The sequence below is a fragment of the Typopeltis vanoorti genome, chromosome 9 (assembly GCF_054136105.1).
Source record: "Typopeltis vanoorti isolate ZY-2024b chromosome 9, IOZ_Tvanoo_1.0, whole genome shotgun sequence".
Classification (NCBI taxonomy): domain Eukaryota; kingdom Metazoa; phylum Arthropoda; class Arachnida; order Uropygi; family Thelyphonidae; genus Typopeltis; species Typopeltis vanoorti.
In genome coordinates, this window is record NC_143557.1 from 106,986,974 (window position 1) to 107,131,152 (window position 144,179).

Sequence of the window (144,179 nt, forward strand, 5' to 3'; positions counted from 1 at the left end):
AATTTAAATAACCTAGCCCAGGGTTTCTTAAACTTTTCCTACGACCGAACATTTCACAAATCCTGAAATTTTAACGGAATACCTTGGTTAGAGTCGAGTATCATCGGTCTCGTATTCAATGTAAAGCTAAGCGCACACTATCGCCGCAGGGCTGTATCGCACATCTCAATATGCGACAGCGCACATTGCAGGAGTACAGGGCAGCATCGCATTGACCTTGCTTGTTTCCTAAAACAGATACCTCCGTACTTCACTCGCGTTCGGAAGTGTCGACAACCGCGGTATTTTTCCCCCTTTAAACCAGTATTTTATTTATTTTTTTTTTTTTCACGCTACTTTAAGGTTTCAGTACTGTGTGATGGTCTAGCGCCCAATGAGCCATTAACCATCTAAAGATGTTCACAAGTGACAAGAGGGGAATTCGCCCCAATGTAAATTGGAGAAACAGAGATACTGTGCGTTCTGTTAGCCACGATTTCGAAAAATAAATAAATGAAAACAAAACATAGGGTATCTAAAATGATGTCACAGAACACAGTTTCGACATTTGTAATTACAAAGTAAGCTATGTCAGAAATCAAAGGCAAAATTAAGAACCTTATAAGGTGTTATATTAATACACGCACACATTTCTTCTATTTACCGTTTTCCCTTTTAGGTACTCGTCATATTTAGCCCACGGTTTAATGTAAGGTAGGTTTACCACCTTTTATGAATAGGATTCACATTAAAAAATAATATCACAAGCAGGATTTTTTCTATTTTATTCGTTTATTTTTAAATCAGAATTGTATCGTGGTCTCTCTTTAGTCCATCAAAATATGAATTGCTTGTCGTGTGTTTCTATTAATATTTCACGCAGAAAGTTTTATTATGCATGATTGAATTAACTTTCAAAGAGTCGTAGGGCTGTAGGACTTCTCGCTGGGAATCGCCTTTATTACGAAACACCCTGGGACGCTTTGGTTCGATTACCCGTAACTAGTTTGCCCATAAACTTCACTAAGCGTTTGCTTTTCTACTAGGTCATCGCGCGGAAACTGTTGACGGATGGGATTATCCTAGATTTCACTTCCTGATGCTTTTTGAATTGAAATTCTATTGTTTGGTAAGTCAAATGAAAAATACGACAAAAGTAGGAAGCAGTTCTAAAACGGTATTCTCTTAAACAGAAAAAGGCGGCAGTGGCTCATAAATATATCTGCCAATAAGCGGTTATTATTAAAATAGCTATAAAATAAAATAAAATAAAATAAAATAAAATAAAATAAAGTATGATGAAATATGAATGATAGCCGTCTATTTCCTTGAAATAAGTGATGGTAGCGATATAATTACACAATATATAATGTGTAATTATCATTTAGATTCTACGAATAAACAAATTACAAAATTCTGTAAATGAACAGAATTCACAATTATATATTATTTATTGATTTTAGTAATATGTGAAGTAATTCGGATTAAACTAAATTTAGTATAGTCTAACCAAGTGAAAAATAAACTTTCAAAGTTTATTTCTGATGAATGCTCTCTCTGCTTTTTTATGCTTATTTTTATTTTATTTGATTTTATTCGTCAACTTATCAAATTTGTATAAAACCGTGTGAAATTTTAGTAAGGTATGCGAATGACATTCAATATTTCACACTTATTAAAATTAAATCAATATTATTTATTGACTTAAAATTAATTACAATTTCTGCATTTTTTTTTATTTAGTAAGATTGATGTCGGTGATATTTCATCTTCTTTCAATGCTCAGGGGACCGATACTGGTAAAGTTGTCTTTTATACATTACTTGCAGGCTGCACCAACTTTGAGAACTATTTCTTCACCCATATGGAGTGGACTTTCAGGATTTCCACATAATACAATTTTTTCCTCCAAACTCCGTCCACTAAAAAAAAAAAAGAAGTTTAAGTAATATACGAATTAATATATACAGTACATATATATTATTATTATTACGTGACACCTCCAGGGAGTCCAAAGACTCATCGAGGGAGAACACCTACTCTACAGCGTTCTGTCCCCACTACTCATTCCACCAACTACACCAACGCCATCTACCGTCCGCCACTAGTATTTCCACAGACAATCACAAACATCCATGCCCCCCTCGGGATTCGAACCCACAGCCTTTTGGATGAAGAGTGGATACGCTAACCAATCAGCCAACCAGGCTGGCATATATAATATGACTTTTCTCAAAAACTCTTGAGTACATTTGTTTTTCTTTCTAATTCATCTACAGTATATTTATTCTCCTCCCTTATTTTTATGACAGATAATATTATAACATTATTTTTTATGTAAGGATGGAATATATTATAATATTGTTTTTGTTTATTAACGGTGCAATTGTTTTGCTGTTCGAAATCGTTTCTTGCAGTCAGTCAATAATCGTACATATAAAATATGCTCTCGTACATTCAAAAAATATAAAATATATAAGTTTAGCTATTAAATATGGAATTTGCTTCTGTATATTTTAGAATGGAATAATAACTATTGCAAGATTTTATTTTTGTGTCACAATTAAATGAAACAAATAGTGGTTAGTTAGCTATTAGCACTTATTTTTTATTTGCTAAAAGTTAGTAAAGAGGTAAAGTGAACCTTGTTCACTAAACTATTCTCGTATCAGAAACATAAATGTAGGTCATTACTAAAATGGTTCGAAATTATTATTATTATTATTATTATTATTATTATTATTATTATTATTATTATTATACGTAGGCATCGCGAGGGAGTCAAGGACCCTTCGAGCGAGGGCCTTGAAATATATGATTCCTTAGTACCTATCATACCTTTCCTGAAAAACATTCACTGAAGATGCACTCACAATGTCGATTGGAAACTTATCTGAATTCACTCACTACATGCCATGAAAACACTGAGCTTCGCATTCTTCCTGATCACACTCCTATTCAGCTTCTAGGGTTGACTTTAAGTCCCCTTCCCCCACTTGCCATGAGCTTCAAAATGTCTGCTGTATCTATATCGTAAGAACTCCTTAGATTGAATGTTTCTATCATAAACCCCTCTCCCCATTTCTCAAACTCTGAAGACCACACTACTTCAGTCTATCTTCATATGTAAAATGTTCCGAAAGCCAGCTGGACTTTTCCACTGTTTCCTTCTCTTTATGAAACTTAGGTGACTATATCAAAGCACAGCAGTAAAAATGCGGTCTTATCAAGGCTTTAACTTATTTATACCTGCGAGGGTAGTCTGAAAGGTTTCCGGCCTCGACTATACATGGCAACGCTATTGGCAAAGATTTTTTTTTTCTAAGTTGGTACATCTGTCATAATCATCCATGTGAAATTGCAAGTCATTCTATCAAGTAGTTTGTTTTATACAGTTGTCTGAAGCAAAAGTGTTGTCTGTATCCCTTGAAATTGATAAAATTGAGTATCGTGTGGTTATACAATTCTTTGTAAAAGAAGGCTTAACGCCAAAAGAAATTCATTCGAAGTTCATAAAATTTTAACGGCACTCTTCTCCTTCATTTTCGACAATTAAGAAATGGACTACCGAGTTTAAACGTGGCTGTACCAGCCTTGAAGATGATCAACGTGATTGACGTCCAAAAAGTGTAACAACCAGAAATCGCTGATCAAGTGCACAATATTGTATTGGATGACCGACGAGTCAAAGTGCGTGAAATTGCTGAGACTATAGGAATTTCAAAAGAAAGTGTAGGATATATTTTGCATGAAGAATTGCAAATGAAAAAGCTTTCGCAAGATGGGTGCCACGCTTGCTCACAGCAGATCAAAAACGCACTCGCATGAAAATCTCCGAACTTGGAGATTTTTATTCTTGTTAAAATGCTCCTTGCTTGGAGCATTTTAACAAGAATAAAACTGACTTTGTGCGTCGATTTATTACTACACATGAGACTTGGATTCACCATTACACACCAGAATTAAAAAAACAGCAGTCAAAACAGTGGACAGAAGTCGGTTGTTCAGCGCCAAAGAAGACAAAGTCGGTTCCATCAGCAGGAAAGATCATGGCATCGGTGTTTTGGGATGCTAATGGAATTTTTTTTATTACTTATCTTGAAAAGGGTAAAACAATAACCGGGGAATATTATTCGGATCTTTTAACCAGACTAGACAAAAAAACATTCGTGAGAAAAGACCCGTTTGCAGAAGAAAAAATTCATCTTTCATCAGGGGAACGCACCTGCCCACAAAGGTGTTTTGGCAATGGAAAAATTAAGGGATCTGCGCTATGAATTGCTGGAACATCCACCCTATTCCCCAGATTTGGCTCCCTCTGACTTCTATCTCTTCCCAAAACTAAAACTCTTCCTCGCTGGTCAGCGTTTTTCATCGAATCAACAGGTGATTATAGCTGTAGAGGGGTATTTTGCAGATCTTACTGAGAACCACTACAGGGACGGGATAATGGTGCTGGAGCATCGCTGGAATAAATGTATTAGTCTTAAGGGAGATTATGTTGATAAATAAAATAATTTTGAAATTATAAATTCGTTTTTTTTTTTTTTTTTTCATTGTTAGGCCGAGTACTTTTCAGACCACCCCTCGTCAAAGTTAGTGGGTTTTTTCAACATTGTAGTTATCCCATGTTATATCATAGCCACTATGGCAATGCGGCTTCTAAACGTTAACTTGTTGTCTACCATTACACGAAGTCCCTAGCTGCACCAGCCAATTGCAGTAAATTCCCGTTAATATAATAGTTATTCTGCAATGTCTTCATCCCAAAATGTACTTAGCAACATTAAACTGACACTCGTTAATATTTGGTAATAGATCCAGTTCAAGTGAGCGTGCCATACTTCTATATCACTGTATCAGAAATCATAACATTCACATACCGTATAACAATGTTTCTCTCCATACCATTCTTAATGCCATTAATATCATATACAGTATAATATTTATGTAAATTTTAAAAACACAGGTCCCATTGAAAGAAAGAAATTCACATTACTGCTAAAATGAAAGTAGGTTAAGATTCTAAAAATAGAGTTTTTATGCAACCAGAAAAAAAAAAAAAAAAAAAAACATTCATCGTACAAAATAGACAGCACTTTCTTTCTTTTTTTTTTCTTTTCAAAAATATTAAATAAAAGACATGAAAAATTACTGCTTTATCCCTCTTCGCTAGAGCGATTTCGGTTTTATTACATTTAGAACTGTCAGATTAACACGGATCGCAGTTGCAAATATAGTTCATTGACGTTTTTAAGTGTTAGATGAAAAAAAGCATGTTATAAAAGTGAAATATTATATCTTTCTACATAATAAAACATCAAGGTTTCGCCATCTCCTTTTAGTCGTGTATTATAGTAGCATTCACATCATTTCTTCAGCTTAGTTATTTGAAATGTCCTATTTCTACTTAAATGGAACAAGAACGATAATGCTTTTGTGTTTGTTTCTTGTTACAAAAGAGTCAGTTTTCTGACCAGAAATCAAATTGTAATTTTAATGCAGCAATTAACTCTCTTTCGCCTTTCTTTATGAAAGGCTTCTCCCTCCCTCAACACTCTATGTATAAAATTACGAAAGTAATTACTTTCAATAATTATCCAATAATTAATGAAAATCCTGAAGGAAGATTTTCATCTCATTGGAGAGCTTTCCACATCCGTTTTGAAACTTTGGCTAACTCAGCTTCGTGAAAAAACCTCGATAAAGGGTTTTCTGCGTAACACGCGGCATTCAAACCTTAAATTTTCCAACGTTACTGTCTAATGGTCTATCACAGAAGTTTTTAGCTGTAGTGTGTGTGTGTGTGTGTGTGTGTGTGTGTGTGTGTGGTGTTACTGAAATAATTAAATTCTTATCTTTTAATAAATTTTAAATTATAATTTCTGTCAGGAGAATCATGATATTATCAGTAGCCTAGCAACGGAAATACCCAAACTAGATTTTTCCACGAAAAGTTCCGAATAATTAGTTTATTAGCATCGTTGGTTACCTAACGATTTTTTCCCTTAATTTATTAAAATTTATTTATTATGTATTTCGAAAACTCCGTTCAAAAGACCTAACATTTTGAGACACTTCAGCCCCAACATTCCTATTCCAGCCTTTAACAGTGAGTTCTGCGATCGATTTTTGGATGTCAAATTAAAAATCCGCGTTTCCAGAAGGAACTTCATATGATTTTCTAACTTGGCGACTATAATCGTATTTAAGACAGTCTTTCTTTTTTGACAGCCCAGCGTTGTAAAAGCAAACGACAGGCCACACACACACGAGAGCGAGCTCGCCATCTTCATTTCGCGTGTGTTGTAATCCAGACCCTGAATAATTTCTACTTCTAGTGTTCTTGTTCGACGAAATTAGGACTTCGAGTGGAGGAAAAATCTTACTCGGGTTAGATATTATGCATTCTGCATGACACGTATTCAACGCAACGGTCATGATTAATCAACGCTCCGTGATTAATCATGTCATGATTAATCACCTCCGTTATAGACATGAGACTTCCAGACTTTGATCTGTTCCCTGTTCTATATGTTTAATAGCACTGGTCATTTCTCTTAGTTGTATATTACTGTTTCTTTTTTTATCTTTTTAGATGCATTTACATTGCTCGACAAAACTAACAGAACAAAATGTTTTTCTAGAATATTTTATTTTTAACGGTGTCTCCCTAAGTGAAAAGTTGATATAATAAGTATTCCGGCATGCAAATCTGGATTATCCAATATAAACTGATCTACCAATCAACAGTTGAAATCTGCACACAATGCAAATTATTCATACCAATAAGAACATGGATTGCGACTGCAACCGCGCCCACATCAATTTATTCCCGTTTTTTGGCTTGCTCATTGTGTTAGCCATCTCCAGTACCTTTAAAATGACAAATCATCATCATTTAGACGATGATTTGCTATCGTTAAGGTACTGGAAATAGCGGGCCGTTGGATTGAATCCCAGCAGTCGCAGGTCAAGATGTACGTTTATTTAATGTGTCATGAAGCGTCGTCTGGGCACTGTGGACGCAGCTTCAGAAGACCAGAATCATTACAAGGATAGTTAACCAAAGACTTATGACGGTTTAACAACCGGTTAACATGATCTGTTATTCCTTAGTGAACCTCAAACTGTCGCCCACCAGAACAGTTCAGGTTAATAAACCTACGTTTTGCATGATTCCGTCCATAACAAGGGCGTTTGTCAGATCTCGTATTCCAGCCAGAGATTACAGGCTGGAATACCAGATATGACAAACAGATGAGGCGAGGAAACGATCTGCACTGATGTAATTTCCTTGCCTCATCTGTTGCCTTAAACTCTCGCATAATTCCGATGACCACCCTCCCATCTTTGATGATTTATGTGTTGATTTCCTACATTCTAACTCATCATCATCATCATCATCAGTGGCTCGAACAGGCGCTTAAGCGCCCACGACCTTCCAAGTGTCCTTGGATTTCGTAACCATGACTGAAGGATAAGGTGCTTAACCCTAATGCCTATAAATATTATTTGTCTGTGAACTGTGTGTGTGTGTTCTAGTGGCTGGCTTGCCTGGTTACGGGAGAAAAAAAATTAAAAAATAAAAAATACCAGTTTCCGGTAGAGAGAAATCCATGTTACCTTCGTATGTGACTACATTCTAACTACCAGTCATTGAGATCATCTTTCTTGGAGCACCAATATTCATAACTAAAACAGGCTTCGCCTTTCTAACTTTACAGATTATACTGGAAGGTTAGCCGAATTATGTGCTATTATTAATGATCGAACATAAATTGGTCTCCTACCACCTAGAATAACGTATAATCATCATCATCATCATCATGCTTCCGGTATTCTGGAACTTTCCTTTAAGTCAGTTCTCCATCCAAACCCATTATGTATTAGCTCTATTCATGTAACTTCTATCATAACTTTGTCCATGTTTTCTTTACTCCGCCTCATTTCCTGTGGCACTATGACACTATAATGGTACCAAACATGATGAGATGACCTCTAAGATTTCTATGCTTCATTTTCATGGGCAGATTATTTCCGCTCTCTTGATCAAAATATCTGCTCCGATCAAAGCACTGAAATAATTCTTCCAGGAGGGAGAGCCTTCATTTCCCATCCCACATAACCCTTCGAGCAGTTTCCTACGTCGTGATTTTCCAACGAGTGTACCAAAGCAGTCCAAGGGAAAAAAATTCAGCATACTTTAAATGAATGAAGTATAAAAAGAAGCTTGGCATTGAAAAAAAAAAAAAAAAATCCATACACAAATCCAAAACACATTTCGTAAGAACTAAATACAAAAACTTGTTGTTCATACGGAAGGTTCATAACTATTGCGTCTAATTAGGTAAATATCCTTCAATGTATCCTCCTCTCACATCAGACGATACCATCATACGAGGGTATCTGGAGAGTTCATCGAAAAACAGTTTACCGAAAGACAATTCATCGAAGGCAATTCATCGAACAACAATTCATCGAAAAAGCAATTCACCGAATAAACAATTCATCGAAAATCAGTTTATCGAACAACAATTAATCGAAAAAGCAATTCATCGAAAGACAATTCCCCGAAAAAGCAATTCACCGATGAGCAGTTAATCGAAAAGACAATTCATCGAAGCGCAATTGATCGAAAAACAACAATTCATCGAAAAATCACAATTCATCGAAAATACAGTTCACTGAAAAATGAATTATAAGGCATGTGGGGGCGAAGATGTGTGTGCAATTTTTTTTTGTTTGTTTTGGATTATTTTGAGAGGTATATATCTTTTTATTATCCTACTATTTATAATTACTATTTATCCTACTTCGTTCGGAAAGCAATTTTTTGGCGGGGCATACTGGTTGCAGTGAATGATATCCACTGAGGCGGGTATAGTTGAGATGTCAAAAGAACATTACATAAAGGGATTTCATCATCGTGAAAATTTTTAGCTCATATTCTAACCGTTGATGAAACATGGCTTCGTCACCATGACCCAGAGAACAAACAACAGTCAATGGAGTGGAGACACCAAGGTTCTCCATGACCAAAGAAGTTTCGAACCAAACAGTCAGCAGGGAAAGTTCTTGCCATTGTCTTTTAGGATATGGATGGTGTAATCCTTACCTTACCTCAAGAAAGGTGAAACTGTTACAGCAGCTCTGAAGGAATTGAAGGAGGTACTGAAGGAAAATCGGTTCGAGAAAGTAAGCAGAGGCGTGTTGCTTTTGCAGGACAATGCACCTGCTTATGAAATCCAACAGACAATATACGACTTGGGATTTCAATATCTACCTTAAACACTATATTCACCAGGACTGGTCCCAGGGCCGGCCCTAGAAATTTTGTCGCCACGTGCAGTAGCATATTTTTCCGCCCCTTCCCCTTAAAAAAAAACTCTTTTAATGACGTCTTAAAAGCCATGATATTAATCTAGGCTTCAACATCTCTTATCATAAATTCTAAATAGCAGCATTTAGAATTTATAGCATCCTACGTTTATCAAGGATGTCAAGAGCCTTTATCAGGACGTTTAACCTGAAGGTGAGTTAGCCTGTCTCATACGAGGATGGAAGGTTTTCCTCTCTGAAACTTGGTTTATTCTTGCCGAAAAACAAGCGAACCGAATTGGAAAAACACGCAGGGATTTAAGGCCAGTTGCTTCTTCCTTAATTCAAAACAACTCAACCCAATTCCAATTTCCTTTAGCACTGTGTTTTCTAACTGTGATCTGCCGACCACTGGCATCCTTCGAAAGTTGAATAAGACTTCCAACCGCTGCTCATCTAAATATAACACCAGATGAATATGCTTCTAAAAGGTTTACAGGTTTGTTTTTTAAGACTCTTTATTCATCATTCCTTATTTTATTATTTTACTTTCCTAGAGAATATTTCGACTTTTTTTTTTTTTTTTTTTAACAAACTGCACCGGATCACCTCCTCTAAACCCAGAAATATACCCACACATATACTCATTAGTATTCTTAGCCTATTCCTTCCCTTATTAACTGCAATTACTTGCTTTCGAGGTTATTCGGGAGATAAGTGCACGTGTCACTCCTGTCGTTGAGGAATAACAGAAACAGGAATAAATAAGTAAATAAAAAACATGATTGAAAAATCTTCAGGAATGAATTTTTTTCAAGTTTTCCAATATTTTTACTCTGAATTCCTGTATATTTTATTATTATATTGCGAAAAATATTTACATCAAAGAATCAATTTATTATTATTAGTAGTAGTAGTAGTAATATTAATGATTAATACTATTTTCCCTCATCCTCCTCAATATAATGATTGTTGGTATAGCAATGCTGCTTTACTAAGGAATAATTACAGAACAATATGGATTCTTATTGTCTTTCTTGTCCGATTTGCCTATTTCCAGGAGGATAAGCCTAGTCATCTCAGTATTAGGCCTACTAACTTACGTTCAGTAAATTTATTTATTTATTACATTTATTAATGAAAAAAATGTTATTTGGATTCCGTATTTGAAACTTTTACAAAAAAAAAATGTCGAACCGTTCCAGTTTTCAGTTCAGCTATATTCGAGGCCACAAAGAAAAGTGTCGAAATTATGTATTACAATAACTCGCAGACTTAGCAGAATTCGCAGAAGTTTTCAGAACAAGAAGCTAAATGCACGGTTCAGTTTTAGTTCGTAATGGATCACTTTTATCATGACATTTCCGTAAAGAAGTTCCTAAATGATATTAGCAATTTCGCTCTGGCTGGATGAAATTTAATGAAATTTTTAATTTCAATCGACTAGACTTATTGTGACCAAATTTGGTCGAACGAATTTCTTAGCCTATTCCTCCCCTTATTAACTGCAATTACATGTTTTCGAGGTTATTCAGGAGATAAGTGCATGTGGTACTCCTGTCTTCCCTACAGATAAATCGCTAACTGTACAATGAAGCAGGATGTACACTTATATTAACTGTTATAAAATGCAAGAAAATAATTATTACGTTTTCATGCCCACTTCCATATGTTGTCTGTATCATGGGTAACGTACCGCATTGTTACTGAACATTTTCTAAACAATAGTTTGCAAGAAAAATGACTTTTCGATGAATTATGAAAGAATTCATCGAAAAATTTTAGGTGAATTGTTTTTTCGATGAATTGCATTTTCGACGAATTGTCGTTCGATGAATTGTCATTCGAGGAATTGGTCATTCGATGAATTGGCTTTTCGACGAATTGCCATTCGTTAAATTGTAGTTCGGCGAATTGTTTATTCGGCGAATTGCTTTTTCGATGAATTGCTGTTCGATGAATTGTATTCGATGAATTGTCTTTCGATTAATTGTTTTTCGATGAATTTGCCTGTAACCCATACGAGTGTATGATGGTATCGTAAGTGTAACCTTATGACATCAGTCTTCTCCTAACTTTATATATGCCATGTTTAATACTAATTCACACTTTCAGTAATGTGTCCTCCAACAGGAGGATTACAGCTTCCTGTTGCAAGTGGGTGTCAAATTCGCCACTGAATGGATTTTATATTTATGGTAAATTTAATACTTGACGTAAAGCTGTCAAGCCTGATCTTTTTTTAAGTTAGCAACGATACTATCGTTTTGACTATTTCGTTTGCAGCTAAGAAAGGTAAGATACGAAGAATAAGAAGTATGGATATAGTATATCTATGATATATACAGGGTGTCCCAAAATTCACGCAAGAAGTAGTTTTGATAGAAAACACAGGTTTTTAATTAAAAATTGTAATTTCTTATTGATTCATAAAGTATACAGTATAGGGTTATGCATGGAATAGCATATCGGGTAAATGACCTCCACGGCTTTGCTGGCATATCCGCACTCTTTTGTCGAAATTTTTCATGACCGTTTTGCATAAATGTGGCTGAATTTCGTTGATACAGCGTTCAATTTCCTCCTTCAAGGCGTGGGTGGTCGTGGGCTTGTTGGCATAAACCTTAGACTTCAAAAAACCCCAAAGAAAAAAGTCCAACGGCGTTAAGTCACATGATCTGGGGGGGCTAATTCTGATCACCAAAACGGGAAATTACACGACCAGAAAATGACTCATGCAGTAATTGAATTGTTTCTCGGGCTGTATGGCATGTGGCACCGTCTTGTTGAAACCACATGTCGTCGACATCCATATCTTGCAATTTACGCACAAAAAACTGAATTATCATGTCGCGATAGCGAGCACCATTAACTGTTATTGCCTTACCAGCAGCATTTTCGAAGAAGAATGGACCGATGATGCCTCCAGCCCAAAATCCGCACCAAACAGTGACACGTTGTGGATGCATTTGTTTCTCAACAATCACTCGTGGGTTTTCTGAACCCCAAATGCGACAATTTTGTCGATTAACGAAGCCATCAAGATGAAAATGAGCCTCATCGCTGAAGATGATTTTGTTCGAAAAATAAGCATCCACTTGTTGTTGTTCCATAATCCATTCAACGAACTCTCTTCGCTGTGTGTGATCATTTTTAATAACCCTGAACTGTCAGCTGTCACGCTGTCTTTTTTTACTCGTTGGCAACACTTTACCGCACAAATGGCGCTAAATTTAAATCTTGCGTGAATTTTGGGACACCCTGTAGTATGAATAATATGGATTCACAAGATTTGAGTCAGGCATAAATAATAGCTAGTAGTCATATTAAACGATGTTACATTTTTTATGGGGGAACAAAAGGAAATGATGTCTGTGAAAATAGGAATAGCACATATCCAAAAGGATTGATATTACACAAAAGTTATGCATTAAATTTTGTTTGAGTAGAAACCTGATTTCTAAACAAAAACTTAATTTAAAAAATAGTTTCCAATATATTTACTGAAAATAAATCATTTCTTTCACTGAATCAATTCTATAGTTATTAAAATTACGAAAACAGAAAAATTAATATCAAAATCATAAAGCTAAGAATTTCATTTCTCTCTAATATATATAAGAGATTTAGATGATAAATCTGAGTGATATATTTTGATTAGAAGACAAACTATAATGGCTTTTTTCCCTACTTATATATGATATAGAAAACACTGAAACAATGACTGAGAAGCAACAAAGGAGAGAGAGAGAGAGAGAGAGAGAGAGAGAGAGAGAGTGGAACTATCTTGCTGATGCATTTACATGCAATTTTTTTATATTTTAAAAATTACACCTTTCTGACATGGTAGAGTAAGGTCTGAAGCTCTGGAATGTGACAAAGGGCGAAGGAAATAATAATAATAATAATAATAAAGTTTGACAATTTGTTCCATTTGACAAAATAACTTTTAACTGATAAAAAATAATTTTAATAAATGTACACATTATGTTTAACTTTCTTTTAATTCATAAAATTTTAAAAAGTGCAAAAAAAAAAAAAAACATATACCTTTAGCATCCTTAAAAACTTGAGAGATAATTAAAAAAAACATTTAAAATAAATACCTTCGGTCCGCTAATTGGATAGGATTTATCTGAATTCGATTAATAACAAGACTGGAATCTGAAAATCTTCCTCTTCTTCGGCCAAGTCGATTTCTTTTTCCCCAACTTAAAGTGGCTTCCTCGATATCTTCAATTGGACTTCTTAGATGTGTAAGATATGTATAAGTACGTCCGCTCCTCAAATTATCTTCACCCCTGCAAATATACAACAGTTATAGAATTACTATCAAAGACCGCTTTGTCAACTCCCCCCCCCCCTCCACACACACATTGGTGTAACGTTTTATTAATCTGACTTACGAAATATTGCATCTCCAAACTTAGAACAAATTTGCACTCTGAGGAAGTACTGATATGTTGCACGCGTTTGAATTAATTTGACAGAAAGTGGGATATTATTGATGATAATTCTGAACTGGCCGTGAAACGTATATGTAGAAGATGAAAGCAGCGGAAGCTGAGCACATGTTGAAAGTGGGTGAAATGTCTTGAGTGAGAAATCATTAATCATTCTGACTGCCCTTTTCTACACAGAGTCCAGTATCTTTAGGGAGCTCTTAGGGTCACCATCCCACATATGGAAGCAATCAGCAATGGAAAGACGGATTTGCATAAATTTAGAAGTTGTTTGGGGTTAAATTAACGATGTGAGCGAAAAAAGAAACCCTAATTTTTTGGAGGCAATATTTGGAATGTGTTTGTGCCAAGAGAGAGTTGAGGTTAGTGTTACTGTCAGAGTGAACATATACACAAACTCCACCTTCCGGGCTAAAAGAGTCAAAGAGTCCCAGTTACAAATCTAGTAACTAGGAAAGCTGAGATGAGTAGTGCTTACAGAATAGCAGTTTGCGTTTCTGTCAAGACAAGTGAGCTTTACAGTCTGGAAATGGAAAGGAACATCGTTTGGGTTTGAACTGAGGGCACATAAATTAGGAAGACCCTCTGAGGTTTGGTGTTGATCGCATCGGTCAAGCAAGTTCCCAATGCAATGATAGAGTACACGTTTCCACGCTGGCTGGTGGGAGGACTAAATGTTTACATTAGTACACCTTTTTATACTTGATTGTGTGTCGACTCCACTTTGTCATTTTTCTTCAAGTTGTTTCTCATCTTCTACCTTGTTCCAGCTACGTGTAAGTAAGTTCTCGCCGTGGTGGTACTTTCTGACATACGACAACGAGCAGAATACAGACACTGGGAAAATCGCTCCATCACTCCTTGTGTTCCTCGACCAGAAGGGGTGACAACCTATGATTTCCTAGGAACAAATTTGCATCGTTTCGGTCAGCTTGTAGATGTCGTCGTTTAGCGTCGCTTCAGTTTCCGAATGAAAGTACAGTCAGTAGCGGATTATGTTCCTTTAAGGCCCTAGGCGCAATTTTGTTATAAGGCTTTTATGTAAAAGTTTTTTTTTACATTAAAAAGACAATAAAATCCTTAAATAATAACAACTTTTTTCTTTATTTATAATTATTTATTTAATTTGTCTAGTTAGTATTACAATGTTACCTTTCATGCTTTTAAATCTGCAAATTGACCGATAATATTTTCATAATTTAACATATTAACTGTATAAGTTTCTATAAGCATTATAAGTAAATCATTTAAATGAATCTTTTTGAGGCTCCTCGAGACAACGAGGCCCAGGTGCGCGCCTATTATGTAATCCGCCACTGCGTACAGTACAATGGCGCTGTATTCTTGATTCTCTGCCTTCATAGTGTCTTGGACAGACATGGCGAAGAGCTCATGAAGCTCGTTGGCGTTTACGGCAAGAGGCACGTTAACATCGAAACGACGACCTATGAATCGCTTCGAGTTTTTTTTTTTCTTTATTTTTTAATGCATCGATTTTGTACAAGAAAATATCATCAAGCGTAATAATGCGCTATTCTAGGCTTCTATGCGCTTTCCGAGATTTATTGTTATTACTATTATTATTATTATTACGTGACAATTCCAGAGAGTCTTAAGGACTCATTGTAGAAGGGCACACTACTGCCAACCCAACGACTTCCCAACTTAATCTTCCAGCTACAATACTACTACTACTACCACACGACGCCATCTACTGCTCACCATCCCACAAACAGCTGCTGTAAATTGCGTATGCACTCATGGCTGAGTTGCCTGTAATCGGGATGAAAACCTCGAGTTTGCGGGAGTAAAATACTGCTACCTGCGTATTTAGGAACTGTTTAACGGAAGGAAGGCACAGGGGACAAAAGAATGGCTGGCTGAGGTTGGTCAGGAGTTTTATCGTTGATTCGTCAATCTTTGCGCAATTAGCGCGCATTGGATGGCAACAAAAATCGCACTGAAGGCTCTTTTCCTTGTCTGTAATCTCCATCTTGCAGCTACGGTACTTCTGAACTTCGGCCTCCCTGTCAAAATTAAAAAGATTCAAAGCGCTCTGTTGACGCTCCGTCATTGCCGCCATCTTTAATTCGTGCTGCAGGAATGTCTGTACGAATTACATACAGCTGTTTATAAGTTCAGAATACATCTCAAATGGCAGTACATCTGCTGCTGCTGCTGTACTGTCATTTGGGACGTAAAATTGGATAAAAACCACTTTAAGTAATGTTAAATTAGAGAGCACAAAATCTATCCAACACAATCGAGAGCGTCACACAGCGGTTATGACAGAGCAGTTTGACTAAATATTGAAATTATTATTTTTATAGAATTTCAAAACTACTTTACACAACTTTAAAACTGGTCACTGTATACTGTAGTTAATGTCAATATATAATTTATATCCAGACGAGCAGGACAAATACCAACTTTTCTTTATCATTGTTAAATGATAAACCGAAGGCATTATATCATAAAAAAAACGCTATAGCTGTTAATGACTCTGATTTTGACCAGAGAGGATTGAATACAAAATTAATATGTTCTTAGTAATTTAACGACATTTATTCTGTCCAAATTTACTCAGCTAGTAAGTTATTATAATCAGCAATTTTTCATACTTTCTTGAATTACCACAAGAAATCATTTATTTACTATCCCAGCCTATTGCAGATAATACTATATAGTATTAGATCAGGGCCATGAGATGGCAGCACTCATCTTTACTCTCCTCCCAACACGCCAATTAAAATCACTGATAGTTTTAAGTCAGCTATTCTGTGATTAGCTAAAGATAGAAACCAGCTGCTCACTAGTCTTCAAAAGTTAGGACTAACTTTAATTTTAATTTCAATGGGTTTATTACTTTTGGGACAATGTGGTTTATTATGGTACCTCACTGGTATTGAGTTTATTGTAATAAAAGAAAGCTTTATAATTACATTACTAACCAGGTGCGTACAAGCCTGTGTAGCTCAGTGGATGTGGCGTGTGCCAACCACGACGCTTGGCCGCACGAAGGAAGACTTGGTTTCGAGTCTAGTCGGCGACTAGAGGAAATTTTTCTAAGCCTTTTTTTCGACAGGTTCCCGAGTTAGTCGATCTCTGGCACTGGCAAGCGGGTTTTTCCGCCCGGAAACTCGGGTTTTTCGTCCTGTAAACTCAAGAAAAATCGACCGTAGAACCCACATTATTTCAGACATATTGTGTTAGGGTTAGGGACCACGAGATGGCGGCACATTTGAGCCGTCTCTCTTCACTGAGTACCGCTTAATTAGTGATAGCCTTGGGCCATCTATCTCTGATTGGTACCAGTGGAGATTGAACTGCCCACTCAGTCTCCAAAAGTTAGATAGGGCTAAATGGCCTCGCCTACTCCCGTATACGGGAATAAAAAGGCGTTAGCTGATAGCTGACCAGGTGCGTCTAAAGTGTTCCGGAACTAGTTTTATTAAATTGATATTAGCAACGTTTACCAAATTGCAAACTTCTGATTTGGATACATTATGTGATGTGCTGTAATCTAGCTTCTTAATTCTTACTTATGTCATGCTGAGAAAAAATCATTATTAATAACTAAACATCTCCATGAAGCCAAAGACATTGTCAGAATACTGTTATGTAACAAAGAAGGGTGTTTGAAATTTGATTTCTGGGAAAATTGGCAAAAATGCCTACGGGAACTCGGGAAATTATTTAAAATGAATGAATAAATAAATAAATAAATAATAATAATAATAATAAAACGTTTATGGCGATAAAACTCAATCTCATTCTCAGATATCGTAAGAAGAACTGGTTTCTTTTCATGCAACGCACATACGCACATAGTGATGAATCTGGTTATTAGCCTTTTTTTTTTGGTGTTGTTGTTTTGTTTCCTAAACTGCCTCAAGCTAAAGAGACTCCGAAGAACGTTCACACTAATGAAGGAGCTAAAGTGTCCTAAATTGGATATGACTATCTTTCTAAAATAAATTGCATTTTCCTGTAAAAATCTTTACTAAATGCACAACCTCCAAAGGCACATATTTGAAGAAGGGAGAACAAAAAATGTACTATATATACCGGGTGATTATAAAATAACGTCAAGTGTTCAGAGCCCTCTAGCGAGTAATGTATTGGACGAAACACACCAATATTCGGTAGACGTACACAGTGGAACATGGGGATTCGATTTAACGGGGAAAAATAGTACCAAAAATCGCCAACAGAGGGGAATTTTGGCGCTGTTTACCGAGTAAAATGCATTCATTTGCATTATCACGTTTCTTGTGAGCGATCATGTAATAAAAGGAAAGCCTGTGAGATTTCTTATCATTCGTAGACGAACTGCTTTTCGATGCTTCTAACCTTACGTGAGCGTGCTTTGTTAGTCAAACTCTATTATCAGCGGAACAATAATGCCAGTGCTTGTCTTCATGATTTATGGCGTATGAAAAATTTACGAAAAGGACCGATTAGCGTAACTTACGAAAACTACTGGAACTCTAACAGTGCAGGTAGACAGGGGACGCTCAATCACCAACAAGTTGAACAAGTTGCAACTGCTATTGTGGAACAGGAGATGACGAATGTGCAGAGTACCAGCAGTGCACGAGCAATATCCCCGCAAACAGATATCGCATACACAACGGCGTGGAAAATCCTACATCACATGTTGAAGTTTTACCCCTATAAAATCAGTCTTGTTCAAGAAAAGTCACACCAGTCGACTTATCTTTGAAATTCTTAGCGCGCATGGAAGTGGATGATACATGGCCGATGCAGATTTTGTGGAGTGACGAAGCGCGCTTTTATTTGAACGGCGATATTAACACACGCAACTGTCGCATTTGGGCTGCAACTAATCCGCACGTGTGTCTGCAGATGCCTATCCACTCGCACAAAGTCACAGTGTGGTGCGGATTTAGGCATCTTTTATCATCGGTCCATACGTTTACGAGGAAAATCGCCAAAACGTACCAGTGACCTGTTCCGTCAATGCTAACAGATATGCCAATATGCTACAGAACTTTGTGGTTCCACAACTGCAGCAAAGAGGATGTCTCGATTCGACCATCTTCATGCAAGATGGTGCACCACCCCACATCAGACTTCAGGTACGGCGTGTTTTGCGACAACATTTCTCTGACAGAAGAATCATTAGTCGTGTATTTCCCACGCCATGGCCACGAGATCGCCTGATCTCAACCCTTGTGACTTTTGGCTGTGGGGATTTCTTAAAAGCATTGTGTATCAAGGACATGTACCCGATATTCCAACTTTGAAAGATCGAATAACGTTACACGTGAGACAAATCAATTCCGATATGTTGCGATCCACTGAGGAAAATGTCGTGCACCGTATGCAGTTCCTGGAACATCAGAATGGTGGTCATATTGAACCTCATTTGTAATTAACAATCAACGTCATGAAATTGATGTGTGCTGCCTCTCATTTGCCATTTAGTCATTCATTAGTCACACCTACTAAAATTAATTTCGCAGGCCAAACTTTCCCCTGTTTGCGACTTTTGGTACTATTTTTTTTTTTCGTTAAATCAAATTCCCATGTTCCACTGTGTACATCTACCGAATATTGACGTGTTTCGTCCAATAACATTACTTGCTAGAGGGCTCTGAACACTTGACGTTATTTTATAATCACCCAGTATATATATCTATTATTACGTTTAGTATTGGAACAATTTTGAAATGGTTCATATATGTAATATAATATTTATATATGTTATATATCAGAAATTAGAAATCATTATAAAGTAACCTAACCTTTATCGATTGGAAATCATTATAAACTAACCTAATCTAACCTAACCTAAACTAACCTAACCTAACCTTTATCGGTTAGGTTAGGTTAGTTAGGTTAGGTTAGTTTATAATGAAAAAAGTAAGGAAAGTACTTCTTTTGCACTCAATGAAATCAGAAATCATTACAAACTAACCTAACCTAACTTAAACTAACCTGGATGTCGCATGTCGAACTAGAGTGTAGTCGTAGTTTGTCGTGGGCAGATTAATGGGGATAAAAGATAAACATTGTGGGCCGAGCTTAATGATTGCTGGCAGACAAATGGGGATAACAAATAAAAGTTGTTGTGGGCAGATGAATGGGGATAATTGATAAATCAGAGTGGAACTGATCAGTGCTTTTCTCCATTGTTGAGGAAAGAGGTACAGCAACAACGTTTATCTATAATCCCCATTCATCTCTCCACACAACTTTTATTTGTTATCCCCATTTATCTGTCTGCAATCATTAAGCTCGGCCCACAACGTTTATCTTTTATCCCCATTAATCTGCCCACTGCAAACTACGACTACACTCTGGTTCGACGACATCAAGGTAAGTTTAGGTTAGTTTAGGTTAGGTTATACTAGGTTAGGTTAGGTTAGGTTAGGTTAGTTTATAATGATTTCTGATTTCATTGAGTGCAAAAGAAGTACTTTCCTTACTTTTTTCATTATAAACTAACCTAAGCTGTTATAATTTCTATTGAGAATGAAAACCTGTATATAAAACCTATAAACATGTTTTCATTACATTTACCAGACTCCTCTAGGAATTATTCACTTTAACCGGTTAAAGTGATTAATTCTCGTAAATTATTCACTTTAACCGGTTAAAGTGATTAATTCTCGTAAATTATTCACTTTAACCGGTAATTACTAATAATCACCGGATTTATCACTTTAACCGTAACATATACATCATCGGTTATTTGTATGATACAAAATAAAATACAACCCTTCATTTAAATACATCCTAGAAGACATATCCTTTCCTTCCAGAGTCAATACAAGCGGTTCTCTAATGAAGTCATCATTGTCATTTTTCCTTCCTCCAACTTGCACAATTACTTGATATTGGTGTACTAGAGAGAAAAAATAAATAATAAAAACGGTTATTATTCTACTTTGAATGTAATTATTAATGTGCTTCGATACAAAATTTTCAACAAATAAAAAAAAAGAGAAACTTTTTTCTTTTGCAGGTATATAAAAATTAAATTATTAATTTAATACTATACTTGTATTTGCTAAAAATCAAATTTATTCATGCTAAATAGGACTTGTGAATTATAAATCTGCTATTAACTTGAAGTAATATATCTCTAACAGTCAGTTCAAATATCACGGAACTCGTTCAAAAGGAAACGCAAAGACCCCAAAAAATAAACTTGAGAGAGCGAAAGAAAGTTACATTTCTTGACCATAAATCATTGGCCATTAAGGCCGTTCTTGCATGTTTTGATGAATTATATTATCAATAAGAAGGCATGAATGCAATGTCGATTTATTCCACAGAAAAACTTTTCGAAACTAGTGTTAGAGTATGCGCAGTAGAAATGTATTGATTCCTGTATCACTAACAGAGACAGATCCTACATGTTAGGATAAACCATTGGCACTGTAAAAGAAAGGTCTATATGATCTTGCAGCAACAACCAATTGATTTTTTTCATCTATTAGTCATCTATTTATCTATTAGGAATCTCTTCAATACCATACTTTTCTTCGAATTCTTACCTTGTGATTTCATAACTGTTTTGAACTTTTCCATATGAATATTACTTACTGAACATGGTACACCACTTTTGTATATTTAATAATCGAGAACAGAAATAAATATTATATTTTAAGAATTCTAAAACCTTTTCATGAAGAACTATGACTTAAAAAACAGGACAGTCCAGAAAAGTAGGCGTAAAACCGAAAAAAGTCTAATCAAACACTGAGCAAAAAAATTGTATGCTCTCATGTAATAACTATTTCTTCTTAGCTCTTCTTCTTAAGATATTTTGCAAAATATATTATTAAAAAAAGTGAAACATTTCTATTATTAATTGAACGTTATAATAATGTTCGATTTTAGTTATTGGATAAAGAACTTTTTTGGCATTTCTTTTTCAGTTTCTTCCCGAGTTAGTCAATGTTTGTGAAAAGCAAGTAAAATTTTCTATTAGAAATTCATGTTTTAACTCAAAAATCTGCCGTGAAACTCACAGTATTCCAAAGAGTAATACGTAATGTTAGAGTTAAGGACCATGAGGTTCCTCCAGATATTTACCGTAATCTCCTCCATGGATGCCCATGAAAATTATTGCGAGCCTTTGACCAGCTGTCGGTGACAGCTAAGGGTGGAATTTGCTGTCCACCAGTTTTCAAAAGTTAGTTACAGCTAAGCCTTGGCTACTCTATTTGTGGGATAACGTTCCTTAGCGAATTTATATACAGGGTGATCCAACAGTCATGTCATCGATGTCACAATAAAAATCAGTCCGGGAACTTCGAGAATCTCGCTTTGATGTGACACATTCCTTCATAGTGGTAGCATGAATGCCGATAACATACAGGCGTACCTCAATGAATCACGTGATTGTGAAAAACAAACAAACAAAATGACCTGCGAGATGTGATTGGAAAAATGTTCAGCCTAACAGATCATCCCTGAAGAAATGGTAGTTACTTATTTTAGTGTTTTTTTGCAGTTTATTTGCCATGGAGGATGAGTTCACCTTTACTGAATTACCTGATATATGCTTTTATCATGGGTATGTCAGCATTAATAGACATCGGCTATATCATTAAGCTTGTCTGATATTTGAATTAAATGTGAACATTCATTCGTCTTCATCATTGCCTTGGTCAATGTGGCACAATTCCTAAACCAAAAAAGAACCAGGTGGATGAAGAATCGTGAGGACACGGAAAAACATACTCTGCCTAATTGCACACCGAATCCATACATTAGCAGACGAAAGATTGCAGTGGAAGAGCGAGCACTTTTACCAGGCGTCATCTTCCATTGGTATTTTGTGAGTGGTTTCTATGACACCTTACGGGGACAAAGATGCCTTTCTAGTGTGTTTTCTTACAGACGATGTTCACTCGAAATAATATTTTCGATTATTACCGATATATGTGGGCGAATAAAGAAACACATGTAGTTAATCAGGCAAGACATCAGAATCATTATCCACATATAGGCAGGTCTCTCTTGAGCCGTTTTTTCTCTTTCTGGCAAACAGTCTTATAGAGCTTTTGTCCCTTGCTTCTTGTAAAACTTGGAAGGAAAACTCTTCTATGATATTGCAATGCTGAAACGAACGGTCACGTGTAAAGATAAGGATGTTTGCCTCTTTACAAGGCCTTGATAAGACCTCACTGGACTATTGTGCGCGGATCTGGTCTCCTGGTTTCCGTTATGATTCTGATGTATTGGAGAGAGTGCAAAGGAGAGTGTTAAAAATGATATCAGGATTGTGAAATATTGAGTATGAAGACAGATTGAGAATTTGTAGACTGCAGACGAAAGATTGCAGTGGGAGAGAATTATATAACCCTTTCAGACAAACTTCTGAAAGGGTGATACAGGATATTAATTGATGAAATTTTTCAATTTATGGAGGTTGGGGAAAGGACGAGAGAGAATCCTTGGGAGCTGAGAATGAAGGCCGCTAAGAAAGGGGGTGAGGACTAGATTTTGCTCTCATAGGGTGGTGAGTGATTGGAATGGATTGCCATTGGGTGTTTTGAGTGCAAGCAGTGTGAATGAATTCGAGAATAAGTATGATAGCTGATGTGTGTAGTATGTGGCCTCCCTCGATGAGTCTGACTCCCCGGAGATCTCTCTTAATAATAATAATAATAATAATAATAATAATAATAATAATAATAATAATAATATGCTCGCTGACGTTTCCTTTGCATGAAAGAAACATGCAGTTCACAGAATTCCACTACGCTGTACTCGTAAGGTGTAAAAGTGTTTTGATCGTAGGTTTCCTGAAAGATGAATCTAGAACTACGCCAATTACAGTATATGGTCTCCTAGGTTACGTGACTTCAATTCTTTTATTACTTGTGCAGTCATTTGAAATCCTTTCTCTACTTTACACCAGTGGGGAATGGTTGATAAACTGCGGGAATCTTTTAAGAATGCAGGTACTGCCATCGGACACCGACTAGTAATTTTTGTAGGTGAGAAATTGTCAATGGTATGACTCTCAAACTTGAATAAGGTACTTACGTTCATTCCACTATTTCTTTTGCCAGTTTACCAAGGAATTCATCCTTTTTTCTTCACAATGTGCTTTTCTATGTGCACTGCAGTTTGGCAACATTAGTACTGCCACATTTTTAGGTATGGCTATATCTTTGAAATTTAAAACAGGAGTGTAAAATCACCCTGTCACAGAAAAAAAAAATGAAACTTTCATTTCTTTTAATATCGGATTCTTAACAAAATACAAGACGAGATATACGATATGGATATATATCGTATATCTCATCCTTCCTTAGTGGATTATGTCCATTTGCTTGCTTCAGCAAAATAACTAGGTTAATGATCCTAATTTAGGATAAGATAGAGTGGTTAATCCTATCCTCAGAGGAGATAGGATTGACAGACAAATATATACTGAGTTCGCAAGTTTTCCACCCCCTAACTTATCTCAATATCATTTGAAAAACCTTTATACACATACCAACCACTAAATTAAAAACCTTTATGAAGATGTACGTAAACGTCACTTGCGCAGCTTATATGCAAAATATTTGGTCACGTGCGTCACCACGTGTTCTAGGCAACTATTTAAGAATGTTGCTGGTCAGTAATCGTCAATAGTTTTGATCACAATGGGAAAACAAAAGATCTTTCCGAGTTCAATAATGGGCTCATGGGTGTCTCAATAAATGAGAAATCCTGGGTGCTTTATGAGTAGAAAAATACCTACGTTGCTTGTCTAAGAGGCGTAACGGTTGCTCTGAGATAGTCTGTCAGGAACTAGATTGTCTGTGCGGACAAACAGAATTTCTTGTGTGGAAACTGACCGAAGCTTTTAATAAAGTCTGCTCCTGGCCAATATCTCACCGAACTATGTGCAGGGAAGTGAAAAGGATCTGTATTGGCAGTCGCATGCCTATATAGAAACCACTGATATCTGCGAAGTTTGTAATTCAGTGGCTGGTATATGTTAGTCAAGGAACCAGACTCTTTCAAGTGAGATAAGGCCATCATAGGATTTATTATAAATTTCCGCTAATTTCTTTTTAATTTACAACGAAATCACCTTATTGTGTTTCAGAGTTAAACTAATTGTATTGGTCACAAGCTTTATATCTATTCTATTCTCTAAACGATTACTGCTTACATTCTGCTTCTTAATATCGACTTTAATAAAGTCGATATTAACGATTATTAATAAAATCATTTTCGGAAAATTTTATAGTTTCCTTTGAAACTATAAAATCTGTTTCAAAGGCGTTTTACATATTTATGCAATCAATTTGTCTATTTTTAAAATCCACTTTTGGATGCTTTTATAGTATGTGTGTTTTATATATTTTGTATAGCATTCTGGTATTATTGCAAACGCACTTTACGTAGTAGTCCATGATTAGTTTCAGTTTGTATTAACTTGACCAAAAACGATCATAAATATTTCACTGATGCATTTGAAATTAACGTAATACTCCTCGAGAGAGAGAGAGAGAGAGAGAGAGAGAGAGAGAGAGAGATAGCAGAAGCTGTTAGCACAAAATATTGCAGTTAAGATATCTTTGGACAGCATCTATTCATTCGTTTACTCTATATTCTAGTACAGTCGCGAGAACGTCACAATGTTAGTTTTTTCTATGTAAACATCAACATAAGCATAGCTTATATCTACAAGTTTATCTATAAGCTGCTATCTATAAGTTTATGTTTATATCTATAAACAGAAACACATTGTGATATAGACAAATAATGCAAATATAAATCATGACACCATATAATACGTAGAGCTATATCCATATTTAAAGGATCACATAAACGACTTACATAGATATAGTAAAAAATTAGTATTGTTTTTTGTCAGGTAAATACTAATAAAGGTTTAAAAAACACTGAGAATTTAAAAATTATCATCAAATTCTCAGTAAGTATCTTCAAGGTATATAAATAAATTAATCACTTGATTAATGCGATGAATATTAATATTACAAATTAATATGAATTGAAATAAAAAGTAGCGTTCTAATATATTGCACGCAAATTTGAAACATTACATTAAAAAAAACACTGTAATCATAATAAAATGAATATTTTTTTACAGAGTGACATGGATAGCATACGGTATTCTTCTACAATTAGCAAAAAAAAAAAAAAAAAAAAGCAACTGGAAAGCAATGAATTTGGTTACCATTTTTCCCCCCCAGAGCTATCGCCTATAAAAATAAATAAATCCCCTAACACCTTTCATTTCCCAAAGGAAGTAGCCGGAGCTCTATTACCCTAACTTTTTCTAATACCTGTCAATTCACCTGATAGTGAACTCAACTTAACAGTTGATCAAGGTTTTTCAAAAGAAAAGAGAGAGAGAGAGAGAGAGAGAGAGAGAGAGAGAGAGAGAGCATGGCACACATCTGCTGCCATCTCGTGGCTTAAATCCTAACACTTGGATTAACATGTGCAAAATGTGAGTTCAAACATCGATCTTTTCTGTATTTTTACAAAGTGAATTTTTACTATATATAATTACATAGCAAAACAAAATTAAATATTCTAGCCTCATGGTAACTTTAATGATGCTAGATCTTCAGATGATAAATCTAGAAAGACAAGCAAATTTGATTCTAATAATTGATTAGAGAAAATTTTTTCTAAGCCTATTATTATTATTATTATTATTATTATTATTATTATTATCAGACCTCCATGGAGTCAAGTGACTCATCGTGGGAGGTTCCACTATTACACACACAGCTTATCATACAGTGTCTTAGATGTGTTCACTGTCTCCGCATTCATAACACTCTCAAGCAATGCATTCGATTCCTACACAACTCTCGATGTAAAAAATTTACTCCTCATACAGCTTTCCCAAATGACCTCTTGTTTTTACCTTTGTTCTTCCCCATTCTATGTAATACATCATTCACATTAATCTGGTAACAACCGCTTAATAACTTATGTCTTTCAATCACACTCCCACTTCTCCTATCCACTAGTCTGTGCAAGTTACATTTCCTCAATCTGTCTTCATACTCAATATTCTAGAGACCAGAAACTTATGTCTCAATAAATCCTCTCCTCCTCCTATCCACTAGTCTGTGTAATTTACATTTCCTCACCCTGTCTTCATACTCAACATTCTAGAGATCAGAAACTATCTTAGTAAATCGTCTCAAGACCTTTTCCAATATCTCTTTATCCTTTTAAAAACCAGGTGACCATATCTGTGTACAGTAGTCCATATGTGGTCTCTAATCAGAATCTTATACAGTGGAACCATAACATCCTGACTTCTACACGTTAATGTCCTCCGCATCATTGCCATAATCCATTGTCCTGTCTTCACGATTCTCGCAATGTGTCCCCAAAATTTTAGGCCCTTGTCCACAATCTCTTCCAGATCCTTCAACTCCACCACTTCTTTCAAGAACTGCCACTAACTCTATAATCTGCATCCCATCTTTGCTTCAGAAATTTCAAAACTTTACATTTAGCAACATTGAACTGGTAATCCCAATCACTTGCCCATTTATCCAGCACATTCAAGTCCTCTTGCAAAGCCACAACATCAGCTTCATTTCTGATTATTCTCAAATTACAGCTGTTTGCAGATATTTATTTTATCATTTTGGTGCAAGTGAGTAGGCTTTTTCTTCCGAAAAAAAACCCCCTTCAGTTTTCATTCCTTCAACTCTCTAAAAGTGACCAAAGACCCAGGAGTGCATAGAAATAAATAATACTAATTATAATTAGAAACCTCGCCTTTCATCTAGCAAGCGAGTCACAAAAACTGCACTAAATGGAGAGTGATGGGGAAGAACAGCTATCTACCTATTTTCCAAAAGTCAGGACTAAAAGAGTGCTTCCTTTGGAGAATGAAAGAATTTAGACGATTTATTATTTATTTTAATAAATGGTATTAAGAATAATATATCTTTATTCACATTAGCACAATTAACATAAAGTATAAGAAAATTAGCAACATTAAATTGCATAAACCATTGCTTGTTTCAGTTAAGAGAACTTAGAGACATATAGCAATTATATTACCATTATATAATTTTGTTAAGAGAGTATATTTGTTCGTTAAATAGCAATTCAACTATTGATTGAATTATACTCATATTAAAGTAAGGTTCACTCTCATAATTAACGAATAACTAAATTAGCATTATGTCTGGTAATTTAATATAAATAAAAATATAAAACTTTACTTACAACAGTATGGAAAATCACCGCTCGTTTTCATGAAATATCGCTGAGGCGATTTGTTTGCATATAGAGATTTTTGCCTGTCGGCATTAAGTCCCATTTCGGCACATCTAGTGGCGTTTGTGCTGCAATCACCACATCTACCATCAGCAAAACTTTCCCAATCTGGACATGTTATTCCAACAGGAGCACAATCTTTTTGATTAATAGAAGATATATATAAATCCACAACACGTAGGTGGTCGCAGATAAGTAAATTTATAGTTCCTTGAATAAAAAATTGAAAAAAAATTGCTGTATTAATATTTGCATAATAAATTATTTTCATTGATTTAATTAAAAGTAATATTTTATTACTGTTTTTGTCGGCAAATTCTTGCCGCTAGGTGACTTTTAAACAGTACTAAGAAAAGCGTTAAGTTTAAAAGATTTGTAATTTTGTAATGTCGGTGAACATGTAACTTTCAAAAAAATGTGATTTTTAGGTATGTTGACTATTTATTTATTACTTGTTTTTCGTGCAGTGTATTCTAATTTTTATCTGTTATTGTGATTTTAAACGATATCTGTGAATATATATTTTAAATAGTTTAAGCAGTTAGCCTAGTCATTTATAAATATTTCATAAAATTAGGCTTAACTTCGTACGTTATCGATTGTTACAGTAAGTGGTACGTTTTATTTTCTTTTTGCTACAAAATTGAAAAGACCAAAAAACATCTTACCCTCAACGATTCCTCGTTGTAAAAATGTAGGAATCTTAGATTCTCTACACCCAGGTTGCTCTTTTCCACCATTAATGAAAAAGTCGGCATGTCCAATCGCTTCCATTATGCCTAATCCTGCGTAAAGAAAAGTATAGTATATAAACAGTTTCAGAGTAAATGTATAATGTTGACTGCATGTAATTGCTATGCGAAAATGTTTCATTCTTTATCATGGATGGTATGTTTAAAAAATGAAATCCGAAATGAAAATTATGACTATAATCGGATGTAAAATATATTAGGCATATGCAGAATAAGTAGGATAAATTTTAAACGAGCATTCTGATACTAGCAATAATGTACAGTATTTTATGTTATAGATGCCCACAGTTATGTTAATAAGAAGTGCAAATATCCTACTCTTAATAAGCTCAACAGTTTATCAGAAATAAATATAGACTAATTTATTTCTTCATTTTTTAAGGAAACTGTTGGAAATCTTTTTATATTATCGTGCAATTGTATTATTCCTTTGCTGCTAAATTGTACGATTTAAAATATTTAAATCATGGAAATAATGTTTCCTCCAAGAATTATATCTGCTTGTGTCGAGTAGTAAATAATTATGATTCAAATTAATTCTTACTTACGATAATTCTAACTTGAGAAATATTTTTGCATCTTCATAATATTTCGATTCGATCGTTCCTTCAGGAAGTTGTTCCCCCCCCCCCCCTTTGATTTCAGTAATTAAATCCCGAACTTGGAAACAATTTGCATGTAATATCTGAGAAGTACATTCAAAAGGGAAAAGAAAAAGAGAAAAAAAAAGCCCATATCAAGAGATGCTCAGGGAAGGTAAGTGTTATAGTCCTGCCTATTTTGTTTGTTGAAAGTTTATTCGCAACAAACTTTTTTCGCTTTCAGGAATAATCCAAAACTTCGTTTCAACGATAACTTGAAATAATAAATTTTAGTCTTCAGTTTAGTAATGGAGCCTGCTATCAACGTCAAACTAAACGATTTTTTGATAGACAGAGAAGTGGATTTAAAAAAAAAAAAATGCGATATTTTACTTCGATTAATATTCAGATTTTTTTCAGATCTCATATGATTAAAAATCGTAATTTAAAAGTAGTTACTTTATTTTCTAGCAATTGGTGATGTTGTTGCTATCGTTATTACTACTCGAATTTCAGAGAGAAATTTATATTTCTCGACAATTAAAAGACTGTCAGGCCATATACATAGCCTCTTCTACATTGCATATAATGTCCTTTTTTTTAGTACCTGGCTCACGTTTTTGGCATATGAGATATTTTATATAACTTAGTTTTTAGAGAAGCAAAACAGTTCATCAAATAACTGAACGAAATCGGTTATATGATGAAGATGCAGCCTGTAGCGCTGTTTACATTTTATTTATTTCTACTTACTTTGCGGAAATTAACAAGGGATATCAAAGAACTAATAAACAACTATATTCTAAATTTGGTTGAAATCGCTTGAGCAACATGAGTTGTAGCGGTGTTTGCGAGGTATCCGACTCTCTCTCTCTCTCTCTCTCTCTCTCTCTCTCTCTCTCTCTCTCTCTCTCTCTCTCTCTCTCAACTATTTTATTGTGATTGGGCTTGATATTTCAGAGGAATTTAAGTTATATTTTCTCCCAAAGGACTCCAACTCTCTCTTTAAAAAAATCATTTCGCTTCATACCAATCGGACTAAAGTTTTCTAGCACCTTAAGCTATGCAAGAAACAGCTGAATTTCAAATTTAGTTGAAATCGGTGAAACCATGCAATATGTTCAGGTATCTGTTGAGGAAATCCCCCCCACCACCACCCTTTTCAGTTTCTTCCAATAGGTTAAATTTTTCAGGGCTTTTCAGCAACGTGGAGGACAAGTGCATTCCAAATTTTGTCAAATCGGTTGATGCGATCTGAGTATGTGAAAGAAGAAGAAAACACTTTTGTGTTTTTCTCTGTTTTGAAAATGCTCTGAGTTGTAATATTATTATTCTTATGAACTGATTTTATCTCTTCAAAAGTAGGGTACCGCATCCTGTCGAATACCTCCGTCGAATAAAAGTGATGGATATCATTAATTACAGTATTAAAAAGGTCAACCAAGTAGTTGCTTTTATATTTCAGCTAAGCCCTACATCCTCGGGAACTTGACGCTCACTTTTTTACGTCGGTAGTTGGCTATTTGACGTCACTAGACGCCTTTTTTTTTTTTATTACATATGAGATTAATAATATTACCAACCAAAACTTCACTTGATTCTGTCCGGTAAGAATCAAAAACATTGGGAAATTGGATAAAGTATAGCAACCATTGCTTGAAAAGTGTATTTCTCTCAGCCGCAAATCTGGTACGGCATCACTATTTGAAAACAACAAAAACTTCTTTTTACACTTAATGGGATAGGTTATTTCACTGATTGTGAAATAAATTGTAAATATTCGCTTACCTTCTAAAAGTCCGGTTCCACCATCTGTATGAATGATATCAACAAACTGTGCATCACTCTTATCTAGTCGTCTTGTGGGTGTGGTTCGATAGAAATATGGACCGGCAGGATCAAGACCTGTTTATGAAATAGCAATTACTGTTTTTTTTTCTAAAATATCCATTTTTATGTAAAATTCGAACATTTTATGTAATGATTTTGCTTTTATTATTATTATTAATTTATTTTTTATTTTTATTTATTTATTTTTTTTTTATTATTATTTTTATTATTTTTTTTTTTTGCAATACAATGCATAACAACGACTATCGTTTACCGATACGATGATGCCTTTCCACTGAACCCATACTAAATGGGGTGTATTATACTTTATTCATTGATGCATGTAACTTTCAAAGTGCTCAAAAAAAAAAAAAAACCTGCTTAATAGATATTTTAATCCAGTATATCTCTTTTACATTACCTTATTCTTTCCTAGAGCAAAATTGAATGGTAGTGAAACTTGTCCTGATTTATGTTTTCTGCCTTAAGTACACAAAATAACGAATTATGGTATCTATTGAAATTGACAGTATACTGACTCTTGTATATAGTTCTTGAATATTTCTCAGTTATCCATTTCACTTTTCTGGGAGGTGTGGAAGAATTCTCCTCCCTTGTATCCGGCACTGCATTTCCTGTAATCCATGTGTTGTTGAACCAGATTACTGAACTGTGTGCTGTGCGTTGTCATGAAGTAGGCATGTCTTTTGGATGTTATCACCCAGATATTGAGCATAGGCAGCGATAAAGATGATTATATTCTTGTTTCTAAAAAACGGTCGTAGTAGTCCCAATTTCTCGGTTAGTCATACCTTTTCGCTTGTTGACATCCATACAAAATTTATGTCCGAACATCGTTTTGGATTGTAATCATTTGACATCAGAGTAAAAGTACCATACAGTTTCCCAAATATCACATGACATTGTGCTTTTGTTAGACTAACCATCAGTCCTAATCCAAATCACGAAAAGTAGCTCTACCCTGTAAAAACATCCCCCCCCCTTCTCCGAACTTCATTGGTGAAATCATGCACTGTTGTAGGTAACATTTAATTGACACTTGGGACAAAGGTCGAGTTTCAGTTCTCCAAACTAAAACTCGACCTTCGTGTCTGAACAGAGTATATATCGCTCTAGTGGTCCATCCACAGAACCTGTTTGCACTGTTTATGCTTTAAGAACGATAAGCAAACCACTCCAAATGTTACTTGGCGGACAACGACTGTATACAGTTCTCTCTCAGCATAAGGTGATGTATTCGAGGACTGTAGCCACTTCAACTCTCGACAGTCTCTGTCGGTCAATTTACTTAGTTCTGCTGGATAGCTTTTTTAGCGTACCGCCCTCCCTCTGTGGTTCATTTTTTACGACAAAAGATAAGTTTTTTGTCCAGAAATTTAGATAAATCCACTGAAAAAGAAGAGAAAGGTGGAGCATTGTCGTAGTAGAAAAATTAATTTCCGGTTCTGTACTTGAACGTATTCACCTTACATGGTCCCTGTAGAAGGGAGAACATCTGAATAGAAAAAGTTCATAGTCAAACCCTTAGGAAACTTAGTTCTTAATATGCAGTTCTGCGATTATAAAAAAAATAAATAAATAAAAGGTATGGAAAGCTAATGAAATACGTGAGTGATTTCCTCTTTGAAGCAAGTGTTAGCGTCCAGAAAATTATGAATGCTCCTCTGGGAGATTTTCCCAGCTTAAAGAACATGGTGTACTGAATTAACTTTGCAGTCTACCTAGTTTGTGGGGAGAGAAAATATAAATAATAAACTATAGGTTTTACAAGGTATTGCTTCTCAGTAACATAGCACTTAACCTTAAAATAAACGACAGATTCTACTCGATCTGCACTACGCAGAAGAGCTTGTTACTAGTTGTAGTCACGTCGTCTGGGGAGGGAGGAATAAATGAAACTTTTTGGGAACTTCGCGAAGTCGACCTCTCAACGTATCGAGGCAGAGTGTGAGGGCTCACCGCTATTCAACACACTATTAAGCAGGTATCTCAAATAAACCAGCAACTCAGTGTATGTCACTAGATTGGAGGAAAAGTATACAGTAAAATAGTAACAATAATTGGAATTATATATCACTAGATTGGAGGAAAAGTATACCGTAAAATAGTTAGGATAATTGGAATTATATTATTTAATAAAATACAGATTCGTGTGTTTGAGCGGCTCTCAACGATTTGCGAACTCTTGGCTATGAAAACGTTCAATAAGACAGAAGTTTTGACTCCAAGTAATATATCTGATACCAACAGATGCCATCTTCAAACACGCGAAATTGTATTTTATTAATTTTAGTCACTATCATAATTTTTAAATGTATCAAATTATAGTATATTTAGCTTCGTATCAATTACATAAATCTTAACGAGTCATTTTTGCTTTACGAATTTAGTGCTTAAACTTGCTGGGATATGAATGAAAAAAAAAAAATCAAATATTTCCTTTCAATTAGAAGGATTAAAAAATACTTTTCGCATCCCATCTTTGGACCGAAAGCTGACAAATTCAGTAGTCTACTTAAAAAGAGTAATATGATGTTTCCACAACTTACCAGTAATTCTTCCAAGATTCCTAACATTTGCTCCAGCATATCCCGCAACATGTGACCCCAAACTGTGACCTAAGATGTGAAATTTTTCTGGGTTGGCATTAAAGGTGGTCTAGAAGAAACATAGATTCTAGTTTAGTACATCATATTATCATTATGGAGCAGTTTACATAGGTTGATGGTCTATGATCAGCCAGGCAGTGCAGCTAATGTGTACCATCAATATTGCAATCTATTATTTATCTTGATTAATGGCATCATGAATAAACTAAAGACAAGCACGGAATATTTCGTTACAGATTAGTAATAAGGATATGTGAATACTTTATCTCATGACTACTCTTCACAGAGTTTTAACTTCACAAGTTCGGCTGGCTACAATGTCAGTTTTATTGAAAGGAGAAGATTTGTGAAATACAGCATTAATACCATTAGATGGCTCTTATGTTACACATTACACCTGAGTATTCACGTGGTTCGTAGAAAAGTGTGGGCCGTTATGCATACATATTTCGTAATATAAACTTATATAATTTAATTTCCTCAGAGAATAAAGAAAGTAGGAGAAAAATATATATTTAAAGCTTGCTTTAATGCACTTTTAGATGGTAAGTGATGTTCATCTCTTGCCTGGAATTAGACCATCACCCTCGTTGTAAGCCTGAAGTAGCTTCACAAAATTCCGTGTTTAGTCTTTAGAGGAGTGCTCCATATTATGTGGAACACATAATGTGAAATCGATTATCAGTGTTCCAGATTCCATATTAGCCGTCCTAGTTGGCCAAGTAGTTATCATAGATGCTACCGTGGACATGGATGTTTGTGATTGTCATTAAATGAGAGATAAATTTTATCATTTGGTGGGAGATCACCATCCTGCTTACTGGAGACCTGAAGTGGATTGAAAAAAGCTTCATGTTCGTCTGTATAGCAGAGTTTCCGGACTATGTAAAAATAAATAAATTATACAAAAAATTATTATTAAAAAAATCCTTGGTCCACTCACAATACTAATGAAGTAAAGGTTTACTAAAACCTTTCATGGGGGGGGGGGGGTCAGATAAAAAAAATTCTGATATTTAAGTTGAATTCTCTGTTGCGCGATTAAAAGGAATATTTCTATGGTATTTAAATTCCATTGTCTATGTATTACTTAAGTGTCTCATTTAACCTGTTTTGGTCGGGGGGGGGGGGGTATAAAAACCTCTCTTAGAGTAAACCATGATTAGTCGCTGAGTATTTCTGTAAATAATAATAATTGAAAGTGGATATAAGTAATCAGATGGCGAATAGAATTGAACGATTCTCCAGCTGTATACAGACGACTTTTTCAACGTAGCAAAATCATTATACAGCTTAGAACAACATGAAGACACGCATAGTTCCTTTGTTTCCCTACTGAACTAAAATTAATTATTGGTATCCAACTTCATGGTGTTATTTTTAAATATCTTTCTCTACTAATACCGGAGCTTTCGTAGCTTAGTTCTGCAACGAGATACCCTTGGGTTGGGAAAAACCTGGTTCGAATACCATCTCATAGAACCTTCATATCTATTCTCTTAATCTAAGTTCAGTTAACGGGTCTCATACAGAAGTTCAGGATTTTGGCCCGGAAACTCAAGTTTTTCATACTGCAGAACAGTCAAGCCGGTCTGGTCTCATAACCATTAATATCCCGATGATGATAATGATGAAGATGATAATCTTCTACTGTTAACCGCATCAGTAATCTGATTGCGTTTCGGTATGTTTCTGTGGCCTTCTGAGATGTAAATAATTAGATAGCATTAAATCACGATTTTTCCATGAGTATCCGATATTGTAATACAAGTTGTACATACTTATTAGGGCAGCAATGTGCTTCAGTGAATAACTCTCCTTTTTACTCTTTTCTTGATGACTGATAGTGATATTAGCTTCTTGGATCAGAATAGGTAGATTCTATGTATATTGGATCATATAAATTAAAACTGGAACTTGTTATGTTCCAACACTTCAGATTTTCTTGTTACAAGTATACTAAAATATAAGTTTAGCTAGGTACTGTAAAGAATTTTTTAAAAAAGTTGTCAATTTAAAAAAAAAAAAAAAAAAAAATCTTGTAAAATGAATATGAACAGCCAATACTCAAGTACTTGTATATTTTCCTATATTTGCAATAAGTAAAAATAAAAAATGAATGTTTAAAATGAACACAGATTTATAAGCACTTTCATTTCGCATGTAAGCACTTCGCATTTCCCTTTGAAGAAACTAGCAGTAGTCGCACGTCTTGATAGCATTCCATTTTCTGGAGATGTGCATTACCTGGCCCTAAACCCATTTCTTCTGCTTACTCATTCACTTCACCAACTTTTTTCGAGAAAGATATCAATGGCGATAATGAAAGGAAGTGTATCTTCAGTGACATCCAGTCCCCATCTTGTGATACTTCGTTAAAAATTAAACAACTAGCTCTTAATTTTTAGTTTTATTGTTTCCCTCAAACTCCTCGACAATATTTCTGAATGATTAAGTTCTATTTTAGCGACCTCTTTTCCAAGTTTTTGTCTTTTAATATTTCCCCTAAAATTTGGGTACAATATCAAAACGTTTTGTTTTTCATAGAAAATTTAGATGCATTAGTTAAACAGAAATAAAAAAAAAATGTCTAGCGTGATCTTTTGGTTCTCTCCAAATGACTGAATAGCATTATCTTATGACTTTTCCTCCAAATCATAAATCTTTCCTCTGAGTGTCATTGAGTCAGATTAACTTTATTAGGCGTACATATATGAGAAGTCCACATTTTACCTTGGCCCGTATTTCTCATCCAAAGTAATCAAAGTATGCAGTTTTTACCAAAATAGTGACATGTCACGAACCACGCATGAGACAAAAGAAGTCCATGCTTGTTTTAATTTATTGAAGTATAAAGAATGTCGTTCGTCTTACCTGAAAAGACTTTATGAGAAGTGCTACTTCCTTTCCTACTTTTTCCGCATTAACCACAGCTTGCTCGTATGGAAGACGATTATAAAGACTCCAGTCCACTAGAACGATGTTATAATCTCCCTGTTTCAAAAATGCATTCTTCATTCTCTGCAAAGTGGGAAATTTAAATTCCAAGCATTACTTCAGGAATGAAATAGTTCATTTAGTATTAGGATAAATGTCATAAATTATTTAACTTTGATTTCATTTTACTGTATTTTACATCTTGTCATTTTACTATTCTCGTGGAACATAAACAACACATCTATTACATTAATAAAATAACTACTCCAATAGTTTGTTAATGCTTTGAGAGTGTGCTCCTCCCTAAATACTCTAAACATCAGCTTTTTAAAATATGCTTTTATGCCATTATCCCACCTTGGCATCTGTCCCGGTGAAGAATGAGAAATGTTTTTAACTAAAAAAGGACGATATTGCGTGTTGTGACATTATTACAAGCTTTTTTTTTTTTTTTTTTTAGTATCTTTGGAACAGTTATTCTTGAGAGAAAATAAACACAAATAAATTTTTTTTAGCGGTAGAAAGCGCTGCTGCACGCATTTGGATTCCATTGTATTCATGCGCCCTATTGTTATTCCTAGTATTGTTCTCATCTGTACTGACGATGTCCTAAGACACTTAGGACGAAATATTTACGTATTAAAAAACCTATTACTGTGGTTTTACGTGTGTTTATTTAGACATAAATAAATATATTCATTATTTTTATTTTATTTTTGACGTCGCTACATATACTTCGGCATAATTTATTTGCGACTTGATTTTTGTAATTCTTAACATTCTCGATAGTCTTTATTTTAGATACCAAGTGTTACTATAAAAATATTACAGTTAATAAGAATTTAATTTACTCCGTGTTTTATCCTTAAAAGCATATTATAATAAGATCTTAGGTTGGGAACAATGTTGCGAACATTTACCAGTGAAATATTAAGATCTAGGTTTAATATTAGATAAGTGATACTTCATTTAACATTTGTTTCTTTCTCTGGTTAAGATATTTGCTGACAAACATTGTCCCTGATGGAAATACCTAGGCGGTTGTGTTGCTGATAAGTTGCATCTATCATACTGTTGGCAAGGTATTGCATCCAACTGAAGTCTGTTTTTGTGATATAACGTGTCCTCCGTATACCTTTACCAACTGGTGATAATTTTCTGTTAGTGTAGTACATGCACAAATTTGATCACTCTGCGTGCACTTACATATTTTTTTTTCTAGTCGTTCAGCCATCTTTTAACTGGCGTTACTATGCACTGCCCATGTAATTCTCGTCTTGACAAGAGGAATCTTTTAATTGGCGTTACATCTACGCAGTGCCCATGTAATTCTCGTCTTGACAAGAGGAATCTTTATATGGGCTTTTTCAATTGATGGTTAGTTAGCTGATCTCCTAAGGAAGTAGCAGGGGTTTTGTTCTTCTGGAAACTTGAGGTTTTCATCCCGCGTACAGGCAAATTAGCCTTAAGAACAAGTTTCGGACATTAAACTGTTAGTGGTGGTGATGGGCGGTAGATGGCGTTGATGGTAGATGTGTAGACCGTAGTAGGAGAATAAGTCGTGGGGGAGACGGTGAGATGTGTGGCGAAGTGCCCTCTCGCGATGAGTCCTTGGACTCTTTGGAGGCGTCACGTAATAATAATATGATGCTATGTTTTACGGAGAAACAACAGACTATTCTCTCTCTCTCTCTCTCTCTCTCTCTCTCTCTCTCTCTCTCTCTTTTCGTTCATATCTTTTGAACAAAAAGATCCTCTATATATTATTTAACGAAAACAGCAATTGAAAAAAAAAAAAACTTTTAAATAGATATACACAGTATCTCTTTACTGTATTCGCATTGAATTAGGTAAATATTCAGGAAAGTAGAAAAAAAAGTACACACATATATTCAGTTTGTATTCATTGATAATTAGCCTCCAGATCATTAACCAGCATTAAAAGATTAAGTTGACAAATTATAAGTTTGTTTTAAATAATAATAATTATTATTATTATTATGCCCAGAGCCGTATGGTGGCGTGTGCGAAGTGTGCAATATACACAGGCGCCGAAGAAGAAGAAGAAAAGGCGTCTAAAAGATGTCAAAAAATATGAGATAAGAGTTTAAACGAACAACGAATGGTACAAAATGGTACATATAATTATGAATGTACGTCGTCTTCCGTTCGGACCCCTTCAGATTTTCCCGGAAAGGAACAAATAAATTCTGAAATTGTATCCTGGACCCGATGATATCAGTGTAATTTTTGATTAAAATTTACGAAAATATACCTAAAATAGTTCTTCTTTTTTTCTTTTTTTTTTTTTGATGTATCATAAATCAACTTATGATTAATTGTTGAATTCCGTGTAAAAAAAAATTTGTATAAGCAGGACTAATCCGTAGGTAACATTATACTGTAAAGCGGGTTTTATTTGTTTTTCATATCCTGTTCGTTTTATTCACACTATATTCAAAAAAAAAAAAAAAAAACTTTTTTGGAAAGGTGCCGAACATTAATCACACACACAAGAAAAAGACTAGGCGCCGGCGCTGATTAAGCCTATAATATTGATATAATAATATTAAATAACAGTGAAGTAGTTACGATACTTACGTATCAACGTGCATAGATACTAAAAGACTTATTATCTGAGATTTACATGGGCACATTAATCATATGGACAAAATTAGTTTGATGAGATAGTTTACCGCCGATTTTGAGCAATGTTGAGTGTAGCGCAGGAACGCTGAGGCATTAGGAGATCTGCCAATGACAGACTCTTTTATCAGTTGCCAGCCGGTTTGGCCGAGTGGTTAGCGTACTGCTCCCCAAACAGCAGATCGCGAGTTTGAATCCGTCCGTGAGAATGGATGTTTGTTCATCGTCCAGTGTGAGACCACCTCCCATGCTTATTGGAGGCCTGAAGTGGCTTGAAAAAGTTCCATGTTTGGCCTCTAGAGCAAGGTTTCCGGATTATGAAAATATATATATATATAGAAATATATATATAATAAAAATAGAATAAAAAAATCCTTCACGCTGCTAATGTATACAACCTTTCGTAAGTGGGAACCATATTATAAAAAAATAAAAAAACGCTAAAAAAAATTCTAAATGCTTATATGCAATCGCCAGATGTATGGACACATGCATCCTCTTGCTTTCAAGAAATTTAAGAAAAACATCATTCTATCCAAAAGAATGAACAACACACTGTAGGGAAGAGATAGGGCAAGGTCACTAGGCAGGACCGCGCCAGTAGTATCCGGCGCCTGTGTGCAAAAATTTAGTTGGCGCCCTTATCCCTCCCCCCCCCTCCAATAAAAAAATCACTTTAAAAAAACGTTGTTTTTTTTAAGTATTTCCTCCTCTTTGGCGCCTTTACTATCCTGGCGCCTGTGGGCGTCGCACACATTGCACATATGGCCGGCGCGCCCCTGTCACTAGGCCCAGTCAGACTATTTGAATCCTATCAAAACCTTGTTGGTAGAAGGAGAGCATCAAAAATCGGAGTTAGTGTTCATTATTTAAAAGAGAGAGAGGGAAGCTTTCATTCATTTCAGACTATTTCATGCCTGATACTGTATTTACAAATTCCAAAATAAATTAAAATGCCGAAATATGAAGATCGACATTATTATTTTTGCAGTTTTAGAGAATAGTTTAACTGGAAACACACGCGAGCGCGCACGCACGCACACACACACACACACACACACACACACACACACACACACACACACACACACACACACACACACACACACACACACACACACACACACACACACACACACACACACACACACACAGAAACGAACGGCTAGAAACAAGTTCCCAAAAGTACTGGAAATCTGCTATAAAAACGCTTCCAGAAGAGAAAAGCCTAGACATGTGGGAAGAAGAATGGAAAACATCACAAAACGGATCAACAACAAAAGAATTTTTTCCTAGCATCAGAAGCAGACTCCGGCTGAAACAAACACGCCATTTCTCCAGGTTTAACCACACCACGCTACTAACGGGACATGGAAAACTAAGACACTACTTACACAGATTCCACATCCTGGAATCACCATCATGCATTTGTAGTCCACACATACTTTACGACTGTCAGCTATTGGACTCCATCCGGATGCCCCTAATACAGCACGTCATCACTTCCAGAGACAAGTGGCCAGTGTCAAAACGGAGACTTATCGAAAAGTATTACATAGAATTAATTAAATTTGCCAATAAGATCAACTTCCAGTCCTTGTAATCGAACATAATTACTGATATTGTGTGAATTATATAGTGTTAATATATGTATATATAAAAATATAAATGTAAATAAGAAAATTGATACAAAAATATAAATACAAATGTTAATCAGTACTGTAAGCTGCATGTAATATAAGCATGTATGCAATGGAGCATGTAGGAATAAATTACCTCTTGGTAGGGTTACTATTGGGAGGAAAACGCAAAAAAAAAAAAAAAAAAACATACAAACACACGCGCGCGCGAAGTACTTCTATAGTGGGAGCATTACATTTTCTTATATTTACGACTTAAAACGCATCATCATCATCCTGTTACTCCAACAATAGATTATTAAGATAGGAAAAACCAAACTTAACCATCTCTTTTTATATTCCTAGTTTTTCTTCGTGACTACTGGTCCAGATTAAGGTTTTAACTGTTTAATCCTACTATTTTTTTTCCGAGCTTTTTCCCCCTTTTCGATAGGGGGAAAAAGCAGAGGTTCTTTCACACCGTGGTCTTTATCGAAAATATTCTTGTTCTTTCAAAAAAAAAGTAGAAAATGACTGACCTGACTCATAATCTTCAATTAGTTATTCAACATCGAATTTTTGATGAATTTTTAAAACTAATAATAAATCAATTATTACTGAATATGAATATATGTCGCAGAAAATTATGTCGTATGTTCAAATTTCTGTGAAAGTCCTGCCTTTCTGAAACTTAGAAGTAGGTTGTTATATTACAGATTTAGTATAAGAATAAAATGAATAAAGGTAACACTAACTGATGAAACGTAATATAAATTTGGGTAAATTTGGGTACATTAATTAGTTATTGATAACTTATAACAAAAATTAAAACTTATACACACTATCAGATGTATTTCCTTGCGCTAGCTTTTAGATTTAACTTATTATTTTATAGCAATATGTTCTGAAACTATATTGCTTTGTTTCTTTATTAATATTTTTTCTGTCTTGCCCAGGGATATAATATTCTTACGAACTGTGAAGGAAATGCAACCAAGTTTAGAGAATTCAATCTTTCATGGCAATCTCTAAGAGCAGACATTGTTTTAAGCTAAAGAAAAATTTTACATGTTTAGGACTTATAATTAGCAGCGCACTGTTTTTTGAAATGATTAGAAATATTGTTCCTCGTAAGACTGAAAGCCCAAGCTTTCAATTTGGAAAAGCTCTGAAACTAAAGTTTTTTTTTATGACAATAAAAAGTCAATGCTGCCATCCTTTTACTCAGAAGTGGCTCAACATCAAAAACGAAACAGGTGAGGTTTTATTTTTAATTAATTTGCGATTGTTTAGATGATAGTGATGTGAATTATGAACTATTTCAAACACAGTATCTCAACTGATTTCAGTAATACAGCAGTGGCGCGTAAATCATTGAGATGAATTTTCCCTTATTTCCTTTTTTTATTCCTATATTCGTTTCTCGTGAAGCTTTTCGAATGGATTCCTTTCCACCGTAAGCTGATATTTTAAATTTTAGTTGATCTGACCTTTTAGAGCCTTCGTTTTATTTCCATAAATCATAAATTGCATTTGGTTTTTCCAGTAATGCTCCTAACATTATTGCTAAATGCAGTTAAGATAGCAGTAAACGTAGTCGAGACAAATGAATAAATCCTTTTCATAAGGAATTCAACTTTATAAAACCAATAGAAAATAAATTCCAAATTGCCGATTTCAAGATAAAAAAAGATAGATCACCCAAATTAGGAAAGAAGAATCAAATACTTTGTCCAATCTAATAGATTTGAAACCTGTGAAATTCGTTTAAACATTTGAAAAAATACTTTTAATTTTTAATTTAATTTTTTAAATAGTTAAATATTTTTTCTGTCTTAAATGTATGTCGAGTACTCTGATTTATAAATTACAACAAATGTACAACATGAAATCGCTCTTTTCAACATTCAAATGTAAGTCAGTGAATAAATGGTAAAACATGGTACTAGAGAAATAAATGTCTATCAGTTTTGAATATAAATAACGAAAAGTTCAAAGATGTGAATTATTATGAATTATGTTTCTGAAAATATTTTAAAAGTTAAAAAAAAAATCCTAATGTAGATTTTTGTTTAATTAACTCTAGCCTCCTGCCTAATTTTATGTTATTTATTTTGCCTGTATCCCATCCACGAAATGTTGAATCTGCTACAACAGTAGCAAAGTGAATGGGATCAAGGGTTAGCTGGATAAGAATAAATATTGACATTCGTATGATCATCTGTAAATTATACTTTCTGGGATAGGCTGATGGACGATTCTTGTTCTTAAGTGATTATACCAAATGAGTACGAATAGTGACCTTATTGCTGCTTTACATTGCATAGTGCTGCCATCTATCGAAAAGTTCAAGAACGCCTTTCAAGACTGCCCACTATATGTAGGTAACATAAATTTATAATCTTTCGTGGGACTGATTCACATAAAAATGATGATTTCCAATTCACTTTAACATTGAAATTTTTCAGTACAATTTTATTTTTATAATAATTAAAAAAAGTGGTGATCTATAAATAAAATGATCGTTTATACATCACCCACTCAAGACCTACTTTAGAAAATAAAGAAATATATATATATATATATATATCAGTAACTTACGACCATCCATTCAGTATATCCTTTACCCCTGTCTAAGAATCCATGTATTATCACTTTCGTTTCTAAGTTCGCATCAAAGTGAGAATTTCTTATAGTGCTTTCGTCTTCTGGAGTTAGTATGTCATAATTATTGCGATTTTTACGTGTAAACAACCGAAATTTCGTCCCTGGAGCTGGAACGTCGCCATCTTCGGTTTCTCTGGATAGATACTGATTTCCAGTCCTTCGTCGCCCTAAAACTAAAGACGCTGCTATAAAATAAAAATAAATTAAAAATTACATTTCTGAATATTATGTAATTGATATGCTATGAAAACCCATATTCATGTTTTATTTTTAAAAAAGTTGCATGGGAGCTGAGAGAAAGGCTCTTATATCTTTCTGTCTCCCTCATATGTGAGTGTGGCTTAAATGTTCATTCATTTCTTTTCTTATTTTTCTCATGAGCAACTATATTTTTCGTTTTCTTTTCATTTTGAAATCTTAAATAAATAAAAAGCAGTCAATAGTGAGAATATAGCTCTTAATGAGTCAACACACTTCGATGCTGTTTATGCTGTCTGTTCATTATAAAGACAATTAGAGCTAAGGTCGTTTGAACACTAATCGGATTAAGGTCCACAGATTAACAAGGTTCAAAAGCAGATAATTACCAGAAACATACGTGATAGGGACGAAGGAAGGGAACTAAAGAGATGCTTTGGCCCTCAGGTTTAACCTAAATATTTAGATTAAATATTTAGTTACCTTGCATTTGTATTTAGATTAAACATGCGCGATCATCTTAGTTAAAACGGCTGCTTGAGCAATTATCTTTCCTGTTTACGATAATTTGTTCACGTCTTAAGAAATCTAAGATATCTACCTGAAAATAAGCTGAATCGCTGATAATGTACACATATTTTCGAAATACCCTTCAACTGCTGTTGTACAGCAGTTGAAGGGTATGGATCTAGTATCTATAGTGCTATATACGTTCCTTTATATTCTATAATGAACGCTCAATCACTTCTTATAGCGTCTAATGTACCTCATTGGATGCTATATTAATTTTCTCAGAATTCTTATATCATTGGTTTCTAGTCTTTGATTAACTTTTTTTTTTTTAATTTTCAACCCAGTTCTGTATTCCATATGTTAAAAATGGTTTGAACAAGATTGTATAATTTTCACTTAGGTTTTTTTTTTTTTTTGTCTGATTTTCTCTTGTTTTTGATAAATGTTCAGCTTGCTTCTGAACATACCAGTCTTACTTTAAATTATCTATTTTCATACTTTTCATCTTCATTAAAAATTGCGCCCAAATAGTTGAAAAGCTTGTTTTGTAGGTTCATTACTGAGAATGCAGTTAATGTTAAAAGTTCCTGAAGACTTGTTGCAGATTTGAGTATGACATCTGTGTAGAGTAAAGAACAAAGTTTAGCATTTCATATGCTGTTTAACACTACTTTCCTTAATGATGTGTGTCATCCATATAGATTTTAAATAACAGGCTAATGGGATCATACATCTCTGCCTTACAGCTGATTCCAAACCATCTTCTTGCACATCCTTCAATTCTATTCTTCGATTTGCAGCTTTATGCACAGCTTATACTTATTATAAACTTGTAAATAATTACAATGTAAATAGGTTTATAAATAAATGTAAATGGATATGATGGCAGCCCTACTTCGATTACTGGAATTCGACTATACTATCTGATATAGCCTTTTGAATTATACAGGTAGCTACTGTAAAGCATTTCTTACTGCAGTATTTAGTATTTTAGATTGATTATCATCTTCAGCTGATTCCTGCAGATCAAATTACTAATTACTTTTTCTACCTCAAATATTGATCTGTGCTCCTGACGGCATTCCTGCTGGATATTTTTTTCCAGTGTGTTCTATCATTTGTTATCTTATTTAATAATGAGAACTCTTAGTATTCACAATATTTACTTTCGTTTTTATCATCATTTTCATTCATCTCTGATTCCTTTTGTAGTGCTCTTTTTTACAACTTCTGTAATAGCTTCAAAAACGTTTCATAATAATTTTCTTTTATATTTCTTCCAAATAGCTTTATTCTTCTTCGTTGGCCGAGTGAATTAACGCTTTTTTCCTGATTTTGTTACGTTGTCCTCTAAGTTCATGCTTCCAGTTTTTAACCATTCTTTTTGTCATTTCAAATATTTATATTTCAGCGTACCATTTCACATCTGAGAATTGTACGACCTTGATTCCTTTCAAAACTTTAGTACCCACTTTTCTTTTTAATCGGGTACCCATTTTTATCCTGTTCACGCTATCAGGATAAACATAAAACTTCCTATTTCAAATTTCCTGTACCCTCTTGTCTTTGAGCAATCAATTTGGAGTCATCACTGTCAACAGTGATTTAATCGATAATAAGATTTTTATTTTTATTATTATTATTATAGTTTAACAGTCACAATAGGTGCTCATATTAGTAAAAATCATCTTGAGTCTGTTAATTAATGGCTTACAGACGTTGTGCATTGCAGTCCTTTAAGAGAGAAACACCGACATCAATTTATTGACGTTCTCATACGTCAAAAGCATGCGTAAGCTCGCAGTTTGTCGTCATTCTGATCACGTAATTATTTCTTTATAAAATATGTAATGGCTAAGGAAAGAATCTCACTATTACTTCAAATATAATATGTATTATGTACATTTTCCTTCTGTGTTTTTGTCTACTCGGATCCAAGAAATGTATTTAAATCATATTTATTATCAAAATTGTTAAGGAAACAGAAAAAGAAAAAAAACAAACAAACTTATATCCTGTTTGCATCCCTAGTTCTGATCTTTAACCCTGACTTCATAGAAATTTCTCTTCTTTTTCCCCATTCTGTTGATGTTGCGCGGTTTTTCCCAAGTCTTTCCACTGACAAACAAACTGGGCTCTTAGTGAATGAAAGATGGGTGCTGATTATTAACACCTTCTTAATTTTCCTTTTCGTATATTTTTCTATTTTCTTATTTTATATATTTTTTCTTATTTTTCCTTTCTATGAGTAATTTCCGTTTTAAATACAATTTTCGTTAGTTATTCTTTAAATTGCGTTTTTGGATTTCAATGAATTTTATGCGTTTCTAGAAAAAGAAGAAGTATCTGTTATTTATTCTGCGATTGCTGTCATCTTTATTTATTCTTCATCTTTCATATCGTTTATTTTTTTTTTACCACAGTGAAATAAGCATTAAAAACAGCTATTTCCCAGTACTTGTATTTTCCAATTGTGTAACTTTTATTAGCTATCTTGCGAATCAAACTAACTCTTAACGAACCAGATTAACCCTAAGAGTGTTTCTCGACTGATGTTTTGCAGAACAGCAGTGCTCCGAAAACTTCTCAAAAAAAAAATAATAAAAGGTGGATGGCACAATATTTTTAAATTTAAACTAAAATACATTTTTTTGTGTGGCAAATATAAAAAACATAACATTTTTCTATTTGTGTTTTTTTAACCCAAACCGATAGTTTCCAAAGAAATTGCAATTTGGTACTATTAAATCATTAATAATACCAAACTACAAACGTCTACAGTGGTGGGGGTTCTCATATTCAAATATGGAATATGTGGATTTGCGCATCTCATTATAATCAGAACTGAACAGAAACCCATGCGTGTGTTTCTACCCTCAGTTTTGTAGTGATATATGAAACTTGTGCAAATGAAAGACTAGAAGTTACACACCACTAGTCACTTGAGAACTGGCTGACAAACGCAGTTTTATTCTATGAGCAGAATCACTCGGTATGAATGATTAGATAGATGGCCTGTTAAGCATATCATGCGCAAGAAATCCAGCAGCAGGAATTTCATTTATAAATTTGGCCAGAAACCCATGATTACAAAACCTCAACACTCGGATACGACTATAATGGTATTATTATCACAGTATTTTCGGATTGGTTGGACATAAGGTATTCTATACGATACTGAAAGTCGTTATTCACCATTTTTGTCCGATGAACTGGTCTGCATGCGGCAACAATCCGTGCGACTCTTTAAACAAGATCGAAATTGCCTAAGTGCGAATCGAAATGCGTTAGCGAAAAGGGGGGGGGGATGATAAGAAATTGGTCAGCAGGTGCTCGCCTGTGTTCTAATACTTCACCTTTCTAGTAATAATGTATTGTCCATAATTATCCTGTTCTATGGCGAAGACGAAGACTTGATATTATCAAATCCTAACTGGTATTACTGCGTGAGTTCTACTACGGTCGCTTTTTTTTTTATGTAGGATTGAAAAGCGAGTTTCTAGGAGACAAACTCTACTGACATTTACCAAAGGTCGACTGACTCAAGACTTAGTATAGAAAAACATTTCTGTATTCAGTGACTATAATCGAATACATAACGATTCTTTATTCTAGTTCCCTAGTTTTATGGAACCAGAAGTGTCCAAAATACGCTTACATGAATGAGAGTCCTATTTTTTTTTTTTTTCCGGGCTTCACTAAAAATTTATATTCACTCCGTGTTACAGACAGTTTTGGAGTAATCTTGGAAAGGCCTTCGTCCAGCAGTGGATCGACAATGGCTGATGATGATGATATATGACTAAATAGTAAGCATATATATACAATATATAGACCTAATTAATAAGCGCGCGCACGCACACACACACACACACACACTGAAAGGGGGGGAGCAGTGGCGAAGTGAAAAGATAACTATTTCATTAAGGTTGCATGCATTTAATACTGGGGCCTTGTACTGGACTCTGCCGACCTTGGAAAGTATTCATTTCCTGAGGAGAAAAAATGTCAATACCGGTTCTTCTCTCTCCCCTCTATATATAGAACCGGTATATATGCATAAATATCTTCATCATTTATATAGATGAGTATTAATATCCTTGCCCAATAAATAATTTTCTATGTATTATACTTTGCATATAATTTTTCAAATATATATGCGTGTGTGTATATACTGCAGTATAGACATACACTGCTTGGAAAGAAGTCAACAGACACCATACCCATAATGTGATGAACAAACTGTCATGGCACCCACCTTAATAAGCTGTAGGATCTCCTTTCTCTGCAACGACTGCAGCAATCCCACTGAACATATTTTCCACAAGCTTACGATTGCGATCAATGGAAATTTTGGATCATTCTTCCTGTAGGCATGTAATGAGGTCCTGGACTGTTGTGAGGGTAAACATCCCTTGTCCTCACCCAACACTCCAGTTCATCCCACAGATGTTCAATGAAGTTGAGATCAGGGGGCCCTATGGAGACCAGGCAAGTGTAGTGACGTTCTTGTCTACAAATCATGCAGTTACAGTAGCAGCCTTATAACGGAGCATTGTCTTGTTGAAAGAGACAATGGTCAATTCCTTACAAACGCCACAAACTAGGAAGCACTGCAGTGCCCAGGATGCTCTGATACTTCTCGGAGTTCGGTGTTCGTTCTGGACCATTCGATGGCACCGCATTTCCGAATTTGATAGTTGGGGTTATGACCTCTGGTAAAAGATGTTCGCTGGGCATCCGTCTCTCTCTCTCACACACACACACACCGTCCATCTGCTCGGTAGAGGGTGTAGCGTGATTCGTCGCTCCATAACAGCTTTTCAGTCTTCCACATACAACCACTGAAGGCGACGCTGCATGTTGGTTTTCTGGTACTTTGGGGCTTGGATATTGCGGTCTTACAATGTAAACCCATGTTGTAAGACTCGGTTCTGAATATTTTTTGTGCGGATTCGTGTTCCAGTCGATGCCCCGAACTCCACATTCAACGTGTGGCGGTTTTCACTTATTATCGTATTACGTAGCACGCTACGGTCACTTTCGGTCAGTCTGGTGGGTCGTCCACTGCGAGTAACACTTGCAGTTGACTCCCTGTGCTTCCATCTCAGTATGGTGTCACTGATTGTTGATCTAGGATGGCCCAGTTTGTCAACAGTTTTCCGAATAGATAAGCCTGCAACATGGCATCCTATCCCAACACCTCTTTCAAACTCCATCAGTTCCCTTCCAGTAACCATTTCAACCGGAAACAGTTGCGCTGACTTGGGAGCATAATATTCCTCCAATTTTTGCCGGCTACAAACACGTACGTGACACGATGCACCTTGCCCACGAGGGGTGGGGGGGGGGGGGGGGTCCGTTGACGTCTTTCCAAGCAGTGAATATGTATACATACATATACATGTGTGTGTGTGTGTGTGTGTACACGCGCTGCCTAATTTACCACCAGTAGAAAAAAAAAAGAAATATTCCTAAAGGTCATCACTCGAACTCGTATAAGCAAATCATTGAATTTGTGGTCTAGATGTAAATTCGATATTGCATTGCTCATGTTGTTTGCGTATTGTACGTTTCTGAAGTTTCACTTCGATCTGTATCAAATGAATTAATTCCTTCTACTTCTAATTATTGAATGATTAGAAGTAGAGTAATTTTACATTCATCTGCTGCATCGTACTTCCATTCTTTTAATATCGGATGTTAAATGGAAATTTCTCAAACTTCGCTTGCAACGCTCTGAAAAAAACTTCGTGAATTTCATATGGGTTGGAGAGGTTTAAAAATTGGAAATAGGCTAAATATAATAAATACAAAAGTGAACGCTTATTAAAAGGAAACGGTCAGAAAATTAATACGACTACATAGAATTGAATGGTTACTCACGTAGATGGTAAGTCCTGACTTGAAAATAATCACGGCTTGAAGAAAGTGCTTCTCTCCCCATTGACGAGTGAGGATTATTAGTTGACGAGAAAAGAAAAAAGAAAAAAATAAGTCTTTCAATGTAAGTGTCAATTTTATTTCCGTATTGTGGATTCTACGTTGTCTTTTCCTTCCTTATTGCGAATGTTAGAGCATGTGCCTTCATTACAAACGCTTGTTTTGTCGTTTATCTTTGATTTTATCATAATGGAATACAACCAGTAAGATGATAGGATACGCATGCATCTTTTTATTCTTGAAGAGCACTCAAGCATATCACGAAGTAACCAAAAAAAAAAAATTTTTTTTTTCATGGAATATGCAGAATGTTTGAAAGTTGAGAAAGAAATATTACAGTTTTTTATTTATTTTTTAAAATATATTTTTCAAAATATATTATTTCTTTATATTGAATCTATAAATGCAATCTAAAATATTTTTGATCGGTTTCTTAGTTGTCACTGTGTCATTCGACATAACAGGCCCTTTCCGTCCTCCAGTTTTGGGAAGAACCGTTTTCCGAATTCAGAAAACCCACTAATGTTCTTAACGTAATAACGGTTTTATTTTATGGGAGTTTTTATATACTTCTTTCTGATGATTTTTGAATATTTATTCCTGAACATTTGTTTACAGTGGTACAGAAGAAATTGTTAGACTTTTCTATGAGCGAGTCGAGACGATCATGCTCATTAATAAATATTAAATGAACAATGTATTACTGATAAAATTTATGTTTTTCTTCATATGTCATTGACTGATAAACACACTAATATATAAGTACTTTTATTTTGAGTTAAGTTGTATTATTTTTCATTTAATTTGTTTCTAAATTGTTATTTATTATATTCTTAATTGATATAAATCAATTGGATATTAAATCCAGCATTATTTCAAAGCCTCATAAATGCTAAATGCGGTATAGGTTTACAACTTTCTGCGGGTAGGATCGATAAAAAAAAAAAGTATATTAAACTATTTAAAAGTTTATCCACGTTAGCTGCCTTTGAATAATCGCAAAGAAAAAGTTCGTTGAAACTCGAGCGGTCTCAGAAAAATTTTAAAGCAATGAATGAAGTCTTCTAACTTTCAACCTTGTAGCCTTTCTTCTGTTTCATACAACTTGCCATTTGCTGAATTTGATTGTTCTTAGACTTTTTAACCTAATTCTGATGTACTTCAAAGCTGTGTTGTTTTTCTTATTCTTCCCCTGTTTTGCATATCGTGACTCTCTTTCATTGAATGCAAGCCCTATCTAGTTTTCAGCAACAGAAGACGAACGTCGTGTTTCTCACTTAAAAATACCATATTACGCAAACATTTAACTCACGAGCTAGTAATAAAACTCAGTGCAATATTAGTTAACACAAAAATTAGTTATTTTCGTATGTTAAACCAATTTCTGGTAATCGCGTTACTCTAGTCTCTCGATTTTAGATTTATTGATTTATGCATTTATATTTACAAATTTATAAGTTGATTAAATTTATAAATTGTAAACATACTATAAAAGAATGAAAGAAAACTTCGTTTTGTTCATGGATAAATTGTATTAGGTATCAGTTATACCTCGCAAAAAATATTCCATGTTATTTTCTCTTATTTCTTATAATACCCAGATCTATAGACATTGTTTTCTCGGGTTGGCTTACATCTCCAGCGTTTTCTGGCACAGCCAATCTCAGCATCCCATAAACTAGGTGTTTGCTCAAGACATTACTTTTCGCCTGCAGACAAATGCTGACACTATATATCTCAAATCCAGCCATCCTTGAACACTGCCCACACGTGTGAGATGGTGCACCTAAACCAGTGTTTCTCAAACTTTTTTCGACTACGGACCACTTCACAAATCTTGAAAATTTCACGGAACACCTTGGTTATTTTGTAATGTATAAATTAATAATTAATTGATAACTAATTATTAAATAATAATTAATTAAACGTCAATTAAACCATCATTAAATTCATTTGTGCTGACAAATTAATTTAAAAATGACAAATTCCAGAACTTCTTGCGGAACACCTATTCACCCTCCGCGGAACACCAGTGTTCCGGGGAACACAAGTTAAGAACCACTGACCTAAACCATTTTAAGAATGCTTGATGCTCTCTAGAAGAGGGTAATCCGGTTAGTTGATGATCCCCCCTCCCCCCACTCTTTCTCATATAGACTCTCTGTTTCTGCCTATGTCTCTTTAATAAGCATATTCACGGACAGTATCCTACTTTATACGTAGGTTTCTGTGATTAAGCAGTTCTTTGGGAAGGTTTCTGTATTGAGACCGCGTTGTAATATAAATAAGGAGTTTATTAAAAATAAGCAATTAAAACTAGACAAGTTTTCGTGCGTCGTAAGACTTACATCATCGGGGCAGTGGTAGTATGATGTATGATATGTCTTACGACGCACGAAACTTGTCTGGTTTTAATTGCGCATTTTTAATAAACTCCTTATTTATATTACAATGTAGTCTCAATACCGAAAACTTCCCACAGTATTCTGCTTTATCAGAACACTGTGGAAGTTGGTTTTCATTAATACAAACCAAAGTTTCTTTCTCTTTCATTTAATCTTTTCTTTGGAATAACTCCCTTACTCCGATCTCAAAAGGCTATTCAAGAAACGTGAACAAACTCATTTTCTTTTCCCTTAGCATATCGCTCCCTTACGATGCTGAGTTATAATGAGCTTTGCAGTCTTTCGTGTATGAGTTTGATATATAATCTAGCGATGGATGTATAGTACACTGAATGACCATTTATTAGGAACACCTCCCCATTTAGGAAAATAGATAGTTTCTGAAGACGTTGCGTCACCTGGCTGCAGCTTACTATGTAAATCAGGCAGGCAGACATCCGCCTCTACCGTTTTTGTCTGATGCATCAAATGGATAAAAGGCGTGACTTCAGTGACTTTGAGCGTGGTATGATTGTTGGTGCCAGTAGCTCACGTCTACTCTTCTGGGCTTTTCATGCACATTGTTTATGGTGCACTACCAGCAGTGTTGTAATAAGTGGAGAACTTCAAACCAGCGGTAGTCCTGTGGACGGAAACAGCTCATTGATGCACAAAGTCAGAAAAGAATGCAAGGATTATGAAACGTGGAAGGCCACAACCAGTTAAATCGCAGCTCAGTACAACTGGTGATGGTGGGAATGTTTTCTTGGCACAAGTTAGGTCCGCTGATACCAATTGAACACTGCCTGAATGTCACAGCTTATCTTAATATCGTCGCTGATCATGTTCACCCATTCATAGCTGCAGGCTGCAGTTTACCCATTGTCAAATGGGTATTTCCAGCAAGACAATGCGTCATGCCACAAAGCGTGTATGGTGTTGAAGTGATTCGAGGAACATGACCTCCCAGACCTCAGTCCAATAGTGCATCTTTGGGATGATGTGGAACGAACAGTTGGCAGCAGCAATGTGCCACCATCTAGTCTACAAGAACTGGACGATGCCATTATGAGAGCATGGACAAACATCCCAGAAGAACATTTTGGACACTTAACTGAATCACAGCCACAGGGATTAGAGTCCTTCCTTAAAGTAAAAGGGGATCACACTCTTTATTAAATGCTGTTCCTAATAAAGTGGTCACTCAGTATTTATATCTACACACCATATACTCTATAAATGGCTATAATAGTGCTAGTAAAGCACTTGAAGAATGTCTTCATTAAAATCGATTAATTTCTTTATTAAGTGACTGAATTAACTGCGAACTATGAAATGATATCGTACGATTTTATTTTCAGAACTTTAGACTAATAGGATAATAAAACCTTGGAAAAACTTCTAAGCATGTTGTCAAACAGGATCATTTGCATTATCTACACCTTGCTTACGACAAAAGCACGCAATCATCAAGGCTACATTGTAAGTGATATTGCCTAACAGGGAGGAGTGACAGTTTTCATAGAAATTTCTTTAGTTATGAATTATCGCATGTATACATAATAAACATCTTTTCTGCATGTCTTCAGCTGAACTGTCATGGCATCATTTTTTTTTTTTCGCCATCATAAATGCGGTAGTATGAAGTCATCCAGCCGAAAAAATATATAATTGAAATAGCCATGAAACATCACTGCAAAACAATACTTATTTCCTGTTTATTCAGTAGCAGGAAAGAAGTGTCTTTGCGATGATTTCTGGTTATTCAGGAGCTTGTGATGCCTATGCCAACTTAACTGAATACTAAAGGAATGATTTCTCACCAAAAATAAAATAAAACGGGTTTTCAACGGTTCTGTTCTTGCTGCATACTAAAATTAGTTGGAAAATCATTATGCATATGTAATTTAACAAAATCTGATGGATTACAAGATGATCTATGTATACATAAAACCACATATAATGGAGGCGTTTCTTTTCAGAAAGAAGCATATTAGTGATAAAGAACACTAAAACCTGTGTTGTTCTATAAATCTTCTGGTAGTCCTCAGAGACTATAATGTAAATACTAATATTACTCAGGACCGTAACTAGAGCAAGGTGAGCAGGATTATAGCAAAGCAGGAGAGTAATTTATATGCAAAATAAATCTAAAATAAATAAAAAATAACTTAAAAGTTTTTAATTTAATCTATTGTTTTTTGAAGAAAAGATATCTAAATAAAAATTAAAAACTAAGACGCATCTGTAGCGGAACAATTTAGAGGAAATGTCTATTTAGGTAAAAAAAAAAAAAAAAAACTTAGTTACGGCTCTGCTAATAAATATGAATACGATTTCCTTATAACCTATTTAATTGTTTTTACTTAATGTTGAAACATGTTTATTCCGGCCAGATCTGTTTGCTAATTGGTGGATCGTTTATTGTATTACGATAAAAATGTTCGATGAATTTCATTATATAATATAATTCTTAAACCATAACATATTTTTGTTTAATTCTAAACTTTTACGATGTTAAAACAGGGTTGAGGACAATAACAATAAGAATACTTGGAATCTATTATTCGGCGAGATTTAATTTTTAAAAAAATACGAAAAGTAAAAATAATTAAAATTTTTTGTTCTTGTAATTTACTTTTTTTTTGCTCTTCGAATTCGGCAGTTGCTAGCCAATGTTATCCGCATAATTCATTTCAGATTAACTGCGAAACGACGGATAAAGTATTTATTGCTATTTTTATTAACAATGAAAACGTTGTGTGTGTGTGTGTGTGTGTGTGTGTGTGTGTGTGTGTGCGTGCGTGCGTGCGTGCCACATAGAGGAGATAAAATGCCAACTTACAATGTTTCATTGATTTCGACTGCACTTAGCATGTTTTTTTTTTTTATATATTATTCATGTTAAACTTGCAATTTTTTTAGTTTATTTCCAAGAATGGACTTTCTACTTGTCTCACGTATTATTTTTAGGAAATCACCTGGAATAATAATAAAAAAAATGTGGAAATAAGAAATCGCGTATCTTTTGAAATTTTTGCACATACCTCTCAAAATGATTCGAAGTGAAAAATCTTGCATTTCATAACCTCTTGATATGACAATGAACTTTATTTGATACAGAATGTATGTGATATATCATGTTACAGGATGAATTCAGAATTTTCTTTGGTAAATGAAATCTCTTTGATAACAGTGGATGTGTTATTTAATGTATTATTTGATTGTAGGATAAATAAGAATGAAAACTTTATATCCTCGGTTTAGTTTTGCATTAACATCATCGCAAGTTCAATAATTGATAACTGAAAATAAAAGACATGCAAAATTTCCTTATATATATATATTCCGATTTGTAAAAATGTGCCAGACCCAACATAGAAGGGACATAAGATGCGGTCAAGTGAGTGCTCACCTGACATCACAAGAGACACATACTGCTGTGAGCGCGTCAATACATCAAGATAATGAAGTATATATGGAACAGTTCGTAAAACAAAATTTGTCCTTTGATTACAAATAGAGATTCTAATCCCTCAGTGCACGAGTAACATTTCTAGATCTTTTCAGCTGAATCTGCTTTACCATATCGGATGTGGGTATCAAGGATTTTTTTTTTTTTTTCATTTTTAAACCCTTCTTCCAAAGAGTTAACAGATCTAACACACCTATCTCATGCAATGTCTTATCAGTCTTATCTTGTTAATTCTAAACAACGTTTGCTTCTATTTTTCTTTTATTTTCACCAGAAGACTCGAGTTCATCGAAGGTGTAACGGCGTGAACTACGGTAATTTCCTAAATTCATATTTTATACATTTTACAGCTGACTATGTGTTCGGATGATGTCTGTAAGGTGGAAATAACGCCAGTACTACAGCACTGAGTTAGTTGATCTCAGATCGACGACTAGCTCAGTGCTGGGGGGGGAAAAAATTGAAGATATCATACACCCTCTGTCCAAAAAGAAACCGAACTTTTGAGAGAAAATAAAACACAGGCCAATTATAATTATTCAAATCATTTATTTCAATCAATATACTATCCCTCAGATTCGATACAGCGTTTGACATGATCAATTAATTCGTTAAATGCGTTTTTTATATCGGTTTTTGGGATACTGTTGAGGGTCGTGGTTACTGCCGCTTGAACGTTTTCAATGGTGTCGTATCGATTTCCTTTCATCGGCCAATGAAGTCTGGGGAAGAGAAAGAAGTCACAGGGTGCTAAATCAGGTAAATACGGCAAGTGATCCAACACACAAACTTGGTTTTTGCTCAAAACCTGTTTCACAATGTTCGAACGATGAGATGATGCATTATTGTGCAAAAGTGACCAGCTGCCCGCATCACGATATTCATGCCTTACGCGGGCGGAACGAATTCTTTGTGAATAATGCCCTTGGAATTGTAGAAACAAATCAGCATTGTCTTTACTTTTGACTTCTCCAAGCGACTTTTTTTTCGGATGCACCTCTTCTGGCGGTCTCCACTCAGTACTCTGGCGCTTTGTTTCGGCCTCATACTCAAAACACCACATTTTGTCGCCAGTAACAATCGTTTCAAGGAAGTTTGAGTCCTTACGAGCGGTTTTAATGAGGTCCTTGCAGTGTTCAATTCGATACATTTTTTGGTCGTCGGTCAACTTGTGGGGGAACAAATCGCGAATTCAATTTACGAAGGTCCAAACTCTCGGACAAAATGTTGTGCACAGTTGATTTTGGAATCCCCAATTCATCTTCAATCAATCTCACGGACGATTTCGGGGTTTTCTTTGATGAAATCACCACTTTTTAGATGTTAACTTCGCTCAATCCAGTTTTTGGACGGCCCGGCTTTTCGTCGTCCTCAAGCGTCTCACGACCACTTTGAAATCGCTTAAACCACTCGTAAACTTGAGTACGGGATAAGCATTCATCACCGTATGCTTTTTGAAGCATTTGATGCGTTTCGGTAAAACTTTTATCAAGTTTAACACAAAAGTCAATCACAGCTCACTGTTTGAAGCTCATTTTCCGACCGTTCGTCAAAACACACTGTCACTCTTGGCACTATAACTCGGCTTCTAATGAAACAAATGTCATAAACAGTTGACACAATACTAATGAAGGTTGCCGCTTTCGACAACAAAACGATACAACAAGTGACGCCACTAGTTTCTTGTATTTTCGAAAAGTTCGGTTTCTTTTTGGACAGAGGGTGTAAATCACAGTGGCACACCCAGAAGGGGGGGGGGGGGGGGCAAGGGACCCTGCCAATCCCCCAAAGAAAAAGGAAAAAAAAACACTAGAAAATTTCCCCAAAATCTTTTTCTAATTAATAAAATTTATTTTTTTAAATTTATGTTGTGACGTGTCTTTATTTCTGTACTACTTATGAACTAGCGATCATTGCAGATGCTCAGTCATAGGTCGTATGCAATGCGTAGTGTGTATTCTCAAATCGTCTACTCGACTCGAGCTCCCCCCCCCCCAAAGATTAAACCCTGAGTGCGCTACTGAGTATATATAAATCATATGTACTCAGCAGTCACCAGTGTGGTGATCTGTCTTCTTCTTTATTTATTTATATTTATATTTATCATTTTAAGATAAAACTTTATTACTTTCCACTTCTCTACTAGTTTTGTATATTTTTTTAATACACGTTCTCGGCAGAGTTTGTTAGATATTTTGCAGATCTGGACTCGTTTAACTATGGACCGGTGATGGCAGTATGTACTAACTGGAATTTTATAAATTTTGTTGGCTACATGTTGGACAGAAGAAAGGGTTACTGCATCTTTGCATTCTTTCTTATTTATAGTTGTCTGGGGAGTGTTGTGTACGATCTTGTTAGCTGTGTTGTTCTTATATCCATTTTGAGAAAGAGTGTAGCTGAGATATTTAAATTCTTGATTCATCTGTTACTAATATATGTTGCATGCTCTGTCTCCGAGCGTTTAATTATTCTTATTTTTTGCGTGGATTGCTATGAGATGTGGCATAGTGATGTCTTCGGGTGTGAGAAGACTTTTTGTATACCGAATAACCTAGTTTGTTTTCTTCGAATGCTTCTAGGAGTATGCCCAAAACGGGGTTGAATTTTTCAAGTTCAAGACTAAAATGTAGGTCATTCAGGTAATTTGAATTCTTCAAGTTGTTCTAGTGAAAACCTGGCCATATAATGAATATCATCACCCCCACCTCAAAATAATTCCATAAGTAAATTGGCTAGAAGTGGAGATGGATATTTGACCATGAGACTGTGAAGCAGTTTACAGCATACTGTACTGTACTGTATCTAAAAACTCTCCCGAAGAAGTGTACAAAAAGTACGTGAAATTATAAGGGAAGTGGAAAGAAATAAAGATTTATCTTAACTTATGTGGTCTTTTTGCTGGAACTTGCAAGAATTTCAATATAAAGAGAAATTTCAGCTCATATTACAATAATACCAACGTATACAACAGCGATAAATTTGATAACAGTTATGCACATTTTTTTTAATATTGGCCCATTTTCTAATTTTATTCAGAACTGAAATGGCTGGCTGATTTTAGTGAAAATCCGAACCACCTAAACTAGCAAATTTCTTTTGATAATGTATTTACATTTCTAAACTACTGTAAATGTATAATTATTAAAAAAAAAAAAAACTTCTAATTAAAATTAAAAGTTTGAAATTTATTTTCATTTTTGTAGCTTTACTAATGGTTACGGATAATGATACCTGCACCATCTTTTGAAACGATAAGAAATGAAAAATTGTATTTCTTTTCTAGTCGGAAATTTTTCCAGTACTGTATTTAAATGATTTTACGATGTTAAAGGTATATCAAGATTTTGCATTTCTTATCTGAAAATTTTAAGTATTCCAAGAATTTTCCAAGATTTTAATCTGTTCGTAATAATATTTAAAGATAATCCTATTCATTTCACACCAGATCAACATAGCACTTCTCGCCTCGATTTAGCCTCTCGAGACTTTGTGACCTCAAGGTATTTCATATTTTCAGCTATTTGCACGTTTGGATTTCACGCAGACACTAATTATCCTGTTCATTTTTCTGTTCATGGCGAGAAACTTTTATATGGGTTACCGTTTCTTGTGGAAGTGGCAGGATTAATCCTCTTAGAAACTTTGGTTTTTCAGCCTGCAAATTAAGCAAACGGACCAGAACACACGCATTTAACAGGCATAATACACTGGCGCGTAGCTTTAGTTGCTTCTGCCGTAATTCAAAATTTTCCAAGATGGGTTTGAATTACCTGGTTGCGCGTTTAATGCAGCCGGCTTGTCAGTCCTCTGCTTCATCTCCATAAAGGATGTTTTATTTGGACAGGTATATTCACAGAACAAATCTGGTCGCTTTGTAGAAGGAAGAAAACCTTGCCATCTCCGTATGACAATTGGGTAATAATAGCCCTCGATTGAAAAGTTCCTTGTGAGGGGGGGGGGGGTTTCTCTGTGTATCTCAACCATTAAGAGGGATTTTTTTTTTTTTTTAAATAACGAAACGTGTGGTGCGTTCATAATTAGAAGAAACACACGTATAAACCACAGTAAAAATTATTTAAATTTTGTTTAAAAAGTGTACTGATGATGTCCTAAGATACTTAGGATGAAATATTTACAATTAAATAATTTTCACTGTGGTTTATACGTGTGTTTCTTCTAATTATTAAGAGGGATTTAGTTCAGTCCATAAAGTGCGCCATAAAAAAGAAATGTAAAAAAAAAAACTGTTATGGAAAATTAATTCACCATTATTATATATATATTATATATATATATATTACACATATATATATATATATTATATATATTACACATATATATATATATATTATATATTACACACACACACACACACACACACACACACACACACACATACACACACACATACACACACACACACACACACATATATATATAAATTAAATCGGATGTATATATTAAATCGGAATTCATAGTGTTTTGGATTAAATTAGCTGTATTAATGTAAAAAGAGATAGTCAATGTTGAACGACCAGGCCATTTTAAACAAATCTAAATCATACAAATATTGATTATATTTAATACCAAGGCAGCTAAGACCATGAAGTCAGATGATTGTGTATCATATTTCTCAGTTGCACATGTTCACCTGATTTATCTCTATTGTTGAAAGAACCTAAAATTGTAAACTTAAAAATTATTTTGAGTTATTGTTCATTTTTAATATGCTGTTCTTCCTGCACAAAGAACAACATATGAAGCAACATACGAATGCTTAGCGATCTGGATTAAAAATGAACGTCTCTCCTCCCTAATAATAGAAACTATTTTCTGGGGCTAGTTGTTATATCTGAATCGTTTGAACTGACTGGTCAAGGTCACGGGACTACTGGTGGGGGCATTTTGGAGGTAATAGACACTTCATCGATGCCGTGGATCTCAACCAGTAAGATCAAAGCTATACTTTGAGACACTATATCAGTTCCGAAATTTTTCACTTCCATATCTAAGACATTTTCAAGAATAATCATAGATATCTGGTCGTGTAGCACAATTAGTATGCACTTACTTTATTCGGTATACTCATTCTTCTTTTTCTGGTCGATCACATGGAGCTTTCAAGATGAGATAATAATAAATTAATTCCTACGCTTAGTGATATTTAGAAATGTCACAATAGAATTGTATAAAAATTGTTTTAAATTATTTTTGAGATAGGTTGCAATGCGGAAAGTAGCTTTATTTTAATCAGTTAATAATAAATTAATTAAAATTTTCCAATTAATAAAATCACATTGAAGGCACAGGTATGATTTTAGTGCTTCAAGTAGCAAGTTCTTGATTTTTATACGAGAAAAACAAATATAAAATCGAAAATTCATTTTTGTTTAACTTACCAGCATCTGTGTCAATAGGTCCCAACTTCAAGCTTTTAACCTGACTATTCACAATGAAAACCGCAACTAAAACTACTGTTACTTTTACCCACATTTTATCCCCCACTGAGTTTAACAGACGTCTTCTAGTCAACTCCTCTGGGCATCATAAATGCTTGGATTTATAGAATAGTCCCGAAACGCCTCGGTTTCATCCGTGATCGTAATGTAGCTACAACATGACGTCAGGTTGCGTCACATAAATTGAAAACTGGAATATTCAACCTAACCAATGGACGAGGAAAAAAAATTCAAGGACGAAAACTAAGGTTTTTACATTTAAGTATAGTAAACACATTTCTCCGCCACCACCAGGAAAGTACACTCACTGCTACTGATAGATTCTTTCGACAAAATATAATTAACTTTCTCTATAATATGACACTTAATATTTCGAAATTCATTCTGACATCGTTAATGATAATTCGGCTTTTTTATGATTACAAAGATAATAAAAAAAGTTCATTCAAGTATCGTTTCTTTATAGTACATTTCTAATTTTTTTTTTTTTTAATGCTTATAGTTCTGGATTGATCGGATCCAGTACTCGATCGTTATTTTCTCCCTTAATTTTTGAAGGCGATAGTTACCTGTGACATAAGTTGCAATGCGGAATATAAGTTGATGTCATAAAAAGGTAACATTTTTTATTCCAGAAATTCTGATTTTTCATCCAGTATACAGGCAAATCGGCCAGAATGCACACGCAATATAGACCAAAAAAAAATAAATAAATGAATGAGTGGTATATGGGTTTTATGCTGATAATGGACAGTAGTGTTGTCTAGAGCTAGATGGTGGATTAAGTAATATAAATGGCGGATTTTTTGAAATAGAATGCTCTCTAGCTCTCTTGGAAGTGTCATATAATAATTATTTGTCTACTGTCTATCCAAGAAGGTGCCCATTAATAATGAACCAAAAAAGCAACATAGCTTTCTTGACACAATGGTAATGCCAAAAGGAATGCTATGCCTGGAGAGGTTACTCTGTAGAACTTTCTGTAGGCTCTTCCTCAAACGAAAGAAAATATTCAACAAAGGATCTGAAAACAGATATACCGACGTAAAAAGCCACACGGTTGACCTGCAGTATATGAGTTTTCCCTCAGGTTAGTTATCTGATCGTGAATTCGAAATAACTTAAAAATCTCTGCAGAATTAACATAGAGAGTAATTTCAGAGTTCTCTGGAAAAAGTGAAACAAATTTACAGAACAAGGATGAATGCGACTCTCTGTATATTCATCGGAAAATGCACGTGATAACCTCAGTTTTAGATTTAAGTGTGCTATAACAGAGGTGCTATAAATCATAGGAAACTAGCATTCCTCTTAAACTGTTCTACATTTCTTCTCTGGTGTGCGTGTTTTTTTTTTTTTTTTTTTTTCAATTCAGATACGTGGTTGAGCAGCAAAGGATTACATAATCCAGAAACTCCACTCTAGAGATCAAACATGGTACTTATTTCAAGTCATTTCACGCTGCTAGTAAGTATGATGATGGTAATCATCAGGTCCACAGAAATCGTCTACTACCTGCCACTGCCTGTTAGATAGCGGAGATATGATCCACTTCGCCATTCAGGCTGGCAGAATATTTATGGATTGAAAGCTATAGATTTTTAAATTTGTAGTTTATTTAAATTTTAAATGAAGATTAAAATATTTAATTATGATATAAATTATGTAGAAAATTTAATACTACACTTCAATTATTTTTCATTACACAGTTTTGAAATGTTAACACTGAAAATGTACCTAAAGTTGCTTAAAAAATTTAGTGTAGTTCAAAGAAATCAAAACTTTCCTACCCCACTCGAATGGAACATGAATACTGGTAATTATATATTATTTTTTGGAGAAAAAAAAATACTATATTGAATGTCACGTCATATTTTATCTCTTATTTCAACCTAAGAAACCTCCCCACATCTCGAATGGAGCATAACTACTGTACTGGTAATTAGGATATCTTATTTTTTAAAAAATAAATGCCGTATTGAGTGCCACGTCATATTTTACCTCTTATTTCAACTAATATTTGATAATTTCAGAAGGATATGTCGTAATAAGTCAACAGGAGTTCCATAAAATACAGTAGTGGTGCTGCATCTGTGTTATCTTAAAGTAAAAAAGATATTGTTTAAGAAGTTTTTTTTATTCATTTATTACATAAAAATTGTTATGTTGTCCAGTCTGCGGCTATTGGCCACGTGCTAGTGGGCTAGCGTATTTGTCGAGCGCAGTATATGTTTGAACTTTTACACCTGTCCATTGCTGTTTAGATACATGTATTTGGACAGGATAATTCAGAGGGATTTAATTAGAATAAATAAATATTCCAAGAAAATCTGCCTGATTACCTTTTTATTTTATCTTTTAACGCGGCTTAGTATGTAACAATGATAGCGGGGGAGGGGGGGGTATGAGATTACTTTGATAAACCTTTCGGTGCTTTAGTGACCAAAAGGCAATTTTGTTTCCCAGTAGTTCTCACATTTTTTAAATTGTCATAAAAGAGAAACCACTAATTCACTTTTAAATTCATCGTCACAGAATGCGCTTTGAATTTAAACATTAGGGAAACCAGTTGTAACCGAGCAGATCTGTGCTCATTTCTAGTATTAGGAAACAGTGCATTTTTCATAACGCAACATTCCGACCCGGGAATGCTGACATATAAAAAAACAATTCTTTTTTAACGCCGAACTTCTTGTTTAATGTCCTATAACGGCCTCGTTTAATGTCAATTAGTAGATCAGTAAATTACCAGGGTGTCTTCGGCGCGGTTAAGGTCGCTGTCCAAAACACTTAGATTTTAGTGCTACATGCTCGGAAAACTAATCTTACTTTTATTTGAAGTCGGTGATAGTTAGCATTACTGAAACTATTATAATACGGTACCTCCATGGAAGTTAGGATTTTTATAGTTAATGGTTGCTTCTCACTACACTAATCTGTCTCGCCTGTAATTTTATTTGCTAAATGAGTGTGTTTCCTGACTGTTTTTCCTTTTTTTTACGAAAAAAAAAAGTAATTAAAACCGTTATCCTTGTATGAGACCGGTTAACCTCACTTTCAGTCCAACGGCCGCAATATTCTTTGTGTCCCACATGGAATTCGAGCTCCGTTTTCCCAACCACAGGGTATCATCCATACTGAGACTCAGTAACTCAATCTGTACACACACACAAGTTAATGAATTAGAACTAAATGTGCTTATTGCCAGCAGCACTTTTGGATAAAAAAATTCACTCTAATCTTGTTTTTTTTTTTCAAGTATGCGAAAATTTTAGTATTGAGCATCAAATCAAAGCATTGAAAGAGAGAGAGAGAGAGAGATGGGGGGGGGGATACTTAGTGGGTCGTAAAGTTATAGCTCTTTAAGCCTTCGCCAGTTAAAATAATTATCTATCCACTTCTAGTCCCTCCGAGATGGATGAGTCCGGTAATTAGGGCGAATCTCTGTGCTGTCTACACAGCATGGCACCCTGTGCTGTGTAGACGAATAATGCTGTGTATTATTCTATAGTTGGATTATAAAACCAATGATTTAACGAGTCTCTGCCTTTGCATTCAATATTCTTAAACCAATATTTGTTTTTTAAGTCATAAATTCCTCTAATTTCATTGTATCAGAATAAAATTGCAAAGAAACCACCTTGTCGCATTTGAAGGTAAGTCTCTTTGAATGCCTTGTAAGTTTAGCCATCTGATTTTCAAATTTAAAAATTCTGAAAATAAAAATAAACACAAATAATAAAAATAAGCTTTGCTAAAGCCTATTTATTACCCCATTTACGGAGTGGAGAACATGATATAAAGGTAATATATTCAACTATTATATTATATATATATATATATATATATATATGTATGTATAGAGAGAGAGAGAGAGAGAGAGGGGGGGGGGTATAAAGTATAAATAATATGTAGAGTCAGTAGTGTAGCTAGAGCTTTTGCTCTAGCTACACTACTGGCGGCAAACTCAGGCTTTCCCTGAGTTTGCCGCCCCTCTCAATATACACCAAAACTACTACTACTACAAAAAAGTCAAAACGACGTATAGGAAAATAAATTAAAACGCTATGTTTATTTTGAAGTAAAACTTTAATTTCAACATTCTAAAATGTTATTTTTCTTGCTTTTCTCTTAGCAAAATCGTCGATGACATTGGCGAAGTCTATTTCATAGTAATGTAGGTAATTCTTAATCAATTTTATTTAGAAAAACTCCTCTCACAACTAGGAACACTTACAGCAATTGTGAGAAAAATTCGCAGTAGTATTACAATATTTGGAAATGAGCTCTCGAGACTAGTTTAGAATTAACTGCAAAAGTTCAAAAAGGTAAAAAGTGCCGCCCGGGGAGGACCTTCCCTTCCCTAGCTACGCCTCTGTGTAGAGTAGCTAAATAACACTATTTGTATTTACACAAATGACAGGATCCTGAACACTTACTGATAAGTATATCCAGTCTAATTCAACTATTATTCTAATCGACTATGGTATAGAGTAATTCAGAATAAAATGTACTTATTTCTATAGAATGAATCTTGATCAAATCTTGTATTTATTTGGATGGATATCATTTGTCATTCATGATAATAAGCGATTGAATATTTTCTCCGTGTGATTAGGAACTGAATATTTCATATCTGTCTACTATATGGTATATTTATTGCATGCGACATTATCTCCCCCTCCCCCCATTCTTCCATATTTATTTCTGATGGAGTCGAAACTGGGGGGTTCAATATATCGGCATACATATTCTTCTTCGGCTTACAATTCCACATTTCAGAGTGGTTCGAATTCATGCAATTTATTCGTTTAAGTTGGTTAACAGCACAATGTACGGTTTAAGTAAATTTAAGTAAATTTAAGAATACATCTGAATGTATTCTTAAATTTAAAATTGTCAAAAAAAATTATGAATAGAATACTTTTTTAACTTTAACATAATAAACATTTAACATAATTGTTTTATTATGGTTTAACATTTTTAAGTTTAAGAATATATACAGATATTAGTTTCTAATCCGTATTTCTTTACTTTTCATTTTTGTGACAAAAATAAATGTAATTCATGGTAAATGTTATTACCATGAATTACGTAGAACCTATTTGTTATTTTAAAAGTAACAAATAGGTTCTACGCTAACAAGCTTAGTTTATATTTTTGGACAGTGTCCGACTAGAAACTTAAGACGCTTATCATCTTCGAAGGGTTAATTTAACTGTTTAGCTTTAATCCACAGAAGTTAATCATGTGTAACGAATAAAATTGGTCCCAAAATAGATCGCTGCGAAACACCATGAACTTATGTTAAAAAAAATGCTTATGACTATTATTTATTTTTACACTTTGTATCTATCATTTAAGTAAGTTTTAAACCAATTTAGAGTAGTACCTCGCATGTCGCTTCAGTTTTTTTATTAAAATATCAGGTGAATTTCATTCTTGCTAAAATTTCAAAAGCTTTATGCTGATCTAAGAAAAACTGCTCCTAGTGATGATATATACAGTTAAAAATTAAGTGCATATTAGCCTCCTTTATTATATGTGTCCATTATCTTTCTTCTGACAGCGTTATATTGCTAGCTGGTGTAATTCCAAATATTTTTTTCGCACCAAAAACTAGTTTTCGCTCCCCAAAGAAACAATGTTCCCCAGGGCTATTCCCTCCCCCCTTCCGTTGAAAAACACTCATCGAGAGAGAGAGAGAGAGAGTTCCGTAAATTATGTTCAGCTTTACGTTTTTATCTTAACCCAATTAGTTCAGATAAGAGCATTAAGCTTTTATCTAAACTAATTCTTTGAAAATGCGTTACTGCAATTATATACACTGAGCATTCTGATATCTTTATATTAGCAATAAAATGAACAATGGCATGGTATCTCAAAGTTTTAGCTGATTTTAGGTTGGTTATAATACTTGTAATTTCCTTTTCAAAAGTGAGTAAAAGTATATGGAATTATCGGTTTTGTTTTTGTTTTTTTAATTAGTGGAATTCGGTGAGGTGACTTAAATATTTTTTAGAAAGTTTCGTTCACTGAGATAAAATTATTATTGATATCGTTAGCCAATGTCCCGCCTTCATTTATCCCATTCTTATATCTTTAGGTACAGAAAGAGTTGACTAAAGCATCCCTTTATTTTATTTATTTATTTATTATTTATTTATTTATAATATTTATTCACAAATTACCATCGTTTAATGGCATTTTCTAAATTCATTGCAGTAGTATTTCTTTCCAATTTGTATATAGTGTCATATATTCTGGAATTCAAGACGTAATTTCTTTGATTTGGCTTTTTTTTTTTTTGAAAATATTAGTTCTGATAATATATCAATAAATTTATATACGAATTCTTGATATTTGTTTCAGTCTTTATCACTTCCCAAGAGACAGTGCTTAAGTTATGTTCAGTATTCCCTATTGTTTAAATGTCTTTGGATTCCACTTGTAATTTTAATTTGATACTGATTGAAAGGATGCGAAGATCCATTTACAATTCTAGGCACGATAGACTAGTACTGAAATAGCAAGTAGATCAATATACTGTACACTTGAAAGGATTTTTTACCCTACCATACCTTATTATTTATTTATTTTTCTAGAGTTTACTATTATTGAAACTTTTAAATTTTTGAGCGAAGGAAACATATTTTTAATATAATCTCAAAACAAAGCAAAACGTGTAAGAATAGAAAATCTTGTTTTACGTAAAGTCAGCCAAGACCTATATCGTGTTTGACTTTATTTCATTCCACGCCAGCTTTGTTTGTAGAATAAAAATCTCGTGTTATCCGAGATTTTCATCCATTCTTCTGCAAGTGATACGGAAGTGCTCATAGTTGAAGTGCTCATAGATAATTTTAGAACATGTTTGTTCCATACATGTTCTAAAATTATCTAATAATTGCACATGGAATGCTTTATTATTATTATTTCTCTACTAACTCAAGCATGATAGCTGACGAATTGTAGGACGGATTAAAGAGTATTTCATGACCTCTAATCCTCTTAGTTGCTCTACTTCTTTATGAAGATAAAGAAGTAGAGCTCTGCAAACAAAGCAATAAACGAGTCTAACGCTATATAGCCCCCCCCCCCCCCATTTTCATCTTTGACAGACGTCGAATACGAGAATGTTATCACCTTTATGAAGACGTGGTTCAAGCAAAATTAAGCGAATGTTTTTGGGAAAATAATATTTGTTGCTGGAAAGGAAGCACAGAATATGCTAAAATAAGCGTGGCCCCTGCTGGATTTTCTGTGTCACCATATACATAGCAGCTTATCGCCCAAATTCCACTAGCCATTGTGGATTGAAGTGTTTGTGTCGCCCTATAGTTTATAGCCACTACCTAACAACCGGCTTGCGCAAGCGAACTCAATATCTGTTAAATAATATATATCGGAATAGGTTTTTAAGGCAGTCCTAACTACACCAATCCACCTAGATTTTGACATCCTCGGGATTTCAGCCATCGTGATAGCAAAAATCAGTTTTGATAACCTTTGACATTCTGATTAAGTGGCCATACTACCCGAGTTTAGCTTACTCCCCATATTCCTGAATTCTAAGAGTGTCAAGTTAGTTAACTCTTATATCTCATATCATTTTTGATATGATTCCACCATTGATGCTATCTGTTCACCTACCTGATTTTTCTCAGAATTGTCATATCTGTAGTATCTAGTCTTTGATCAACTGTTCCATTTCTAGCCCAGCTTTCAAATCCATAAGTTAAAATTGATTTGAACATAGCAAGTTGTATAAAGCTATTTTAGCGATTTAACGAATTTCTCTGTTTTTTCATACATATTTATTCAATTGATTTCCCCACAATATTTTGCGTATTCTCATCTCTATTTCCATATTTAATTTGAAATCTTCAATAAAAATTGAATTGAAATAGCTGAAATGTTTTAATTGTTCTGTTCAGTTCTCTATTACGAAACTGATGTTTTCATGTTTCTGTCCATAAAACAGTCTTTTTTTATTGCTAATTTTATTATTATTATTATTATTACGTGACACCTCCAGAGAGTCCAAAGCCTCATCGAGGGAGAGCACCTACTATACAACTCTGTCTCCACCACGTCCACCAACTACAACTAAGGCTCTAAATAGAAGGCACGCTTATTTGCCGCCATTTTGGATCTAGGGTCGCCCACAGTCGCATTCATTCGAGCTCTTGATTTTTTCGACTTTATAGCGAAATGGGAGGTTGTTCTGCTCCAAATTGTATGTATGTATATATATGTATGTATATATACAGTATGTATATATATATATATATATATATATATATATATATATATATATATATATATATATATATATATATGTAAACATAAATAAGTTATAAATTATCATTGACCGGCTTGCTTTTTAAAAGTTAAGTTCATATTGAAAAATAAGAAAAATCTTATGAACTTGCATACAGTAGATATACTGGAAATACTGTTATTCTATTACACAGATCCACCCATCCCCCCATACTTGACGCCATTTTGTAGCTATCTTGGCGGTTAGAGGTCGTATCATTAATCAGTAAATAGAAGTGGCTGTATAACGTTCATAAGCATTCATTTTTCGTGAATTCGTAAAGAAAAGACTTCCCGTGCCCTTTATTATCGGTTGTACTGCTTTATATGAATTAGCGATTTTGATAAAATACTGTTTTTAATTTTAGAAATTCTGCATTGTCTAAATCCGTACTTTAAAATACTGAACTGAAAGTCCTGGGATTCCATGGAGGTGTCATGTAATAATATTAATAATAAAATAAAACAAAACTAAACATATGACTTGTAATTATCTTTGAAACAATGATAATTTATAAGTAATTTATGTTTACATATATACATACATACATACGGGGGAATCTGTAATAGAATAACAGTATTTCCAATATATGTACTGTATGCAAGTCCATACGATTTTTCTTATATTTCAATATGAACTTTTAAAAAGCAAGCAGGTCAATGATAATTTATAACTTATTTATGTTTACATACAAGATGGATGGTCTGTATTTGATTGGATTTGGTGTGCAGAGACTGGAAAACGTGTTGCTAAATGAAGTGAAAATGGATGTGCGGAACCAGGGAAACTAGAACTACCAAGGAGGGGGGGGGTGGATATGCGGACATCAGTGAGACAGTTGAGTGTAAAAATGTATATAATGTACCCGAGCCAGTACTAAGGACAAGAAATCGGAATGGGATAGTTAGAATAACGCATCAAGATCGGGGTGGGACAAAGGGACCTCTGCATATCATGTATACTAATACCAGGAGTATTAGGAACAAGAAGGAAGAATTTTTGGCCTTGATTGGCTCTTCCTGGCCACAGGTTATTGGCATTAGTGAAACATGGCTGACCGAAGATGATATATAGTTAGTGGGATAGAATGTGTAGGTTATAGTGTGTTTAGGGAGGGACAGAGAGAATAAAATGGGGGGAGGGGTGTTATTAATGATAGCTGATGAACTGCAACCAAGGAGAATTGACGTTGTATCGCAGGATAGTGAAAAGAGCTCATTTGAGGCTATTTGGTGTGAGATTGAGACTGGCAGAACAAAATATACAGTTGGGTGCTGCTATAGACCAGGTGATGGAATAGATGGTGAAGATAGTATGCATAAACAAATTGATGAAATGAGTGGAGGGAGGGTAATTATTATGGGGATTTCAACTATGGTAATATTGATTGGAAGGAGGGGAGGACACATGTGAGAAAGGAAATGGATTTTATTCAATTATTAAGGGATAACTATCTGAGACAGCGTGTAATTGAAAATACTAGGCGTGTGAGAGTACTTGACCTGGTAATAGCATCTGAGAATTTGGCTGTAATGAATATGCCACCTATTGCTGAGAGTGATCATAAGGTCTTGACCTGGGAGGTGGCTAAAGGTGTGAAATTTTCGATTAAGACAGGGTGTATTTGGAATTACCGTGCTGGCAAGTATGACAAGCTTAGGAGATTGCTTGGATCAGTGCCATGGCATGTACAACTGCAAGGGCTGGATGTCGATAGAGCATGGGAAGTGGTCAAGGAGCATTTACAGGAGGTTATGGCTGATTGTATACCTAGGGACCGAATAGTAAAACAAGTAGGGGTTAAATGGATGAATAACACCATTAAGCTTGAGCTGCAAAAAAAGAAACAAATGTGGAGGGAATTTAAATAAAGAGGTGACCTGCAACAACACGACCGGTATAAAGTGCAGGCCAGAAGGATAACGAGTGTGGTAAAAAAAGCAAAAGCGGATTATGAAAGGAAACTAACTATGCAAGCTAAAGCGAATCACAAACAGTTCTTTCAATATGCTGCAAGCAAAAAAAAAACTGTACACGGCAAAATGATTTTAAGAAATGATGATGGTAAGGAGATCACTGAATCAGTCGATATAGTGGAATTACTGAGTGAGCACTTTGCAAGAGTATATCATCCAGGTGGTGACATTGAAAAAATGAAGGAACCATTAGTTTATACGGGAATTGTGATGAATAATGTGGAGGTGAATAGTCTATTACAGAACTTTAATGTGAATATATGTGTGGGATTGGATGGTATACCGGCACGGCATGAAGCGGCTAAAGAATTATCAGTGCCCTTGACTATGTTGTTTAATCTGAGTCTCGGGTCTGGTTTAGTCCCGAAGGTGTGGAAAGAGGGGAAAATAGTTCCACTGCATAAAGGAGGATCCAAGACTACTTTTGCAAATTACCGACCGATCAGCATATGAGGAGTCGTTGTCAAGGTCTTGGAGAAAGGAGTCAAGGAAAAAATACAGGAATGGATTGATGAAAATGAGATACTGTACGGGAGACAGCATGGCTTTGTGAAGGGTAGATCATGCCTCAGTAATTTGTTCAAGTTTTGTAACACAGTGACGGCTGAACTGGATAAGGGTAATGGGTTTACAGTGATACTGCTGGACCTGGCTAAGGCATTTCACAGGATACCACATGGAATTCTAATCAGTAAACTACAACATATGGGAATGGATATAGGGTTGGTGAGATGGATAGGTGGGTGGTTGATGGAGAGATATTAGAGAGTAGTTTATTCAGGAGTAGAGTCCAAAAGACAGCCTGTGACTAGTGGTGTGCCGCAGAGTTCTGTTCTTGGACCGCTGCTGTTTAATTTGTTCATTAACGATATAAGGAAGGATCTGAGAGGAACAGTTCATTTGTTCGCTGATGATGCAAAGTTGGGTAGGGCAATAGTGAATGCAGAAGATGTCAAAATCTTGCAGGACGACTTGGATAGATTGGAGTTCTGGGCTAAGGAGAATGGATGTCAATTTAATGTGACAAAATGTAAGGTTATGCATTTTGGGATGAAAAGATTAACAGCAGTATACCACATTGGCGGAACTGTACTCCATGAGATTGATGAGGTCAGGGACTTGGGAGTGTTGGTGAATAGGGAGATGAAATTTAGGGAGCACATTGCAAAAGTAGCTAAATCAGCTCATCAACTCACTTGGATGTTGAAAAATACTTTGATAAGCAGAGATGAGCAAGTTATCGTACCTCTGTACCGAGCCTTGATAAGACCTCATCTCGGCTGTTGTGCCCAGATTTGGTCACCTAGGTTTCTTCTTGATGGGGAGGAGGTGGAGAGGATCCATAGGCAAGTGACTAAGATGATAGCAGGTCTATGGAATGAACCTTATGAGAACAGGTTGAAGATTTATGGGTTGTAGAAATTAGTTGACAGGCGGAAAAGGGGAGATATGATTGAGACATTCAAATTGCTAAAGGATTTCTATAGGATAATTCAGAGGATATTTTTGAGATCAGGTCTGGTGGTTTGAGAACTAGGGGACACCTATGAAAGCTGGGAAAGAGTGTGGTTAGCAAGGGTGTTAGAGCTGGGTTCTTTACTTTTAGAGTGGTAAATGCGTGGAATAAGCTGCCAGAGTCTGTTGTGGGTGCTCTGACGGTGAGTGAGTTCAAGGCAAGGTATGATAGATACTGTGAGAATGTCGTATAGTTGTGTGGACACGATGTTTAGGGCCCCCCCCCTCGATGAGTCTAAGGACTCCCTGGAGTCGCCCGGAATAATAATGTTAATAACAATTTGGAGCAAAACATCCTCCCATTTCGCTATAAAGCCGAAAAAATCAAGAGCGCGACTGTAGGCGATATGGCGATCCAAAATGGCGGCAAGAAGGATATTTTTGAGATCACGACTGGTGGTGGTAAAAATAAAATTTTTACATATCATTGTAGCGATTTGAAAAGGTTTTCTTTAGCATATTGTCATATGCTTTTTACACCACTATTGAAATACAAATCGAAGTTATATCCATATGATTCTAAACTAATTGTCCTAATTGTGAAAATCTAATTCCGATAATTTCTGTTTGGATTGAAACTAAATTATTTATCTCCAACTTTTACTCTTCTAACTAGACCCTAATTCAGATGGTCTGGTTAGAAGTCCGAATTCCACATAATTGGGGTAGGAATGTCATAGACAGCATAATCTGTAAAAAAATGGAAATATAACTGAACTGAGAATTACAGAAAACTCTTGCTACTTAGTGTTCCTGGTAATATTTATACAAGCATTCTTAAGAAGAGGCTATGAATGCTTGTATAAATTTTACCAGGAACACTAAGTAGGAAGAGATTTCTGTAATTCTCAGTTCAGTTATATTTCCATTTTTTTTTTTTTTTTTTTTTTTTTTTTTGCTATCTATGACATTCCTACCCCAATTATCTGGAATTCGGACTTCTAACCAGACCATCTGAATTATGCACTTCAGTCACTATAAAACTACTTCCATATTTGAGCATTTTAGGTTGAATATAATCTACTCCAGTTGCCTTTCCACATTTCAGGCTTTTTGGCAGTTTTTTCTACCTCAATTATTGATATGCACTCCATTCCCCTTGAATATTTTCTACCACTGTTCTGTCATTGCTTGTTTCGTGTAGCAGTCTTTCAAAGTAATTACTCCAGATATGCAAAATGTTTTCATCTTTAGTTTTTATAAAAGTTTATTATCTTTGTCTCCTTTTACAATACTTTCTCCTTGATTTCTAAGCTTTTTCAATAGCCTTCGGAACAATTTGCTACATTCGAGATATTTATCTTCTGTATTTTTACCCAAGTCATAAGATGGCTTTGTATGAATACATTGAATACCTTATTACATTTTCCTCTTTATTCTCTCAGAACATATGCTGCCTTAACCTGTGATTACTTCCTGTTTCAAATTCCTACTTATGCTTGTGTCCTGAACCAGCGTGATGATTGCGTTATCAATGATAACATACTCAGTGAGACTTTTCTTATCTTTTTCTTCTCTCCATGCATATCTTTATGTTGAAACATGGTATTAGTAATGACCACTCCTTGCAGTGAATAGAAATATAGCAGGTACTACGCTAGATTTCTTTTCAACAAAGACGAACTTTTTCTTTAAGAATTTATGTCGTTACGAATGTCATGTCGGCTTACCTCTCTTATGACTGGAAAAATTTCTCCGCCTCATCCTTGGCAGAATCTTATGTGGGAGTGTAGAAACATATAAGTTTCATTAACTTTCCAATTCTCCATTTCAATATCTGCCGACATTTCCTCCCATTCAAGATTAGACATATGTTCAGTGTTCAATGCTATAGCTGCTCCTTCCTTTCCATTATCATTATTGCCTGAATATAACATCTTGTAGCTGATATTTAGAATAATGTCATTTATTTTGTTAATACTAATTATATAGACTTGATGCTTCTCTAATTCTTCTGTCGGTTCCATTTCTTTTTTGTTGATACTTTTTTTTACTCTGATGGAACTTTATTGTGAATTCCACTGATATTGAGTTACAGTAGCTGACTTTTCACTGTTTGCACTGGTTCCCTAACGAAAACAGCAGAAGTTTTGTTTAATAGGATGCCTCAACCATTTCAACTTGTTGTACCATTATTTATTGTTGGTTTAAGCCAATACAGAATACACTTTGAATACAGTTTATTCGGTTACGTGGGAAATCCGTGTTCGTTTATTATCGAGGCAGATACCTATTAATGGGGTGTACGATGATAAGGTGAGGGCCGGATGTTAGGTCAGAACTCCCAGTCAGCTCTCGACCTGTATTAAAATTCACGTGGAAGACTTTCCAGTTATCCAGCTTTGACATTTGATTATACTATAAATTAAAGATGCCAAGAAATTATATTCTTGGTTTAATCCTTTATCCAAGTGTAAGGAAACAAAGTTTGCACGTGAAGTAACTTCACGACTGAGCAACTCGTGTATAGAGGCTAATGACTTCACATCAATTGCCTTAGTATTCCATAATGCAAAGCACATATCCTTACGGGCATGCCATCCTCTTCCCATAATGCTATGCATTATGGGAAGAGGATGGCAAGTGATGCGAAGTCATTGGCCTCTATATACGAGTTGCTCAGTCATGAAGTTACTTCAAGTGCAAACTTTGTTTGCTTACACTTGGATAAAGGATTAAACCAAGAATATAATTTCTTGGCATCTTTTTTGCTATCAGCATAACCTCCACCCCATCTATCTTTTTTTTTGAACAATGTGTCGTTTTTGTTTTATTTTTGTCGTTTTTCACTCAAATTCTTACCTCTAATAACATACATTTCATGTAAGGCATGATCTGTCTCAGAATCTGACTGATATATGATATTTATTGTTATTTCTTTTTTGTATGTTTTAATTACTCCATTTTAACACCCATTATCTGCAAACCTCTTTATTTCTCACATTTTGAACCAATAAAACACTGGTTGCTTTTCTGTATTTCCACAGCTCAAAAGTGTCAACCCTAATATCTTCTTTGTTTATGGTCCATGTTTCTGTTAAACGGGGAAAAAATGGAGCAAATAAGGTATTTAATTATTCTTAATATATTTTTTCTTATTTTTTCCCCTTTCTTGGTTATATAATAATTTTATACTCTGGGGCGTATTTTTCTCTATCTACTCTCATGATTTAATTTTAAAAAAATGTAAAGCCATATTTTTTAATAAATAAACTAACTTTTTGAAGACTACTAAGCATCCAGAAATGCTGCAAGGATGGAGCATTTACCGAATGCTAAGTCTAATCCATTATTAAATCTCAGCTTTTCAGAGTATAGTAGATACCTACCGCTATCTCGTTGTCCTAAATCAACACTTGTATTTGTAATATTGACTTCTATCGAGTTTCTTGGGATATGGAGTTAAAAATCGGAGTTTCCATGAGAGGACCTGCTTGCCTTGCCAGAGGTTGACTAACTAGGGAGCTGGTGGAAGAAATGCTTAGAAATATTTCTGTGGTCATCGACTAGAAGCGGACTTAGTCTTTCTTCGAGCGGCCTAGTGCTATAGATGCAAACGCCATTTCCACAAGGCTAGACAGTAAAACCTTTTTTTTTTTACTTTGAAAATGAACTTTTACTTTGAAAATAAAAATTTTTTACTTTGAAATATTTATTTGAAAATGAAAAAAAATATTTGATGGAGATGGCATCAAATGACTGATGGGTCAGGTTTGTTATTCGTTAAAAGCTACAAGGATAGAGACTGGTTGCCTAGTCTTGTCTACCTCCTAGTCGGTAAAATGAAGATAGTAATAGTAGATCATTCCAGATACTTGGAATCTATTATTCATAAGTCAGGAACATGTGAGAAATATGTAGATGTTTGTGTCACACCCAAGCCCATAATGCTATTAAGCATTTGAATGATGTCGGCTGTGAAGTCGAGACACAAGATAAAGGAGCAAGAAGATGATACTCCAAATGATAATGAGTATTCTGATATTGAGAGAGGATGGACTTTGAATACGAGGAAGAAGAGTCGTATAAGAACTGTGGAGGTGGATCTCTCTCTCGTCTACGATTTAACTGATGGATCAGGCTTGCTATTCGATAAATACTACAAGGATGGAGACTGGTTGCCTAGTTGTCTTCAAACAGTTAGTTTGTTTAGCAAAAAATATGGCTTTCCATCATTTAAAAAAAAAATTATAATAATATGACAAAGGAAAATATAAGTAGAGAAAAATATACCCCAAAGTTTAAAAAAAAAAAAAAGTATAGAATTATTATATAACCAAATTATACAAGTATAATTTTACAGTTAATTAGGGCATTTACTCACAGAGGATGTAAAATGCAAAACAGAGATTAGCAGTAGTATGCGCATGTTCAACGAATGTCCCAGGAGGTGGCCCAAGAGATGGTGATGAATTGGTCACCACCAGAAAGGCAGAAAAGAGGACTGGCTCGACTTACTTGGGAGAGGAGGAGTGGTGGAGGCAACGTGAACTAGAGGGTTGCAAGAAGGTTCCTGGGATGACAGTTCGCAATGGAGGAGATTAAAAGACGACCGCTGAGCAGTGGAAAGCCTTTAGAAATAAAAGGTACATTTATTTGATCTATTTATTTTGCAAATCTTCTTTCTCAGCAGTCAGTACAGTACTATTTGCATAACGACGACCTATCTTTCCCCCAATTTTACTATCTCTCTGTCTTTCCCTGGTTCTCCTATACCAGTGTTCAACCTTTTATACTACGCGAGCTACTTTTCTATAAAAAGTTTTATTCGGCGATCTATTCTCTTATATATAAGTTATTCGGTGATCTACTCCCTTATATAGATCACGTTCCCCCAACCTGATATCTGATTACGTAAATAAACAACTAAAAAAAATACACAACTAAAAACTTTGTGTATTTAAAAATTTATTTATCACTTTTAATAATTTTAATACAACAAATATTTTAATACAACAACAAAAAAAATATGTTAGAATAAAATATCTATTTCTCTATTTTGGAAACTAAAGTTAGAAAAAACAACAGACTGATTACAAACGCACAAGTTACAGGAAATGCTGGTTGATTAAAAAAAAAAAAAAAAAGTTAATGTGAAATTTGGCATTGTTTGAACCTCGCAATCTTTTCATAGTCAAGTTGATATGAAGAAATGGTCAATCGCAGACAGTCATCCAAATGATCATTTGTAATTTGGTTTCTTAATTGATTTTTTATGACCGTCATATTTGAAAAAGCGGATTCCGACAAGTATGTCGATCCGAAACACGACAGAATTTTTCGCGCAATATCAGTTAATATTGGGAATTTTTCATGTGCATACTTCCAAATGACTTCATTGTTTATTGATTTTAAATGTAAACTATTCTGAATGTTTATTATCTCAAGTTCTACTTCAGCTTGGTTTATATCAAACAGCCCACTAATTTTATTTGAAATTTTTGTGATGTTCAAGTTTTCTTGAAATGGATTATTGATAAAACATACAATCATTTCAGTTTTATTAAAATCTTTAAATCTTGAATTTATTTCTTCCTCAACTAATTCTATTTCACGAATAAATTCTTTTAAATCATAGCGAAGCATTTCTTGATTTTGTTCAAAAAATTTTAATAAATATGGGAGATATCTAAATTCGCGGTCATTTATATTTTTCTTTAATAAAAGTAAATATTTTTGGAAAATTTTTATTGAACTTAACATGTCAATAAATTTTTATCTCTACCTTGTAACTCTAAATTTAAATTGCTTCATTTCGTACAGAAATCTACTAAAAATGATAAATGTAACAACCATCTTTTATCGCTGAATTGTGGATAAATATCTCCGTTTTCATCAAGAAAAAATTTTATGTCGTTAATTAATATAAGAAATCTTTCTAAAAATTGACTTCTGCTGAGCCAGCGAACATTATCCTACAACAGAAGTTCCCTATCATCATCTGCCTGTAATTTAAATAACCGTCGTTGCAGGGCTTTTCCTCGAACAGAATTTACCATTTTAAATGTAATATCCAAAACATCTTTTGTGTTTAATCTTTTACTACACAGTACTTGTTGGTGAATAATAGAGTGGTACGTTAAAAGTGGCCAGGCAGGAGGTATGGAGGTGTATGAGGAAGAAGGGGGTGTCGGAGAAGTACGTGAGGTTGGTGAAGGAGATGTATGAGGGAACAGAAACTCAGGTCAGGTCTAGTGCCGGCATGACAGAAGGGTTCCCTGTTGTCGTAGGGCTATACCAAGGGTCAGCTCTGAGCCCCTACCTCTTTGACCTGGTCATAGATGTACTATTGGAGGATGTCAAGAAGGAGGCACCATGGAGCATGCTGTTTGCCGATGACATCGTTCTATGCGAATCATCCCGAGAGAAGCTTGAAAATACCCTGGAAGAGTGGAGAAAGGCATTGGAGGAAAGCGGCATAAGAATTAACCGGGTGAAGACTGAATATATGTCAACGGGGAGTGACGAGGATATCGTCATACGACTCCATGGTGAAAGGCTAATTTCAGGGAAGAAATTCAAGTACCTTGGGTCGGTTGTCGAGAGGGATGGTGACCTGGATGAGGAAATACAGCACCGAATAACATGCGGTTGGATGAATTGGAGGAAGATGAGAGGGGTCCTGTGCGACAAGAGAGTGAGTTGTAAGAGGAAAGGAAAGCTCTATAAGATGGTGGTGAGGCCGGCGATGCTCCATGGTGCGGAGACGTGGCCTATAACCAAGGCACAGGAGAGGAACATGGAGGTAGCGGAGATGCTGATGTTGAGATGGATGAGTGGTGTGACAAAGAAGGACAGGATAAGGAATGACTAAATCAGAGGGACGGTTAAGGTGGGACCAATTGGCAAGAAGATACAAGAAAGTAGGCTGAGGTGGTTTGGACATGTTGAGATGAGGAGTATGTTGGTAAACGAGTGGAGTATATGGAGTTGGAGGGAAGGAGGAAAAGAGGCAGGCCCAAGCTCAGGTGGAGGGATAAGATGACAGAGGATGGAGTCCGAAGGATGCTCTGGACCGGAGAACTTGGAAGAGGAAGGTTAAAGATTGGTGCGCCGACCCCGTTTAACATGGGATAAGGCAGAGTGAAAGAAGAAGAAGAGTGGTACGTTAAAAAATCTGGATATTTGTCATCGTTATTACATAATGAAATGAAGCCTGATTTATTACCTACCATTGCAGGAGCACCATCAGTAGTAATAGACACAAGTTTAAAAAGTGAAAGTTTGTTTTGTTTCATCAAATGCCGAAAAAATGTCTTCTCCTCTAGCCCAATAATGGTATAATTTTCAAAAGTTCTTCTTTACTTGAATAATCTTGAAATACCATGCAAATAAATACCATTAACTGAGCAATATCAGTGAAGTCGTTTGATTCATCAAATTGTAATGAAAACAACACACTGGTGAATGTCTGACTTTAACTTGGCCTGGAAACTTTTCTCCGGCAATTGGAACTTTTCCTTTTGGCAATTTGAAACCTTGTCTGCGGCCTAGAAGTAGTCTCTCTCTAGCGACGTCTCGAACCGAGAAGCTCCTTTCTGGAAGCGGGAAACTCCTCTCTCAAGCAAGGTGGATCCGGGCAGTTTCTCTGACGGCGACTCTGGACCGGGCGGCCTCCTCTCTAACAGCAATTCTGGAACCGAGATCCCCTTCTGCTTGCTTCAGTCCCTTTTTATTAGGCCTCCTCTGAGACCTCGCATGAAGTTTGGCAACCCCCAAAGAATTGGTATGAGTTTTTCACTTAAATTTCAAGTTCGGCACGCCTTTTTTTCTCCTCCGCTTTCTTTTGATTGTAAATTGCCGGCCATCGGAAAGTTGTTTGAACTCTTTCTGACTGACTTCGGAGATGTTTACATTTAGAGCCTGCACGCCTTTCTCATACATAAAAGTTTCAATAACAATCTTTCTAACGCTGCCATGTACATCTTCGGCGACAAAAACATTGCCTTTATTTTTAACACTCTGAGATATTCTTATTAAAGCAGTGTATACAGTTAGCTTCAAAAGAGTTATTTACAAAAACATCTAATACAAACCATACCGAGACAAACAAAGTTTATTTTTTTACAATATTCACATGGGACTTAACCTAAGTAAAAAATCAATGTAATGTGCTTTGGAATATTTAATATTTAAGCTACAATCGAGTTTTTACACTTTGCTTATAATCGTATTCACTTGGCTCGTTGTTTGACTTCCACTGATCCAAATTAATTCGTTTACCCGGACTTATAAGAAAATTACTGATTTGATAATTTTAACGAAAAATAAATAAACAATAGCAATATACTTAAAGCGAATTAAAAATAATACAAAATAATGATAAATAAAATATTATGTTTTCAGTTTTCATTAAATCTGTAAGTAAGGAGGAATACACAAGAGATCTACCGACAGGTCGATCGCGATCGACGGGTTGAACACCTCTGTCCTATACTTTCTAAAAATTTCGTTACTGTAGGGATCGAACAGAACAGGAGATAGCACACACTTTGGAGTCGAGACAGTGTTTTTTGTCAGTTTCTGACAGCGCATTTGTTGATTTTTGTCTGCCATTTAGTTTCTGTATATATGTAGGAGTCTTATATCCTTCCTATCTGTTCTCCTCTGTATTAATGTTTCTATTAATTTCTTATGGTGAACACTACAAAATTCTTTTATTATAATCTATAAAAGAAAATAAACATCTCTGCATTTCCATTTTCTTTCTGGTATCATTCCCATATTGAAGATGCCTGGCTTTGTTCTATTTTACATCAGTCTACTTTGGACGTCATTTCATTTTTTAAAATTTTCTTCTTTCCAATATAACTCGTAATAGCAATCTTGTTACGTGCTTATTAGGCTTATTGGTTTGTCATTTTTACATCGAACTACCGCAAACGTTTTTGGATGTCAATAAAGATGGAATTCCTGAGTTCATCAGCAACATATCCACTTTTATATATGTGGGTAAATAGTTTTCTTAGGTCTTCCATTCCAGTATTTTCTAACGATGTTATCATTTTCATATGAATGTCATTTTGACCTGATGCCTTGCCCTTCTTCATTTGCTTATGGCTCTTAGTATTTCTTCTTTAGTATTGGAAGACGTCTTCTTGAATATTAATCTAGCATTATTCTTATCTCTTAATCTCTGAAAAAATCTGAAATATAATCGCCACATGTTTTCTTAAATTTTCAGTTTCACATAATATTTTGCTACCCTTGATTGAAAAGAAAAGGTCTGCGAATCATTTATTTCACTGTTCAACATTTTCTTTCTTTCTTTTTCTTTTTTTTTTTTTTTGGCGTACCTCTCGAGTTGTTTTATTTCTAGGCCTATTTCTTTCTTTCTTTCTTTCTTTTTTTTTCCTGTCTCCCATCCGCAAAAGGTTGGCTGTAAACCTACAGTATACATCAGTACCATAGGTGGACTTAAGAATTTTTATCATATTTTATTTGTTTTTTTATTCATTTATTTATTTGTTGTTATTTACATAGTCCAGAAACTCTGCTCTAGAAACAAATATGGAGAAATTTTCCATGCCACTTCAGACCTCTTATGAGCTTGGCGGTGGTTTCGCACTTGGCAACGAAATTCATCTCCCACCTAAGGTCACTCACAAACATCCATGCCAACGACGGAATTCTAACCCATGCACTGTCGTCTGGAAAGCGGATATGTTAACCTCTAGGTGAGCTAGGTTGGGTTCTGCTCTCTCTCTCTCTCTCTCTCTCTCTCTCTCTCTCTCTCTCTCTCTCTCTCTCTCTCTCTCTCTCTCTCTTCATGCTTTTCGTATTATTTGGTTTAGATGTATATTTTAAACATCTTTGGCTGAACAGATTTAATATACTTTCATTCATCCATCCATGATTTTCTTCTCATTTGATTATTCATTTTGGGGATACAGTCATGTGGAGCATATTTTCTATTTCCATTCTTATTCTATCTTCAGTTTATCATGCGTTTCTAAATTTTCATTTCTAAATAAATCTTTCTGAGGTGGACACAATTTCGAATTTGTATCACATATTCATTTTCAGTTGAGTTATTCTTAGATAATTGAAATACAATTAAGATTTTTAATTTCTATTCTTATTATATTTTAGTATAGTATATTGCCAGATAAAAATACAAACAATAGATTTAGAAAAATGGGTGACCTATTTCCAAAATCTCTGGACAGATGAGAAGAATGAAATAAAAATATCACAATGTTAGAACTGTAAAATACAATAAAGAAGATGACAAATAGGAAAACACCAGGAGAAGACAATATAAATATAGAACTATACAAAAATGCAGGCGAAAAATTTAATGAATGACTTCTGAAATGTTTTAATATGGTTTGGAATTCTGGAAAAACTGCTAACTCTTGGAAAAAACCTCGTTATCCCAAACTATAAAAAAGGAAATAAAGATGATTGCAATAATTGTCAAAAAAAAAAATCAGCTACCGCCTTTTTATTCCCGTATAGGGAATAGGCGAGGATGTTTTAGCCCTCTCTAACTTTTTGGAGACAGAGTGGGCAGTTCAATCTCCACTGGTAGCCAATCAGAGATAGCTGGCCCAAGGCTATTCGAATTTAATCGGCATGCAGGGACGGCTAACAAGTGCCGCCATATCATTTTGCCGCCGTAACACAATATTTTAATGTCTGAAAATAGTGTGGGTTTTGACGCTCGATTTTTCTTGAGTTTACGGGACAAAAAACCAGAGTTTCCGGAAGAAAAAAACCCACTAACTCGGGAACCGGTCGAAAAAAGGCTTAGATGTTCCTCTAGTCGATGACTAGATTCGAACCTAAGTCTTTCTTCGTACGGTCAAACGTCGTGAAGTGCAATCGTCACTTCCACTGAGCTACACAGGCTCTTTGTGTTGCAATAACTATAGGGGAATTAGTCTGCTAAATACAGGTTATAAAATATATGCAGGAATATTAAAAGAGAAGGTTAAACACTATTGTAGAGGACAAACTACTAGAAGAACAAAACAGTTTCCGAAAAGGCTGGTCCTGTATAGATCCAATTTTTACTCTAAAATTATTAATAGAAAAGAAAAGAGAATTTTAAAAAGAAACACGCATGGCCTTTATTGATTATGAAAAAGTCTTTGAAAAATTAGTAGCAAAAATTGTTTAAAATATTGACCGATTTAAATATACTAAAATAACTTTTACAATCCATTCAAGAAATACATGTAGGAAATAAAATAGCAGTTAAATTAGAACACATCTCAGAATGGAAAGATATATCAAGAGGAGTACGACAAGGATGTCCGCTCTCACCTCTACTTTTAAATATACGAGTATCTATAAATAAAATTATAACAACCTGGAAACAGTATAATCCATTTGGTATAAATATAACCCCACAAATGAAGATAGACACTACTATTTGCAGATGATCAAATAGTATTAGCTACATCAGAAGATGATTTACAAAGATCTTTAAAACCATTAAATGATATCTCAAAACAATATATGACAATATCTAAAGGGAGGAAAATAATGGCATTCAAAGGAGAAAACCCAATAAGAAGTAAAATAGTGATAAATAATAAATTAGAACAAGTAAATACTTTCAGATACTTGGAATGTGATTTATCATACGAAGAAGAAAAATACATAGACTCCAAAATATTAAACTTTGTGAAAGGAAATGACATAATAAATAATATATTTAAGCCATCCCTTATACAAAAACGCACTTGAATCAGACTAAATAACATCTTGTCAAAACCAACTCTACTGTACTGAAGTGAAACATGGACCATAAAAAAGGAAAGATGAAAAACGAATGTTTTTCTGAAATTTCTCAGAAAAACAGCTGGATATACCAAATGGGATCGTAAAACAAATGAAGAAATTTTACATTCAAAAACGTATAGAACATTTAAATCGAATGGACAACAGCAGACTACCGAAAATATTATACAAATATAAAATAAGTGGAAAAAGAACAATCGGAAGATTAAGAAAGTGATGTCAGGCGACCGGAACAGGCCACCTGGCCTAAAATCCATATTAGGAAGCAGAAGAAGTATATTTTAGTCTTACTTTTAATTCTGAAACAACAGAATTAAAAGTAAGTGATTGGAATGTGATCTATCTATATCTGAGGATAAACTACAACCAAAAATTCAACACCTGTGTCTCTTTACATTCTCTGAAACGAAATGTTGTTTTCTGTAAATACAACTTTATTGAAGATATTTTCTTCTTTACTCTTTTTATGCATTTTGTGGTTTAAGTTGTTGTAGAACTCTGTACTTTCGTAATTTGGCCAGGTTCTAAAGACACTCCACAATTTCACAGAATTCCTCAATAACTTAAACTACGAAATCCAGTTCACGTTAGAAATTGAAAAGAGAGATCACTGCAATCTTTCATTTTAAGTCTACAGAAAAAACTTCAACACTGGATTATATCTACATGCTACATTACATCATCATATCCTGTCCAAAAAGGAGGTGTTATCAAAACACTCAAACGTAGGGTCTTCATAATATCTAGTGATGACAGCAAAGGGCAAAAATAAATATCATACCTTACAAATATACAAAATAGACATAATCAGAAAACCGTCAATAATATCGTAGATATTATTGACGGTTTTTTCGTAGACTATCACATGTTCAGTGAATATACAACAGCAAGACAACTATAAAAGTACCGTTTCCATACCCTGCATTAAAAATGTTAAGATAAAATAGCAAAAACATTCAAGCAATACAGCTTAAAAGCAGCCTTCATGCCACTGCAAAAAAAGTGTCCATGCTGCTACTGCTGCCTCCTCCTCTTAAACGTACGTCCTGGGTTGCAAGATTTTCTGTAGATGCGGTATTATGTGGGACAGATGGGTCGATCTGGAGGAATCCGCGTCAAAGAACACATCAGAGATGAAGAAACAATCACATGTCAGAACCTTACCAAAGAAAAACATGAAGTACAGTGGCAAGTCACAAAAATGCCGTACATATAATAGAACAATTATGTCCACAGATTTCAACAGGCTAGCAAAATGATAAGAAGTCCAACCCAATGTGAAGCAGGCTATGAGAGATATTACAAAGCACAGCGCAATAATGAGCCACATCTGAGGTCTCGATACTATTGCACATCTGGCTTTGTTCATTCCAAGTATAACAGTTATTCATTTAGAAATCTGTTTAATACCGCTTTTCCTATTTGTATTCAGTTTGAAGATGTAAACGACATGATATTCGTAACTAGTAATTAAATATTGTTCCTTCTGAAGAGCTTTACGTGGTTATCGCCTGGCAAATACTGTGGACATTTCAAACTAAGCAATGTCCAAACCAAGTAATCTTAAGCAGAATTCATATCGATCACAGTTTTTTTTTTTTTTTTTTTGGCATGAGGAGTCGGAATTTCACCCATACTCTTTTATGGAGTCCGACATAACGAAAAACCTGGTAAGGGTTTCCAGATTTGTTTTGAAAAATATATTTCCTGCTCCCAAGATAGTTGGAATTTCATTTCGACTACTGTAAATTTCTGGCTGAATTTCCACTACATCATCTAGCTGAAAATGTAAGCAGCATTTTATACAGATACTTCCAATGATTATTAATTATAAGTATAGGTTATTTATTCACTCCTATTAACAACTCATGATCTCTCTTTCTCGATTCTCTGAGATCAAAGAATTCCAGCAGAAACAAAAACACATCAGAACGCTACCATAGCTTAGACACAGTCCGGATCCTAGTCCTGTTGCACATGCTGGCATTGGTTGAGCAGAACAATAGAGAAGAAGGTGCAGAACGAAAAGACACTTGGAGACAATAATACGAGGGGTGGAGTTATAAATTGAGTATCCATGATCTGATTTCTAACATGCCAATAGAGGTGTGCTACAGTAATGCAGACAGAGTCCATACTTACGAAACAACTTTGTTTCCCCAAAATTGTGTTCTTATATATGCATGCTACTGTATGATTACTGTTCAGTACTACTGATATAATATACGTGTGAGTCTTTTGGTTACACGTAATATACTATTTCAGTGTTTGTAATATCGTGGAAATTATACAAATGGCAATTTTTGATGTATATACAAACAATACTTTCATTCACAATCTTGCATTTCGTACATAGTCCACTGAAGCAAAACTTATAAAATGTTTCATCATTGCTTCCAAATGATGCGTTGTTTTCGTTTAAATTATAGAGGAAAGTTTCAAAACTTTATATATATTTTTCCAACAGAAAAGTTCATTTGTGGAGGATTTTTTTTTGTTCCATCAGTCCCTTTGAGATGACAAATTTCACGCTCAGTACAACTAGACTATAGTTTTATCAAATTGTTAGTACTTAACGTAGCCTGCATGTTATTCAGAATGGATTAATGCCGTATTTCCTGTTTTGATCCAAATGCGACATACCACATGAGTAAAACAAATCTCGCAAACTTCTTAATTCGACAGCAGATATATTAAACGAGATTCGTAAGAAAAGGACGATGTGGAAGGAATACCGTTTGCATAAGGATGACGTCCGATAATAACGTTATAAGCAGCAAGCTAGAATAGTCACAACTGTTGTACGGAAAGCAAAGTCTGATTATGAAAAGAAACTGGCTCCGCGTGCTAAAGACAACCCACAAGAACCCTATCGATATGCTGCAAGTAAAAGAAAGAATGAATATGAAAGAATAACTCTTCTGAATCCAGATGGCGTGAGGGTTACAGATGCAGAAGAGGCATTTTTCAACTAATGAGTGCCCATTTCGTTAAAAGCTATCAACCTGGTGAACGCAACATTGAGCTCACTTTTACCTCTTCACTAGATGAAAAAACGCAGGTGTGTGAGGCCGAGGTATTAGAGCTGTTGCACAAACTGAATAAGAATTCAGCAATAGGGAATGATGTGATATCAGCACGTGTGCTAAAAGAATGTGCAGCTGAACTGGCCATTCCTTTGAACAGGATGTTTATTATGAGTCTCAGAAGAGGGAAAATTCCCCAGGAATGGAAGGAATGTATGGTAATTTCATTGCACAAGGGTGGTGCAAAGACCGATGTATCCAACTACCGACCAATTACTATCTCAGGAGCAGTGGTGAAGATTTTGGAAAAATTGTTTAGGGCCTGCATTCAGAAATGAGTTGACAGTGAATCTCTACTTTGCAGTGAACAACATGGGTTTACTAAGGGAAAGTCATGTTTTAGCAACTTGCTCACATTCTATAACAATGTTACCATTGAACTAGACAAGGGGAATAGATACACCATGATACTTTTGGATTTTGCTAAGGCTTTTGACAAAATACAGCATGGCAGATTACTTCATAAATTGGAGAAAATGACTTTGGGTTATACAATATTAGCATGGATAAGAGTGGCTAACCGACAGATATCAAAAAGTGGTATACGGGGGATCTGAGTCTGCAAGGTTTAAAGTAACAAGTGGTGTACCACAAGGATCAGTGCTTGGTCCACTGTTTCTCAATCTGTACATTAATGATATTGGGAAGGATTTGACAAGCGACAGTTATTTGCTGATGATGCAAAGATAGGTAGGGTAATCAAGGATGCTACTGATATGCAGTCTTTGCAGAATGATTTGAATAGGCTGGAATTGTAGCATGAGAAAATGGAAAATGTCAGTAAATGTAAAGTCATTCACTTCAGCATGATTAGATATCCAATGTCGTATTATATTGGTGGGATTAGGCCAGAAGAACTGATGAGGCTAGGGATCTTGGAGTGTTAGTAGATAGACCATGTGGCAAAGATTGCAAATACAACTCAAAAGATAATTGCAATGCTGAAACAAACGTTCACATGTAAAGATAAGGATGTTATTTTGCCTCTTTACAAGGCCTTGATAAGACCTCACTTGGATTATTGTGCGCAGGTCTGGTTTCCGTTGTGATGCTGATATATTGGAGAGAGAAAAGGAGAGTGTTAAAAATGATATCAGGATTGTGGAATACTGATAATGAAGACAGATTGAGAATTTGTAGACTGCAGACACTAACAAACAGGAGAAAGAGGGGGTGATATGATTGAAACTTACAAACTTCTGAAAGGGTCATACAAGATTTCAATTGATGGAATTTTTCAATTTATGGAGGGGGTGGGGAAAGGACGAGAGGGCATCCTTGGAAGATGAGAATGAAGGCCACCAAGAAGGGTGTGAGGGCTAGATTTTTCTCTCAGAGGGTGGTGCGTGATTAGAATTAATTGTCATTGGATGTCAGTGCAAGCAGTGTGAATGAATTCAAGAATAAGTATGATAGCTGGTGTGTGTAGTATATGGCCTTCTTCGATGAGTCACTGCCTGCCTGGAGGTCTCTTAATAATAATAATATATAATTTGTTATTTGGATAATGTAAGAAGAAAAGAACTTGCATATCAGGCAAATGAAAGAGCGCCATCCATCTGATTGTGCTGAAGCCTCAATAATTTTGAAAAAATTGAGAAAAGCAGCGTTAAGCTCACCATCTCCCACAAAGACAATAATTAACCCATCAGATCTGCTGAATTAGTATAGTGTATCATTGCTTTAAAACTTCCTTATATAATCTTTCCATAAGAAAGCACCATTCTTACATCGTTGTAAGGTATGAAAGATATGCAGGCCTTTATTCTTGTACTTTGTGCTCACGAGTCCTTAATAATTGTTTCATCTCTCACAGTACAATAAGAGAGTACAACTGTATTGACACTCACAATTTCACATTAGCATTCTTGGAATATTTAATTTCGTGTTATGTGGTCTTGCATGCATTCCAACTTGAGGTCATACGGAGTAAACCTCTTTATTCCTCTACTAAGAATTTTACAAGAAAAAGTTTGCTCATGCAAGTTATCAGTTATATTTTTTAAATAAATACGTTTGCCATACACACTCATACACAGTGAGATTCCACAGTTATATTAGTTGCAGCACAAAAGTGATAAGATACAACACAGAGAAGGGGAAAATGTCACCAAAAAATAAACATTCATCCCTTCATAACTAGCAGAAAAGAATAGGAATGGAAATACACTATATGATGAACATAGCTCACAAATGCAGATATCTTCTGGGGAAAGGAACAATGCTTATTATTTTATTCAACAGATAACTGGTGAACCTATTAGAAATAAGTATGAATTTCGTGATATATAATTCTAAAATGATCAAAAAAATCAGCTAACACCTTTTTGTTCCCATATATATGGAGTAGGCGGGGCCGTTTAGCCCTATCTAAATTTTTGGAGACTGAGTGGGCAGTTCAATCTCCACTGGTAGCCAATCAGAGATAGCTGTCCCAAAGCTATCACTAATTAATTGGTACGCAGTGAAGGCAGCTAGCAAGTGCCACCATCTCGTGGTGCCTAACCCTAACACAATATTTTTAATGTCTGAAAATAGTGTGGGTTCGATGGTCGATTTTCTTGAGTTTATGGGTAGAAAAACCAGTTTCAGGGAGAAAAAAACCTGCTAGCCCATGCCAGAGATCGACTAACTCTGGAACCGGTCGAGAAAAGGCTTAGAAAAAGTCCCTCTAGTCGGCGACTAGATTCGAACGCCTTTCGTCGTGCGGTCAAGCCCTGTAGAGTGCAAACGCCACTTCTACTGAGCTACACAGGCTCCTTTCTGAGATGAGTGTCTGTAAAACAAAGGGTTTCAGCAAATTACATGACTGTTTTGTTAGTATTGAATAGTTTTGACCAGAATAATAATGAAAATGCATGAATGTATCTTCCTGTATTGGTTTACTCTGTAAAATTGGAACGGATAACTGCCATTTAGTTATATAAATATGAGTATAGTATTGGGTTGGATTGTTTTGCATTACACTCGAATGGACACAAGGATTACAGATTGTGGACAATTTCTTGAAAACAATAAAAAAACACTATTTCTTATTATTTTATTTATCTATTAACTATCGAGATCATTGAAAGCAAAGGCTTGTGTAGTTCAGTAGACATGATGCTTCTTCCGCAGTGTTAAGGCTGCCACAAGAAAGACTTCAATTCAGTTCTACTCGCCAACTAGAGGAACCTTTTCTAAGCCTTTCTTCAACCAGTTCCCGAGTTTCTGCATACACAAGATTCTTCTCCCGGAAATTCGGGTTTTTCGTCCTGTAAACTCAAGAAAATCGACCGTATAACCCACACTATTTCAGACAATAACCTATTGTTTTAGGGCTCGGAACCACCAAATGACAGCAATTAAGGAGACTTTGCCAGCTTCCTTACTGCATGCGGCTTAAAATTACTGATAGTCGTGGGCCTGCTATATCTGGTTACAGTGGAAGTTGAACTGCCCACTGTCCAAAAGTTAGATAGGGCTAGAACGGCCTCACCTACTCCATATAAGGGAATAAAGGTGTTAATAAATTAAAAAAAATCATTTAAGCCGTGTGAATTAATTTTATATACGAGGGGTGTTTGAAAAGTTTAATAAATTTCCAACAGATGGCAACACAATTCGTCGACACATATCATCTTTTTTTCATGGACCCCTGGCAAAATTTTAGCCATGTATGACACAGTTCTCGTTTGGCAAACATTTAAAATGGCAGTGTTCGCAATTTCATAAAAATGGAGAAAAACGAGTTTCGTGCTGTATTTGAAGAAGTGGACAGCCGCACAGATCAAAGCCGAGTTAGATGCATTTCATGGGGACTCTGCACCAGCATTAAAAACTATTTTTGGATAAATGAGTTTAAACATGGTCGTAAGTCCATCGAAGATGAAGCATGCTCCAGATGCCTGAGGTCACTACTACGAAGGTAATGATTGACAAAATCCATGGTATCGTTATGGAAGACTGCCGAGTGAAAGTGCGTGAGATTGTAGGCATCTCAACTGAACGGGTGTATAATATCCTGCACGAAAAATTGCACATAAAAAAGCTGTGTGCACGATGGGTGCTGCGATTGTTGACTGTCGATTAAAAACGCATGCGAAAAGACATTTCAATGCAGTATTTGGCGATGTTTAATCGCAATTCGCAGGATTTTTTGCGCGATTCGTGACTGTAGAGGAAACTTGGATCCACCACTACACACCTGTGTCCAAGTAGCAGTCAAAACAGTGGACTATTTCTGGTGAAAGAGGACCGAAAAAAGTGAAGACCGTTTTGTCAGCTGAGGTGATGGCCAGTTTTTTTGGGGGTATCCCAAGGAATTATCATGATAGACTATTTGGAAAAGGGTAAGACAATAACAGGAGTCTATTACGCGTCATTGTTGGCCGTTTAAAAGAACTGAAAACGGCCAAGATTGGCGCACAAAAAAGTTTTTCGTAAAGTCAATGCACCGTCCCACACATCGCCCGTCACAATGGCAAAATTGAGGTTTGTATTGGTTCCACATCAACCGTATTCTCCGAACTTGGCCCCATGTGACTTCTTGTTCCCAAACCCAAATTTTCCCACCGAGCCAAATTTTTAATTTGGCTCGGTGGGAAAAATATCTTCTTCGAACGATTGTATCAAGGCCGTCAATGACTATTTTATACAATTTGACAAATCCTTTTTAGATGGGATGAAAATATTGGTAACTAGCTGGTCCAAATGTGTAGACCTCAATGGAGACTATGTTGAGAAATAAATAAAGGTGATTTTTTCCAAAAAATGTGTTTAACTCATTTTTTTACAAAACTTTTCAAACCCTCTTATTATTTATTATTAGTGTCGGGTGGATTTGATGAAATGCGATTCTTACACGATGCACTATTACTGTAAGAAGTGACCTATAATGCTCAAAATATTTGAATATGATAGACCACTTCTCTCCCAAGTACCATCTGGAATGAGACTGCATTGGTTGTATTTCTGTAAACAACCAAAGGCTATCCAAGTATGAAAAAATTTATGATTGCATTTAGTCGTTTTCCATTATAGTTGCTAACTACGTGCATTCGTCTGGCGTTTGCATTTTGTGGGAATAATATGAATTTCCTGGAGATCTAAGAAATAGAGGCAATTATTATATTATATTCAGTTTCTAAAGTACACTGGATCACATAGAATTGTTCTTGTGCAGAAATCTTTGTAACTTCGTTAAGAGAATTCCAAGTAGCAAAAATGTGACACACCTCTTTGATATTTAACAGAGAGAGCTAGTAACCACTCTACTCTACTAGCCTGATATCTAAACCTATGCTGCCATTTAAATATCAGCATATCATTAGCAATTTGCCAAATGGTTTTGCAAAAATCCAGAAAATTAGGTATATACATTCCCCTCATCAACCACTCTTGTACTGTTTTAGTATTTTAAATGTATATACTGTCTTTCGCTTCCAATACTTCAACTCTTCCCCTGTTATATTTCCTTCGCTAGGATGAAATATCCTAATAAAATGATCTTCAGACAGCGTCACCTACACTGATCACCTGAACATCTGCTTCATGTAGCAAGCCATTCATTCACGGTCATTTCTTCTTCTTCTATTGGCGAGTAACAGAACAACTTGGGTCTTTCTCCGAGTGTAATGCTCCCTTATTCTAATTTTCTTTCTTTAACTTTACCAGGGACTTTCCCAGATTAAGCTGTTTTTATGACAGCAGTTCTTCTCCACTTCTTGTTTCTGCTTCTCACTCTTTATTTTTCATATGTAGTTTGCTTCATTTTCTTAGTCATCCAATTTATTCTAAATTCAATTATCGTAAATCTTATCTTTCTCGCTTGAGGAATTCATTGCTGTCAACGAATATTCTTGAAGCAGTTTATGTGCACTTCTTTTCTTGAAGATTCAACCACGGTACTACTTCAGTCTCGTTTCTCGGAATTTCTACATTCCTTCCACCATATAGTACCCAAGACTTGTTCCCCAATAATTCTAGAAATTCATCTCCCATATTACCAAATGCTGTTTCTTTTATTCAATATATCACCATAACTGAAATCGCACAATGATCACTAGCTTTGGACTTTCCATGCTAGTTTGTCTAAACATTTCCAGATCACATTTTACTTTGTTGGACCACCTCACTAAATTGCATGTCCTCTTCATCTCTACTTTGCACTCTCAACACCATATCCCTCATGAATGTCTATCCTGAGCGCACATAACCTTGTCAAGAATAATATTCCACAACCCAATTTCCCCTCCACCTGGAGAAAAACTCTATAACATTAAGTTGATATGTTCTGTTAGCAATCCAAATTTGAGATGAAATTTCTACATGATAGCATTCAAAGTTCAGTTCCCCTTGCCAGAGGAAAGTTGATATTATGTTGGCAACCAGGAAATGTTTAGACAGTTGAGTTTGGCAAGTGCAAGAAGAATGATTGTTATGGGTGATTTTAACTACAGTAGTATAAATTGGGGAGAGGAAGATGCATGTAGCAATAAGGGAATGGAATTTCTAGAATTTTTGAGGGACAAATGTCTTACGCAACATGTAATAGAGGGAACAAGAGGTTCAAGAGTTTTGGATTTGGTTATAGCATCAGAAGAGTTGATAATAACTGAGATGACATCTCTCCCACCAGTTGGAGAAAGTGACCATATGGTTTTCACTTGGAAAATTAATAGACATGTAGGAGTATCAAAGAGACTTGGACATATGTGGAATTATAATACAGATGATTATAATAGTCTTAGACGTCAACTTCGGGAAGTTTCATGGAGGGAGGAATTGGAAGGCCGGGATATCATTAGTGTTTGGGAAATTGTGAAGGAATATTTGTTAGCAGCAATGGTAAGTTGTATACCACGAGTGAACAAGAGAACACAATTTGGAGTAAAGTGGATGACAAAATATTAAACAGGAATTGCATGCAAAAAAGAGGCTATGGAAGAGATATAAGGAGACAGGTGAAGATAAGATGCATGAAGAGTATAAGACACAGGCCAGAAGAGTGACTAGTATGGTAAGGAAGATGAAACTGGAATATGAGAGATTGGCCCTAAGATCCAAAGAAAATCCTAGGGAATTTTTTAGATATGTGGCCAGTAGGAGGAGAAATGACTGTTGAAAAATGGTATTGTGGGATAAAAATGGGAATAGAGTGACTGATGCAGAGGACATAGTGGAATTGTTCAATGAACACTTTATTGGAGTATTTCATCCTGGAGGAGTCAGTTTTAATACTAGAGGGATTGGGCAGGTTCGAGATTTAGAGGTACAGGAGGAGAGTGTGTTTCAAATACTGAGTACTCTGGATGTCAGTAAAGCTGTGGGACTGGATGGTATTTCACCACGAGTTTTGAGAGAATGTGCTAGGGAACTGACAGTTCCTTTCACCTGGCTTTTCAATGAAAGTCTGGCTGTGGGAAAAGTGCCCATGGGATGGAAGGAAGGTAAGATAGTGCCATTGCATAAGGGTGGTAGTAGACTGGAAGTGTCTAATTATCAATGAAATATTAATCAATGAAAGTCTGGCTGTGGGAAAAGTGCCCATGGGATGGAAGGAAGGTAAGATAGTGCCATTGCATAAGGGTGGTAGTAGACTGGAAGTGTCTAATTATAGGTCAGTTTGTGTCATCAGTAGTTACCAAGATCTTGGAGAAAGTAGTGAAGGACCATATACAGAATTGGGCAGATGAGGGTATTGTTATCGGTGAGAGTCAACATGGATTTGTGAAAGGGCACTCTTGTTTTAGCAATATGTTAGCCTTTTATGATAAAGTTACAAGAGCATTAGATGAGGGAAAGGCATATACTGCCATTTTCTTAGACTTAGCAAAGGTATTTGACAGGGTGGCACATGATAAGCTGATATTTAGTTGCAGCACATGAGTCTGGATGTCAGATTGGTCAACTGGATTCAGGATTGGCTGTCCATTAGGTATCAGAGAGTTGTGTATGGTGCGGCAGTGTCAAGGAGTTAGAAGGTTACAAGTGGGGTCCCATAGGGCTCAGTACTGGGACCTATATTATTTAACCTTTATATCAATAACATTGTCAGTGGATTGCAAGGGAATATTCAGTTGTTTGCGGATGATGCAAAGCTAGGAAGGATTATTAGTAACAGTGCCGATGCGGCAGCCCTGCAAGAGGATTTGAATAAGCTAGATAGTTGGGCAAATGAATGGGAGTATCAGTTTAATGCAGCAAAATGTAAGGTCTTGAGGTTTGGGTAACATCGATGGGACACTGCATACTCTATGGGAGGAGTTATACTGGAGGAAGTAGGGGAGACAAGAGATCTGGGGTTGATGATTGATAGAAACCTGAAATTCAGGGAACATATTGCAAAGGTGCTGAAGGTAACAAATAGGATTGTTGCAATAATGAGGACACTGACCTGCAGAGATAAAAGAGTTATCATTCCGTTGTATAAGACCCTGATCAGACCACACTTGGACTATTGTTCTCAGATTTGGTCCCCAGGATTTGAAGGGGATAAATTAACTGTGGGAAGGGTACAAAGGCAGATAACAAAGATGGTTTCAGGACTGTATAATGATAGTTACAAGGATCGGCTGAGAGAATATGGACTGCAGAGTTTGGTGGATAGAAGGAGAGGTGATATGATTGAGACTTTTAAACTGTTGAGAGGTGGTTACTGGGCTGACACCGGGGAGTTCTTTCGCTTGGTTGAACAGCGGGAAGGAGTGATGACAAGAGGCCATCCCTGGAAGTTACGAAAGGAAACTGTGAGCAAGAAGGTGAGGAGTGGTTTATTTGCATGGAGGGCGATGGAACCATGAAATGCATTGCCTGATGGAGTGGTGAGAGCAAGAACGGTCAATGAATTTAAGAAGTGGTATGATAGACTTTGTGTTTCTTATGGGGAACCTCCCCTCGATGAGTCTTGATAGACTTTGTTTCTTGGGAAGGACCTCCCACGATGAGTCTTTTGACTCCATGGAGGCCTGAATAATAATAATTAAAAAATGTTACAGTCGTATCTCGCTAATAAAAAATCGTGCTCGTTCGGATTAGCGAATTTTTCCCCAAGAGACAACAATAACTAGCGTTTAAGACAAAAATAATCAGATTCTAATGCTACATGAATTTAATTCTGTAAATAAATTAACTGATAGAAAAAAGCTACTGTACTGCAATGTAAAACAAAAAAAAATACAGTACACAAGTTTATTTTAATAAAAAAATTAATTTGTATGTACCTGTATTGTTGAGGATTCTGATTTTATAAAATTGCATAGTTCAGTACGTAACTTAATTTGCTTATAAAATGTCACTTTCTTGTACACAACACACAAAAAAAAAATGTTTCACAAAATAACACAAAAAAAGTTTTTTTTATTTCTTTGTAAAAAAAAAAGTCATCGATTTTCTTTTGCTTCTTGGAAGCTAAACGTTTTTCGAATGTTTCCTCTCGGAGCTGCATTAGCAACAAAATTTTATGGAATGGCGTATCATTCTGCTTAGCACATTCTATACACATATTAAAACTGTCAGCTGCCTCTTCATGTTTTACTTTTTTTCCTTCGAGTTCTTCATCGTCTTCTAATTCATTCTGTAGCATCATATTTCTAATTTCACTTTTGGTTCTACCTGTAATTCATTCCGTAACATCTGTTTGTGAAATTTCAACATCTGGATTTATATTTTTAACCAAATTATGCACGTTTTGAATTTCCTCTTTTTGTGTACATTTGTGATTCATGCCGACATTACAGCAGTACATACTGTACAGTATAAAAAAGCAAACGTGAACACACAAATCAAAATAGGCCTCCAGTATAACTGTACAATCGACAGTATGAAAAAATACTGTACTGTAATAATAAAATAAATAATAAGTTAAAATAATAATTATTAAATAAAAATAATAGTACACAAAATAATAATACATAAAACTTTCTTTCAAACCGCAGTTCAGATTAGCGAGATACCACTGTATATCCTAATTAACATGCGCACTCTTCAAATTTATGATTAGATGACTGTAGATATGTATGATGCAGGCCACTATAAGTAATTTTAGGAAGGAGAAAGAACTAATCTTGATATTATTGATGTAGTAACGAGGTTCCACTTGCCAGAAAGCATCTATGATTACAAGTGCCATTTTCAAATTGGTGATTAGATGACTATAGATATGGCAAAGGGCAATGGCATACTCAGAATTTAATCTGGGGGGGGGAGGACTCAAGATTTTATCTTGGTAGGGGGCCCGAGATGAGACGATTTGAGAATACACATTGCATACGACCTATGACTGAGCATCTGCAGTGATTGCCAATACATGATACCCGTGATCTCTGTTGGTCTAGCTCGGGCAAACGAAGTAGAGCTCGTCCACCCGATCACTACTGTGTTTGCCTTGTGTTCACAGCAGCCATGATTCCCGAGAGCTATAGGGTATTCCAACCTTTTGTGATCGCTAACTCATAAGTAGTATAGAAATAGAAGACATGACACAACATAAATAAAAAAAAGAATTTTAATTAGGAAAAGATTTTTGGAAAATTTTCTAGTGTTTTTTCCTTTTTCTTTTGGAGGAGCCAGGGCCCCTTGTCCCCCCATGGGTGCACTACTAGCAAAGGGACACTAAAAGTGATTGTTAGGTATTTTGGCTGAAGCAGCTGTGATTCTTAGGAAGTCTGTTATATTTATAAATTGTGTGTGTGTTCTTGGTGTACCTACAGGATGCAAAACCCGAGATGAAGAAAACCCTTATTAAAATTTGCACCTAGATGGAATTCATCTTGAATTTTGCATCCTGCAGGTACACCAAGAACACATGCAATTTACAAATACAATAACCAGAGGATAACAGCTAGAAAGAAAAGCTAGTTGGTATTTTCCATGATATCTTAGTAGTGAAACCGAAACTTGGGTCTAGCTGCACGACTCCCCCCCCCCCCACCTCAATCAACTATCATTTGAACTTTTTTGAATGGAAATACGTTATGAATTGAAAGATTTCAATTGTCAATCACTGGAAATGACTTTTCATTCAATCAGATCCAACAAACAGCAAAGGTCATCTTCTTATGGGTTTCATAGGAAAGTGACCTTTTTACTTCACTGATATGATCTACATATCCATTATCATTGGAACGGAACAATATAGTGGAAAGAATGTGGCCCAATAGAGAAATAAACAAATCAATGAAATATGGAAAATTTGGTGTCCACAAAAAATGAATGTCTTTAAAATTAAAAATTTATATTTTAATGTCTTAGTTCTTACTTCTCTGCACTCAACATGGTTCTGTGAGTCTTTGTAGAAAATGTTTTTTTTTTTTTTTTTTTTTTTTGTTATATTGAGAAGTAAAAACTGAGGTTCCAAATAATTTTGGGACTTACTAGTGGATGTGCTGTTTTGCCTAATTAAAGGATATTGGTGAAAAGGAAGCCCTTAAACTGAAAACAAAATACTTGGCATTAATATTATTATTATTATTTTTTGCCACGTTCCAGTATAGGTCACAGGGAATAAGCCAAAGTCCTTCAGCATCTACTGCCATTCAGTACTAAAAATATTGGGTTAATTCTGAAACACCTTGAAAATGGATTAGCTGTAAGGTGTAATCTGCATTAATTCAAAAAATGCTTATGCTTGCAAACAATATTTCAGAAACTTCTTTCCCTTCCTGCAGGAAATGCAGGTGAGAATCCCTTTCCCTCTGGGTAAAGCAACTACTCATTTGACAGATTTATATTAACGGAGTGAAGTCATGAATTGAGAACATCCAGTGTATGCTTATGAATTAATTTTTTTTTTATTTATCACAGAAAGAATTTGAATTTCTTATAAACTGCCATCACACTCTAAGAATAGATAACCAAGCTACAGTGAAAAATGATCTTTCAAAAAGTTCATTCTTTTTCAAAGTGATTCAGACCAAAATCTTGATAACCAATTTGCTAGAAACCTGTGCTATCAACTTATGAATCTTTCTATGATTAAGAAAGCCTTTTCTAATCAAGCTTACCAAACGATGCAGCCATGAATACGGTATAATTTTTTTTAAAATAGGTAGTTGAAAAATAGCTGGTACTTTGTACTACAGAACCTGTAGTTCCATAAGTAATTGGTCATCTTCCAATGAATTTATACTTGCCATTCCTTTTTTGTCAAGAGATGGTACTAATCATTTTTAAATAATTTGCTAGTTCATTAGGAATCTCCTGAATCCTTAATCTCAGAGAAAGATTCATAAGTTGGTAGGTTTCTAACAAATTCATTATTAAGATATTGGTCTGAATCACTTTGAAAAAGAATGAACTTTTGTAATATGAGCTTATCAGCAGTATAAATTCTAAAAATATCTCAACTGAACATATTTCATTTTCAGATTGTTTTCAATTTTTTCAAAAGCACTTGAGAGAAAATCACACTGAGATTAAAAAAGTTTTTGAATAGAATTTAAAAATGATGGAATCGTTTGTGAAGTGAAAGAAGAAAAACATATGAACAAGATTATTTAGGAAGATTGCTTACAAATACTGGAGGTATGTGTTAATTTTTAAAACATCGTTTAAAATGAGTTTTTAAATTTTATATAATTTTTGTTATATTTCAATATCAGTTAAAAGCATTACTTTATTAAATCCAGTGCATATATAACTTTTTTATTACCAAAATTAATTGGTATAACATAACACTATTGCTAAACTTATTTAAACACTTCCATATTTCTGAATAATACTGCACATCAGAAACTGCATTTAATTACAAAGGATGCATGCCAAATAACCATAGTTAATGTCAAGTAATGGAAACTGGTATTAGGTGAAAGTTAAAGGACTTAAAACGAACATCATAAATTCACAGTTGTGTTCATCATCTGTTTGTCTTTTGTATCAACCAGCAATTTTTGGACACCTGCCTGACACTGATTTAATGCTTTACATTAATCACAACTTTTTTTTTTTTGGCTTGTTTGGTGTCAAAAAATCCTTGCATGTGGCCACCCTGCTAGGGTAACAATTTCTAATATATTCTTAACAGACCATGTTGCTGCTGCTGTAATATCCTACGTAGTCACTCAAGACCATGTGATACTGTTTTCCAGAGACAATCTTTCATCTGTATATAGCTAACACCTGCCACATATGCCAACCTGGTTGGCTGAGTAGTTGGTGTATCCGCTCTCCAGCCAAAAGGTTGCAGGTTCACATCCTGCTGTGGGCATGGATGTTTGTGATTGTCTGTGAAAATACTGGTGGTTGGTGGTAGATGGCATTGGTATAGATGATGAATGTAGTTGTAGAGTAGGTGCCTTCCTTCGTGGTCTTTGGACTCTGCTATGTAATAATAATAACATATTAGTTCATTACATGCACATTAGTAGTGGAATCCATTTAGTATGGGAGGAAATCTTTCTAATATCTTGACCAGTATGTGTATAGTACATACTGTGGTTGGGCTAATCTGGAAATGCTGCTTGATGGACCAAAAGCTGCTTCAGGCCTCAAATAAACAGGATAGGAGTCTCACACACTGGAAAATGGAATTCACCTTTAACCGAATTGCATTTTCGTGTGTGCATTCTTCTGACTTAGAGAATACAGATAATTATCTGAAGGTACCAGTGTCATATTATATAATGCATGCATGCATGCGTGCGTGCGCACGCGCACACACACACACACAACATTAAGTACTCTGGATGTCAGTAAAGCTGTGGGACTGGTTGGTATTTCACCACAAGTTTTGAGAGAATATGCTAAAGAACTGACACACACACACACACACACACAAAGAATATCTTCTATATTTTTACCAAAGTATTCCCATGACTTTTATTTTGCTATCTTTATGTGAAGGGAAGAAGAGGACACAATTTGGTGTAAAGTGGATGACAAACAATATTAAACAGGAGCTGCATGTGAAAAAGAGGCTATAGAAGAGATATAAGGAGACAGGCGAATAGCAGATGCATGAAGAATATAAGACACAGGCCAGGAGAGTGACTAGTAAAGAAGGCAAAACTGTATTATGAGAAGAGATTGGCCCTAAGATGCAAAGAAAATCCTAGGGAATTTTTTGGCTATCTGGCCAGTAGTAGGAAAAATGATTGTGGAAGAATGATATTGTGGGATAAAAATGGGAATAGAGTGACTGATGCAGGGGACATACTGGAATTGTTCAATGAACACTTTATTGGTGTATTTTATCCTGGAGGGGTAATTCTTAATACTAGAGGGATAGGACAGGTTCGAGGTTTAGAAGTGCAGGAGGAGAACGTGTTCCAAATATTAAGTACTCTGGATGTCAGTAAAGCTGTGGGACTGGATGGTATTTCACCACAAGAGAATATGCTAAAGAACTGACAGCTCCTTTGACCTTGCTTTCAGTGAAAGTCTGGGTAAGGAAAAGGTGCCCAAGGGATGGAAGGAAGGTAAGATGGTGCCATTGCATAAGGGCAGTAGCAGATTGGAAGTGTGTAATTATAGGCCAGTTTTTGTGTCATCAGTAGTTGTTAAGATCTTGGAAAAATTAGTTACGGACCTTATACAACATTGGGTAGATGAGGGTAATGTTATCTATGAGAGTCAACATGGATTTGTGAGGGGGTGCTCTTGTTTAAGTAATATGCTAGCCTTTTATAATAAAGTTACAAGAGCAGTAGATGAGGGAAAGGCATATACTGCCATTTTCTTGGATTTAGCAAAGGCATTTGACAGGGTGCCACATGATAAGCTGATATTTAAGTTGCAGCACATGGGTTTGGTTGTCAGGTTGGTCAGCTGGATTCAGGATTGGCTGTCCAATAGGTATTGGAGAGTTGTGTATGGTGGGGCAATTTCAAGGAGGCAGAGGGTCAGTGGCTGCCCGTGAAGTTTTAAGTGGGGGTGCTGCCTATACAAAATAATTTTTTTAAAAATCTTTTTTTTCCTAATTAGTAACCAATTTATTAATAATTGTATAGGCAGCACCCTCACTTAAAACTTCACGGGCCTGCACTGGGAGAGTTACAAGTTGGGTCCCACAGGGCACAGTACTGGGACCTATATTGTTTAACCTTTATATCAATGACATTGTCAGTGGATTGCAGGGGGGGGGGATATTCAGTTGCTTGGTGATGATGTGAAGCTGGGAAGGGTTATTAGTAATAGTGCAGATGTGGTAGTCCTGGAAGAGGATTTGAATAAGCTAGACAGATAGGCAAATGAATGGGGGTTTCAGTTTAATGCAGCAAAATGTAAGGTCTTGAGGTTTGGGATGCTGCATACTCTATTGGAGGAGATATACTGGAGGAAGTAGGAGAGACAAGAGATCTGGTTTTGATGATTGATAGAAACCTGAAATTCAAGGGACATATTGCAAAGGTGGTGAAGGTAACACAGAGGATTGCTGCAATAATGAGGACACTGACCTGCAAAGATAAAAGAGGTATCATTTCGTTGTATAAGACCTTGATCAGACCACACTTAGACTATTGTTCTCAGATTTAGTCCCCAGGATTTGAAGATGATAAATTAACTGTGGAAACGGTACAGAGGTGGATAACAACGACAGTTTCAGGACTGTACAATGTTAGTTATGAGGATCAGCTGAGGGAATGTGGACTGCAGAGTTTGGTGGATAGAAGAAGGAGAGGTGATATGATTGAGACTTTTAAACTGTTGAGAGGTTGTTACAGGATTGACAGGACTGACTTGACACTGGGGAGTTCTTTCGCTTGGTTGAACAGCTGGAAGGAGTGATGACAAGGGGGCCCATCCCTGGAAGTTATGAAAGGAAACTGTGAGCAAGAGGGTGAGAAGTGGTTTCTTTGCATGGTGAGTGGTGGAACTGTGGAATGCATTGCCTGATAGAGTGGTGAGAGCGAGAACGGTCAACGAGTTTAAGGAGTGGTATGATAGACTTTGTTTCCTAGGAGGGACCTCCCACGACGAGTCTTGATAGACTTGTGTTTCCTAGGAATGACCACCTGCGATGAGTCTTTTGACTCCTTGGAGTGGTAAATAATAATAAACTTTATACATTTCTCAAATTTTTCTCTGTGTTCTATCAGTGTACATGCTGACTTTTGATTAACTTTAAACATGCTTTCTTCTTTTTCATGACTGCCTCTAACTTCTTTAGTCCACCACAGAGTTCTGATTTTTCCATCCTTGGAAAAATCAGAACTCTGATGATGAGGGTGAAGAACCTGTAGACAACTCCACAATGTTTCTCTCTCTCTCTGGCTTTTCAATACCATATTAAATTTCAGCTTGCTCAAAACTGTGATCACTTCCTATTTTAAATCCCCTGTATGCTCTTATATTTCTTTCTCAATTTGTGCATATCTTTATGTTGGAAGCATAGGATTATTAATGATTAGTCCATGTCCTGAAAATAAATCCATTAGGTACTTACCACTATTATTAGCTTTGTTCTTTTCTCCAAACATTTCAATATGTCTGTCATTAATTTTCTACTCTCTCCAACAAGAGCCAGATTTTTCCTTATCCTTTCCTTTAGTGTTACATGATTATCAGCATTCATTTTACACAAATTATGGACGCTACAACCGTGCTTTAAATAATTATTTTAATTTCCTGACGTTTCAACCTTCATATTAAGGTCATCATCTGGAGTATACACACACACACACATATATATATATATATATACAGAGACAAGCTAAATTACATTTCACAAAGTATGCTGAAGAGACGATATGATCAACAGTTATTCTACTGGCCTGACCTCTAATGAAAATAAAATAAATTACCTACATCAAAGCTATATTCTATTTAAGACAACATCAGAGAAACATTCTTTCATATAGATAGTTTTGTTACAGTAAAAATGATGTCCTAATTTAACATGACAATTGTTATATTATATTTAACTAATATAACAATTATTTTATTTTCATGTGAATCTTTGTACAGAGGCAGCAATGTTTGTTTTTCCGTAAAAGCAACTATTACTACTTCTTTACAAGATCAGTTTTCATTCTGCAGAGAAACAAACTGGCCAAAGAACACATGCAAATAAGTACTATTAGTGGGCAGTAGTAGATAGTGGTGTAGCATGTAGATAAAGATGCAAGTAGTGGGTTGTGTGTGCCCTCCTGTGATGAATCCTTGGAGGTGTCTTTTATTATTATCAATCCCCTACAAGAGATAGAAGAACCTATAGCACTTCAGTACCATGTGTGGGGCATAGATGAGGTTGGAAAATAAGAACTCTATTGACCTTTATCTCTAAGAATTTGAGTTGTTGGAAAACACTTCACAAGGAAGACTGATTCAGAGGATAGAACCTGCTAAAACAAGAGCTGCTCTTATTTTAACAAGCCTAAAGAAAAGTGGAAGAATGAATGTTGCCAGTTCACTGGAGAAGGCCTCTCTGATCACACTCTTAACTTCCTACATCAGATTGATTTCAAAAGGAACCTGTTGCTTACATCATACAAAAACTTGGTGTGAACACAAGTTTAAAAAAGTCTGTGAAAATTTTGATCAACCATCCTAAACAATAATAGCAGCCTACATATTCCAAGAATACGGATGGCACACATTCAGCCCAGATAACTTCTGTTTTATGTTCTCCAGAAAACCCTCACTTTAGGAATAATTTCAGCTCTTATTTTATATACTGGCCACTATCAATACTTTTTTGTTTTAATTTATCTGTGAGTAATGGCTAGCCAAACAGACAGAACACTAGCTCTGATGTTTTTTTCTCCTTCTCCCACCAGAGATCAGGCCAATAGTATTAATGATTGACCAAATTAGTGTGACTTTAGCATACAATATGTGTATTGTAACATAGCTTCTTTCTTTGTGTGTGTGTACTCCAGATGATGATCTTGATGTGAAGGTTGAAATGCTGGGTGATTATTTTGGCTTATATTAAATTGACGTTACTAGTTGTCTCCATAATTTGTTATAAAGAACCAGAAGACATTTTAGCATCAAGTTAATGAGTACATTTATGTCTTTTTGTAGAAAAACCACAGGTAGCATAAGGTGCATTGTTTCTGGTATGATTTGCCTTAGTTGTCTGTCCAGTAGTTTGAGAAGAGCTATGCTATGAGGTTAGCTTTTAGATGATGTAACAGTAGTGCCATCTGGGTGACAGAGAAAGAGGTGGAAGTCAAAGTGGGAGAGAACTTCAATCCAATAGCCTTTGGATTCAAGGCCTTAATGGCTTATTTGCATTTACTGTGCATCTATGCATAGTGCTAAGTATGAAGCTGGAATTCTTATAGCAAGCCACTTGTGGTATGCAGAATTTTTTACAGCTACTTTAGTACACCTTTTGTTAAACCATGTTTGGAAAGTAAGCAGGAATTTTGGATGTAATATGAAATGAAAATGAAGGATTTCATGGTTGTGAGGATAATTACTAAATGCTTCCATTTTTTTGATCTAAACACTAAGCAGGATAGTTGACTATGGAAAGAAAGAGTAGAAGTTCCAGAGTTCTTTCCACTTGGTACCTTAGTAGTGCTAAGGGGGAAGAGATTGGAGTGGCTGAAAAGAAAGCATTCTGTGAGAGGAAACTTGCACAAGATTGTGATCTGAGTTACTGAGAAGGGATATGACCCCTATGGCATATCTGCATGGAGGACAATTAAGAAAAGATCAATGGTACTGGTAAGTGTAAAAGATTATCAGGCAATGTGATCTCTGAACTTCAGATCCTTGTCCACAACACTCCAAGGTTTCTTTTTCTCAACTTCCTCAAAAATTTCAACACTGATAAGTGTAGAAAATTATCAGGTATTTAGGTTGGTATGTGTACAATTTGCATTAGGTCATTGCTTATTGAAAATAGTTTCACATCTTGTTCAGTTTGTCAGTGTTGTATAAGTAGCTAGAGTTATGGACATTGCCACCTAGGAAGATAACATCACTGTCTGGTCATGTAATCATTTGTTATTCATACGTGACATTACTTGACATCATATGGTCACTTGCATACCGCATAGGGTTTTGGGAGTGAAGCCTTCTGCTCAGGGGCGAATGCTGGTCTTGAAATTCACGCTTGCTCGTTATCATTCAGAGAATGAGAGGTGTGATTGAAGTCTGATTAGCAGAATAATGAATTACTGACCATTTAAAACTATGTACAGGTAACCCTCGTATAACGCAGATGTTAGGTTCCGCAGAAATGCCGCGTTACATAAATCACGTTATGCAAGTCTCATATCACATAAAAAAAGTAGGGTTATGTTCCGAAATCTTTTTTTTTTTTAATTATATAAACAATGACATATCCAACAAAAAATATATTTTTATTTAATTCAGATAATTCATGTAAGTTAAGAAAACATAAACTATGAAACAAATACATAGTATAAAAGGATAAAAATTACAAATTATACTTAAACTTCATGGCACATAATGCATAAATGTTTTAGGCAAAATAAAATAGTGCATATAATCTTACATGACAAAACCAGTGTTTTGTCATGTAACCACCTGATGCATTACTACAAAACAGTAGAGTAATTCTATCTTTGGAAACTTTGAATCCAGGAGCTGATCTTTCATTTTTCGAAATATAGGTATGTTTTTGCACTTTTTTTCAATATAACCCGGATTCATCCGCATTGAACACCTGGTCTGCACTATAAATGTTTATAAACTTTGAGAGTTTTTTGTTAAATAAGATTTCCATCCATAGAAATTTTCTTTTGAGGGGCAATCTGCTATCGAAATCATTAGAGATTTCTCCAGTTTTCCATTAGAATATCGCATACACGAGCAACACGCTTTGCACTTATCATTGACCTAGCAATAAACACTTTCTTGGATTTTATGTTCATTTTGTGTGATTGTTCAAATTGTTGATTCATTTAAATTCAAAGTCCCTGCAAAAACTCCTGTTTTTTTTCTCCATTTTTCAACCGATCCAAGATTTTGAATATTTTTCTTCGAGAGAAATTAATTTTGTTTTTAATGTTGGTTTTTCCCTTTCGTTGCAGTTTGTGGCCATCACTATAAAAATAATTTTTACACAAAAAAGCAAGCATTACATATTGTATGTAACTCACCAGAATAAAGTGGTAAGCTTGAGATGAACACACTTATGATTTTTAATGCACTTTCCTGGCAGAAATGAGGACAATTTTCAACAACAAACGTTTTATATGGTAAACAATTGAGGTACATGCATGCTAAAAGGTATTTCCCCTATACATGCGGGATACAGGCAGACACAAATTTAACGAAGACAAAATTTGATTTTTAAGTAGTGCGGTGAAAACCATATGAAAAGATAAAGGGTTACTACAATTTATAGACCGTGTTTTTATCGGAACCGTGCTGTATAAGTACCGTTCAACAAGGGATACTACAGTTTATAGACCGCGTTATATCGAAACCGCGGTAAGTACCGCGTTATACGAGGGTTACCTGTATTTAGAAATGTATGTACATTTAATTATACAAATACAACATTTATTTTACAAATGATATTCTATCTTTTTCAATTTAGCTACTTGAATACAAATTCTACCAATAACATAATTTTCCCAAGCAACACACACACTTGTAAAGGCTGGCTCAGCTCACTGGCTAGAGCTACTTTGACTGTGAATGGCCCGTGTTTAAGCAACGGGGTGAGATGATGTGGAGGGAGCGGAAATGGCTATGCATGTGCTTGAAATCACAGTGCTGAAGTGAGGACCTGGATGCTCCCACAACCGAGCAAGCCAAGGTAGCTTGACTAGCGGGAGCCTTCAATACACAACACAAAGCTCAATTATTGCCGTGCAAGCTTAAAACATCTTCGGTCTACAAAAATAAAAGCCTAAATGGAATGCTTATAAATGCATACATTTAATAACAAATAAATATCACTTCTCTCTCAATTAACGAGCTTGCGCAGCAAGCATGGAGAATTCGCCACTGCTTCTGCTTCACTCCAAAGTTTTTCTTCTTCTAATTTTATTTTGTTCTTTCAAGATATCTAAATTCCTTTTTTGACTAATAATGTGTATTTTGCAGTTCTTCTCATGAATCTCGTTTCACTTGTTTTTATTCTTTATCTTGTGTATTTATTTGCCATGCAGTATTGTATGTACTGCTAAAATATTGATTTTCAAGCATTTTTCTTTTTGTACAATTTGTACAATATTGAGCTTTCTATTTATCAGGCCTATAATCTGTAAAAATTTTGAAGTGTTTAAATGTTTTATACCTTCACATCCCACATCTTCACATCCCAGATAATTAAAGTATTTATCTGTTTTATTATTTTATCATTAATAACTGAAATTTGTCTTCATGACGGGAAAAAGAAGAAATGCTGCTGTCGTTAGATCATCCAGAGGGCACCACAAGGAGGTGACAGTCAGACTTTGCTCTTTAATCTTCCAATGGATCCCATCCCATGTGGGATTAAAGGGAAATGAAACTGCAGATGAAGTAGCAAAAATGGCCACAACATCAAATGATAACACAGATTTCTATGTTGAAAGTTTATTTTTCACTTGGTTAGACTATAATAAATTTAGTTTAATCCTTTATCCAAGTGTGAGCAAACAAAGTTTGCATCTGAAAGTATCTTCAGGACTGGGGGGTACAACACCGGGAAACTGGTTGCAAAGGTGGAGCAAGCTAACATCACTCCTATCACAGTATCTCCAATAATGCAAAACATCTCCTTGCAGATATGTATAATGTTATGCGTAAAGGGAGGGGCCACTACCCAGACTAGTTTCGACCTTTATTGAGGTCTCTTCAGTGGGAGCCATTTGCATTATGGGAGATGCTGAGATAGGAGCGATGTTAGCTTGCTCCACCTTTGCAACGAGTTGCCCAGTGTTGTACCACCTTACCCGAGTCCTGAAGATACTTTCAGGTGCAAACTTTGTTTGCTCACACTTGGATAAAGGATTAAACTAAATTTATTATAGTCTAACCAAGTGAAAAATAAACTTTCAACATCTTTCTCTAAATCCAGAGTAATTTAATAGTAAGGTGGCACACCATTTGGCAACTCCTATAGGTAGAGATGACCTTGCTAATGCTTCTGCCTGGTATCTCCATGGCCTGGCTCCCACTGAAGAGACCTCAATAAAGGTTGAAACTAGTCTGGGTAGTGGCCCTCCCCTTAATACATAACATTATACATATCTGCAAGGAGATGTGTTTTGCATTATGGGAGATACTGAGATAGGAGTGTTGTGAGCTTGCTCTACCTTTGCAACGAGTTGCTCGGTGTTGTGCCACCTTGCCCCAGTCCTGAAGATACTTTCAGGCACAAACTTTGTTTGCTCACACTTAGATAAAGGATTAAACTAAATTTATTACAGATTTCGATCTTTTTAAAACTATCCAAAAGAGAAAACATAAAAAGAACTGAGTACCAGTGGTGAGTCTTCAGGACATGACTCACCACTGGTACTCAGTAGAAAATCCAGGAGCTACCATCAACTCCAAGTTGAATCGCAGTGCCACCACCATGATCTCTCACTTCAAGACTGGCCACACAAGACCAATCAAGTTTAGCAATGGCATAAAAGTCTTCCCCACCTGCAAAATCTGTAATATCGAGGAAGCGTCACCAATGCATTTGCTAAACTGTATGAATATTTCCAAATGTGAACTCTATAACAACCCAGAAAAGGTGCTGTATAAAATACACGAACTTGACCTCTATGATCTGGTGTAATAATACCATGGGATAATAAAAAAAATCATTAATAACTGTTTTCCTTCTAATTGGAGTTTGTCCACAAAATGCCACTGATTTAGTTTTATGTATATTTTCATTCCAAACTGTTCTACTATAATGTTTAAATTATATATTGGTCTTCCTTATCTGATATTACCTGATCATCTGCAAATAACAGCATATTTATTTTATTATTCAGGGAAATTTCTATACCTGGGTTATTTAAAGTGTTCTATTGTATTAGTATTTCATTAATATAAATATTATAAAGTATTGGAGACAGAGGACATCCCTGTCTTACTCCTTGTGTATAGATTTTCAGACATTTTTTTCATTTATTTATATTTCATTAGCTTTATACTACATGAAGCAATATTATTATTTGACACCTCCAGGGTGTCCAAAGACTCATCGAGAGAGGGCACTCTACAACTCTCCATCTCCACCACTCAATCTCATCCTCACCAATGCCATCTACTGTCCACTACCACCACTAGTATTTTTTCACAGACCATCACAAACATCCATGCCCAAGTCGGGATTCAAACCCGCAGCCTTTTGGCTGGAGAACAGATACACTAACCACTTGGCCAACCAGGTCTTTTACTTTATCAAATGCTTTTTCATAATCTGTAAACAAAAGGCAAGTTTCTAAATTAAGTTCTCTTCTAAGTAGATTTAAACAAACATCTATTGTAGAGTTCTTTTCTAAATTCATTTTGACATTCTAATATTTTGTCACTGTATGTTTTCAATTTTTCATTAAGTATTCTACTATATATGTGTGAGGAGCAGGTTTTTTTTTGCATGGAGTGTGGTTGGTGAAAGGAATGCATTGTCTGAACATGTTATAATGTAGACACATTGAATCGGTTTAAAGCATGGTTGGATGAGCAGTGGTGCAATAGTGTGTACCTCTCATGATGAGTTCTGACCTTGATATTGATTATATTAGATATTTTTTATCATTTATTCAATAAACTAATACCTCTGTAATTAGTAGGTGTTCTTTTATCCCCCTTTTTAAATATAGGTATTACCATTCTATGCTTGTATTCCATTCTGTTGGTATTTGTCTCTTTGTATGTATTTTATTTACAAATTTTAATAATCTCTGATAAATTGTTTTACAGCAGATTTAACTACATTCCCTCTAAGAAGACATGTTACAGGTTGAGGAATTGTAAGTGAATGTTTTTTTTTAAAAAAAAAAAAAATATGACACCACCCACAAAAGTATGTAAACCTATAGTATAGTACATTAGTTCTGTGGATGGGCTAAGGATTTTCTTCTTTTTTTTATTATTATTAACATATATTAATATAATGATAACATCAGTTATCATTATTAACATCAGACCTCCATGGAGTGACTCATCACCGGAGTTACAAAATCCATCAAACTCTGCTTTAAATTCATTCAATGTCACCACAATGCATTTCACATACCAACCACTCCTAGATTTCAATTTAATTTTTTTTTTTTTTTACATAATCCAGAAACCCTGCTGCAGATACCAAACATGGAACTTTTCAAAGCTATTCCATCTTCTAATAAGTGAGGTTTGGTCTTATACTGGTTGATGGAATTCATTTCGCCTAAAGACAATTACAAATATCCATGTCTGTGATGGGATTTGAACCTCATTTGTGTTGGATTTAAAACTGAAGCAACTAAGGCTATGAGGCCAATGTATTATACTGTGGTTTCTGGCTGGTTTGCCTGTTTCGTGCAGTGAAAAACTTGTTTCTGGGAGGAAAATACTACTACTTTTGTATGAGACTGGCTGACTCGCCTTCACTTGAAAAGCCCTATAAAAGTGGAAAATCCTAGATGGGAAACCTAGGTGTTTCTAGTCATTACTGACTGAAGTATGGAGTCTGGGAGAGTGGATACACAAACTACTCAGTCCAGCAAGCTTGGATTAAACGGATGTAATCCATATGTTCGATTGTCAGATGTCTACAGTATAATCTGTATGGCCAAATAGGAGAGATTGCAGGAGCATGGAATATGGTATGCTCCCATGCGAGCTAAGATAGGAAGTGCATGTTTAGTGGAAGGCAGAATAGAAAAAATCTTGTTTATTTGGAACTCAAATTTGTTTTAGAACTCTTTGAGATGCATTCAGAAATGGCTTTGATATAAGGAATGGAAATCTGTTGATATCAAATGATGAGTTCTTGGGGAGGGGGGGGGGTAATTATCCACAATATGTTGTAATTTCAATGGAAAGTAGCCACTGTATGGTAAGATTATCTTTCCAAGAAAAAAGTATCCAGAGTGAGCATAGTCAGATAAATTAAGGATGTCAGCTGGAAAAGAAAGTAACTGAAGTGTTCTCTCTAAAGATATGTTGATGAATAGTGAAACATCAAAACTTACCATGTTATTTCTATCTGCAAAGATAAAGGTCTTTCACTGTGGGAAGAGATGAAATTTGTGGTATTCTTTATGTATGATGGTGATTTCTAATTAGAATGATGAGTACTCTTGATAAAAAATGTTGACTATTTATAAGTGCTATAGTTGATGCACTTAACCACTGACAAAGCAATTCTCATTTTATGTATTCCATATTCCATAAAATGGAATCAAAGAGTTCAAGTGTGAAAAATCCTTAACTTTGATGGTGTTCCACATCCAAAGAATTAGCACTGACTAGCAAGTGATTCAGTTTGTTCACCTGTGGTGATAGGTTTTATAGATAAACAATCTCTAAGAAGACTAATCTCACAATTATATTCAGATGAATCCATGATCATTATGGAACTGCCCAGGTCCACTTTCTGAGATATACCATTGTTTTTTAATGCATGTTGTAGATCTCTTCATGTTTTATGAACTCAGGATATTTTGGTCGGAATGAAAAACTTCTACAAACTGAAGGAACCGTGATGGACTCCAACATTGGGCAAAATTTATTTAGAACATCTAAAAGAAAAAAATTTATATCAAAAATCCAAACTTCCTCTTTTTTTGCTCCATTATAGATATTTTTGCTATTTGAAAAAACTCACGTCAAGAACTTTGTTGTCTTACAAAAAATCCTGCACCCAAGGTTCAAATTCACTACTGAAATAGAATCAATTCCTTATCTACTGCAAACCTACTTTCTCCAGCCATTATATTCATTAAACATCAGCACATCACCCCTCACAGATATGCGGTATTATTAAATGCCTAATGCAAATAGCTCACATAGTCTGTTCCTCATACGAGACTCAACAAGAAATTTCTATCATCAACCAATCCTCCTCTCTCAATAGTCACAATCCAAAAATGATTGAAAACAGTGCTAGCTATTTTTCTTCCAATTACACAAGGATTGACTCCCATTGATATTTTCTCCATATATCAGAGGCATCTCTGAATGTGTAGCTCATGTCATCAAGAAATTTTATCTTGCAACCATGTTTAACCTTAGAACCAAATCAGCTCTCTGTTACACACTTCTCCTAAAGAAAATACAACCATTGTTGCTACCTAGAGTCAGGGCCGGCCATCTCGGGGGTGCAATGCACCCAGGCCCCACGATCGAGTGAGCAGTTGGTACACATTTGCAGAAACGTATTATATTTCGAATGTGTTTTTTTTTTTTGTTTTCCCTGTGCCAAAATCATTTGCAGGTAAGAGATTTTACAATACGCTTATTTTGAATCCTTTAATTTTTACCTTTGAAAAATATTTTAGGGCCCCAAAAGGTTTCTTGCACCCAGGCCCCTTTATAGAGAAGGCCGGTCCTGCCTGGAGTTTATCAGATTACTTGTAATTGCAGTTTCTCCTACTTTGGAGAAATTCAGTCAATTCATGCGGCACCCAAACATTGAATTTTGAAACATATCCCAGCTTTGCAAATGATTTTCAGTGCTTGTATGGGATATGTTCAGTACTGCAGCAATCTCCCGCACTGTTTGTGACGGATTTTTGTCGACAATATCCTTCACAATACTCAAATCAACCTTGGTCGGGCGATTGGCGTATCGCTGACGTCAAAATTTCCAGAACGGAATTTGGCAAACTACTTTTGGTGTTTCAGGTTATGCTGCTTATAAAATTCAATTAGCCTTACAACCAGTCATTCATATTGCAAACAGAAATTACTAGCGACATGCCTCTCTTTCTGGATCCAATTTTTGCACTTAAGTTCCTGTCTCCTCTGACAATCATAATTTTTTTTATTTTTTTAAATTAGTCTCTTGAAGACATGCTTACAGGAATACAAAACAAAATGGGATGCAACATGTCAAAGATACACTTTCGCCATTCACATTTCTTTCTGCCTAATGTTGGTGCTGCCTATGAAGAACATGACAGACATTTCTACCAATGTTTCTTGTATAAAAACATAACCTAAGAACTCATGCAAGTGGAACTTTGATACCTGCTGATTTTTAATTCAAGAAACCACTAATGTCAGCTATAAGTAGAATTTTTGAGTATAGCATTTTAAACTCTTAAGGAATTTGCATACAGATATACTATAGGTGATATGCTAAATGAAATGCAGTTAGTTTATTAACAATTTTGTTCTGTGAAAGAGCGGAAGGCATTCACGAGACAAAATTACATGTTAATATACTAGCTGATTTTCATATGAACCTTTAGTATACATATATATATGTGTGTGTGTATTCTAAAGTGTCTTTCTCAAATCCTGCTTATAGCTGACATTAGTAATATTGCTAATTAAGAGCCAGAAAATTCACATGAAAATTAACTATCTCGTTTTTTTTTTTTTGCTTCAAGGAAAAATCAGGAATTTTAAACGTTCATAGTGTAATTAAAGATTACGCAGTCTGTTATAACTATACTAGCTAATTATATATATATATAGAGAGAGAGAGATTCTTTCTGAGAAATAACTATAAGAACACAGTGCCATGTTTGTAGTGCAGGTGAAGACTGAGAAAGAAGTCGGACATTTTTCTTGAAGAGTTGTAGACTGTAGTTGTTTGGGAATAAAGCTAGGTCACGAATAATGGGGGTATGAATAATGTGATATTCCATTTATTGCAAACTGTATAATGATACCAGGTCATGATTAATGCAAACCAAAATTCAGTTAATGTGAGGCTAGTGTATTCACAGTTGAGGTTATCGAGTTACTTTTAGGGTTTTAGACACTGCTACTTCAGTCTGCATTTGTTTAACTTTGTGTGTGCACGTGCTGCTGCCTGCCATAATATACATTAGTTTTCACGATTAAAAGAAAGAGAAAACAGCTCAGTTCTAGATGCTAAAATATTTCGAAATACAATAAAAGATGTTTTCGTTAGTGTAAGCTTACTTCAGGAATGATATTTAGAATTAAAAAAAAATTAAATTATAAGTATATTCTTTTTATCCTTTACTGTGTGGGTGCTTTAAACATAAACATAAGTTTTATAAACATATAAAAACTTATGTTTAAAATGTTTCATAATGCCTATTTCCATCAAGTTGGACCAATTATCATATTTTACATATAAGTCTGAATTCAGACAATATGATCACTTAATTGGATTCATTATCTGCACTAATCGAGACCAAGCTGTACTTCACAAGGAAAACTATTCCAGAGGACAGAGGTAGATGGAATAAAAGAGGCAGAGGAGAAGCAGGGTTCATTGTGCTTGCAACTGCATTGAAAAAAGGATAAGGATGCTGGGCAGCTGCTGCTGTTCTTTTAAATAGGCCCAAAAAAGGCTGAGGAATGATGGCAGCAAGTTCAATAGACACATGGATGAGCTGTCAACCATGGATCTTAATAGTCAGGTCTTTAACTAAACTTTTAAAAAATAATAATAATAAAATAAATCTCTATCATAATTTCCTGATATGTATGCTCAATATGTTCAGGTGACTATATTACTATTACTATTATTACGGGCAACTCCAGGGAGTCATTAGACTCATCGAGGGAGGCCCCAAATCATATTCATCACAACTATCTGACATTCATACAGTATCTATCATACCTCGCCTTAAACTCATTCACTGTCACAGCATCCACTACAGACTCAGGGAGCGCATTCCACTCATTCACTACTCTAAAAGTAAAGAACCCAGCTCTAACACCTTTACTAACCACACTTTTGCCCAGTTTCCATGGATGTCCCCTAGTCCTCCCACAACCAGCCCTGTTCTCAAAAATATCTTCTGAATTAATTTTATAGAAACCCTTCAGTAATTTGAATGTCTCAATCATATCTCCCCTCCTCCGCCTATCAACCAATTTTTGCAACCCACAAATCCTCAACCTGTTCTCATACGGTTCATTCCACAGACCTGCTATCATCTTGGTCACTCGCCTCTGGATCCTCTCCACCTCCTCCCCATCAAGAAGAAACCTAGGTGACCAAATCTGAGCACAGTAGTCTAGATGGGGTCTTATCAAGGCTCGATAGAGAGGAACAATAACCTGCTTGTCTCTGCTTGTCAACGTATTCTTCAGCAACCAAGTGATTTGATGAGCTATTTTGGTCACTTTTGCAATGTGTCCCCTAAATTTCAATTCCTTATCCACCAACACTCCTAAATCTCGTGCCTCATCAATTTCCTGGAGCAGGGTTCCACCAATGCAGTAAACTGCCGCCAATCTTTTCATCCCAAAATGCATAACCTTACATTTTGCCACATTAAACTGACATCCATTCTCCTTAGCCCAGACCTCCAATCTATCCAAATCATCCTGCAAAATTTTGACGTCATCTGCATTCACTATTGCCCTACCCAACTTCGCATCATCCGCAAACAAATGTACTGTTCCTCTCAGATCATTTCCTATATCATTTATGAACAAATTAAACAGCAGTGGTCCAAGAACAGATCCTTGTGGCACACCACTAGTCACAGGCCGTCTTGTGGACTCTACTCCCGAGTAAACCACTCTCTGATATCTCTCCGTCAACCACCCTCCTATCCATCTCACCAACCCTATGTCCATTCCCATATGCTGCAATTTAGTGATTAGAATTCCATGTGGAATCCTGTCAATATGATTCAGTTTACATTATTAATAACCTCCTATCAGCAATTTTTCCTCCAAATTAATCTATAATTTGTCAGGACTTCTTGTCATATCTCACACTTCATTTTCTAATGGCACTTTTAAGTGACTCAATCCACCAAAACCTTGGTCTTAATTTCTCTGGGTCTATCTTGGCATCAAACACTTATTTTGCTAACTTTTCCTCTCCCATTCTGTTTTAGTGACTATACCTCAGATTAGTCCTGCTTACACATTCTTGAATGCAAACAGAGTCAAGTTACTTTTTCGTATCAAAAATCTTCATTTTTGATATGATTCTGCTATTGATGCCATCTATTCAATCCCCTGTGGTCTAATATATGATCAAGTGCTTTATAGATGAAATATTTTACTTTTAGAGACTCTCAATTCAGATTGCAGCTGAAGTTTTCTATGTACAGGCCTATTTTCAGTTTTGGTCTTTTATTGCTAATTTGTTATAGTTGTTACTCAATATACCTAGAGAATCCTGGAGATTTGCACGGGACGTGTTTAGGAGAGCATCTGCATAAAGTGGCAATTATACCTAAGAAGCTATAATTGCCACTTTCTTTCATAATGTTTCATCAAATTTCTTTCATAATCCAAACAGACAATGATGAATAAGAGTGAAGATAATGTGCATCTTTGTCCCACACCTGATTTTACATCAAACCATCTTCCTGTATTTCCTCCAATTCTAACTGCTCCTTACAACTTAAATATAGACTATGTATTTCCTGTATAATGTTCCATTTACCCCATATAACTAATATTTTGAAAGGCTTTTTCCTGGGCGCCTTGTCATATGCCTTTTCCAGATATACAAAACTGAAGTACGCATCCTTGTCATATTTCCATGATTTCTGGACTATTTGTCTTAAAGTGAAAATATGATCCTAAGAAGCTATAATTGGATTGAATCCAGCTTTAGTTTCTCTTCTGCAATTTTTCTCAAAATAAATAAATGCGGTTTATAAATTTGATTTTTTTTTCTTCCTTTATTTTTGATTGTTTAATATAGCCTAAAGTGTTCTGCAGGTTATATGTTTGTAGTTTTGTATAATGATAGAAAATTTCAGGGTGTGAGTTCTGTGGAGCATATGCTTTATAATGAAGACTAAAACTGGCATTTGTTTAATCATATAGAAACTTGATGCACAGTTTCTATATGTTTAGTGAAAAGTGGATGAAATATTATTTGAAATAACTTATTAATTTTTGAAAATGTATGCATAAATCTGAAGGAAAGAAACCGCACTAGTGATGTTACTGAAGATATTGTGGTGCTGTATCAGCAGCAATGATATTTTTTAAACAGTTTACATGTGTTTTATATACTAAATAATTTAAGGAAATTACAACGTCAACTAGGATATACATTAAAATAAATTTTAATATACTTCAATATTTCGGCAACATCACGTTGCCATTTTCAAGAAACTTAAGAACAAGACACGTGCACGCAGGCACAGCAAACAGTAAGTGAAGAAGCAGGAAGCTATTATTTCTCCTAAAGGCCTGATGGTGCCCCCTAGTGGGCAATGTTGGTATTCTTGGGCGAATGGGCTGAAAGTCTTCTGATGTAGGTTTCCCAAATTTGAGGCAGTCTCATGCAGCCAAATTTGTTGAGGTTTGGATTGTTTCTTAGGGCTGAAGCTGATTCCATGAAAAGCCTTTCATATTTGTATTTGCTACGGCGTATTATCGTGGCTTTCTTGGAGAAAGTGTAGCAGCACAGCACAGGTTGGTTGTGGTAGACTGTGATATAAAAGGGGAAAAGAAGAATAGATGGAAGTGGTAGGTACAGAGGAGATTAAAGTGGTGGAAATTGGAAGAGGAAGGACCAAGGAATAAGTTTAAAGAAGAGGTATTGAAAGAAATGAAGTTACCAGAGGATGTGGAAGAATGGTGGGATGTTAATAGTCGGAATATTAGAAAAATTGGAGAAGAGGTGCTTGGTATAACATCAGGAAAGGGACCACCTGAGGATAAGGAGGCATGGTGGTGGAATGAGGAGGTGCAGTTGGAGATCAAGGATCAAGGAGATCAAGAAAAGAAAGAGGCAAAGAAAAAATGGGACATGACTGGAACCAGAGCCGACAAGGAGGCATATAGATTAGCAAAGAAAAATGCAAAGAGAGCTGTGGCAAGGGCGAAAGCAAGGGCAGTTGATGAGGTTTATGAAGAACTGGAGAGAAACAGTGGTGAAGCTCAGTTGTTGAGAATAGCGAAAGCCAGAGATAAGGCCTCGAAAGACATAACATCAGTCAAGCAGATAAAGGATGCCTCAGGAGTAGTATTACAGGACGAGGACAAAATCAGAGGAAGATGGAAAGAATATTTCCAAAAACTACTAAATGAGGAGAATCCAAGAGAGAGGTGCGAGGATGGAGAGGTAAATGAGAGACCGGTGCAAGACATAAGTAGAGAGGAAGTGGGTTGGGTACTGAGAAAAATGAAGAATGGAAAGGCTGTGGGAGCAGACCAGATACCTGGGGAAGTATGGAAAAGTTTGGGCAGTGAGGGCGTGGATATGTTATGGGATCTGATGTGTAAAATAGCCCAACAGGAAAAGTATTCTTGTCCCAATCTAGAAAGGAAGAGGAGATGTTCAAGACTGTGGCAACTATAGAGGAATCAAGCTGATGTCACACACGATAAAAATATGGGAAAGAGTAATTGAAGCAAGGTTACGGCAGGAAACGAAAATTGGTGAGGAGCAGTTTGGATTTATGCCAGGAAGAGGGACAACGGATGCAATATTTGCGCTAAGGCGATTGATGGAGAAATATAGAGAGATGTAAGTGGATCTGCACATGGTGTTTATAGATCTGGAAAAGGCATACGACAGAGTGGCCAGGCAGGAGGTATGGAGGTGCATGAGGAAGAAGGGGGAGTGTCGGAGAAGTACGTGAGGTTGGTGAAGGAGATGTATGAGAGAACAGAAACTCAGGTCAGGTCAAGTGCCGGCATGACAGAAGGGTTCCCTATTGTCGTAGGGCTACACCAAGGGTCAGCTCTGAACCCCTACCTCTTTGACCTGGTCATGGATGTACTAGTGGAGGATGTCAAGAAGGAGGCACCATGGAGCATGCTGTTTGCTGATGACATTGTTCTATGCGAATCATCCCGAGAGAAGCTTGAAAATACCCTGGAAGAGTGGAGAAAGGCATTGGAGGAGAGCAGCATGAGAATTAACTGGGTGAAGACTGAATATATGTCAGTGGGGAGTGACGAGGATATCGTCATACGACTCCAGGGTGAAAGGCTAATTTCAGGGAAGAAATTCAAGTACCTTGGGTTGGTTGTCGAGAGGAATGGTGACCTGGATGAGGAAATACAGCACCGAATAACATGTGGTTGGATGAATTGGAGGAAGATGAGCAGGGCCCTGTGCGACAAGAGAGTGAGTTGTAAGAGGAAAGGAAGCTCTATAAGATGGTGGTGAGGCCGGCGATGCTCCATCGTGCAGAGACGTGGCCTATAATCAAGGCACAGGAGAGGAAGATGGAGGTAGCAGAGATGCGGATGTTGAGATGGATGAGTGGTGTGACAAAGAAGGACAGGATAAGGAATGACTACATCAGAGGGACGGTTAAGGTGGGACCAATTGGCAAGAAGATACAAGAAAGTAGGCTGAGGTGGTTTGGACATGTTGAGAGGAAGGGTGAGGAGTATGTTGGTAAACGAGTGGAGTATATGGAGTTGGAAGGAAGGAGGAAAAGAGGCAGGCCCAAGCTCAGGTGGAGGGATAAGATGACAGAGGATCGTAGGGAGAAAGGATGGAGTCCAAAGGATGCCCTGGACCGGAGAGCTTGGAAGAGGAAGGTTAAAAATTGGTGCGCCGACCCCATTTAAAATGGGATAAGGCAGAGTGAAAGAAGAAGAAGAAGATTATCTTGGCTTTCTTCCACCGTATTCTACAGCAGGTATCCAGCGCATGGTCAGCAAGACCAGAGTGGCTGTATTGGTGAAACCAGATGTAGTCCTTGTGTTCTGAAAGTCTGATATTTGCTGTCCTGCCTGTTTGGCCAAAGTAGGACAGCTTACAGCTGCAAGGGACCTGGTATATACCAGGTAGGTCTAGGGGGAGTGGTTGGTCTTTAGTGGAGCAGATAAAGGATGCCAATTTTCTATAAGGTCTGTAACAAGTCATGTTTTTTTAAGATTTTGGTAATTTTTTATGAAGTGCCTCGGATGTAGGGAATGATGATGGATTTAGAGTAATCCTTGTTGTAAGAGGGGGGGGGGGTTACTGGTTTCAATAATTTTTGAATTTTTTTTTGGGAGGGGGGGGTAGCCATTAGCTGAGAAAGTGTTGAGGATGTGATTTAGTTCTGTGGTTAGGGCATTGTCATTTGAACAGATAAGTTTAGCCCTGTTGTGTAGTGTCTTAATGACTCCATATTGTTGCGAGGAGGGGTGGTGGGATTGTTGGTGAATGTATCTGCCTGTATGGGTGGGTTTTCTATAGACTGAGAAAACCAAGGTTCCACCAGGCTGGTGGGTGACTAGTGTGTCTAAGAAAGGAAGGCAGTTGTTTTTTTCTTCTTCCAGGGTGAATTTGATTCTGGAGCGTTAGTTGTTTAAGTGTGTTAGGAAGGAGAGGAGTGCATCGGAGCCATGTGGCCAAATAGCGAACACATCATCTACATATCGAAGCCAAATGGTTGGTTTTTGTGAGGCAGAGTTTAAGGCTTTCTCTTCAAAAGTCTCCATAAAAGTTGGCCAAGGGTGGGGAGAGTGGAGAACCCATGGCTGTCCCCTCTATTTGTTTGTAGAATTTTCCTTGCCAAACAAAATAGCTTGAGTTCATTGTGAATTGAAATAGGGCTGTGATATCGGGAGGAAATTTAGCTTGGATTAGCTCTAAGGATTCTTTGTGAATAAGGAGGAGACATCAAATCTGACCATTATGTCAGTGTGTTTGAGTGTAAGGTTTTCTATGCTGGTTTTGAAGTGGGCTGAGTTTTTTATGCGTGAAGGTGTGTTGCCAGTATAGTGTGAGAGAGCTTTGGCCAAATGTTTAGCTAGTTTTTATGTGGGGGAATCAGTGCCATCCACTATGGGACGTAATGGCACATTTTCCTTATGTATTTTTGGGAGTCCATAAATACGGGGGGGGATGGAGTTAAATGGTTTTAATTTGTTAGTGATTTCCACAGGCCAAGAAGTGACCTTCTTAAGGAGCCTGTGGAGTTTTCTAATTTGTGAGTTGGTGGGATTGTACTCGATAGGGAGGTAAGTAGCCCGATCTAACAATAGAGCTTTCAGCTTACCTGTGTAATCCTTTTGGTTAAGCAATACTGTGGCGTTCCCTTTATCAGCTTTGGCAATTATTATTTTCTTGTTTTTCTTTAATTCTAGTAGAGATTTAATTTCTTTACTGGGCATGTTGGCTTTTGGTAGTTTAGCTTTTGTCAGAACACAAGCCACATCCAGTCTAATATCGTTGGCGATGTGGTTTGGAAGATGTCGTATCCCGCGTTCAATTCGTATCATAATATCTTCAGTGAGTATTCTTCTGGGAGCAATGGCAAAGTTGTGGCCACGTGCGAGGGCGTCGAGTGCTTCAGGTTTCACACTAAATGACGAAAGGTTGACTACTTTCAGTAGGAAGTTGTGGTTAAACTTTAGGAGAAATAATAGCTTCCTGCTTCTTCCTCACAGTTTGCTGTGCCTGCGTCTTGTTCTTAAGTTTCTTGAAAATGGTAACGTGACGTTGCTGAAATATTGAAGTATATTAAAATTTATTTGAATGTATATCCTAGTTGACGTTGTAATTTCCTTATTTAATAAAAAATGCATAACCAATGTCTAAGCCTTTCCATGAGATTTACATGTGTTTATTATTATTTTTTTTTACATAAACTCGTCCTAAAAATATACCCCCCCCCCATTAACTGTTTTTTCTGATTAAACTTAGATGAAATGCACATGAAGAATATGCTTTATTTCATTTTTATTTATGCTTGCTTATTACTGCTACTGACAAAATCCAATAGCACTTTTTCAAGAATATGGCTTCTTGAAAAAAAAAAAAAAAAAAAAATTAACCATTTCAGATACTACTATATGTACTATTTAATAACTGAATAGTGTATTATTTCATACTAACCACATAGAATTACTATGGGAGTCAGCACATCATCACCTGAAGCTGGAGAATTCAGCAGATTAAGTACCATTATCTAGTGTTATCACTCGAAGATGACAATTTGGAAATTGGGGAATTACCATTTTACCAAGCACTTACAAAATTGGGTTATAATGAAAGCAATGAATGGGGTAGTGTTAACCGAGGTCTTATTGTATGTTGATGATAATCTTAGCCATCTGTAATGACACTTCACACACAATGCATAATCACCTCTCTCTAAAGCAAACACCATTGTAGCAAACAACTAAAAAATATTCTAAACAAATCTCTTGCAGTGATAGTCTAAAGGAAACTCACAATAGTGAACTTCTATAAAAACTACCTTTGTTTTAATCTCTTACACAAGTATTGAGCAAACAAAAGGTTTGTGTGTGTGATATATCTTCTTCACTAGGCGGGTTGTATATGGAGCAGATGACTTTACATCGAATGCTCTCATTCCATAATGCACAGTACACTTCCTTTAGATGCATATACTGCCATATATTATGGGAAGGATTGCTACCTAGGCTGTTTTGACCTTTATTGAGGTCAAAGTCAGTGAAAGCTGGATCTGTGGAGATAAGATCTAAATCAAGGCAGAGTCACATTTTCTATATACAAGTATCAAAATAGTGCACCACCATATTATTAAAAAGCCCTGGACTAGAGATAGCTGTAAAAAAATTTTTTGCATAGTTATGAAACCAGTCTGGTTAGTGACCCCTTTCCATAATGCATGGCAATACATGCCTGAAATTAAGTGTGCTGTGTAGTATAAAATTCTGCAAAAATCTGATATGAAGTCATCTGCCTTGATGTAAAAGTAGCTTTCACACACTGGCCTGATTGGTCAAGAGTAAGTTAGCATTATCTGCTCTCCGGTACACAGTTCAAATCTTCTTATGAGCATGGATAGTGATCATCTTTAGGTGAGAGATGAAGTTCATTACCCAGTGTTGAGACCACAGCCCCACTTACTGAAAGCCTAAAGTGGCTTGAAAAAGTTCCATGTTTGGTCTCTAGAGAAGGATTTCTGAATTATGCAAGAAATTAAAATACAAAAATATATAAAATTAATATAAATAGAAAAAAAGAAATCCTCAAATTCTTAGCTCACCCACAATACTAATGTGCTACAGCTTTAAAACTATCTGTGGGTGGGAATTGCAAAAAATTATAATTTGCTTTGTAACTAAGTGAAACAAACTTTCTAAAACTATTCCTGCGGTGGTTCCTACAGGTTTATTATAGTGAGAGATGACTAATGAGAGCTGGTCTGCTAATTACTTAATGCTTGGAGGAAAACTCTTATAAAATATAGACTTAGATTACATTATATAGTAAACACACAGTTGTGGTGAATACGAGGGTGGTCTGAAAAGTTCTCGGCCTCGACCATAAATGGTAATCGTATTGGCAAGATTTTTTTTCTAAGTTGATACATCTGTCATAATCATCCATGTGAAAATGCAAGTCATCGTATCAAGTAGTTTGTTTTATACAGCTGGCTGAAGCAAAAGTGTTGTCTGTATATCCCTTGAAATGGATAAAATTGAGCATTGTGAGTTAGAAGGCTTAATGCCAAAAGAAATTCATTTCTGGTTCATAAAAGTTTATGGGCACTCTTCTCCTTTGTTTTCGACAAATAAAAAATCGGCTGCCGAGTTTAAACATGGCCGTACTAGCCTTGAGGATGATCCACGTGAAGGCCGTCCAAAAAGTGTAACACCACCAGAAATCATTGATAAAGTGCACGTATGGTATTGAATGACCCGCGAGTCAAAGCGAAAGTGCGTGAAATTGCTGAGACTATAGGCATTTCAAAAGAATGTGTAGGATATATTTTGTATGAAGAATTGCAAATGAAAAAACTTTGTACAAGATGGGTGCCACATTTGATCACAGCAGATCAAAAACGCACTCGCATGAAAATCTCTGAATAGTGTTTGGAGCGATTTAACAAGAATAAAACTGACTTTGTGCATCGATTTATTACTACGAGACTTGGATTCATCATTACACATCACAATCCAAATAGCACTCAAAACAGTGGAGAGAAGCTGTTTGTTCAGTGCCACAGAAGACAAAGTTGGTTCCATCATTAGGAAAGGTGTTTGGGGATGCTAAAGGCATTTTGTTTATTAATTATCTTGAAAAGGGTCAAACAATAACTGGGAATATTATTCCTATCCTTTAACCAGAGTAGACGAAAAAATTTGTGAGAAAAGACCCAGTTTGCAGAAGAAAAAATCATCTTTCATCAGGACAATGCACCTGCCCAAAAAGGCGTTTTGGCAATGGGAAAATTAAGGGATCTGCACTATGAATTGTTGGAACATCCACCCTATTCCCAAGATTTGGCTCACTCTGCCTTCTATCTCTTCCCAAAACTAAACCTATTCCTCGCTGGTCAGCATTTTTCTTCGAATCAAGCGGTGATTGCAGCTGTAGAGGGGTATTACTGAGAACCACTACAGGTACGGGATAATGGCGCTGGAGTATCATTGGAATAAATGTATTAGTGTTAGGGTAGATTATGTTGAAAAATAAAAATAATTTTGAAATTGTAAATTCGTTTTTTAATTGTTAGGCCAAGAACATTTTAGAACAACTTGTAATAATAATGGGATCTAAGTCTACCATTATCTAGTGAGACTTAGTTTTAACATAAAACATAAGAATGATAGATACAAAAACAACAAAGTATTATGCGCCTATTATTCTACTTATCTACAAAATGTTTACTCAAAACTTTTTTTGAAGTAGGAATTTATTACTTTTGTTTTTTAAATGAAGCATCTCTTGATCTTCCTGCATGAATCATCTCAGTTATGCACTTATATAAATATTTTGAACTGAGGCTAAAGTGAAATCCAATGGGTATTAAGTGGATTAAGTATGTCACTATTTTCAATGATGATATGTCATAAACTACAGTAACAATTTGATGTGTACATGCTCTTATTCAGTAGCATTCTTCTTCTATGGTACCAGTGCTGGTATCTTGCAGCACTCTTCAATGCTGGTATGAAAAAGTTTCACATAATTTTGAGAAGGAAGAGATATCTAAAATCTACCAAATAATATATAATTTATGAGTCAACTATTATGACAACCTGCTTAGCTTCTAGTAATATTAAATCACAAGAAAAACAACTTGTGCATTATTTATTATTATTTATGTCATCTCCATGGAGTCCGGAGACTCATCACGGGGATAAGTTTTGATTATTTCATGATGATTACTTGTTCATTTTGGCTTTACTGCGTCTAGAATGATTAAATCTAATGAGTCATCATGGAATGATATTTATCCTTATTAATTGTAAGCAGTGGATGCAAATCATTATAGTGTTGTCTTCTAATATACTACAAGGTCTCCTCAAGGAACAAATTAAAATGTTATACGAGATATTTATTACATTGCTCTGTCTCCAGATGCATTTGAGATCGAATCTCTCAGGAAAATATTCCGGAATGTTTTATTATAATCATATTTACATCGGTTAGTTCTCTAGAGAACCAAAATGTCATGTGCCTATTAGAAGAAACTAAGAGCAGCTTTCCATCACACCATTCTGCTTCACACCTGATACTGTTGCTCCATTAACATGTTTTGGCAGAATTGTTCACTACCTGTGCCCAGATTTTCAGAAAAGAAGGGAATGATCAACAGCATCCTTGCCATTAGTAATTTATAAGCAGATTAAGTAGTTCTTTACAATTTTAGTTTTACTTTTCCTGCTGGGGGGAGGGTTTTATTATTATTATTTTTTTTTTTTTTGAAACTTGAGGATAGGTACAAGCATACCTCAGTATTACAACATGTAAGGTTCTAGACAACCTGTGGTCCACGATGATGGGACAAGTGGTCCGCAGACAGACTTAAATTAATTAATTTTTTTTTTAATTATCTAAACAAATTAAAATTGAATAAGTAAGTAAAAATTATTGAAATCAAATGGAGACTTACAAAAATAAAAATAGTCAGAAGGCAATAAAACTATATTGTTGTTCACTTCACCCTTTATATCAATTGTCATTCTGCCGTGGGGTGAAGTGAACAATAATATAGTTTTATTGCTTCTGCCTTACCTTGCTGTTTTGTCAGATTTGAAGTGAACATGTGTTATCCACATTTCAATCAACGGCTTGCTGTTTATTGATTTTTATTATTGAAGGTTTCCCTCCATCAACCAAGGCTCAGTATATCTTGAGAAGTGCTAAGTGATACTTGGACAAATTGGGTCTTGAGTTAACCCCAGTATTATATATTTTTCAGAAACGAAATTTTTTTAATAATGGAAAAGTGGCTTAGAACTAGGACTTAGAAAAGAAGGGCAAATGAAACAGGTGATGCTAACCCTAATTGTGATACAAGTGTTGTAATGGCAAGTAAATCTGATACTATTAAAGAAGAAGAAACAAGCAGTTCAAAGAAAAAAGACAGTAGGAAATATGACAGTTCATATTTGTAATTCGGGTTTACTTGGTGTGTAGATGAAAGTGAACAGAAACCTCAATGTGCTTTGTGTTATGAAGTGTTGTCGAACGAGTGCATGAAACCTGCAAAACTCTGATGACATTTAGAAACTAAACATGTGATGTGAAAAATAAGCCAACTGAATTTTTTTAGCAAGGCACTGGAAGCATCCTATCTCTTAAGTTTGTGCATAGGTGAAAACAGGGAAACCTCGTTCTATCAGGGAAAATTTGCTACTTCCGGCTATAAAAGATGTTTGGCAACAAGTTACTAAAAGATGTTAATTTGATTCTTCTTTCAAACGACACTGTCGGTTGCAGAATTAATGATATGGCAGGTTACAAATAGACGACACTACTGATGTTACAAGTGATGTGCAGTTAATATACTACGTAAGATATGCGCGTGATAACAACATTCATGATGATATTCTGTTTTGTAGAACTTTGCCATCCCGAACAACTGGAGAAGAAATATTTCACACGCTCGATAATTACATAATACACAAAGGGATCCAGTGGGAAAAATGTATAGGCTTCTGTTCGGATGGAGCTCACTCGCTTACAGGTAGGCATAGTGGGGTTGTTTCTATGGTCAAGGAAGTAGCTGTGGATATGAATTGGGTACATTGTTTCATACATAGGGAAGCGTTAGCCTCCAAAGGAATGCCACCAGAATTTAAAACTGTGCTATATAACGCTGTAAAACTAGTTAATTTTATTAAAGCTCGACTGTTAAAAAACAGGTTATTTTCAGTACTCTGCGATGAAATGGGCAGTGAATATATACAACTTTTGCTTCATTCTGAAATTCGCTAGTTTTCCAGGGGCAAAGTACTAACAAGGTTATTTCAATTAAGGCACGAAGTTTTATTATTTGTAAATGAACGTAATTCTAATTTTGCATCACTCCTTGTTGACGAAGCATGGTTATCAACACTATCCTATGTTTTAGATATTTTTTCGAAATTAAATGCACTAAATCTCTCCCTTCAGGGAAATTCTTTAACTGTTCCTGATGCCTACGACAAAATAAAGGCATTCGAGAAAAAACTAGTTTTATGGATTAATTATGTCAGACAATTTGCACCTTTTCCAACATTGGAATCATTTTTAGTGGAAAATGATCTTTTTGTTGATTCTGAGTTTCTGGAAAGGGTTTGTGACCACCTCAAAAATCTATAACAAAATTTTGAAACATATTTTCTGAATAACTTTTATAAGAAATTTCTGTGGGTTCGCGATCCATTTCAGGCTTGCAGTCATGAGAACGACCTTTCGTATCGAAAAAAGAACAGTTAATTGAGCTTTCAAGTGACAGTGGACTTAAAATGCAATTCCGTGATCTTGGTTTGCCTTGATTTTGGATCTCACCTTCAGTGAGAAGTGAATTTCCCGAATTAACTGGAAATAAAATTAATCTGAAGAAACATTGAAAATCATCATGCAGTTCTCTACAACCTATCTTTGTGAGAAAGGATTTTCATTGCTCCTTCAAATAAAAACAAAATACAGAAATCGTCTTCTGTGTGTATGTGTGTGTGTGTTTGCCGATCTTTGACTGAATTTGACCAATATTGAGCCAGATATCCAGCAACTCTGCAAGGGCAAAGAAGCTCAACCATCTCATTAAAAGTAAGTAGTAACATAATTAGATCATATTATTTATTTGTTTAATAAAAATTAAAACTTTGTTCAATGATGATACACTTTTAATCTTTTACTTCCAATTTAATTAATTATGTTTCCATATGTATTCAAAAGATGCTTTTAGATTTATTATGTTATGAATGGCACAGTTTTTCTGAAATGTTGGTAATTCCTACTTAGGTTTTTAAAAAAATTACAAAAAGTCAAAATGACGTACAGGGAAATAAATTAAAAACACTATGTTTATTTTTGAAGTAAAACTTTAATTCCAACATTCTAAAATGTTATTTTTCTTGCTTTTCTGTTCGCAAAATCGTCGATGACACTGTCAAAGTCTATTTCATCACTCAGTTGCTGTTTTAGAGACATTGAGTTAAGATTTCTTAAATGCCAAAAAAGTGCCACCCCCTCCCCCAGCTACGCCTCTGTAACTTAGTGGTCTCCGTAGAATTGGTTTCAGCATTTTACTGGTCCTTTGCCTTAGAAAGGTTGAGAAACGCTGTTCTAGACAACCATTATATTGTGAATCACCCCCCCCTCCACCCGCTTGTAGATGCATGTAATGGTTTAATACCATTTTTAAGCAATCATATATATGTGTGTAATGACATAAATAAAGCATTAGTATGCATTAGTTATGCAAATGAACAATCTAGAATAATTTTTGCCAAAAAAAAAAAAAAAAAGCTTGGCTTAAAGGAAGAAGCCAGAGTTTGGTTATCACTTTTTTCATTTTTTTTTTCATCACAAGTTTTTTCATTTCAGCAATAAGATTGTCACGCTTATGGATAACCGTAGTATAAATTAGTATAGCACTTTTCTCTTTATACGTTTGTAACAACAGTAATGCAAAGTAAGTTTAGCCTGCAGCCTCAGTGTTTAATACACCAGGATCACTAAATTTAATAATCTTAATCTTAGCATTAATGTAATAGGTTTCTGTGTCTTCTTTTCACTAGAACACCACCACCCTTACTTTGAATTTTGTCATTATCAATAACAATACAAAATACCGACACACACAAATGGACAAACAGATCCTGCAAACTGCATCGGTTGATTCATGGTAATATCATGTTGCTAAGTGTCATATGAGCAAATGCAGTCATATAAATGGACATTGGTCATAATTGATAAGAGTTGTATGCAGAGTATTACTATATTGGAAGGCATGTCCATTATTGTTCTGTGCTTTAATGAAGATTTTCATGAGATCTCCTGTTTAAAATGCATTGGTAGCAGAAATGTTTGCTTGGGGACAAGCCAGAAGCTTGTGTTTGGTATTCTTTCTTCCTGGTGCAAAAAACTTTTCAGGAAAGCTATACAGTAATCTATCATTTGTCTGATCATAGTGGGAAGGCCATTCTGATATTTGAAGGGCTGGAATGTGAAGTACAATTACATGGAGCTCAACCATAAGTTGGTTGAAACCATGGGTTGGTTAATCAAAGGATTGTTGTTGTGAAGATCAGATAAATGGTGGTAGTTTCCTGTATTTTCTTCGCATAATGTTCTGTTGTCCTAACACACACCAACAATATTTAGTAAATCCTTCTTTGCATACCTGCAGCCTGGTTAGCATATCTGCTCTACAGCCAAAAGGCTGTGGATTCGAATCTCATCATAGGCATGGATGTTTGTGATTGTCTAGGAAAATACTAGTGGTGGTGGGCAGTAGATAGCGTTGGTGTAGATGATAATAATGGTAGTTGCAGTTCTCTGTAGTTGGATTGAATGGTGGAAATGGAGTCGTAGAGTAGGTGCCCTCCCTCGATGAGTCATTGGACTTCTTGGAGGTATCACATAATAATAATACCCAGTTTCAAAGCAGTTACTTTTAAGTCACTATGGATACAACGGCAGTCTTTGTAATTTATTACCCCATCAACTTAAACATTTTCTTAGAGTCTCTTTATCACTTATTGCACGTGATGTATAATTCTTCTAATTACTATTATGCAATTGGAAGATCCCACTAACAAACACCAATTTTTTAGTTCTTAATTCATTTATTACTTAATTTCTCCAAATTGGCCACCTATGTCACAGTTGTATCACACTCAGTTTTTGTCTCAATATATGAAACTAGAATTTTGTTTCCACTGCTAGAAGACAATTTTTTTTTGTCTTCTAGCACTGTCTTCTCCTGCAGCTAATAAGTTCCATTTTTAAACTGAGATCCAAACAGTTCAGATTGCTTAGATAAATTCAAATTTCTAACAAGGGCATTGATTTTCTTCTCTTAAGTCAGATGAGATATGCTGACAACTTGAAAAAAGCTTTAATCTGTAATGGACTCCTCTTCAGATCATACTGTAACATGTTGTGGTGCTGCATGATCCAGGATGAAACATTAAACTTATGGAAAATTTTAAGTTTGAGCACAATCTACTTCATGTTCTTTTCTCTTCATACCATTGCTGCCCAAAAATAATAGATTTGTCGTGAATCTAGTCAAATGACGAAAAATAAAGTAATGAAAATATGCAGTTTACAGCTTAACAGGCAGACAATGTGACTTTCCACACAACATACATGTAACAGAGCAGACCAATAGCTGTTCTATAGCCTCTAATGAGATTCAAAGACACCCAAGAAAAGCTTTAATAGACTGAATTTGCATTACAGTATCTTTGATTTAAGAAAATTTCAAATGTGTTCCCATATTCAAATCATACTTTATTCATTTTCAAACCACTGCTTGCCCTCCAAGCAATACCTCCAAATGTGCAACTACAAAAGGTAATTAAGTGGCAAATTTTAATATTAACAATTAACTAATTTCATAATATACATTATTTCAAACATCTATGGAAAGCATTCAACATTTATGAAAACATGGAATTTTTTTATATTGTAGATCTGGATTCCAAATTACTTCACAATATATTAATTTCCTTCACCTATATCAATATAGTTACAAGAAAAGCTTTTCCTTCTATAAATCAAGTTTCTGATAAATTATATTCACTCCCTATGATATATAGGGAGTGAATATACTTTATACTGTAAATGGAATTTAATCAATAGATTCCTTTCTTTTAAGCTTACACGGTGATCCGAATGCATTTTTGAAAATTATGGAGACAACTACCGTGTTTGAATAAAAACTTTAGTTTAATATAACTAAAATCTACATTCGATGTTTCGACCTTTATGTCAAGGTCATCTTCTGGAGCATACAACTATACACAGAAAACAAGCTACACTACAATCAAACTGGTTTGTTAAAGACACTGACCAACCACTACAACAATTGTTGGCCTGACCTCTGGTGAAAAAAAAAAAAAAAAAAAAAAAATATATATATATATATTAAAAAAATTATACAATCAACACTAGAGTCCTATTATTATTGTTATTTGTTGGTTGTAGAAATACATTGGGCACCACAAATCTATATACATATATTAACATCATGTACATTCCAGCCAGTTGGTATGGAATAGTTTCTAATACTAGCTGAAGATTGGCTAGAGTCCTGAGTTATGCTGGATCTTATATATTAGGTAGGCTGAATGTGTGCCATCCAGATCCTTGGAATTTTCATGCCATCTTTGTTGTTGATATTTGGGTGGTTTATCAGGATTTCGCAGGCTTCCTTAAATTTCCTTTCGTACCAGGTTTTTGTGCGGTGTAAAGAGCAGGTGCTTTTCCAGTTAATTTGGTGTAAGGTGTTGAGTGCATGGTCTGAGAGGCCTGCTTCACCATAATGGTTATATTTAATGTGTCTAATGTGTTCTTTCTGGTGTATAGGGATTGTCTGTCCTGTTTCACCATTGTACGGTAAGTTACAGGTGCAGCAGATGCAATAGATTCCAGGATGTGCTAATGGGAGGAGAGGATCCTTAGAGGAGTTGAATATGATTTTAAGTTTAGTGGGTGGTTTAAAGGTGATGTTGAGGTTAATATGTTGTAGGATTCTGTTGATTTTTTCCGATAACCCTTTAATGTATTGGATGGCTATATTTTTACTGTAATCTAGATTTGTTTTTGTTGTTGTTTTATGGAGTATTTTTAATGTGTTTAATGTATATTATTAATAAAATACTCCATAAAACAACAACAAAAACGAATCTAGATTACAGTAAAACCATAGCCATCCCATTTTCATGTTCCTTCCATAGCCATCCCAAATTCCATGTTCCTTCCTCAGCATAAGCTTAGAATGGTACCAGCTTATTTGACATAGACAGACTAGTCCAAAATCAGTCCTTTAGGCATCATATGAAAGTTAAATGTGTGTGGAGCTCCTAAATTCCTTGGTTCCTATTCCTTTCTTGGTTACTATTCTAAAATGAGTATGAAAACTTGTACATTACCATCCTTGTCTTTTCACGGAGTTGCCGGGGCTTCCTTGGGATTACCTTTCCGTGTTTTCTCATCAAGTTTTCTCATGGCATCAGCGACTTACTTCTATTATCTTCGAAAGATTGCCCTCTCGCTGACTACACGTTGGCATAACTAACCAACGGCTCTTTTACTGGAATTCCGACCTCATTCCTTTGGTGACTATACCCGACACGGCACAACAGCAACCGGGAGATTGTTGCTGGGCACTGTCGGCAAGCTTCCACAGCTATCCAGGACTTGGATGGGAATGCAGGAACAGAAAACAAGAGAGCGATTTGATTTTGTGCCGGACCTTATATTGCAAAATGCGAGCGCCCTCTCTTGATAACTATGTCATACTCATAGCTGCAGCCGATTGGTCACCGCAACTCCGAACTGTTTTGGCATGGTTCTAATACATAGATCATCTTATATACATCTAATAATAACATTTCAGTACTGAGACATAACTTTCCCTTGTTTTTTACGCAGACATTATCAACTTTAAATATAGATTTCTCAAAATTACTTAATATCTACAACCTCATATGGTTAGACATACTTCTGAGTGAACATATGTACACTATTGTTTTAGCTCTTCTTCTGGAGGCATAAGTATGTCCTTATCCTTGGATCTAATCGTTGCTGTGTGTTAGGATAGAGACTGCACTTTTTTTTCCCATCTCCCTGGATCAGCTAATGAGTTGAAATTTCAAATGGAAAAGGGAATTTCATTTCAATTGTCATTTCAGTGATAATTGAAATGAAAGGGATTGAATTACTGTTATAGAACAATACAGTTACTATGTCATTCCTTCCTATTCAAAGTTTTCTTCCAGAATTGGCATCAAGTACTCTTAATTTGTTCAATCCATTTATCTTTATTATTATTATTATTCAGGCCTCCATGGAGTCAAAAGATACATCGTGGGAAGACCTTCCTAAGAACATAAAGTCTGTCAAGACTCATCGAGGGGAGTTCCCCCCCTAAGAAACACAAAGTCTATCATACCACTCCTTAAACTCACTGACCTTTCTCGCTCTCACCACTCCATCAGACAATGCATTCCATGGTTCAACCACCCTCCACGCAAAGAAACCACTCCTCACCATCTTGCTCACAGTTTCCTTTCATAACTTCCAGGGATGGCCTCTTGTCATCACTCCTTCCTGCTGTTCAACGAAGCGAAAGAACTCCCCAGTGTCAACCCTGTAACCACCTTTCAACAGTTTAAAAGTCTCAATCATATCACCTCTCCTCCTTCTATCCACCAAACTCTGCAGTCCACATTCCCTCAGCCGATCCTCATAACTATCCTTGTACAGTCCTGAAACCATCTTTGTCATCCGTCTTTGTATCCTTTCCACAGTTAATTTATCCCCTTCAAATCCTGGGGATCAAATCTGAGAACAATAGTCCAAGTGTGGTCTGATCAGAGACTTATACAACGGAATGATAACCCTATTATCTCTGCAGGTTAGTGTCCTTCTCATAATTGCAGCAATCCTCTGTGTGACCGTGTATTGGGTCGGAAACAGGATCGGGACTGCACTTTTTTTCCCCATCTCCCTGGATCAGCTAATGAGCTGAAATTTCAAATGGAAAAGGGAATGAAGACTTTCATTTCAGTGATAATTGAAATGAAAGGAATTGAATTATTATAGAACAATACAGTTACTATGCCATTCCTTCCTATTCAAAGTTTTCTTCCAGAAAACTTTGATAGGAAGGATCGATGAGATGCTGGAATTTCTTCCAGCATCTCATCGATGTTCCCCAAACCTCAAGACCTTACATTTTGCTGCATTAAACTGACACCTCCATTCATTTGCCCATCTATCTAGCTTATTCAAATCCTCTTGCCGGGCTACCACATCTGCACTATTACTAATAATCCTTCCCAGCTTCGCATCATCTGCAAACAACTGAATATCCCCTTGCAATCCACTGACAATGTCATTGATATAAAGGTTAAACAATATAGGTCCCAGTACTGACCCCACTTGTAACCCCTCTGCCTCCTTGAAACTGCTCCACCATATACAACTCTCTGATACCTATCAGACAGCAAATCCTGAATCCAGTTGACAAATCTGACATCCAGACCCATGTGCTGCAACTTAAATATCAGCTTATCATGTGGCACCCTAGTCAATGCCTTCGCTAAGTCTAAGAAAATTGCAGTATATGCCTTTCCCTCATCTAATGTTCTTGTAACTTTATTATAAAAGGCTAGCATATTGCTAAAACAAGAGCACCCTTTCACAAATCCATGTTGACGCTCACAGATAACATTACCCTCATCTGCCCAATGCTGTATACGGTCCCTCACTACTTTCTCCAAGATCTTAACAACTACTGATGACACACAAACTGGTCTATAATTAGACACTTCCGGTCTGCTACCGCCCTTATGCAATGGCATTATCTTACTTTCCTTCCATTCCCTGGGCACCTTTGCCAAAGCCAGACTTTCATTGAAAAGCCAGGTTAAAGGCACTGTCAGTTCCCTAGCACATTCTCTCAAACTCGTGGTGAAATACCATCCAGTCCCAAAGCTTTACTGACATCCAGAGTACTCAGTATCTGAAACACACTCTCCTCCTGTACCTCTAAACCTCGAACCAGCCCTATCCCTCTAGCATTAAAACTGACATCTCTAGGATGAAATACTCCAATAAAGTGTTCATTGAACAATTCCACTATGTCCTCTGCATCAGTTACTCTATTCCCATTTTTAACCCACAATATCATTCTTCCAAGTCATTTCTCCTCCTACTGGCCACATAGCTAAAAAATTCGCTAGGATTTTCTTTGGATCTTAGGGCCAATCTCCTTTCATATTCCAGTTTCGCTTTCCTTACCACACTAGTCACTCTTCTAGCCTGTGTCTTATATTCTTCATGCATCTTCTCTTCACCTGTCTCCTTATATATATCTTCCATAGCCTCTTTTTCGCATGCAATTCCTATTTAACATTGTTTGTCAACCACTTTACTCCAAATTATGTTCTCTTCTTCACTCGTGGTATACAACTCACCATTGCTGCTAACAAATATTCGTTCACAATTTCCCATGCACTAATGATATCCCGGCCTTCAAATTCCTCCCTCCATGAAACTTCCCGAAGTTGACGTCTAAGACTATTATAATCACCTGCATTATAATTCCACATAAGTTCCCATCTCTTTTATACTTCTGCATGTCTATTCATTTTCCAAGTCAAAACCATATGGTCACTCTCTCCAACTGGTGGGAGAGATGTCAACTCAATTATTATCAACTCTTCTGATGCTATAACCAAATCCAAAACTCTTCAACCTCTTGTTCCCTCTGTTACATGTTGCCTAAGACATTTGTCCCTCAGGAATTCTAGAAATTCCATTCCCCTATTGCTACATGCATCTTCCTCTCTCCAATTTATACTACTGTAGTTAAAATCTCCCATAACAATCATTCTTCTTGCACTTGCCAAACTTAGCTGTCTAAACATCTCCTGGTCCCCATCCTCTGTGCTCCTGGGTCTGTAACAACACCCCACTAAATATCCTGTCTTGCCTACCTCTACCTCACACCATACGTTCTCAAACTTTGAGAACGTATGGTGTGAGGTAGAGGTATAATATTCATTTGTCTCACTTCCTTCCAAAGCCTCCACTCTTAGAGGACATAGGTCATCACTTATCATAAGCAGTACCCCATCACCACGCTTTCCCCTCCTATTCTGATGAAAAATGTTATACCCAGCGACTTCTATTCTTGTTATTATATCCCCTCTGTCAACCACGTCTCAGTGATCCCAATAATTTTTGGCTGGGCTGATGCCATCTGTGCCACCAATTCCTCTCTCTTATTCCGGATACTCCTGGCATTAGTATACAGCATATAAATGCCATTGTTTCTATACCCAGCATTATCCCTTCTAGACTCCACTGGGCTCAGTGTTACCTGATATCATCTCCCTTCTCCCAAGTATCCATTCCCACAAGAGGCCACCCCTACTATCATCCTCCCTGGGACACACTGACTCGTTCAGAACAGCAATCTCTCCAGATGCCTACGTCCTTCTTCATTCAAATGTAAGCGGTCTCTCGCATACAATTCCTCTCTTTCCTCAAATGTACTCCAAGCATCCACATACACCAGTCCTCCCTTGTCTCACATTCTCGCTATTATGCCATTCAATATCACCGCTCTTCTGCTCAGCTCGTCATTATCATACATAGGCAACACGCACGCTATTTTTCCTCTATCTGTCTTCTTCCATACAGCCTCAAGCAAAAATCTCATATCTCTCGCTGCCCGACTTACATTACCACTCAAGCAATTTGTTCCTACCATCACAATCATCTCATCTACCCTTTCACCTCTCTTAATTGCCATAGCCACCCTTTCTATTGTTCCTCCTGGCAAACACTCCTCACGCATCCTATCTTGAACACCACGGATCATTGAGTCACCATACATTATACCTCTTACCATTCCCTCTCTCCTCTTCTTTCATTCCCATAGGTCTCTCTCATTCCCTCTCCTCTACTGCTATTCTCTCTTCTAGCATTCCCATACCTCTCTCTCCTACTGTTTCCATTCTCTCCTCTTCTAGCACTTCCATATCCCTCTCTCCTACTATTTCCATCCTCTCATCTTCTAGCATTCCCTCTCTCCTACTATTTCCATTTTCTCCACTTCTAGCACTTCCATATCCCACTCTCATTCCATCTCTCCTACCGTTTCCATTCTCTCCTCTTCTAGCACTTCCATATCTCTCTCTCATTCCGTCTCTCCTACTGTTTCCATCCTCTCGTCTGCTAGCATTCCCACACCTCTCTCATTCCCTCTCTTCTACTGTTTCCATTCTCTCCTCTTCTAGCACCCCCATACCTCTCACTCATACTCCCAAAATTCTCTCTCTCCCCTACTCTGAATCGCCTTGCATTTATCTCTTCCATTCTCCTAATCTTATCTTCTGCTCTCATTCACAAGACCTTCCACCTCCTCTTTCAGCTCATCTCCCTCCCTCTGCAGGTCAGTCACTCTTAATCTAAATGCACTCTCCCAAACAAAACCATCTCCTAAACTTTCACAGTCACTCACACCTTCCACACTATCAACTATTATTTTCTCATTCATATATATATATATTTTTCATTCTCTCCTATCACACTACTTGTCTTCCTACATTCATTCCCCGTTCCTGGAGCAACAAGGTCAGATATCGATATTATTTCTAATGCACTTATTTCCTCCAACTGCCTGCATTTTGCACACATATGCTCTCCGCTCTCTTTCACAAGCCACATATCCAATTCCCAAGACGCATACATGCCGCAAGTACTGCATGCCACACTATTAAAATCACTATTTTCTGGTATTGAACCACTCATAAAGAAGTCAAAAAGAAATTATGGAAAATAGTGATTCTAATATGTCCTTTCTCCACAGAAGCCTACACAGTGAGACATTCATCTTTATTTTTTGGAAATCTCTTTTGGAAGATGAAAATAATGAAACAATGAACAAAAAGAAAAATGTTACTTTAAGCTGAAAAAATTAAGAAAATGTGGGTAGAACATTTCAGGGATAAGGAAAGAAGTAACAGTTCGAAAATCTTGCAAAGGTCCTCTAACACTAAAAGAAGAAATACTAAAAGCGATGAAAGAAATTAGGATAGAAAAGGCACTAGGTCAAGATGAAATTCACAAAAATGTAAAAAAGCCCTAGAATAAAATGGAATAGATCAACTAAAAAATTGTTTATTTACATTTACGGTGAGGCATGTGTAACAGAGTAGAGTGCCCTTCTGCAAGGAGTATTTGGATTCCTTGAAGGTGCCACACACTAATAATAATAATTTATTATTATTATTATTAACATCCAACCTTTCATGGAGTCAGAGACTCATCATGGGAGGTACACACTATTGCACACAATGCTCATCCAACTGTGCTTTAAACTGATTCAATGTGTCTACACGAAATACACTCAGGCAATGCATTCCACTCCCCAACTACTCTCCATGGAAAGAACCAGCTCCTCACTCCTCTGCTCACATCCTCTTTATACAGCTTCCAGCTATGGCCTCTTGTTCTACCCCTTTCTCTCATTCTATGAAAAATCTCTTCCATGTCAACCTGATAACAACCCCTGACTAGCTTATATGTCTCAATCATATCCTTCCTCCTCCTATTTATGAGGCTTTGCAATTTAAATTCTCTCAATCTGTCCTCATACTCCACATTCCAAAGACCACTGACCACCTTTATGAATCTTCTCTGGACCCTTTCCATCATATCCTCATCACCGTGAAAACCTGGTGACCAGATGTGTGTACAATAATCCACATGAAGCCTGATCAAGGTCTCGTATGGATTATTGTGGATACAGATGCGTCTTCACAACTTGTGCAATGTAGCCCATGGATTTCAGGTTCACCACCACCACTCCCAGACTTCTCATTTCCTCTACCTCCTTTAAAGTTTCCCTACCAATTGTATACTTTGCATCCCATCATTGCTTACCAAACTTCAAAACCTTAAGCTTTGCAACACTGAGCTGACAGTTCCACTTACCTGCCCATTCATGCAATCTATTCAAGTCCTCTTGCAAGGCCATAACATCTGCTTGACTCTCTCCAATTTTTCATCCTGCAAACAGCTGCATATCACTAGTTAAACCCATCCCAATATCATTAATATACAAATTGAACAACAATGGTCCCAAAACTGACCCCTGTGGTACACTACTAGTGATCTTCCTCTTATGGGATACTGCATCCTCATATACAACTTCCTATTATCTATCTGACAGCTAGTCACTGATCCAACTCATAAGTCTGTTATCCAATCCCATTTGTTTCAATTTATTTAATAGATTGTTGTGTGTGAGTCTATGAAAAGCTTTTGGAAAATCCAAGTATGCCACTGTGTATGCATTTCCCATGGTCAAGGTATTTGTCATCTTGTTATAGTACATAACTAAGTTAGTAAAACATGATCACCCCTTAACAAATCCATGCTGATAACCACAAAGAATACTACTGTTTTCAATCCAATTCTGTATCCTACTTCTTACCAATTTCCCTCTAGTATCATCACCACAACTCCAGATACACAGATTGGCTTCAAATTATAGGCCAAATTCTTATCACTACCTTTATGCACTGGAACAATTGTACCTTCTTTCCACTCCTTTCAAAATGTACTGTTGTAAGACTTATTAAACAAGCATGCCAATCCTACTGCCAATTCCAGGAACATTCCCTTAACACATGTGGTGATATGTCATCAAATCCTATCACCTTATTGACATCAAGGTTATTTATTTCTTCAAATACCTCCTGCTCACTCACAATTAAGCTATCCTCTCCTATGTCCTTTACACTTAAGCTCCTCTTATAAACTAATCACTGTTGGAAGTTTTTCCACTTGGTTATACTATAAATTAAAGATACCAAGAAATTATATACTTGGTTTAATCCATTATTCAAGTGTAGGCAAACTAGTTTGCACCCGATCTATTTTCAGGACTGGGGCAACTCATATCACTTTCCTTTGTATCCCATAACGCAAAGCACATATCCTTATGGGTATGTATAATGCTATGCATTATGGGAAGGGTCACTACCCAGACCAGTTTTGACCTTTATTGAGATCTCATCAGTGGGAGCCAGACCCAGAGGTGATACCAGGGTTGAAGTAATGCAGAAGTCATATTTTCATATACAAGTTGCCAAAAGGTGTCACACCTTATTATTAAAATACTCTGGTTTAAAGATAGCTGTTGGAAGTTTTTCTACTTGGTTATACTATAAATTAAAGATACCAAGAAGCTCGCCTGGTTGGCCGAATAGATAGCGTATCTGCTCTCCAGCCAAAAGGCTACGGGTTCAAATCCTACCATGTGCATGGATGTTTCTCATTGTCTGTGGAAATACCAGTGGTGGTCAGTGGTAGATGCCTTTGGTGTAGTTGCAGATAGTTGTGGGTGGATTGAGAGTGAGACAGAGAGCTGCAGAGTAGGTGTCCTCCCTCAATGAGTCCTTGGACTCCCTGGAGGTGTCAATTAATAATAAATAATAATTATATCACTTGTCGGTGGGAGCCAGACCCAGAAGTGATAGTAAGGTTGAAGTAATGCAGAATTCATATTTTTCATATTATTTCAGCCTCTGAATCTGGCTCCCACTAATGAGACCACCTCAATAAAGGTTGAAATCGGTCTGGGTAGATAGTGACTCTTCCCATAAGGACATGTGTTTTGCATTATGGGGTACAAAGGAAAGTGATACGAAGTTATAAGCTTCTATATATGAGTTGCCCCAGTCCTGAAAATAGTTCAGGTGCAAACTTGTTTGCCTATACTTGGATAATGGATTAAACCAAGTATATAATTTCTTGGTATCTTTAATTTAAATTGATCACCGAATACCCCAACGTCTTTTGCAGCAGTTACCATTCTACCATTTTCATCCATTAACATCATCTTACCATGATCATTCTTCCTTCTACTTGCCACATATCTAAAAAATCTCCTGAGTTTTTCTTTGCCTGACTTGCCAATTTCTGCTCATACTGCACTTTTGTATTCCTTACTAACTGAGTCACTCTCCTGGCTTCTCTTCATGAAACTGATTATTACCATTATTCATCTTGTACTGCTTCCAAAGTATGTCCTTATTTCAGATTTCATGCTTAAGTCCTTCATTCGTCCATTTTACATAACTGTGAATTTTTAGGGAAAGACAACGTATACTGTTATATTAATTAAAAAACTCGAATTAATACTTCCTATATTTCAGTAACATTACTATCTTCAGGGAACATAAAATTAATCATATGTGCACACAGGCACTAACACTGAACAAATATGGCTGAAGACAACAACTGAAGTTGGTCCTAGAGTCCTAAAAGTTGCCACCTAGTGGACTAAAATGGATAGTAGTCTTGGCTTTTGCTGATCTAAGAATGCTAGCCTTTCATGTTTAGGGCAGTTTCATGCATCCAAATTTGTTGAGGTTTGGGGGGTTTTTTTAGAGAGCTGAGGCTCATTCCAGGAATAATCTCTCATATTTATACCTGCTGTAGTGAAGTAAGGTAGCATTCTTCCAGCGTATTTCGTGGTGGGTGTCTAAAGAATGGTCAGCAAGTCCTGAGTGGCTGTATTGGTGGAAATGGATATAATCCTTATGTTCAGATATTCTGATATTAGCTGTCCTGCCTGTTTGGCTGTAGTAAGACAGCTTGTAATATAATAAATTTAGTTTAATCCTTTATCCAAGTGTAAGCAAATAAAGTTTGTGCCTGAAAATATCTTCAGGACTGAGGTAAGGTGGTACATCCCTTGGCAACTCGTAGCAAAGGTGGATCAAGTTCTCATCACTCCGTCTCAGTATATCTCCCATAATGCAAAGCACATCTCCTTGTGGACATGTATACTGCTATGCATTAAGGGAAGGGCCACTACCCAGACTGGTTTCAACCTTTATTGAGGTTTCATCAGTGGAAGGCAGACCCAGAGTGGTGATACTAAGCCAGAAGCAATGGAGAGGTCATATTTAGCTTACCTCAGTCCTGAAGATATTTTCAAGCACAAACTTTGTTTGCTTACACTTGGGTAATGGATTAAACTAAAT

The 144,179-nt window shown here is 35.8% G+C and overlaps 1 protein-coding gene across 1 annotated transcript; it reads right to left on the reverse strand.

Annotated features, from left to right (window-relative positions):
• Positions 1 to 1,713: 1,713 nt before the first annotated feature.
• On the reverse strand, positions 1,714 to 61,738 carry LOC150103393 (pancreatic triacylglycerol lipase-like). The gene is made up of 10 exons (XM_090398358.1): positions 61,609 to 61,738; positions 43,628 to 43,878; positions 36,699 to 36,845; positions 33,765 to 33,873; positions 31,153 to 31,269; positions 28,700 to 28,816; positions 27,981 to 28,241; positions 20,511 to 20,637; positions 13,407 to 13,601; positions 1,714 to 1,901 (listed from the first exon to the last, which is right to left on the reverse strand). Exons 1-10 carry the CDS (start codon positions 61,700 to 61,702, stop codon positions 1,799 to 1,801), a joined length of 1,521 nt encoding a protein of 506 aa, XP_090254484.1. The 5' UTR covers positions 61,703 to 61,738; the 3' UTR covers positions 1,714 to 1,798.
• Positions 61,739 to 144,179: the final 82,441 nt, after the last annotated feature.

Coding starts and splice junctions, on each gene's coding strand:
- LOC150103393 (XM_090398358.1), bottom strand. CDS start 61,702: ATGTGGGTAAAAGTAACAGTAGTTTTAGTTGCGGTTTTCATTGTGAAT. Junction 31,270..33,764: donor GAATCTTGGAAGAATTACTG/GTAAGTTGTGGA, acceptor TTTCATAAACAG/GTCTTGATCCTGCCGGTCCA. Junction 28,817..31,152: donor TGGAACCGGACTTTTAGAAG/GTAAGCGAATAT, acceptor TTCTTTACGCAG/GATTAGGCATAATGGAAGCG.